This window comes from Bradysia coprophila (assembly GCF_014529535.1).
Source record: "Bradysia coprophila strain Holo2 chromosome X unlocalized genomic scaffold, BU_Bcop_v1 contig_12, whole genome shotgun sequence".
Taxonomy (NCBI): domain Eukaryota; kingdom Metazoa; phylum Arthropoda; class Insecta; order Diptera; family Sciaridae; genus Bradysia; species Bradysia coprophila.
The window spans coordinates 6403485-6522378 of NW_023503293.1; the positions used below are offsets into that span (position 1 = coordinate 6403485).

A 118894-nucleotide genomic window follows, 5' to 3' on the forward strand; every position below is an offset into this window, starting at 1 on the left:
AAATGTTCGATGATTAAAGAAATTTCGTTTTTCTATCATTCAAAACAGTTGGAACTATTCTCGATAAATAAAGCAGTCCAATGATAATGACGACACTAATTTGAACTTTATGTGTGTTTGGCTCAATGCCCCGATCTATTTTATACCGTGAGTTATAGTACACATATTCGGATCTATATGAGTATTTAAAAATAGACCAAAATTGTAACTACTTTACTGTTTCGATGTTGTTGAACTTCATTCATGAAACGATGATATAGCGTTGGTTTACATACAAAAAATGGGATTGAGTTGTACCGAATTTCGTTTTACTCAGCAACAAATATTGATACTCTAATACGTCCTAAGCGAAAATTCGTACTGGGTGTGTCTCAGCAGGGTATAAACATTATTTTGTCGTGTGAATGAACCAAGGGCACCCTTTTTGCCCATATGGAAAAGAAGGACGGCAAATTCGATATCTTGTTATCTAAATATCTCTGCGAAAATAGAACTTCCAAAAGAATTTGGCGCCTGAGTCACCTAGAACATTTCCATTTAGCGCCATTACATTTTGGCGACCCTTAAGTTGAAATTCCCAAAAAAGCAGTGTGAGACCACGTTTGAAAAGTGTTACAAAAGAAAACACTTTAGCTTTACTTTGGCGAACTGTTCGCTGCTTCTTCGAAAAGCTTTAAGTAAGTAAGGAAGTTTCTGACGTCGGCTCAAAAAGTCCTTGCAAATTTGTAATTTCCGCAGACTATTAGAACTATTTATATGCTACGAGTAACTCACTCACTCTTAGCTCACCGTCTCCGTTCAGCTCACCGTTTGAAAATTCTGATTTGAATCGAAGGATGGTGGTTAAAATTCACATCATCCCAATGAACAACCATATTGAAAAAGTTGAATTAAAAAAAAAAATCATTATCATAAGCACTTCGAGTTGTACGTGTCGATTGTTGAATATGATATTTTGGTTTAGATTATTTCTCGGTTTGTTAGTAGAATATGGAACAAATTTGTAATTGTAGCTTCGTTTGACACAGACCTTCAATATATCGCTGTGATATATCGAACAGCACAGAAAAGCAATACATTTACAATGAATATCGAATCAAATTACGCACAAAAGCAATAAAACATTTTATTTTATATTTTTGTTAAGACTTCCAATTGCAACATCACATGTAGAAGGTATACATTGCAAGGTTTATTTCAATTCGCGTTTATTTTGAAACTAAATAATTTCGTTGTTCGATATGCAAATCAATTAAATGCAGGAAGCATTCCTGTTTTTGAGATCTCTTTTTAAAATTGGTCTGAATTTTAGAGATTTTTATGCGCGTTGAACATTTTATATGAATAGTTAAATGCAGAAATGGGACATATCACATTAGTGAATTATAAGAAAAACGAACTTTGTGTTCCAGACCTATTCTACTTACAATGCGTAGCTTCAAGACAAGACATCTCCCCTTTCAAATAATGTTGTTTGAGAAAATTGAAGTTTCTAGAAAATATTTGGACAAAGGTTCTCTAACGGCATTTCACTCAAGAAATTATTTCCAATTCTTGAATGGCAATTTGGTTTTCAAACAATCGTCAAAAATTACAGACGGAAGAGGTTGATATAAACCTACTGGTTAGAACTCTAGAACAAAAATGTTACAGCGTAATGCAACAGGTAGTATATAGTATGTATGGTGGTGGTGGATCACCATCGGAAATGCAAAAACATTGCCGCCGGATGAATTCACATCACTAGAAAGATCGTGAAAAGAGCTATATACCACAATTTTTACCGCCAAAGCAACCACCGGCGAATACATTATCGATTTGCGGTGTCAACAGATCGACAAAATTTATGTAAATTTGTTGAACTATTTTTAGAAAACATATGTCGAAGAGAGGCCTATTTTGCATATCCTTTACGTCTTGTTTACACGTTTGTGAAATGAAACACGCTTCAGTCAAACTGCTTTACAGATACGACCGATCAGCATTTGATTTTTTAGGTGAAAACTTAGAACCGAACAATTATTCCACCAAGAAGATTTCAGAAATTGATCCATCACTTGATGCTTTCCTGGTTATAAATTCCGGCAATGAGAATTGTTACTAGTACGATTTACTGAAAACATCACGTGAACTATTTCAGTAAAGTCATCTTTCTACTCCTAACATTGTTGGCAAATTGAATTCACCGTTTTTTTCTGTTTAACATTTCCAGACAATAAATGAAAAAGACGATGATCCAACCGCTGCTAATCCAATGCTATATGGACCTTTACATGGGGCAAAAATTAGTAAAGCTAATCAGTACCTAGCTACAGTTATACGTAAGTGAATTTCATGAAATTTGTCTGGTGAATTTCACTGAATTTGAACCAAAAAAAAATTATTTCCTCTACATGCAGTGTGTTTAAGTGCGGTCGCCGCCGGTACAGGCTTAGCATGGACAGCTCCGGTTTTACCGCAACTGAGCAATCTGGAAAATTTAAATACCACATCATTGTATGCAACGCCCGAGGAAGGTATGTAAACAGAACTGTTTTGCTGAAATTAATTTTATTTAAACTCAAATCAATGGTCGAATCTGGTCGAATCCAATAAAATTCATAAAACTTCTGAAAATTATATTGCATAATCCATCTAATAACTCCCGGGTAATCAATTTGATTGTTATTTTGAAGTATATAAACATCATTTTGTCATTTTCGAAAATTGTTTTATTGATATAGAGGCTAATAACGTAACATTATGGGCGATGTGTGTTCGCGTATACTATACGTATGCATCATGTGGCATAAGACATCAACAATTTTTTTTTTGATAAGATAGCCGAGCTAATTGCTTTCCCGCCGGTTTTATTATTTTTTGTTATAATTTTTATTTGCCATATTTGATACATGAACGAGATAGAGTGCAATAAATCAGTAAAAATGTATAGAAATGTTCACATTATGATGTTCAATTCAATATTTACGGCAGAACGGTACCCATCTGAATCTGAATTAGATTAGCGGAATATCATTATGGATTTATGGATTGATGGCTGCGGCTGATGTAGAAACATTTTGAGATTGAAATCAATTAATACTCTTTGCGAACAGTAGATTTTGGTTGTTGAAGTCATTTTCAAATCATCGACAATGATTTTCGTAATTTTTATGATAACAAATTTAGCATTGACCGTAAAATCGAGCTATTTCTATCTCTGCTTCTATTTACGGTTTATTGCACATTACTTCGCGAAGCTTCGTACGTGATTTGAATTAAAAATAATTAAAAAAAATTTCGATGGAGACAATCGGTCAAAGTTAGAACTTATTACAATATGACAAGTATGTTACCACAAATCTTGTACTTCAATTGATTTTTTCTATATTTAAGTCAATACGAGCTGAAGCTCATCGCTCATTCCTTTGTTGACAACAGATGACGGATTTAATGAAATTTATTAGGCAAAACAACAATTCTCAAAGAAATTTACTAAACTTCTCACACTTCTTTAAACTTAGAGACTTGTCTGATTTGTAGCCAATCAAACTAGCTTTCTATTAAACACGTCGTTGTTACAGCATTGAACGTAATCTAGGTCTAATCTCCACCTAAAACCTGAAGTAGACCTGTGACGTTGACCCTGAAGATAACCTGTTGAGAGATTGAAGTCTGAGTAGCCCTACTACTCCAGCATCGCAATGTGCAGAGGAAAGCTAATGTAGAGTTCCCAGCAGTCAGCTACTTTTTGGTTACCTCGTCTCTATGTCATTCTTATCGAAAACAATGAACAAATTTTAACTAATTGACATTGAAAAGGTTAAAAAAATTTTACATGAATTCGCTTGCAGATGCAACTTATATGTCTACGAAACCCGAATAGAAAAGCAGCTGAACCAAATTAAAGGAACGCATCAATAGCTAACTGGTGTAATCTAATCTAATCACATAAGAGGCGATTTTGAACCAACTCGATTTAAAATATTATTTTAAAAAGACAATTAGTCTGCTGTTTGCTCTTCAATAATTTTTATTAAAGTGAAACTGACTGATGAGGATGGCCAATTAAGAGAAATACAAAGTGGGTTCATACTTTTGTGTATATCGAATGAAATGGCGATAGTGTTACTTGAAAATACCACACTATGTCCTCCCCAAAGCAATTACCATCGGATCCTCTATCGAAAATCACACTCAATTATCTTATCATTGTCTTTCGAATACTTTGAACCTTTGCTTTTGAAATGATAATTTCGGTTAACCATTCAAACTATCTTATCAAACGATAGTAACGTATCATGTTTCTGAAATTCCTCTTAATGAAATCAATTCACATCCACTTCAGCATTACAAATTCGCTTCGGTCTTTTTCTGCATTTTTTGCAGCTTTTCCCGACAGATAATTCACAATCAGGTTTTTCAATTATTATCAATTTTATTCAAGAAATTTTCGAAATGTTGAACACACATGTATGCTCTACTTTATCTTGATGGTGTAACATCCAACGCTACGAACATTAAAATTTAAATTTAATAAATAAAAAAATGAAATAAAATAAATTTGAATGTGCTGATAAATTTACATAAATATGTGGAGGCTCGCTTGGTGACGACGAAGAAGGTAAAACTCATTTCAGCCAATAAAAACGACGAGCTGGAAATAATAATTCAAAAAAAAAAAACAACAAACACACACGGAATTCTGCAATGTGTGTTAAATTTAATAATAAATTGTTTCTGTTTACATCAGCAACAAATGAAATCGTGTGGACTTGAAACAAACATTTTTATAAAACATTTTTACGAATCGGTTTATATAAAAAAAGTGTGCTGATGACTCGGTTGTTGGATGAAGAAACTTATATTTTAAAGAGCCCAACATGTGTGCATCGAAATTGTGTCATTCGATACAAAAATTGAACTTATCACGGTGGGGCCGAAAAAAGTTTTTTTTTTCGAAAAGTTCGAAAACATCATTTGGTTCCCTTACTGAATTTTAAAGGAGTGGTTCTCACGACAAATAAAGTATTTTTAATTTTGGTTCCAAATAATCGTGAGGACCAGAGTCTGGTCACTAGACCTTACAAATTCAGTAAAGAAACCCAATGTTTACGAATTTTTCTAAAAAAAATAAAAAATTGTTCAACCGCACCTTGCTTTGTCAGAAATTAATTTTTCTTCTATTTTCTTTCTTTCATTGCTTTAGAAAATACATCTCTTTAACCACCACAGTATCAGAACATTTTGAATTCGATCTCTTACCAATCAACACACTCTCATGCCGTCAGTGTTATCAGTTTTTCTTTTTTACTTTTTTTAATTACTGCCAAGAATGTTTTATATTTTGATTCAATGTCACATGTGGTTTTTTTGAACGTCAATGAAAATCTATATTTTATTTTTCACAATTTCATTGCGCATATTAAGCTGTTTGAATTGAGTCTCACAACGAAAATAGACTGAATCACTTTTATATCTGCTCGTCTTTCATTCTAATTCGTCGTCATCATCAGCGCGAAAAGAAAGAAATTTAGAGTTGTATAATCAATACATAACTTTCCGAATTGTTCTTCCGGAATACATTATGTTCATTGAAGGGGGCTAATATAACGTATAGGTATTACATAGATTGACTTAAATAAAAATTAAATTTTAAATGAAAAAGGAAACAACGAACAAAATTTTATTGATATTCCATTTAATAAAAGTGCATAATACATCGCATGCATGTAACATGATGCACTTTATAAATGAATTGTTTACGCGTTCAATTATCTCGTCATAACACAGGCATAATATGAAATACAATTGACAGTCGCCAGTGATCACAACAAAGTTTATAAAAACAAATTTAAGTAATTGAACTAAACAAAGTGATAAAGAGAATTTACGTAATGCAATTTGATAGTGGCTTCGACCGTCATTAAACTCTCTTAGAACTAAAATAAAAACTTTTTTTCTGGTTGAGTAATCGGATCGAATTTCATTTTAATTATTTGAAAAATGAATGAAAACTTTGCAAACGAAATTACTAATTATAAACATGTTGGCATGTCATTATAGAGTTCATAAGATCGGCGTTGGTTTTTTAATTTTGTTTCTTTTACTTGCTACATGCGTCGAAAACCGTACTTTTCAAGTTTCAAGCACTACTTTTGACGCCCTCAGCATGTAATAGTTATTTAAATCACATGGGTCGAAAAACGATTTTTAAAAATTCGAGGTGTATGTGTGAGCTGAGAGGGTATTGTAACATGAGAATGCGTGAGGTTCACAATCGCATTCGAATGTTACAATACCCTCGAGGCTCACACATACACCGAGAATTTTTAATAGGATGTTACATACCAAGGATCAAAAAGGTGTGTTTTAGACCCAGGTGGTGAAAACGTCCAGGGATGGAGCGACGCGAAGCGGAGCGGAGACTAAGGACGTTTTCACCACCTGGGTCTAAAACACACCTTTTTGATCCGTGGTTTGTATACTATTTTTCTTCCTGGAGTACCAAAGTCACATTCCGAACAAAACATAACAACAAAACTGAACAACATACCGGTGCAAAAGCATTCCATATTAATGCCGAAAGTAATCCGTATGAATGCCTAAAGAAGTCCGTTCCGTGAGCATGTATTCTCACAAATGTCGAAAAATAAGCAATCTGTAGGAACGCCGAAAGACATCCGAATGAATGCCGAAAGCAATCCTTATGAATGCATTGTCACAAAACACTAAAAACATTACATTCGCGTACACAACAACTTGACACATTTGGGAAAGAATAAAGATAGGATCGAAAATGACATAAGCGGGAATGAAAATTGAGAGAAAATAGTAGGGGAGAATGTTGCTCTTTCGGTACTAAATTTGGTGAGTGAATGTGACGGTTTTGGTACTACAGGAAGAAAAAATCTTTTTCGACCCGAGTCATTTAATGGCTTTTACATTCGCCTTTCATCGAAAATCACGAAAAACACCAAAAATTATCAATTTAATCGAAAACTAAGCACCAAACAAACACAAAATATGTCGATCACTTCAATAGCACACAAAAATATTGCAACAACACGACAACGATTCTTGACAGCATTCGTTTTTGAAGAGAGAGAAGTCTCTCAGTTTGCTATGTCTACTACAATTATGATCGATTTGTATCATATACACGGCGCTTTCCAGTTTGTTAACTCTAGGTTAACAATTTCCAATATTTCATCCCTAGAGATTACAAATTCCAATATTTCATCCCTAGAGATTACAAATTTGTCTATGTGTTAGCGGTGAACATTTTGACATTTTCTAAATATGCGAATTCGATTTAAAGTCGTATTTTCGATGGAAGGCGAATGTAAAACCCATTACACGGCGGTGCGTCATTGTATGGTTCACGAGATCAACGTTAGTTCGGCAAGCATATTAACAGTTTTACTATCTGATCTATTACTTCTTTTGATCGATCATTTTCAGAGATTGATTTCAGAAGGAACTCTTTTACTTCATTTGTTTTGAACATGATTTTGGCTATATAAGACTTTATCTGTCAGAGCTTCGTTTATTCTTGCTGTCGTTCTCGATAACAAATGATAGCCGTCTGTAACAGGTTAATTTGTTTGTGGTGATTGAGGATCGAAAATAGTTACCGTGTAAAATCCATTCCAAAAATCATAATGAAAATGAAAAGTTACGTTATCATGTGTTTATTGACATCAACTTCGTCTCGGATCAACAAGTAATGGGTTCAAATATCTGACCTAAACTTATAAAAATGGTCGAAAGATTCAGAGATAATTTTATCGCCCAAAACCACTTACAGTGTAGGTGTGATGCAAGTCCTGTTATCCACTTACAAAAGAACTGATATCGGTATAGGTGACGCTTACAGATTCGACACGCAAAAAGATATGCGTCACAAATGGCAGCTGATGAGGAAAGTACGCGAAAGTTTTATCAGCAAAAATCCTACAAGAAAAATTTTAGGAAGAAAATTATAATAAAAAAGTTTGCGTCACAAGTGGCAGATGATTCGGCTTTCTTCCGTTTGAATTTCATTCTTTAAAGCAATATATTTCACAATTATAAAAATTTTCCTTCCTCAACATCTGCCACTTGTGACGCAAACTTTTTTATTATAATTTTCTTCCTAAAATTTTTCTGGTAGGATTTTTGCTGATAAAACTTTCGCGTACTTTCCTCATCAGCTGCCATTTGTGACGCATATCGTTTTGCGTGTCGAATCTGTAAGCGTCACCTATACCGATATCAGTTCTTTTGTAAGTGGATAACAGGACTTGCGTCACACCTCCACTGTAAGTGGTTTTGGGCGATATCAGCTCTTTTGTAAGTTGTGATTTTTTAGAATTTGGTCGAAGATAATAGATAATTATACTGTGTAGTTTGAACGAAAATATTCTTCTTACAAAACTGTATAACTTTCTCTTTGATCTGAACCTTCCAGCTTTCATTTGACGAAAATTGAAAATTTTACGAAATTCAAAAATTTGATGAACATCGAAAATTTGATGAAAATCGAAAATTTGACGAAAATAAAAAATTTCACGAAATTTGAAAAGACGAAAATCAAAACTTCGATGAAAATTGAAAATTGAAATAGACGACCTTTAAGGAAAACCCTGAAACACGTGTCGACTAGAATCTAAAACTCCATAACTTTGTCTTTTTCACAAAGTTTCCATCTGCCGTATTTTCCGAGTTATGGCTGACATAGCTCGCACTTAAAACGCTCATAGCTCCCAAATAGACGACTTTTTAGGAAAACCATGAAACACATGTCGAATGAAATCTGAAACTCTATAAATTTGTCTTTTAAACGAACTTTCTATCTGCCATATTTTCCGAGTTATAGGTCCCATAGCTCAATAGGTTAACACGCTCATAGCTCCGAAATTATAAGCTTTTATAAAAATTCCTTCAAATTAGTTTCTTAGAATTACGTCCTTAACATACCCTAAAAATTTCAGCCAAATTCACCGGCAAATTCAAAAGTTTCGTTGTAACAGAGTAACAGAGTGACAAAGTAACAAAGGTTGGTAAAATTCATCAATTTCAAAATGTATGAAAACGAATTTCTTCATACAAATTTCTGCAAATTTCCAAGTTTTGAAATTTAATATCTCGGCCAAATCTTAACCTTATGAGGCGTGTGATAGCTCGTTGAACTCGTATGGACGCCCAGATTACGACTAAAATTACGACTTTGGGGGTAGTAGGAGCAAAGGGGGAAAAGTCAAAAAGTTCGTGTATAAATGTTCCTCAGTCCTGCGGAAAAAAAATTTTGTCAAATTTTTCAGTGTGAACGGACTTGCGACACGGCCCTTCACTAACGTAGGGCCATGATTGACATTTATGACTAAAATAATCGATTTGTTCTGGCTATAACGAAGTCCTTATAATATATCGAATTTCATGTTAGCAGGAATAAAATAAAAGATTTTGTGTTTACCTGTTGAGCATAATTTCATCAAATGACGTAACAGATTCGAGAATTATGCTTGGGGTCTGTGAAGTTTTTCGGAAAAGAATGATTTTAGATTCAGATTGCGATGCACAATCTTGCGTAATGCCATAGCCTGACGTATACAGCGGTCAATATCTTGACCCAGGCTTTTCAACAGCTGAGAGTAGCCGTTTTCTAATCATTGTCGTAGGTTTAAAGTTTCTGCTGTCAATTATGACTAGATACACTTAAATATTAGACACACCCTTGAATTTCTCATTAAGATCTGTTGTCCATTATTCATACGAAGGTTAAACGATCTACAAGTACTCTTCCATTGAATTTGAGTTCAAACATTTTCTACCAACAAATGCTCGAAGAAAGCTTCAGCGAAATCTGAAGGAAGAAATTTATCACTCGACATATTCAATCGTTTAATCTTTGTGCGAGATAAGAACGCTCAATCCAACCATGGTTTGATTAAGGAAACAAATCGTATTAATTGAACAGCAAACTGATTGAGAGAATCAATAGTTAAATTGACGCATTACCATGGACGGAAATCCTTCAATTAAAATGAAGAGAAAGAGAAAGAAAATGATTCAACAATTTCAATTAAATTAAACAAATATTTTCTTATTGTTCTTGCTGATTGTTTAATGTTTGCTCTGTGCGCTCATATTTATGTACATTAGGATGCAACGGAAAACCATATACTGTTGCTTATCTTGGCCACATTAAATAAAATAATAAATAATCGGGACAAGTTGGAGAAGTTATCACTAAGACTATAGAATGGGAACCTCGTTCAAATGTGTTGGTATTTGATACACAGCGACATTTTGAAAGCTAGTTAGTACGGCGGAATTCACATTTGATATTTAGTGAAATATTTCAAATTTAGAAAATATTTCAAAGTTTTGGGTACGTAAATGTCCTACTGGAACTCGTTGCGTTTCGTTAACAATTAGACTTTAAAGAGCGGTCATTAATTGCTTCGCTTCATACATGATTCCATACATCTATGCGACTGAACAATCATTCTTATTATCACCATTTTCATTGCAGGAACATGGATTGCCTCATTTCTCGCCATCGGAGCGTGGTGCGGAGCCATTCCAATGGGTATGACGTGCAAATCATTCGGATTCCTGGACTAAATATACTAAGTGTATCTCTGTTTGCAGGTATTTTGGCGGAGAAAATCGGCAGGAAAAAGAGCGCAATGGTAATTGGTGTGACTTTTACTATCGGATGGGCTGCAACAGTTTTTGCCAGCAAAGTTGGTGTTCTCTACTTTGCTAGATTTGTGATTGGTTGGTTACCAGAGACTCATTCTAGTCATTCTTCATTTAATAATATCACTCGATTATCGCAGGTATTGCCACCGGTGGCAGTTGCGTTGTTACTCCGATGTTTATTTCGGAATTCGCAGAGATGTCAATTAGAGGACTGCTGGGAACGTGTTTTCAACTGTTTTTAACGATTGGCATTCTGCTGGTTTTCGTGGCTGGCACACTCATATCGTGGGTGAGCTTAAGCTGGGTATGTGGAGTTGTTCCAGTTGTATTCGTTGTTGGAATGTTTTTTGTTCCGGAAAGTCCGACATGGCTGTTGAAACAGGTACGAAAACTTAGGTTAATAAGGTAAACTGGGGGTGAGCAGAGCATGTCACTTACAGCGGCTATTTTATCTCAATAGGAACGGCACACCGACGCAACGCTTGCACTGAAATGGTTTTGGGGAAAATATTGTGATGCAAATGCAGCCATCCAAGAAATCCAAAATGATCTGGAAGCGTCTGGCGGTTCTGGTACGATCCGAGATTTGCTTAGGAACCCCACCAACCGTAAAGGTTTCATCATATCCATAATGCTAATGTTTTTCCAACAATTTTCCGGCATCAATGCCGTCATCTTCTTTACGGTGGACATATTCCAAATGGCTGGCAGTACATTAAATCCGAATTATTGTTCCATTATCGTTGGAGTCGTACAAGTTTTGATGACATTCGCCGCGGCTGCCCTCGTCGAACGTGCTGGTCGAAAAATATTACTTATTCAAAGCAGTGCCATAATGTGTCTGTGTCTAACCGTGTTGGGTATCTACTTCAAGATAAAAGATGCCGGCACAGATGTATCCGCCTTCGGTTTAGTTCCATTGGTCAGTCTAGTGCTATTCATCATCAGCTTTTCGTTGGGATATGGACCCATTCCCTGGATGATGATGGGGGAGCTGCTGGCACCAGAAGTAAAGGGAATTGCTTCGTCGATCGTTGTTCTGTTCAATTGGACGTCTGTTTTCATCGTCACCAAAACGTTCCCGTTGTTATTGACATCATGGGGTAACGATATCACATTTTGGATATTCGCCGTTGTGATGGTGATCGGCACGATTTACGGATTCAAAGAGTTGTTCGAAACAAAGGGCAAAAGTAATGCACAAATTCAGTTGATGCTTTCTAGCAAGTAACTTTCGACAAAAAATGCCACTGACAAAGACACAAAAATTTGAATGCATTTAGCGTAAGGATGTTGCTGGATAACACACACAATGTAGATGTCAACCTTTTTATGAAAATACTGTCGTACGCTTAGAGTCAAAATTGTTTTTAGGTAAATTAGTGTTAGGTCGTAGGTGGAACGATGTCGAATTTGTAATGCACTATTGTGGTCCCGCGTATTTCATATCATCAATCCACTTTTCTTGTAGATTTTGTATGGAGAATTTTATTCATAAGAACAGTAAGTTCCGAAAGGATATCAACATGAAATTTTTCTTGAATGTACGATCGATCAAGTCACATACCAGGGCCTAATATTGCGAAAATTTTTACTAAAACAAGCCACCAAATTTTGTGAATTTTGGTGAGATTTAGTGAAATATTTCTCAGTATTAGACCCTGTAACAGGACCTATTTTTAGGAATTTAATTTTTAAAAATTCCATAAAATTCATTAGAAATTACTACAAAATTTCTTACAGTCAGAGGCAGTTAAATTTCAGCATGAATTTTCTTCATATGTTTTTCAGCTGATCCACACATACAGTCAAAACCGAGGGGGAAACAACAAGAGCGAATGGTGGGACAGGCTGCATTCGCCGTTGGAGCGAATGTAGGGAAATATGAATGAGTGGAACGAACGAGCGCAAATTATGAACGAATGATGAGAATATGTGGTCGAATGACGGAAAAATGTTGTCGAATGCAGGAAAATATGAGCGAATGGTGGGACAGGATTTTCTGTTGTTGTTTCCCCCTCGGTGCAGTTTTGACCGAGTGCAGAATTACCATGAAATGTTAACATATTTCCGACCAGTGCCCATATTCGCGAAAATATTTTCACAAATTTTCTAAAATTTTCGCGATTTTCTCAAGTTTTCACAAAAAACTTTTAGGGAAAATCCTCGAAAATATGGGAAAATTCGTGAAAATATTTTCACAAATTTTCTAAAATTTTCGCGATTTTCTCAAGTTTTCACAAAAAACTTTTAGGGAAAATCCTCGAAAATATGGGAAAATTCGTGAAAATATTTTCGCTTATATAGGCACTGTTTTCGACTGTCCCTAGCGTCGTTGTCCATTAAATGTGATTGCAGAGCTACGGAATGTTAACAAGAAATTCTTACTTGTGATAAATTTGAAAATTACAAACAGAATGGTTCGACTATACATTTCCGGCTAAACAAATATTGTTGAATTGGACTCGTTTCGGAACGTTATAGGTATATGACCAACACAGTGGTCACAAGGATTTTTGAGGACTTTTAAGCGAATCGTTTTTTCACCTCGATTTCCCGGGCACATAACTTTTTGGCTCACCAGCCACCAGTCCTCTTTTTTCACCGCGTTGCATGAATAGAGTCTTATTTAAAATCGAAAGTTCATCCTTCCGTTCGTCTACATATTAAAATCGTTTTGTCCGTCTCTATTTCAATTTTCGTATCTGGGATCTGGTCCACTGAAATTCCTTTTCTTCGATCTTCGTGCAGAAATTTGAGACGGTCTAATCGGTCACCAATCAATATTTCGCTGAAAAATAAAATTGAGAATATATACAAATTTACCGCAACGATTCGTGATTATCAGAGAACGTTTAAACGTAAATTGATGGACAGTGTTGTTTGAATGTTTGTTTCAGCATAATATTTCGTTGCATTGTACGCAAACCGTTGCCATTCCATGTCATTTAAGTGACCAATTAACTAATCACAGCAAACAAACCAGAAAATGTTTCAATTTAACTATGCCAATGAATATGTTTGCGTATAATGTAACAGAATACGTGCAGAAACAAATGGAATGGAAACATCGACGAACTTGTTTCTATTAATTTGCCCCATAAACTACAGATATTGCTTCGAAGTTTATTTAAGCAGGTTCAAAATTCAGAGAGTTATTTCCTGTATTAAACGTTGGATTAAACTGATTTTTCAATTTCTATGTTTTCCTTCAATCGCAACACGTCACCGAAAATCGCATTGAGTGCCCCAAAAATGCGGAAACTAGAAAATATTTTTATCCGACTATCCCGAACTCACTTCAATAAAATTTTTCTTTCTCTTATTTTACCTTAAGTGCAGCGAATAATTTTCGGGAAAACATTTTTCTTATGTTTTCCAAAATTTTCCAAAAATATTTTCTGATAAAATTAAAGAAAATTCAAGAAAATGTGTTAAAATGTTTTCTCAAAAAATCACTGCTCAAATGAAACTTAAGAGACGATCACCAATGATCCGTGATCTATCCATGTAAACAAAATCTTTTCGATATTTTATTTAGTTCTTAAGTTAGAGTAGGTGTATAGGTGTAATACCACCATGGTGTATGCGAGTGTTTTAGTTTTCGTTTTTCTTTTGTATTAGGTGAGTTGTACTTAAGAAATATTAGTTTTTAGTTAATTTAGTTCCAAACGGAAAATTTGTAAATTTTTAATCATTTGTATATATGAGACCCTTACTTGGACTACATTTTTAGATTTTAAAGGGAAAAAAACGCACACAAAAAGAAGGAGTTTTTCATAAAATTAAACTCGCTGTTTTCCTGGTATAAAATTAGTCAATTGAATAAAAATTATATTTTTTTAAGAAATTGTCCCTGAATGTTATGCTAAGAAATGGAACAATGATAAGAGACAAAAAAATATATTTGTAAAAACGATTAATGGAAATAAAGTGTTTAATAAATGCAGAGAAGTCCATGTGTGCGATAAATATACATTCTTTCAACGTCATCATCATTTTTTTTTGCTTTAACAGCGTCAGTTGCGATTATCAATCCTTCCAGGTCCTTATACCAATCTTTTTAACATACATTCTGCTACATAAAATAACGCTATGGCTTCACCGATCTTTTTCGTCGTTGTCCAGACCGAATGGCTTGCTGTTTTGAAGGTTTTAATGTTCTCTTCTTCAACCGCACCTAGCAACTCTTTTCATCGTCTTTATGGGAGAGCGAAGACATTAATTTGCAACGAACTTGCAACCAAAGATTCGGCAAAGTTCATCGCTTACTTCTGTCATCGCTGTCGATATAAAATGACAAAGCGTTCTATGTATGATTGTGTGCAATTTTAGGTAATGAGGTTATCAGAAAACAGTTTTTTTACGGATTGTCTATACTTTTACTTCAAATCCAAATGGTATCCACTTGACCTTAACTATAGTCTGGTATCACTCTTCGATAAAGTTATTTTCTCAACTCAGTGACGAAAAAAAAAACTTTCGTAGGATTTATTGTGAAAAAATATTGTTACGAGTTTCGAATTAGAAAGACTTAGAAATTTTGGTGCCACGATTGGATCTATACTAAGATTACCACATATCGCTTTTTGTGATCAATCGTTTCCAAGGGTGTTAGTGGTGTTGAGGAATTTCGCGCAGCGTCATTCACAATAATTTTGTTAACTTTTGAAAGGTTTTATTTTTTACATGTATCGAATCTAACATTTAGGTAAAAGACGAAACAACACAATTTTCTTCTGCGTTTCTTGACAATAAATTCAATCTTTGATTTATTGACAAAATAGTGACGTGTGAATCAACAAATATCATGGTGTCATGGATAGTAGAGTTACTACCAACCCAATTACACCCATATCTTCCAAGTCTATCATTTCAATTTAATTTATTGCATACAAACAACAAGGATTTCTCCTTATACAAATGTTTGGAAGAAAACAATATTACAGAAAGTTATAATAGTCAGGATAATTTCATTGTCATTGTAATTTTTTTTAAACACTCTCCCAAAGTTGAAATTTTTTCCCCCTAAAATAGCTACTGCACCACATACACGAAAAATTTTGAAATGTTTTAAAGGCCAGCATATGGCGGCGTCAACACCTCTCACCATAATTTCAGATAAATGCGTTACGTATTGTCGGTGATAGGTAACAAAAACTATTTTGGTCACCCTAGTGCAGACCATTTTCTCATGATTTCTGGCGTGAAAAAATAATCGAGGATTTTTTTTGTTGTTGTAGATGTCTCAGAAGGGTCCCCTGAATCAATTACTGTATATCCTCCAAAAATCGCCGAAGGCTTGTTTTCCTGTTTCATACAACTTTTTCGAAGTTTTGGCAAATTGACTCTTAAATTTAATTTTCCATCGATTTTCAAATGATAACGGTCAATGTGCTTCATTATGCAGACGAAATCTTTAAGTATAGTTTCCACTTAAAAAGAGCACTCCGTTTAGCCTCCGTCTACATGACAGTTGTAAAATAGAACAAAAGAACTGTCACGCAAACGGAGTGGAAATTGAATTTATTTCAATTTTTTACTCCGTTTACGTGACAGTTCCTTTGTTCTATTTTACAACTGTCATGTAAACGGAGTGCTCTTTTTAAGTGGAAACTATATTTTAAGTGCCCATTCCACTCAAAAAAAGTACTCCGTGAGAGAGCCGTGAGAGAGCAATCTGTTAAATAAACAAAGAAAAATTGAAAAAATTCAATTTTGTCTCTCACACGGAGTACTTTTTTTGGTAAGAGGAAACCAAGCATTAACATTGTTCTCGACTGTATTGTTCTTGTAGCAAGTAATATGGTGAAAAAATATTTTGTTGAACTAGGAAACAAGGAAAAACTCATTTTTCGCTTTTCTAAAGTCGATTCGACATAATTAAATCGTTCAAATACTTTAGCTCGACGACTCAGCTGCCAAACAGGAAGCTCCTGTTCGATACTTTGCTCAAATTGGACAAAGGCAATCATTAGTAGAGACATGTTAATGGCGATTTTCATTTTTTCGTCAATAGAAATGGAGATTCATTTAGAAATTACATTACACCGGACGTTCGTCCTATGGTAGGTAGGAACTGTCCATAAATGACGTCCCCAAAAACTTGAAAAACCTACCATCCAGAATTTATTTTATATCCATCCAGAATTTCGAGAATGAATGCTGAATTAAATTTTGTCAGTTTACTGATGGACGCTTAACATTCCAAATATTCACGAAAAAATAATGAAGCTCGCTTGAAAGCTTGGATCTTCATGATTAAAACGTAGTTTTTCTCTTGGTCACATTTGTTTTGGTATAGGTGTCGTTGAAAAAATTATTTTTAGAACCCTTGAGAATCTGTTTCTTGAATAAAACTCTCAAAAGAAGAATCTGATGACTAACACCAAAAGTTCTAACTCCAAAAACTTGCAAGCTTGCAAAAATACCTAACGTGTGACGATGGAGATGATCTAGTTATGACTTATAGCAACATTCTTATAGTAAAGTCATGAAAATCGAATGTAGGAAGGAAAACACTTGTGGTAGAATGAAACTTTATCTCTTATGGGAACGTTGGGAGAATGTTATCTCGAGAGTTTTAACTTGTCTAGAATTACCATTTGACTAGAGGATTACCTCCGAGAGTAGAAAAATTTTTAGAATTAAAAATCCCTCGCAGTTACAAGTTAACACTGCAACACGTCTTCCATAATAAGAAATACTTTAGAGCTAGAAATTCTCCTTGTGAGTGTCATCCGAAAAAGTGTCTAATCGTCAAGTTATTTCGCATATTTATTAATCCTTAATTGAAACAGGAAATTAATCCCTTGAATAAATGTCGTTGGAACAATCTTTTACCATTACTTCGTTCGAATGTGCTGTGTTCCCTCGCATCAATAATCTCTACAGCAGACAAACTACTTTTAAGGTAATGAATCAAGCAGCATTTGGAATTTACATGTATATTGCAGCGTAGTCCGTAAAAATGTAGAATAGTGTTTGTAGAATACAAAGAAATAAGGTGTGAATTTGACAAAGAGAGCTGAGAGTTTGGTTGCTAGAGAGAGTATTGCTCGTATTCATTATTTTATCCCGCATGACACACTATTTATATATGCTACAACATAAAATGTAAAACTTTCCTTCAATGTTTATGGAATAATCACAAAGCAATTTGACCAATTTGACAATTTGGCTTAAAGTCTTTTTATACGGAAACTTTCATCAATTTCAGCCAACAAAGCCAACAAAGCCAACAAAATTACGTTTCGGAAAGTCCATAGAAGTTTTGATTTTTGTAGCACTTGATTTACCCAAACGAGAAGAATTGTTATAAAATCACCATAGTGCCTCGTACAGATTGCTTCCTAATTGATTTGAAATTATTTCTTTAAAAATAAAACAATTCCAACTCAGTCAACTCAGTCACGCCCAATTTTCGTAGTTAAATTTGTGACTCAACATTTGAAACTCGTCTCAAAGTCATGTGAGGCGTATTCCCGTCAGAGTTTAGCATCGTTGGTGAAATCAAAAGTCTGGTTAAGTCTGATTTGGGTACTGAGTGACTTGACACTTTAGATAAAGCCTCATTCGAATCGACGCCAAATGAAAAATTTAATCTTTACTGAACTTGTGTGGTTCAACAATGTTTTGTAGATTTTAATTTTGACAAGTGTGACAGCTCGAGTCGAAGGCGAGGGATGCAACCAGACACCTTGAAACAAGTTTTAACGCTAGCAGTGTCCGTGAAGGAAAACGAGTTTCGATTTATTATTTGGTATCGATGTGAGTTTGACTATATCTTAAAGTCTTCCGATATTTGTTTTAAGCATTGGAGTCATCGAAAACTTATAAAATCATCAGTAACGCTCCATTCTGACGGGAGTACACCGTCGTATGGCAATTATATATAAATCAACATTTTTCGAATAAATATGCTTATCGGAGATCGCAGTAAACAAAACAAATTTAACGATAATATTCAAATGCATTATGCACACACCATGTATATGCACATTGCACATACATAATGAGATTGCATGAAAATTCACACTATCATTACAATTAAGTCGTATGAACAATTTGTGTTGCTGCTTTTTTCCGTAAAAAGAATATTAACAGCCGCAATCCATAAAATTTTATTTTTCTTTCAGATTAATCAAAAAAAAAGCAATTTTTCCTTGACAATGAAAATATGCGTCGGTAAATGTCATGCATACAGCAATTTCCAGTAGTTTTGCTGTATTATGGCGAAATTGCCTTTACATCGACCTTACAGTGAAGTATGTAAAAACTGATTTAAAATGCAAAAAAGATAAAAATTCACATTGACAATGAATTTAAGTGCGACGATGAGTGCTTATACTCCATTTCCCATGGATTGACAAAGTAGTGCCGTCTTTAAGTTGAGCAAAGAATGTTAAGTGTTTGTGGCTCTAAGGAGGAGCTTTCATAAAACACATACATTAAGCACATTCATGTGTAGATTTTCACTAATTTTATTTCTGATCACAACACTCATACAGTTATAGCACCATATCGAGGCATTTTATACTTCAGACAAGTATATTATACTATACAGTCATTATACTTCACTTATAAGTATACCACCAACGCACTTCAGGCATGTGTGGTACTCTAAATACGGTGCTGAAACTTCACAGTGTGAGACACTGTAAAAATTCTATTTCACACTAAATAGTACTCTATTTGGCAGCTGTCGACTATGATCACTTTTGCTTGAAGTAGACTAAGTTTGAGATCCAGTGCGTTGCCCGCTTAATACAAATAAAAGTACGCATTTCGACGGGTCTTACCAAAAGTGAAGTAGAGACTATTGACTATAAAATTAAAGCTGCTTACCTGAGAGCCTTAGTAATTTCAAAACTTTGGCCTCAATTAGGTGATGTCACCTTCTTGGACCGAACTAACTAAATCATATTAGACTAAATTGATGGTGAAATACACCTATCTCCCCCTTGTAAAAAGGAGACACCATCCGACAGGATACCGACATTAACATTAAATTCAGAAATTTGCAATGGAAATTTTATGTGATTCTCGTCGAATATTTCACTCAAAGCTTCTACCTTCAATTCGCTTAATCACGACTTTACTGTACGTGGCTTTCATGTGTTTTGATCAAATCAAACAGATATAATCAAGCCACCGACGTAATGTTAATACAAAATTCAAAAGACAGTTGCACATATAATTTCACCTTGTGGGAAGCATTTCAATATTTGTTTTTGTTTGTTTTTTATTCTGAATTGCAACAACACTCGCATGTAGAACTAAATGCTATGGTCAGTGTAGTTTTCATTTTCATACAAATCTCAAGTGCAGTGATAACAGTAGTTTGTAATAATTTGTGTTGAGTAACTAGACCATTTTCAAATTTTCAATTAAATTTAAAGAAATATTTTGAAGAAGAAGAAAAAGGAAAAAAAGTGGTGACACCTAAGCCGAAAAGGAATTCGATTTGCCTGGGCTTAGTCATAAATATTTGGACGATAAAACTTCAGTCATTTGAGTCATTCCATTCGTCTAGACCTAGCCGTCAATCGATTGACTAAAAATGGTAAAAATAAATAAGGAAAAAAATGAATTGAAATTAATTAAATAAATATTTGCCCCGATTGCAATTAATAAATTGGGAATTTTACATTAAATGTAAGTGGTTAGCGCACACCTTGAATGTAATTTTCCGCAAAAGAAAAATTCCAATATCTCTTGAGTAGTTTTGATAGATAAAAGCGTTGACAAAGTTCTTATATTTAAAGATGGAAAAATTGAATTTTAATATCAGTTCAATTCGTATACGTAGTTTCAAACGGCCGGACCTGAGGTTTTCTTTTCAAAACAGTCTAAGGTATTTTACTAATTTCTCGAAACCATCGACACATTGTGAATTTTTTTTTTTCATTTTTAAAAGAATCAGTGATTCTGCCAAGAATTGTTCTCGTTTGCGGCTATCGGCCTAATTGAATCGGTGAAATTTATTTAAATAAAAATAGCGTTGTTTCACATAATATCACCAAATCTCCAAATTTTCCTTAACTAAATAGTCGAATTTTTCCATAATGATATGAACTCCACTTATAAATCCATCCATACATTAAATTGTAAGAGTATACACCATAATTCATCATTACGCGTAGTTCAAATTTCTGTTCTGTAAACTGATCCAATTTCTAACAAGAAAATAATATTCGTTACCGAGTCAACGCACCAAAAAAGTGGTTTAATGTTAAACGAATTTTGATTAAATAATTTAGAGAGACAAATGTTCAATGGATTTTTATGTGATGCTGTTACGTGTCTTAAATCAAACAAACAAACAAACAAAAAACGTGGAATAGTTTCGTTAAGGCCAGGTACTATTTTGTGATTCACTGCAGCTGCAGTGGAGGAAAAACGTTTTTTTTTCCTTTTAAAGAACAATCTAAGCGTCTGTGTCAAGGTTCTTCCACCATTTACGATGTGATTCACCATTTGATCTGGCTTTCGATTTTCGATTCTTCCTGATGATTTGTTCTAGAACTTAGAGCTTAGAACATTGGAATATTAGAAAACTATGGAAATAAACTCATGAGAATAGTCCATACGCAACCAATCAACGATGATGACTTAATCATTTAAGACGAATCAACACAACGCTAAATTGTAGCCAAAATTTGTGCGTCCTTTCTGGAAACCGTGGGACCATCGTTTTGTGACAAAATTTGTTGGCTTAGAGTAACAATGATAAATGTCTGTGATGTTGACCTACAAGGAAGAAACACAATAGTTCACGATAATTGGCACAAATTTTTCACTGAACGATCAACTTTTACCAGAAAGGACGCAGACACGAAGTTCTAATCGAAAATATATTATTTTTTCGCACAAATTTAGGCTACAATTTAGCGTTCTGTTAATTGGTCTTAAACTGAGATTATTCATGAAAAACATATTCCAAACTTTCCTACGTATTCCAAAAATTTTCCAATTTTTCTTAAATTTTCCTTACCAAATTACGGAAAAATGAATGAAAATTTAGGAAAACGTCGTAAATTTTGAAAAAAGTTTTCTATAGCATTACTTTTGATCCCTGCATACTATCGCAATTTCTAGATTAACAATTCTCTCGAAGGATTTGCACATTCTGATTTGCTTAGAAGAGTTTCATAAAACAAGCCTCTCGTAAACTGCTTCCCAGTAGCAGTCACAAGACTAGCTCCTGACCTTAAACTTTAATGATTCAATGGACTAAAGATTATGCTTAAATTTTACATAACTTTGAATTTGGTTAAAACAATGTCTCGATTTACTACAAGTTGTTTCATCTTTCTATGCTGATTGAAACCGATTTTTGCATGAATCGCATACAAATGTAAATCCAAATTTAAATACCATTGAGCATTCCTCAGGAGGTATACACTACACTGGATTGTGTACACTTGAATTTTAAAAATGCAAATAACTGAGGCGTATTTGTGGGATAATCTACCAATCAGTCGAAATAAGATAGAAGAGCAGTAACGGAAAATCACTGCCATCCGAAATAGGTCATTTAGTTTTATACGGATGTGCATTTGTAGTGCATCGAAACCATTAAAGTTTCAGAAATATTTTTTTTTTAAATATATCAATCTCGTAAAACGCAACAATTGCACAATCTCTCATTGATGAATAGAAGTCGTAACAGTTTTTAACGTTGTCGTTGAACTTCTTTCTAAAAAAGTGAAAATTTTCCAATGATTTGACTTAACGATGCAGGTAAGACCGTATAGGGCCGAGGACGCGACAAGGTAGAGTATGAAATTCATATTTGGAGCCATCTGAACGTGCTTTTGTTTAATGGATTTGGTGGAAGACGCGCTGTGAATACATAATCATTTACAACAACACATCATCCATTAAATAATAATATTTGTTTCCAATTGTAAATCGAGTAAACTCAAAATGTTATCTCTTAGATTGCTTACAGTAGTTGCACAAGTCAATAAATCATAACTTTTTACGAGGCTCACTCTCACATTTATTGCACAGAAGTGAATCGGACTTTTTGTTTGCTTCAATAAAATTTTAAAACAGTTCGTTTCACTCAGAACAAAATCAGTTTTATGGTATACACTTGACCGTAGTACTGATTGCAATTTTAAAAGGAAAATATTTTTGATTGTTCACCTGAATGCAAACCTTTTGGCTAATTAGTGTGGTTTTGGGAACGTTCACGATAGAATGTGGAAGAGCTATTAAACTGATGTAAGTCCTTGTTAATAAAACACAAATTATTTTGTGGAACAACTTAGAAATCGAATTCATATCAAAAATCAAAAATTTGATTCTAATAAATTCCTTGAAAATTCTTGTTTTTTATCCGAACAAAAGCCCTGTGACAAGCTACATTTTATTCACACTCTCCTTGTTCAACAATATTCCCTTCGGAAAAGTGCTTTTCACCCAAAATTTTAAATGAATTTATTTCATGTCGCAGGTCGGTTTAATGGTCAATGAGTTCATCTGAACATAACTATCAAGCTGTGGGTGCTTCTGAAACCACCAGATTCAAAGAGTATAGAATGGAAGAAGGAAACAAAATTAGACTTTATCTGACAGCGGTGCTTGGTAAGAAAGATTTTTGAAATTGTGAATTTTTGTACGGCAATTACTTAAGATCAAAAAAAAATCAGTCAATGTAGCTAGCGTAGCTGTTGGAACAGCTATCGGGTGGACATCTCCTGTTTCACCGAAACTTAATGACGAAGAGCTTACTGATACTCCTTTATCAAATGTGCCCGACGCACAGGAATTATCATGGATCGGAGCACTAGTGCCACTGGGCGCTTTAATTGGTATTTGCTGATGTCACAGACAAGCGTTTTCAGTAATCGGAAAAATTAATTCTGTTTCCCTAAATTCAGCTCCATTTGTTGCTGGTCCCTTAGCAGATAAAATTGGGAGAAAGTGGACATTACTGTCAAGTACAGTGTTCTTTGCCATCGGTTCAATTTTATTTTTAACTGCTGGTTCAGTGGGACAATTATACGCGGCACGATTGATTCAAGTAAGTCATGTGACCTGTGATGGATCAAGATATTTAAATTGTTTACAATTAGGGATTTGGCGTTGGCTTTGTGATGACAGCTCAACCCATGTATATTGGAGAAATTGCTACGGATGACACACGAGATACACTCGGTTCGTTCATGCAACTTTTCATTGTAACAGGCATTCTGTACGTGTACGCTATTGGCCCGTTTGTCAGTTACTATGCTCTACAATATGCCTGTCTGGCTATACAGGCAGCTTTTGCTGTGGGTTTCTTTTTTATGCCAGAAAGTCCGTACTATTACATTGGGAAAGGTAACTTTGGTCAGGGTTGCATTGTCCGCAAATTCAAAATCTTATTGAGGGTCATTTTAAGGCAAAAAGAAGGAAGCAACTGAAGCGCTGAAATTTTTGCGTGGTAAAAGTGGCGAAGGTGTGCAAGACGAACTAACAGACATACAAGTTTCGGTGGAAGAGTCCATGAGAAACACAGCATCTCCACTTGATTTAGTGAGATCCAAAGGAAATCTGAAAGCTTTAATTGCAAGCGCAGGACTAATTCTGTTCCAACAATTGTCTGGTATCAATGTTGTCTTATTTTACACTCAAGACATTTTCAAAGACACCGGTAGTGATCTAAAGCCTGAAATTGCCACCATCATAATCGGTCAGTCATTTAGAATATTGCAAATCGGTTCCGTTATTTTCAGAGAAAATGTCTCCCTTTAGGTATTGTTCAAGTGGCTGCCAGTGGCCTAACTCCGATCGTGGTCAAGAAATTGGGAAAACGAATAATGTTGCTCGTCTCGGCGGCGGCCATGTGTTTATCCATGGGATTGATGGGTCTGTACTTTTACTTGAAAGAAAACGATCCCGAAACGGCCAAATCAATATCTTGGCTACCGATTGCGGCACTGGTCATTTACATCATTCTCTATTGCCTCGGTTTCGGTCCCCTTCCATGGGCCGTGCTTGGCGAAATGTTCCCGTCAAATGTTAAGTCGTACGCATCCTCACTGGTAGCTTCGACCTGCTGGATAATGGGATTCCTGATAACATTGTTCTACTCAACGTTAGTGGTTGCAATTGGTTCGGCATGGTCATTTTGGTTGTTTACAATTTGTTGCGCCGTAGCGATACCATTCACATTCATCAATGTGTTCGAAACGAAAGGGATGAGTTTGCAACAGATTCAAGACAAACTTAATGGGAAGTAAAAAAAAATGCTGTAGAGCAATTGTGGAAAGTTACCCATTGTATTTTCATGTTATTAAGCACCAATTGTTTTAACAAAATGTAATTTATTTCAAATAAAAATTTTTTAAATGTTTTTGCATCGTTTGTTGTTATTCACACTGTCTTCTCCATCTATAGTCCTGCCTACGAGCCCATGCATTCGGTAACATCACTGCTACTTTTTTCTATGTTTATGCTAGAAGTAGTTCTTCGGTGCGAGCTACAAGCCTTAACACTCACCTATATGACGCAAAGAGGTGCTATCAGAAGATTCTATAAATAAAAACATAAAGCACAATGGGAAAATCTCACTAACGGCATTTATATCAGAGCCATAATCGATGGCCCAAAGTTTAAAAACACTAATTTCTTGCTAAATAAATCAAGAGAAGACCTAAGGCTTATCATCGGTGCAATAACCGGTCACAGTAAAACGAACAAACATCTGCACAGAATGAGACTCACAGAATCGGCGAAGAAGAAGAACCTCACACGTTATTATGGATTGTCCAGCTATCAAGAACACAAGGATTTCTATTTTTGGATACCACACTCTCACCGCAGATCTTCTAAAAAACATGGAACTTGAAAAAGTCTTCAGCTTCTTCAACAGACTAAATATACAGTTTTGAGGCGGATAAAATTTAATCGTTATATGACTTAAATCTTATTATTATATAAATGTAATTGGATATAAAAGAGGCCCAACATGAGGCCTAATTGTAATCTAAGTAATTTACTACCAGAACCAATAAACGTAACTAACTAACTAGTCGAGGACTTAGTGTACTATAGATCAATAGAATATGCTTGCGGACAACGCACTTCAAGCATGAGTGGTACTCTAAATAGAGTACTGAAACGGAACAGTGTATCGAAGAAATTTTGGCACTGTAAAAAATCTGGAAAAATCTTTCATAGAAAATAGTACTCAATCTGGCAGCTGTCACTCGAAGCACTTTTGCTTGAAGTGCGTTGTTGCGTACGTACATTCAGTGCCGAACTGGCCATACTGGGAATTCAGGCGATTCTCGAAGGGGTTTTGCATTTTTATATGAATATAGTCTTTTTTCCGATTTTCCCGAAGGGCCTTTTGGTAGCCAGTGCGGCAATGCATACATTTTGACTGTGAAGATGAACACAATCGCTATCAACAATCGCTTATTTTCCTGTTAGTACTGTTGACGCACGTGTGCAACGAATTTTGTTTAAATATTTTTTTTTTAATGTTCGTTCCAAGATCTGTGTGTTCGTCTGGTCGATATGGGTTATTGAACGTCAGTAAACAATAACCGATTTTAATGATTAAATGTATTCGTCGGATCAACGCGCTCCTAGAACAGGAAAGGTAACAGATTTAAGTAACTGTCATTTGGCCTGTTTGACCTCTTATTTTGTATGTACGCCTGTAACGCTGTGACATACATACCAACATAAAAAACTGAAGTTATATGAGAATTTTGGACTACTGCTTCGTGGAATCCCATCAGTTAAATTCTGTTCTTTTGCCTGTTCTTGGAGTGATTGATTGGTTGGTCGGATTGATTTTATTTTATTTTTGTTTTATGCCAGGCGCAACAGTCCAACAGTTCGCGAAAATTAAATTTTTGTTTTTCTTCGGCTTTTTTCGAAAAAATTTTATGGCTACAGGTGCAGAAGGGTACATGCTAGCTGCAAATTCAACCTTTTTCAATTATGATATGACGACGTCTAGTCTAAAAATACTTGCAAAGTAAATGAAAATGGCGGCAACCATTCGTTTACAATTCATTATGAATTTGTGTTTTTGAATCTAATTAGACGCAATTCAAACATGTTCTTCAAGAGAATTAAAAATGGCGACTATTTTCGAATGTTTGTCCATTTCCTGTGGTATTATCTCCTCCTTAACCTATGGCTTCGATTGTGTTGTTTCTTTTTGCAGTTATTGCATCGTGTGTGGGCTTATTGGTTTTTTTTTTTTAAGTTTTAAGTTAAAAAAGAAAAGAATGTCTTGTGATAACCTATTCGCACATCAAAGGACCTGATCCACCCACTTGATGTCGTCTATTCTCGGATTTGTCGAATTCATGTCCTGATACACTAGATTCACCACTAGACGAATACTTCAATCATATATCTTCAACAGCAGCTTTAAGCTTTCACTCAAAATGATTAACATATTGATTTGTATATAGTGTGTAGTGTACGAACAATGTGACTAAGTGAGTCTATGATCTAGATTCCTGTTTATGTTGTTTTTATTATCAAATTAATCATGTGGCTCTGTCGATTACTACTTTTGCAAACATCACTAAAACTCCATATGTCATGTTCAAAACACGTGCGTGTGTATGGTAGGCCAACTGAACAAATATCTCGACAAATAACGTTCGTCAGATAATTAATGGTCTATGCAAAAATAAAATAGCAGAACGATTTTACACCTTTTCCAATTTAAAATTATTAACCAAAGGCGCTCTGTCGATATAGATTTTGGCAGAAATAAAATGCGCATCATTTCAATTATTCTATTTGGTAAAGTAAATAAGGAAAACACTTGGATTCCGATCCAGAATAGCTTTGATAGCCTGGATTCAGTTTTAATTTAATTTTTGTGGTTGAATTTTAGTCGTTTCAGTGTTCTTGAAAGTCATTGCAATCGAATCGTTTTGTATTCGAGACTGTGACGCAGAGGAATTTGCCGAGGTATGTGCCAAGCGGCCAAACAGTGACAAGGAAATTGTGGTAAAAAATCGATGCCTTTTGGATAGACAGATTTGCTATGACACGGAATTCGGTTCGGGTACGGATAAAACTTTTTAAATTATTTCGGATTGCAATTCTCGTTACAGTTTCGTGATCATTCTTAAACAGTTACGTACGAATTTTTACATGATGGCTGCTGCGACGGCTGGGACGGCTGGACTTATGAAGAAGTGGGCAAAAAACCATGCTTTGTTGATCATTCGTCGAAGCGTTGAAACTAAAGTAATGAAGTTTTTGACGTTGTCCTTCAAAGGTGTGTTCATTATGTGTCACCCATACCATGTATATTTGAAGACATACACGAATGCTACTCACTGATTGAATAGTTTTATCTTTTTTTTACCCGGAAGCCTATAACAAGACTCTTATTGTTGTTATATTGTTATTAGTTTTCAGAGCTCAGAGTTCAACAATAATCCAGAGCTATGATTTGCGTATCATTTAAAATTTTCTATCAAACTGCCTGCGATTTTAAATTTCAGACTGATTCATTATGTTGAAAGTAATAGATTTTACGTGTTACGGCATGTTTCATTTTCATTTACATTGCCTAATCACGTAAAGCATTGTACTTACGAGGTTCCAAGTTGTTATTTGACACCCCACTTATCAAATACACAACTTGGAACCTCGGAAGTAATATACTATTACTTTACTAGTGAGTGCCTTTAGTAAAACTCCGTCCTATAAACTCTATTATGATGAGTAAAAGTATCTCGGGCTCAAACCCTCGATTCGAGGTATCAAATTCCTTCACTGGCATAGTAATGTACTATTTTAACGTTATTACGACATCCAACTTGGCTCACCAAAAGTGAAGGCTCAGGTGGTTCTTTCTAAATAAATTTTAGTTGTGTTGTGATTTGGACTGTTTGCATGTATAAAAATGTAAATTTGAGCGTGAGATATATTATGAATGACGCCTAGATACAAAAAGACCTACAAAAATGCGACCTTTAGATAGGCAAACATATTAAAGTGCGATAAAATTAATGAAGTGTTAAAGTACCTGTTTGGACTAGATCCAACAAACGAATGAAGTAATAGTTTGAAACGATCATATCACGATACGTTGCCTTTGCAGGCTGACAATTAATCAGTGCAGTTTGTTCATTCAAGCATTGAATTCAAAAGCAGTTCAAAGCTCGAAAGAAACTTTAGTTTACAGACATAATTACGTACATTCCTTCTCAACACGGCACGAATATAATCACCTGTGGTAGTACCGAGATATTCATTTTTGACTACCAACTTTCATTGAGAGTGTGGCTGTGGCTGCTTCTGTTGACATTTTTATGCATAAAGGTTCGTTATAGAAGCTTTAAGCTTAAAGCTTAGTCCGCACTTCACTCTGTTTAATCACCGTTTAAACAATGAAAACTCCTCTCTCTTTTCATTTTTATAGCGTAACGGTGAGTAAACGGAGTGAAGTGAGGAAGAGTTAGACTTTAGCCAGATATTTAAATTTGGAATTATGAAAAAGGGAACCGTCGTCCACTAAGTCGGTCATTTCAGAACAGCCAATTCAACAATGCAACATAAGAAACAGTCGCTTGATTGGAGTGAGAGAGAAATGAAACCGTTCGTTTTGTGTTTATCATTTATCTACAAGTCCATTAACATAGCTAGCACAGCCGTAGTGCAACGGCATCTTTATGTCATCTTTCTTAACTAAAACTTTGAACCGAGTGGATACCGTGCATACCATATTGTCTTAGACATCAATACCAATTCTTTTCCATGACAGAAGAAGAATGTATTGTCAGAGCCGTCAGAGGGGGCATCGGAATACCCATATTTGTCTTAAACATCATCGAAATTTATTTATTGTCGTTTGACTAAACAAATTGTTGATATTGGCGGAGCGATTAACCCTGTCTATGTAATTTTCGCTTCGAACTGTAAGCATCAATGGCCAATCATTACGAAGTACCCAGTTGGTAAGTCCAGTGCTACACTCTGAATGAACATCGATCAGAACGATTTTCTATCCCAATGTATTAAGGGCTGGCAAAGCACCGCAAGGAAATCACTTAGATGTTACCAAGGATGATAAGCTAATTCAAAAGTTGATGATTGACGAGAAGAAATGTTATTTGTTTGGTCGCAATCCACAGTTGAATGACTTCTGCATCGATCATAGTTCATGTTCTCGCGTACATGCAGCCTACGTCTATCACAAGCACTTGAATATTTCCTATTTGGTGGATCTGGGAAGTAGTAAGTGGTCGGCTTGGATGATGACTTGTGTCATCTGTATCGTTCGATAACCGATTTATAACAACCAATGCACATTATTTGTAGCTCACGGTACATTCATTGGCAATTTACAAATTGAACCGCATAAGCCGACACAATTGCACATAAATTCAACATTTCATTTCGGCGCATCGACAAGGTGAGTTGAACGACGATTTGTTGAAAGATTTTTGTTTTATTCTAAGCTTTGACGGCAACATTTCAGATACTATACACTGAGAGAACGACCGGTAGCTGGCTCACGATCGTCGAACAATATAATGGAAGATATACCGATGACTGATATGAGTGATGGTTCGCTGCTGATACCGGAAACTCAGATGGAACTTGATGTAACATCATTTCAAATTGTTCGATCAAGTGTTACACGTTTTTGTTTTTAGAACCTAACGGAATACAATACGGCACACAATCGACGAATATCAATGTTAGGAATAACGGACGACAATAACGTGAAAAAGGTAAACTGATTGCTTCTGCAATCTCACCGTCAATTGGTCGGCTTTCGAAAACAATTTTCTTACTTACATGTTCTTCTGTTGGTTCCAGAGTGCCAGCAAGAAGAAGAAACGCCGTTCGGTCACATTCAATGAAGAAGAAATCATTATCAATCCAGAGGACATAAATCCGGCAATCGGTCGATTCCGTAATCTAATTCAAACGACCGTTGTGCCGGCAAAACGAGTTAAACTAGACAGCAGTGCCATGGGAACGCCACAAACATCGGCCGAATTGTCGAAACATATGCATCCGCACAATTTCATACCGCAACTGTACGAAGATCTACCGCCGGCAACCGGTGGAGAAAGCTCGAAAATGGACACCTTTTCGGCTAGTGTTGACAGTGCACCGTCGATGACCAATCTTGGATCGAAAATGGGTATATTCCCGAATCCTGCGCCAGAAGTAGCACCAACTGTTACCGAAAGTGAGAATGTACCCACCGCGCAGTTGGTACAATCGACGCACAAATGTAGGATATTAGTAACAGTTGTTGATGTTTGGTTGTCTTTCTAAATTCGTTTATCTTTCTTGCATTTCAGTGGTCAATACTGGAGAGCACGAGCACATGTCTGAAAATCTGAGCGAACCGAAGAAGAAGAAATACGCCAAGGAAGCCTGGCCGGGTCGTAAACCATTGCTAAATAGTAGTTTTTAAAACTTTGGATGCTCATGTCTATCCGACACAGCCGTACACTATTTTTCCTCCCCCATCATTTATACACGCGAAGGAGTTGATATCCCCAGGATCATACATGTCAAATTCATAATTTTAAATAAAAAGAAAATCTTTGAAATGTTAAGGCCTTTGGAAATACCAATTTTGTATAAATCTTTCGAAAATTCGGCGATCAACAAGGCAACAACTTATGAATAGAACTGTGGATGAAGGCGATGATACCTTTGGGTCTGTGAGAAATTAATATCGTTTGAGACTTCTCATATAATTGAACGCTTTTTGGGTAACAACATTCCAGCCATTAAGGTTCATATTTTCCACTAACCATTTGAAAATCTGTGAAATTAAGCATTTGGCGTGAAAATGTCAGAAAACCCTAAAAATGTCAAAGTCTACGAAGTTCTTTTCAAATTGAATTTGATTCTATCAGACTACAACGTCACAAATTTAAGTTTCGACCATATAGAATATTATGATGAAAGAGAAAGAGATATTTTAACAAGTTATAATAAACTGGTCTTCGGCCCTTTCGCGTACCGCGTTGAAAGAGAAGTAAATACTTTGACAAGTACCCCAAGGCAAGTTATAATAACTAGTCTTCGGTTTTCTCGCTCTGATCATAACAGTCTATACGTTGCCTTTAAATTGAATGTGAGCCTAACATCTTCGTTCGGCTACATGACACATGAATGAATAGTCCGCATTATGGTGAAGTGTGAGATAAATTTCCACTTTGATGACAAAACTTACCAACAAAGTACTCCGTGTGATAGATAAAATTGAATTTTTTTAATTTTTGCTTTGTTTCAACACATTTCAAGCATGAGTGGTACTAAAATAGAGTACTGAAACGGTACAGTGTATAAGACAAATTTTAACACTGTAAAAATCTGGAAACATTTTTCTTACAAAATTGTACTCTATTTGTTGTCAATCGACACACTTTTGCTTTAAGTGCGTTGTTTGTTTACTTGATAGTTTGTCCTAACTTTTTTCGCCTCCGGCTCGAGATGAAAACCTCTCATTCGCAAAGAAAAAGCATTTTAGCATGCGTTAGGAAAATAACTATTTCACAATCACAAACAGTGATGTTAAGTGCATTTTACCGCACGCTGGCATGTAAACATGTTTTCAATGTATTGTTTGTTCGGCATTACTGAAAGCTATCATGTCCGCACGTTAGTAAGCGGGCGTGACGCAAGTCCAGACTCAGAAATGTTTTAACAAAAATTTTTTGAGGACGGCGGAGCATATTTGCAGCAACTTTTTGACTTCTCTCCCTTAACTCCAACGACCCCCAAACTAAGATATCTGGGATCTAGGAATCCATACGAGTTCAACGAGCTATCACACGTTACTGCAGATGTTAAGGAACGGGAAATGGTTGAAAAATGTACTGAAAGAATTTAAACGAAAGAAAACCAAATCATCTGGTACTTGTGACGCAAATTTCTTTCACAAATTTTTTGAGTAATTTTTTGTTGATAAAACTTTTGCGTACGACGCAAAATGCGTCACCCTCAGCGATATCAGTTATTTTGTAAGTAATATAAAGGACTTGCGTCACATTTACCCTTTAAGGGTTTTTTGACTGATAAGATATTCGTCGGGTTTTTCGATGATTTTTTGTGACAATTTTTCAGCTTAAAGTTTTGACGAACTTTTCTTTGTCGAAAGCTTGCAACTGAAATTGAAGCGTGCCAAACTGACAATCTCAAAAGTTGACACATTTTTGCTCATTCTATTTAACATATTCGATGATCGACTAAAAACCGTATTTCGATCTTCCTAAGCTCCAATATTGCTTCTCCGATCATCCGGCCATAATACCTCCGAAATGAAAAGCAGTACGTATCGTCATTCTCTTGTATATTTTTATCACATTTTTCGTAGCTCTAAAAAAACGATTACTTTTGCTGTACTTAATATGATGTATGTAACATGATATTATATCGCATCACTCAGTACATTTAAGAAAGAAAAAAAAATCTGAAAAAATTCATCTAAATAAATAGGGAGCCATCGGCTGGACCCAAATAATGCAATGATATCAACGTAACATCAATCAATGTCCAAACGCCCAATCCGCCGAAACTAAACAATTTTCCTATGCCTTCTTGCCAATGACCCAGATAAAATCTGCAGAACAAAAACAAAAAAAATATTCGATTCATGTGGTGCGTCATTCTTCGTTAAACGGATGTCGTTTACCTATCAGCTCCAAATCCACCCAACGTAATACTTATAATTAATGCGGTGGACCACTTGTAACCCTGAGTCCAATTACATCGCAGTCTCTTTTGAAATTTTCGATTTCCTAGACACAGTAGGTCTGACCATACCGAACAGTTTGTGCTGAAAACGAAAAGACATGGAATCTCGTCAGCCACGATTCAAATGGATTCTAATCCGGGTTGGGAACACTTACAAGTAATACGAATTGATGGAATTGCAATTATCTTTTAAGACGCAACTGTGCTCCCACGATTCGGTTTGCCAACAATATCGGCAGAGTAGACTACGTTTGAATTCGCGTTCGCCCTGAAACAAACGAAAATGAAAATATTGCCCTATCATGATGAGAGTCTCATCGATGTCGAGATACTAACGTGACACTGAACATTAGGTCGAGCATCGCATGTCACCGATTGCATTTGTCCATAAATGCATGAATAATTGAAATTGCATGTGATGCATGCGGCAGGCAATTCGCTACAGTTTCCTCCCGTCGAACACAACGATACATCGGACAATTGCTGCAACGAATGGGAAAATATTTTTTTTTACGTTTTTCCAGCTGTCCGTTTTGGTTATAGAGAGTGGACCTTACCGATTTTTGTTTGTTTGTGATGAAATCGACGTTAGTTGTGTTCTTCTGGTTTTCCGTTTTCGAAGAGACTTCCATATGATTTATCGCTGAAAGCAAAAGCGTTTGATCTTTCGTTATATTTGAGTCAAAATAATCACAGTAGAAGAGAAACATAAAAAACTTTCAAATCACACAAACCCATATTCGAATAGTGCACTCCATTTAAAACTATGAGTAAAATTGCTGACGTTATATTTATGTGGATGGGTCGTCTAATAATCATTTTGATTTTAAAAAAATTAAAAAATTCAATACAGCGACTATGTTATGTTCTTCCCGTAAATAATTTCATTTTCAAAATAAATGTTGCGATTGGATCTGTTATTACAATACGGTCTGTCAGCTGTCATCGAATCTATTGTGTTTCGAATGATGGAGATGTATCGCTCATTTCGTAAATATAAACGAGCTCTACGGATTATGTGGATGAAGGAGATTCTATCTAAAAAAAATCAAGAAGGTATGCAGCTACATCTTTAGCTCGATTGTTAAAATATACAGAAACATTGGCGCGATAAAACTAAAATGTTCAAAGCGAGAGTGCTAACGTACTACCTAGTGAAATCGCCAATTCGTCGAAGAATCGGCTAGCTCTGTCATCCGTATTTTTAAAGAGTAGGGTATACATGATAGTACGGATCCATGTTTTTGTAAAGGCATAAAAATAGTGCAAATCATATGGTGTGCTTTTGACCAGTGATTAATATAGATATGTAGATTTTAAAAACGATTACTAGCCCTGAAGAAACCCACCCCTCCACCCCTATTCAAAGTTTTCAGTGTAGAGGCAACTTGAATGAATTATTGCGAACTGATTTCTTCACCTATCGTAGTGATGTATAGCTCAAATGAAAGAGAAAGGTTGAAACTTTTTTTAGAATCCTAAAATTTTCCGATTTTCCACACATTTTCCAATTTTTCTTCAGAGTTAGTTAAATTTAAAATTTCAGCAGCCTTGTGACTTACAAACACCAACACCAACATTTTGCATTCTAGATGAAAATCTGCTGAAAGTAAGAGTACAGGTAAAGGAGTGCTACATTAAATATCTAGCTAGTTCCTGAGAGCAGCTTTCTTACTAGAAGCTAACCATACCACCAGTCTTATCTAACCTACCTGTTCTGAGCAATAATATTTCTCTTTAAAAACTCCCTTTTTAGATCTTTTTAGAGGAGGATCGTCTGGATGATAAAGAATGGACGTCAATGTTATAAGAGCTTACTACTCATTGTCCAATCATTCCAAAATGTCTTGGTGGGCTCCGTTTGCAAATTTTTGTTGTAGAGTTTCCAGCAATTAATTTTAGCGAGCAGAAGTGTCCCGTAACACCTATTGCGTCCAAAGTTAATAATATTTTCATTTCAATATGGAGTGTTTGGTCTCATCATAAAGCTGAGAACTGCAGCTTTATGATTATGTTAATTATTTTCTGTTAGAGCTGAGTGCGAGAGATACAGTTTTGGTGAAAGTTTATAAGGGGGTAACAAATTTGCATAATAAACTCGAATGAGCTACCATACCCTATCCCTAAATTGGAAAACCAACTATTTTTCTATTTTTCAAACATTTATAGTAGTTTTAACAAGTAATCTGCTTAAAAAACGACCAAAAGTTTTGTTTAAAAAAATCTAATTAAAAATAGCTCAAATTTAACACAAAAATCGCACCTGGCCGCTACGTTTGGAAAAATCCAAAAGATGTTTCTTCTGGTAAGTAGTGGCAAATTAAATACTAAACAATAATAAAAAAAATCCATTTTCAAAACAAACTTTTGAAGATATTTAAATTTAACTTGCAAATTCATAACTACCACTGAAGAAAAATTGGAAAGTGTTTGGAAAATCGGAAAATTTAGGTAAATTTTAGTATACTGAAAAATAGTTTGGACCTTCCTTTTTCATTTGTGCTATATATCACTACGATAGATGAAGAAATCAGTTCACAATAATTCATTCAAGTTGACAGTGAAAACTTTGAATAGTGGTGGAGGGGTTAAGGGTAGGCTTCTTAAGGGCTAGTAATCGTTTTTAAAATCTACATATCTATATTAATCACTGGTCCAAAGCACACCATTCTACTATAGGTTACACTATTTTTATGCTATTAACTTGCACTATAAAATCCTTGCTTCATTACGAGTTCAACGAGGTATATCTCGCCTCTCTCGTAATTGTCGTTTTCGTGGTACAGCTGTTTGATCGGTGGTTTCCAGGTGGATTTTTTTTCTCGTGTGATAAGGGGTCGACTTCGTTTAAATTTTAGGAGATTGTAACGCTAGACCATTTTGACCTATTCCGGTTTATCATTCCAGCTGGTATATAAAGACAACAACTGAAACGGCCATAAAAGCAACGGAGGGACATCGAAGTATCGTATTTTTCGGGAAAAGGACAAAAAAGAGAGTAAAAGTAGGACATTGTTGGAAATTACCCTTAAAATACGTCCTAAGTGAGATGCTATTTCAGTTCGAATTTCTTTACATTTGACAGACTTACAACTTACATATATTTACAAGTTATCTGATATCAATTTTCTTCAATCTTTCTTCTGATGTGCTTAGTCAACTGATGTTGGTTAACAATTCAACAAATGTAGATACATTGCACTTCATATCTACAGAAGAATCAAAGCTCAAGTCGATGTATGTTTGGACTTATTATATGAAATGTTGAAGAAACTTTTATATGTCCATATTATGTGAAAAATCTTACTTTGCAATTTCCATAATTTATGTTTCATCGAATTTAGTGAGACGTTGAGATTATTCGTGATATCACGAAATATTTAATAAAGATTCGTCGTCCACGACCTCTCCCGTCAATGAAAAATACAACTTTCACCTTAAAGCACGAATCGGACGAGCTTCGTTTGCGAAAAAATTCTCCGTTTTTATTTCGTATCCTTTACGCAGAAATATTGAACATTCGAAGTGTCGGATGAACCGAAGACACTGGGCGACTCGTACTTCATATCTGATCAGACCAGAGAGCCGCCGATTTTCAGCCGGCTGAAAGCGGCGGCTGACGGCTAAAATGCCCGCCGCCGCCGCCGGTGTTTTTGGTCGGCTGAATGTGGCTAGCCGCCGACAGCCGCCGCCAGTGCCTCAGGTCGGCTGACTCGGCGGCTGATATATTTTATTTGGCGATTATTTTTCAACTTTTTAACTTTTTTTTAAATTTTTTCGTGACCTTAAATAATATAATCCTTTTTCAGATTGGCCGGAAATTCGTCAAAGTGTAGAATAGTGTTTTTTTTGAACACTACTTGAAGCACTACCGAATGTGATCCACGCAACCTAACACATCGACAGAGGACTGAAAATTAGCAGGAAAGATAGCCAATAGAATTTCACTTTTAATCTACTCCACTCAACAGTATTTTCAAAGAACTATCCTTCCTGCGAATTTTCAGTCCTATGTCGATATGTGCGTGGCTTGGAGAAGTTTCATGTCGCGACTCGCGAATCTACGCTTCGACGAACTTCGGCAACCTTAAATCGACTCCAAGAGGGTTACCATAGAATAAAAAAACTTATTTTTTCATCAAGGAGAACCACTTGAGAGGGTAACACCTGACAAATTCAGACTTTCGTGTTTGAGACCCACCCAAACAAAAAAACTTTCACACATGTGCTCTACATTTGTCTGGATTTCAAATACAAATCACAACAACTCCTAAATCATCATCTTTTCTCCGACTGTGAATAATCCATTAAAATTCTAACAGTTCCACTCAATAGGCATAAACCATTATGGTGCATAAAGTCCGTAAGTATGGCGGTTTCATGGACTTTTGACATAAAATATACAGGAGAAATGTCAAAAGTTCACTAAACTGCCACACTTGCGAAGTTTTCGAACCATAATGGTTTATCCCTAATATGCCAAAAAATCCATCTTATGTCGAAAATTCCATCGGTCTGTGCCACCAATTTCTACTCTCGTTTCCTCTCTCAATTTTCCCTCGTCTATTATTCATCGTTTTCCGAAAATTCCATTTTTGCTCTGACCTTTTTGTGAATTTTCTTGTTCGATTGTTAGCATGGTTGACTTGTTCTGCGCAAATTTTCGTAAAAAATGCCACCATAAATCATTTACATATTGTAATCATGGCGCTAAAGATGTAATAAATTTTTTGATAAAATTAATTAATTGATTAGTTAGAATGTTGTTTACAGAAAACTAATTAAGATTTTCAACGCGTAATGAATAATTGAAAAATTATATTATTAAAGTGAAATATGTAAAAGGTAATAAAACTAGTTTTGTAACTTGTTGCAAGAGCACTTTCGATGATATCTAGATTTATATTTATGAAGCTTTACCTCGTTTTAACTGATGCGATGCCTGTCTTTCAGATCATAATAGAACCATGCACGGTACGACTATTTTCAGGGCTTAACAATGTAATCATCATCATCATCTTATATCGTTTGGTGCGGTATACATTGAGGAAATGTTTTATTTATTATTTATATTGTGCGATAATCCATTAAAACGTCCATTGCATTATGCAATTTTCTTGATAAGACATATCCATGAGATAAAAAAAAATTATTCAAAAATTATGAATTTATTGTGACACATTTTCTGATATATTTCCAATGACAAATATACTGGAAATGTAAAGGTTCTGATAAATTGTTCAGTCGGATAAAAGATTTTGATTAAATTTTATTTAAATTATGAAGCTCAAGCATTAAATCTTGTTTTAGAATTAGTTTTACAGTCTAACCGAAGCAATGCATTAGCTTTCATAGTCCGCTGAAATTTTGTGCAAGCTGGAAAAGTTTCTATTTTAATATAATTTGAAATTTACAACCAGTGTAAAGCAAGAACGTGTAGATTCTGTTATGGCGAAAAATTTTAGAACCAGAGTTAGCTGTTGTACTAAAAATGCGCTTAAACAATTGACATGTCAGGGGATCCGAAAGCTCATCAGATGGAAAGCGACAGTATTCTTCGTCACACTTCTTGTGCCAATATATGCAGGAGGAGGAGAAGAAGAAAAAGGAGGTGAGTATTCATTGCATATCTTTCAATCATGGGTTTATTTGACTGTTGGTTAGGATAGTGCAACGTTTTTTTTTTCACCGATGAATTGCACCAGTCAAACATTTTGTGTGCACAAAAGGCTTGTAATAAGTTGATTCAATGAACATATAGAACAGATATTCAAGTCTATTATTTTTAGTTATGAGAAAATGTGAAAAGAGACGCGATTGTGTTGTCTTTACGTACCCATTGTAGTATGCGAAATGTTCATCACATCTGTGTGGTTGATTCCCTGTGTTTTTCCATTTTCAGTTGAACAACACTCTTCGGATGAGTTTTTAAGATACGAAATTATAGAGCCAGTTTTACTATACGGACGAAGTAGTAGAGTTATTTTAGGCACACAAATGGAGGTAAGATGTCTATTTAGTTTGGTAGATATTTGGAAAACGGATAAAGAAATTAAGATAAATACAGTCGAAGGCAGTGAAATTTAGGCAATAATTTGCTTCAGCTGTTTTTCTGCTGCTCCAGTCATACAAACAAAGTTATACTGGCATAATAGTAAAACCGTATATAAAGACATATATGTAGGTTTGTTCGTATGAGTTGATCAATTGAAAATTGGCTGGAGCACATTCGTTTCTAAACACTGACTTCCACTTCATTTAATTACAAGTTTTCGTTGTAATCAGTTTCAGTCATTCAGCTTTTGGGTTTTTTTTACAGGACGGTCAACACATCAACGAGTTGATACTACGTTATAGCTATGGTAAAAATGATGTGATAATAGACTTAAAATTAAACCACAATTTCATTCCACACAATCACTTTATGAGATACCAATTACCAAATGGTACCGATGCTGTTCAACATTTTACTAAGACTGATGTAGATTTGTGTCATTACAAAGTGAGTGCCCTAAAAATGGTAAATTAAATTCGAGAAATTCACTCGTCCAAAATTTCTCATTTTATATCCAGGGCACAATTAGAAATAATGCCGCATCTTACGCAGCAATATCCACGTGTAATGGAATAAATGGTGTGATTTGCGATGGGAACGAAACTTATTACGTCGATACGAATCACAGGGGAGACAAGCACTATTTGTACAGGTAAGTCCGTAACTGGGAGAGACCCTATTTACCAATAATTATCGGGAGTACAATATGCTTGTCTTAAATAATCTTAACACTTACAAGCTTACAAGTATAATCCTGAGCAACACAAATTATCGGTTTTGTGGTGTTCGCTTCAACAACAAAAAATTTCTTTCAGACACTCTGATAGGATGCAAAATCAGTCAAACAATTTCACTTGTGGACATGGTAAACATGATATCGGAACATTCATGAATGAGAATTTCAAACTTGGCCGGAAGGTAAGTTGTTGCAGAAAAAACCCGATTTAATCAAAAACTCTGACCAATAAAACCATGCATTCCATGATTAATGTGTTGTAGATGAAACGATCAACCGATGGCACAATAAAAGGTCCGAGTAAGGCCAACAGACAGTCGCTATTCGTGGAATTTGTTTTAGTTGTGGACAATGCAATTTACAGAGACTTCGGAAGAGATTTAAAAAAAATTCACAAATACTGCAAGGACATTGCAAATGTTGTGAATGCTGTAAGTGATACAGTAGAATCGTCTATTTGGAGGGCCATTTACAGATTACATACACTCATACAAGTTCTGAGATTGGTACACTCACCCTATATACTTTTAAAATTCGTAATTTTTCTCGTTTGTGCTGTTGTGAAGGACCCCCTTTTAATTAAGAAAAAGTTAAACAAACGACGCAATACAATCGGAAGCCTTTTTTACATGTTTCTCGGATGGGGCTGTTAGTCGCCTCATGTTCTTCATCATTCAAATTTGTCAAATTCAAAGTTGTTCATTTGAAATTTAAGTCTTGAAAATGCTCTAGAACGAAGTAAAAGATTGGAAATCAGTCTCTTGAAAATAGTTAGATCAAACGAACTAATAGATCCGTTAGTAAAAGTGCTGAGATGCTTACCTTCCCCATCTAACTATTGACTTTATTCTTTAGCTCTATGAATCGTTAAATATCTTCATTATCTTGGTGGGAGTGTCGATATGGAATGAGAAAGATAGAATCAATTTGTCAAGTGATTCCAGCAAAACATTAGAAGAATTTCTGACACATCGTCGAGAAATTTTAATGCTAGAACATCCAAACGATAACGCACACTTATTGACGAATCAGAAATTTGAGAGAAGTGTTATAGGTATGCCTTGCGTAGGTGATCCAGTGAGGGACGAATTTCATTTCTTCTTCATTACACAGGACATGCAATCCTGAATGCGATGTGTACTCATAAAAGTTCGGGAGGAATTACACACAAACACAGTCCTAGCACCAGTATTGTTGCTTCAACGATTGCCCATGAAATGGGACACAATTTTGGTATGTACCATGACACAGAACAATGCGAGTGTCAGTCACCGCCCTGTATCATGGAATATACCACTTCTAATGCGGTCGCCTTTAGCTGGAGCTCATGCAGTAAGGAAAAATTGAATCTAGCCTTTGATCGCGGACAGCTGCAATGTTTGCGGTAAATACTGTGAAGGTACATATTGTATTCACGTATCTGATTCGTTTATTCATCAGAAACAAGCCGACCGCATTAATTATGAATCCAGAATGTGGAAACGGTTTCGTTGAACCTGGCGAACAATGCGACTGTGGTTTACCCGAATACTGTGAAAATTTGTGCTGCGATGCGCATACTTGTATGCTTCAATCCAATGCATCTTGTGCAACTGGTGAATGCTGTGATTTGACTACTTGCCGCATGCGACCTGCGGGAACCGTCTGTCGACCAAGTGACGGAGAGTGCGATTTGCCGGAGTACTGCACCCACGGAACAGAATACTGTCCAGAAAACCGTTACAAACGTGACACTGAATTGTGCGATGATGGAAATGCATATTGCTACGAAGGCGCTTGTCGATCGCACTCTAATCAGTGTAAATTGTTATGGGGCCAATATGCAGAGTCTGTGGATGAATGTTATGGCAATAACGTCAACGGAGACATGTGGGGAAATTGTGGCAAAAATTGGCCGGAAAATTCATTGAAAAAATGCTCTGATGAAGACATTTTATGCGGTCAACTACAATGTCAACCAACTGACGACGACCATGAGTTGAAGAGTTCCTATATAGATGTGCGACGTGGTTATTCACCGGTGTATCCATATTTCCCCTGCCAAGCAGTCGTCTTCGATCTTGGCTTGCACAACGTTGATCCGGGACTATCTCCGAATGGTGCTAAATGCGGCGAAGGGAAAATCTGTGTACGACAGAGATGTAGATCAATCGAAAGTCTACGGTTCAAAGGCATTGGTGTTAATTGTCCGGAAAACTGCAATGGACACGGTGCGTGCGACAATAAAGGTTACTGTCATTGTGAAACTGGCTATCTACCGCCACTGTGTAAGTCAGATAGCAGTGGATCAGCTACTAGTCTCGATGGTAATTCGATTGGGAAATAGTAAATTTTTTTGCAATTTTATTTTTCCTAATTATATTACAGATGGACTGCGATTTGTACAGGTCATGTATGCTATAGTAATGGGTGTGTGGTGCCAATATTTGTAATTTTTTTAAATTTCAAATGTAAAGGAAGAGTTTCGAATTTAAGATACACACAACTGACAAAGTGTTATTACATAACGACAACAGGCAGACCACCGAAGTATTTTTCATTTATTCAACAATAAAACAAAACAAATATTATTAAAGAGATTGATCCGATGTCTCTTATAGTTCCTATAATGATCTTAGATAGATAAAAAAATTGGGAATGTTCAAAACAAAAACTGCATGCTCGAACGCTTCATCTCAAGCGGTAGTAGATTCCGATTTGCTATTAGTTTTCGAAATAGAGTCCTTTACTTATCATAACATTTCAAATAGGAACACAGCTAAAAAAACAGTACAGCACGACAACCCTTTCCGCACGCATCAGTCACAGTTATTTGAAAACAAAGTAGGAAACAAAATCTGCTACTTCATTAGTTTAAACATAAATTTTGCGATAAAGGGAGCACTGGTTAGAGCTTATCACTTATTTTGGCCGTTATTGTCGATAGCATATGTGACCGTTTGAAGACAGATGAAATTTCAGCATCTTTAATGTCACGGCAGAGTAAAAGTAACCCAGGCAGGAGCGCAATGAACCGCTCCTGCCAGGTTTACTTTTACTCTGCCGTGTTAATGTTCATTACAGATTTGTGTGTGAAAAGTCAATTTTAAGTTTTTTTTTTGTTTTAAGTTGGTATCAGTCGAAAATCCTCAAAAGAGTAAAAAATGGCGCCATTGGAATTCCTTTCTTTCAGGATATATTTTTAAGTTATTAACAGTACTTTCAACTTTCAACTTTAATCAACATCTACCACTTTGTGACACAAACTTTTTTTTTGTAAAATTTTTATTTCCTAAACTCTTTGGGTCAAGTTTTTGTTTTTACAATTTTTGCGTGCAAGCGCATTTTCCAGCGGAAGTTTTTTTGCCCAGAAAGGTATTCGACCCTAGAAGTCAAAACCAATTTTAAAAAATACTTCGAAGCTTGAGTGGCGTGTGAGGCGGTCAAAAATCGAAAACATACACTTTTCTTACAGAAATTTCTCCAATTACACAAGCCGTAAAGGGTAAAGGGGTGTCATTAGAAATGTAATTGCATGAACTTCCAGAGCAAATAGGGTCTTTTTGGATTTGAAATTCATCCATATCTTAGGTCCAGTTAAAATTTTCAACCGAAAACTAACACTTTTCTTGTATAAATTTCTCGAGGTACACGAAACGTAGATGGTCGTGTGAGGGTCATTAGAAAAGTACTAGGGATTTAAAAGCATCTGCGATGAAATATGAGAAGGTGAAATATTTAAGTGATCATATTTCATCAGTTGTTTTAGAAGTACACACATAAGGACTTCCATTACGTTTTACAAAGTTCTTCGGCAAAAGGTTTTTTCTTCAAGTTTAGGTCATCCATCCGAATCTGCAATATAAAAAGTTTTGACCGCGAATCTTCACGAACAAAGTTTTACTGGACAAGTGGTCTCTCGACGTTTCAGAAGGTCCCCCATAGCGATACTTATATATTCCGAGTTAAAACTCGCTGAAGGGCTCAAATAAGTTGTTAGTTTTAGTCCTACTCGAATCAAATACAAATAACAATGTATACGTTCGCTTCCACCTACCATTCATTATAACGTACTGAAATCATTTTTGTAATAGAAATCGTTTTAAGTGGATGGGTGATGGGCCAGGTGTGCCATCTACATTTCGATTGATAGAAGTAATTAGACGCCATTGGAATATATTATTATCTTCTGTCAAGGTATTTTAGAGATTTTCAAACAGTCGCTGTCAGAATTGAGAATAATACTCTACGGTGCACTAAGAGACGAAGAAAAAAAGAAGTTTTTCATTGTGTTCTCGGTTTCTGGTATTTTTTTCTATTCGCTATTTTAATCAAGCTGTGGATTGTGCTACTTAAAATATTAAATTCTATCAAATAAAACTACCCCCCAGAAATGGTTAACTGCAGTAATGGCAGTAATACAGACTTCAGACTTATATTATGATAATTTACTGAATGGCAACAACAATAGAGGTGCTAATAATAGAATTTTGGATGTGGTGGAAAACAATAATAACAATAAATCAAAATTAAATTTGTGGACTGATAGTGTTCGGGAATTATTTGCATTTAAATGTAACGGAAACAATCGAAAATACAATAAATGGATAACTACAGCTATTTTCGTAATACTTCTTGTGCCTGTCTATGGACATACAAATTCCAGAATTAGTAAAGGTAAGCCATTAATCATCTTTGTTTCCATTGTCAATTTTATCTGGCAAAAAAATGCTTTTACCGTCAATATCTGCCGCAAATATTTCCACATTTAAATCCACTGTCGACCGTGAGTAATCTTGTGTATTAACGCTAATTTTGCAGTCAGACTGCATCACAGTCTGTGCAATATTATTTCTTAATTCGTTTATTATACATAACGTCTAAGGAGTTGACTCAGTGATTCATTTCGAGTAAACAATAAATAATCTGTCTATATAACCAACGATTCGTAGAACCGTGTGTAGTAGTGGCTAATGGGTAGGACGGTTTGTTTTGTTGTATAACCAAGAACCGAAAGGCAATCAAACAATTTTTTTCTGTAGTTTGTTGGAAATGTGCTGTCGATTTATTATACCGGAAAATGGCACGAAGAGTCGTTGCTCTTTGTTTTCGACGCACAAATTTGTACTATTTTTCTGTACATTTCTGATTGATGTTGGTTGATACACAGGAACCGCAAATGATGTTTTATTGACGCTTCGTCTGATGACACTTCGGGGGAGAAAAAGTTCATTCTCTCACCTTAGCTGAAACTTCGAGAGCTTTCGTTGTTAAAAACGCTGTATTGACCTCGGGGAAAAAGTTGAAATTTCATTTTCTCGGGACTTGTGGATCTAGGTACGCTCTTGCTACAATCCTCTCAAAATTAAATTTTCAACTTTTTCCCACTAGATTAACCAATCTTTTTGTTTTGAAAAATTGTGTAACAAATTGATGGTTTTGTGTTGAGGTGATAAACGGTTAATCACACCTCGCTCATAATGCTTAGTTTCCTCTTACCAAAAAAGTTCTCCGTGTGAGAGACAAAATTTTTTTTTTTCAATTTTTTCTTTGTTTATTTGACAGCTCGCTCTCTCACGTAGTACTTTTTGTTGAGTGGAGTGGACACTTAAGAAACACTATGTGTTCACCTCGCTCCGCTCTGACCGCAAAACAATTGTTGAAATTTCCTATTTTATTCACTCAGTGAACAAATAACTACTGTCTGAGTTGCATGAATAATTCAACTGTATTATTGGCTTTTCAGCATAAAATTACTTTTCATTTAAAATGAAGAATTACTCTATGCGAGCGCTCAAAATAAACAAATCGTAAATGAAACAGAAAACAGTATGGAAATGGAAGAAAATATCTAATGAAAATACACAAAGTCCGCCAGCGAAAAATGACTGATGTTGTTGTATAGTAAAATTGTGGAGCTGCATTGTCCATGTGTGTAACAGACATTAAAACGTTTACAAAAACATAATTAACGAATTGTTATGTGTTTTGTGTTGCAGTTATAACGGGCTGTTAACTGTACTTCGATACTGTCTCGAACCAATAATAGACGAATAGTTTTTTACATCATCAATCTGAATGTAGTACTCAGACGACCGTTTGCGTGCCAACCAGACTTTCGATTTTTTTTTTTTCGTTTTACTACGTGAAACATTTAGAGTCACACCTCAAACATAATGCAGATGGCTATTGTACTCGATACTCAATAGTCATAGTCTGCTTCCTGGCAAAGTCAATTTGCCGAAACAATTGAAGCTAACAAGCGAACGAAAAGAATATTTATCGCTTCAATTGATTCGAACGGAAAAATTGGTTTAATTCGATTTCATTTATGAAAATTATAATTGAAAATATCAGGAGCGAACCTCAGGTGTCAGTTGAGTGAATACGTACATTCAGATAAACGGAGATAAGTGGAAAGCTGAAAACTTTACACACACAAAATGCTTTTCGTTTTAGACCCTGAAAATTCAACAAAATCAAACTATTCTAACTTATTAAGAACAAAAGTCACATCACTCACGAAGGTAGTTAACACCGAATTTTGAACGGTTCATTTTCCATACGAAATTTCAACTAATGAATCTGAAACCGAAATTTGGCAATCAGGATCATTCTCTAAATATTTCAGGCTCACCATTCACGTTTTCTCATTTCCATCAGACTAAACTCCAACTGTTCAGAGGCTTAAAATTGAACAGCACTTGGCATCTAGCCACACAAACACTTAATGACTCATTACACGTACCCAGGGCGACGCTTTGATTTGATCTCTTTTCTTCTTAATTTCTCTGTCTATGATAAAGTAAACTTTTGTAGTCTTGTGGCCAGAAAACAACTTACCGTGGAAACAAAAAACAGTTTTTCGTATTATCTGGCCGCAAGGCAACAAAATACCGTACTGTTGTTTCGACATGGGGGATACAGTCGCCTTTGGCTAAAAACCTTCGTATGTCGAATCAAAAGCAGAAAACGAAAACGACGAAATTAGAACACGTCATTAATTCAACCATCAGACTTTTGTCCGGGCTCAGATCACGATAAATTCTCGAATATAAAGTTAATTGAAACCGAAATTTAGAATAGTCCATCACACTGAATGATGACAACATAAACACTACCTACGATGCGACACTCTCCGTTAGTTTACGAATGATTACGTAGGATTCGACAAAAATATTATTTGTGCGATAGGAGAAATGAAAAATACTCCTAATCTAAAGTAGAACAAGATTTGCATAAGTTTGATGAATGACCGTCCAAAAAGCACGCAAATAATTCCACCCAACATCATATGTTATGCCCTGAAAACTCATTGAATGTCGTTTCAAAACTGAATATGGCTAGCAAAACACCCGTACGATTTTGCACTAAGAGAATAAATATCTCCACAGCCGGACAAATCTTTGTTTTTCGATTTGTTCTATCTCTTTCAGACGTAGGTATTGTCAAAGACCATTTCACCCTTCGAGCTCGTCTTTTTCCTAAGTTTTGATTTACAGGTCATGATTCACAACGCTGCAAGTATCGCATCCGTTTGCAAAAATCCACCCACAACACGACTTTACGGTACAAATCCCATGACAAATAAATAAGCCCTTTACGAATCATATGAACCTCATAAACCGTGAGTTAAGATTCTATTGTGGACGGAATATGAACCGAATTTATTCAAACAAACCTTTGTTGGTTATAAATTGAAAATTACATTCTCAGAAAATGAAAGGTGTGTGACGCCTGTGTGTTATGAAAAGGGTAGAGAAGACTGTCGAATAATTCTGTTGAGCATTCCCATTAAACGACTTTAATGTCAACGAAATGAAATAAACGAGCACCAAAAATCAACATTTCGATTTCTGGCGCTGCATTAAACGAAAACATTTTCCGCTTTATTGACTCGGGTAAAATTGAAAATAGTTTTCATTTTATGACATTGGTGTACGTATAAACATCAAAAGTTTATGATTTTCCAATTTTGGTGCGCTCATTTCAAACAGCTTCGTTGCGCTTGTAAATAAATGACTTAAACGATACAATCTATTAGGACATGGACGAAATATCATTAACATTGGATTACTCGGTTCGGTGTGACGCCTTGTCAAGAATTATACATTAAACAGTGACTTCTGTTGATTAACGAGACTGACACCTTACATAGACTTGCTCTGAGCCATATACACGAAGGAAAAATAAAATGAAACCTAAAATCGTACCATCGATCGAATTATTGAAAACACAGAAATTGATGTGGTGGGAATAAAGAGGTTGCTATTCCATTAAAAGAAACTGCACACACATTCGCAACATCTTATTTATATTAACGAAAATGTGTGCTAAACACAAAGAAATTACTTTTATTATTCCGATCAACCGATTGAACGCAGTGCAAATAAGTTATCGCATCTTCTACCAATTGAAATGAGTTGTTGTGAAGACGATTTCTGCTTGCTACCAAATTGGGTTCGATGCGTTCTCGTTTCTTTGTAAAATAAAATAATTTTGCTGAAAACAGATGTGGGATGTACATCGTTCGGAGGAAACGAATATCGATAAGTTGATAAGTTGATGAGATAGTTAGATTAAATTAGATGAAGATTTTACTAACATAGGAGGCTTTGTTCTCTACAAGGGCTTATGAATGTTTAATGAGCTACACAATTCACGTGGTAAGTGCGCCTCAGAATTTGAAGTTTAAGTGAGCAAATGAATAAAAAATGAACCGAAAAAATAAATTTCAACGTTTCCTTATACGAGGATGGGACGATTTAACGCTGCTATAGATAAGACCTCCGCACGTTGAACTTGTAGCGCACTTACCGCCGTTAAGGCCCTTTCTAAGGCTCAAAGACTTTAAAAAACCATTGTCGTTGAATAAATTCTTTTCGTATCGGGTGATGTAAACAAGGCACAGGCAATGAAACCGTGGATTTATGAGGGACTATGGACTATGAGGGACGCATTGCCTGAAACATGAGCTACATGTCCAAAGTCGAACATTCTCTTTTATCTCATTTAGGAGATTATTTACAGGAAATGACTAAAAATATCAGTCAACAGCAGGTGAAAAATTTGAAACTAAATTCAACCAACCGATTATAGTTATCGAAGGAAGTTGGTTTTTTTTAATGCTTATTGGTTTTAAGTAACATCACGGTCAAAGGTTGCAGTGTAGTCATTACAATTTCTCAATTTCAATAGAAAAGAAAGACAAAGAAAGGCAAATTGTAGGATGTTGCAATTAATACTGCCTACAAAACACATCGAGCAATTACTATGTGTGGCGAGACCATCACTTAACCCAACGGATTTTTTGTTTAATCGCAATTAGCCACTTGAAAACTTTTATTCATTACATTCGGCACGTGCGAATGTGTGGTGGAAATTAATGCTATATTATTGCATGCAGAATTTAACAAATCTGCTTGAGTGTTTTACGTTTAAATATTTTTTTTGTGTGTGTGGTTCGGTGTTGAAACTGTTGAAAGAATGTGGTTAACAAAAATATACAGAATTTAAGTTTATTTTCGTTCACGTTCGGCTTTGTTTAAAAGTGTTTTGTTATTGCTGTTCTAATGTTGCAAGGTAACATTTTTATGCTGTTCCATCTAATATTGTTTTTTGGTTTTGTTTTTTGTTTTTCTTTCTCGAATGTAACTAATTCGCAGTCAACCGTGAAATGATAGATCCACACCCGTGTCGTACATGACTCTTTTCTCTAATGAATTGATGAAGTCCATTCTTTATTTTAATGTTATTAAATGGAATGTCATTAACAAGCGAAACCGTAAATTCGTTCGTCGGTTTTTTCGTACAAATGTGAAGAGTTCACATGGCGTACCGTCCCGATGATTAATAATTTATATTTCGAAATCATGAAATCTTGCAGACCCAGCAAATTAACTTGATCATCAGGTTTAATTATCTCATCAGTGTTACGCTTTGATGCTGGGCTTTAAAATGAATCCAGGGCATTTTGTTTTGAATTGTTTAGGTTTAACAGCATGTCTCGATCAACTTTTACAATTTTGATTGGAAAGTATTTCGTTATCGGTACCTATACGAGACAGTCTGTTGCAAGTCAGAAAAAATAATCTTTTCGAAAATCTAATACTTCAATAATTTAGCACGCTCGTTAATCCCCCAAGTCTCGTCTTAAATGCTCCTGTAGGTTCAGACCTGCTTCAAAATAAGCAATTAGAATGGAGGTATGGAGCTTTTTAAAATTGAACCTATTAGCGTAGCACTCCGAAGGCTACGATTGCAATAAAACTCACAAAAAAGAAGATTTTTTGGGCATAAATTTCGGAATTTTCGGAAAAGTTGTATACGCATCTGCTGTGGACGGTTCATCTTAGGCACTTTCGTTTGTCAGCCTCATTTCGTTGCGGCTACAACTCGCGAAATTGACAAAAATATACCGTCGACCAAGATACGTAAATAACTATTACGAAGTATGTACTAAACTTTGCAAAGTTGATTGTTTTCTCTCCTTTAAGTAGCAAGAGTGAAGGGCGTCCATAATACCTTATATACCGATAAATAGAGAGTTATTTAAAGAGATAAACAACTAACTGTCTGGTGATGTACGGCTAAGAACATTAAGGGTAAAGGCCGATTCGCAGTCACTCCGTTTTGGTCGCCGTTTTCAAAATAAAAATGAAAACTGTCCTCTCTTTCCATTGTTATAGCGTAAGCAGCGAGTAAACGGAGTGTAGTGCATTTCGAGCTTCAGTCTTTATGGTTCGCATAGTTCGTAAATAAGTCAATGTCGTAAACATTTGAGATTTAATGTATAGGCGAACTGTCAAGAGTTTACAAAATTGGCACTACTAATTTAGTGAACCAAAATGGCCTGTCCCCAATGTGTTACATGGAAAGTTAAACAATGCCGTACTGCGAGAAAAATAGAATGTTGCAGCGAGACTGAGCGAATCATCTCTTGTAAACGATATATTGAGAAATTACTCGGTTACACAGTTCGTGAGTCATCTGTCAAATATTTTATGTATTTCTCGTTCAATAAAAGCCAATCACTTTACCGAAAATCTCGAAATGGCAGATAGGTTACCCTTTACAGTTCTTTACAGCATAATAGTACATTACTGTATTGCTGGGACATTCTTTGTTGAGGGGTGTGGTGAGGTTGTATTTCGAGCCGAAGGCGAGGAATGCATCCCACACAGTATTTTGTTGTCTTGTGACCAAAAAATGCGTAAAATCGGTTTTGAGCAAGACAGTAATGACGCATTTTCAGCAACAAAATACTATTTCGTGCTCGATGTAAACTCTCACTTTTCATGCATTAACCATGGTCTCACGAACTGTGTTACTTTAACAAAAATGACAGTAGCTAAAATCGTGATGCACGACAATCACATATTTCCGAGTCCATAAAATCTTTATCTTAAATATTCTTCGTCAACGGTGGCTACAACCAATAACAGATGAATATGGATACAGGTTCCTACCTGTAATCGAGCGAAGAAAATTATAAATAGAATTTCCATCACGATGGAATCATTTCTACTCTAGCAGATACGGCATTGTATACAATTAATAAATTAATTAATAAACGGATTTGTGTATCAATCATCCTTGTCACATGCTGTTAAGCTCACTATACTTTTACTTTCAATTACTAAATCGAACACCCAAACAGACCCATTTGGACATGTTCGGCCAAAAAGTGTATACTGAATTTGTATCAATTAAATGTGATGTCCCTTGACTATTATATGGTCAATGAAATAATACGGACACCCAAGGGACGGTGTATAAAATCCAATCTCAATATTTGCTTGTGTCGCATAGTCACAATAGGTACTCCAAAACATTTTTTTATACGAAACATGACGTAGGTGTGTGCTCCAACAATGAGTGTTATTGTTTGGTATAAATATTTCCTTGTTGTCATCAGATTCAATTTCGTTTGATGCTCACACAACACATTTTCATCTTCATTTCTTTCGAATCGATAAACTGAAAAGTTGTGTGCTTTGGTGGTTTGGCTGGTGTACACCTTCGGTCGTATTTTATTCCGTAAAATATAGCTATACTTTAACAGAAACACCGTCAGCGAAATAAATTCGTTTTTTGGTTGAAAAATGTTCGTCAAAATTAATGCTCGAACAATTTTTCTTAAAATTCAACCAAACAATTTCCTTAAAATTCGCTAGCAAATTCTGCGAATTCAATTGAAATTCGTGTTGATTGCAATAATAATTAATTGTAGAAATGTTTACCCACACACTCACACATACACAATGGCCACTTAAACAATGTGTATGAATGGATGAACTCGAAAATTCGTATTCGTTTGGCGTTACCGTTTTCAAACTCAATTTGTACACACCATGTAAAAATAATTAGCATAAAAAATATTTCCTCTGACTCATTCTCATTCAACTAAAATATTTTTTTTTTGTTTTTCGTATATATGATGCATGTATAATCATGGTTATAGTAAAAATCGTAAAATTCATTATTTTATCTTGAAATGAATAAAAAAAGTTAATTTCATTTTCACATTTTAGTAAGTCATATGTTCAGAAGTATAATACAAGAAAATGCACGAAGTGTATATCAAATACAAATACTAAAATAAACACTAAAAAAGACCCAACCAACGAAGGCAGCTATTTCCGTTTTTCGTTTCTGAAAGACATGCTATTCTGCTACTACTTGAACGAAGATGAATGGAAAATGCATTAATTATCAGAAAAAGAAGAAGAAGAAAAAAAAACGCCATCAACTAACACACTTGAAAGTAAAACTTTATAATTTTAAATTAAAAATCTTTCTCGTAAATAAATCGTCTGCGGTTCTGTCTCATTACATTTTCAGCCTGTGTGTTGCCGGATACACCCAGGGTATTTCACTCACATTAATTAGATTACTTTGTGTTTATAATACAAAATGATATGCCACCATATACAGCTTGGTCATTGTTATATGGCACGCATGTGATAATATTCTACAGTGTCCTTGCGCTGGCATATCGTATAAGAAGCACGAGTCGTTGATCCCTATTCGATTTCTATGGAAATTTGCATTTTAATTTTATTTTGGAGACTTGGACTTTCACGGAAGGATGGCATGTCACTAGTCTATTACTTCTTTTGAAAAATTGATATAAAATCTACTACTTCATTGGCTTTCAAATACATTTTGAATTTTGTTATGTACGGCCACTTTAACCAGCGCTCATTGCCAATTTATGTCGTCGATGTATGGCCGTCCGCGTAATACAAATGGGACAGAATGAAATTTGGGGCCTAAAATGCACGTTGACGTTGGTGACGTTACCATTCCTCTAGGAACAAATAGCCCCATTGCCGATGGAAATTCCAAATTCAATTGAGGACTACTTGATAACGCCCTTCTAATATTTGTTCACTGCAGTTCACCGGCTAGAAGGGTAAGAATCTAGATACAATCGCTAAAACGAACTGGTGTGCACACGTTATTTTGCACCAGCTGGTCACATACAATTCCAAATGGGACCAGCTGGTGCAAAATAACGTATGTTGATTTAGCGATTGTAATTCTTACTTAAGTGCGTCCGATTTTTAGGAGAGCGTGGAAGAGTTCAAACAAAAGCGTACGCTTCTTACATTTTCATAATTTTTAACTCAAAAAACTGCGGGAAGTATTTGCTTAAAATTCGTCTCTTTTTGAATGCGTACTTTGTAAATCCCTTTTCACTGAATTGGCAGACGTACACGTAAGCGTACACCTAATAGTCCACCTTTTGAGTGTTATTATGTGTGCTACCCCAACGTAATCGAATGCAATTGTTCTACTATTCTGATTAATACAGAATATTCCCATCGAATTTCTAAGTAATTTCCTACCCATTACGGACCGTGATCAATATCAATTGTTCTTTTAAAACATAAAATAGAGAAACCATAAATTCCACTTCATTTATGGTCAAAGAACAAAAAAAAAACTATTTTAAATTGACAATGTCCTCTCTCGTCGATTTATTATTTCATTTTTAAGTGCATTTTCTTTCCTTTACCGTTCCACTATTGGAATATTCACCATGAGAGGAACATCATACAAATATATATAATTCGAGTTAACAGACAATCAATTTGTGTAAAAATCAAATAAAACGTTGTGTTTTACTTCGTACACTTCACAGTAAAAAAAGTGAATTTTGGTCGCATGTCTCTGTTGAAGAAGATTGTTGTTGTCGTCGTTCTATACCAGAGATTATTAGTGCATAAGAAGTTCAAGTTCATTCAACCTTTCGATGCACACAAAACATGTTATTGGTTGTATGCTGTACGTTTTTATGGAGAAGTGGATGGAAATGAAATAATAAACAAATAATAAATTTAAAATGACATTATGAGACTGCAAAGAAGAGACTGGTGAACATTATATATGTATTACGTTATACTACGTATTACGGCGGAATACGGACTCTATTTTATGCACATTTTATCTTCCAATATTTATGTGGGTCTTTAGTTTATCAAAAAAAATAAATAAATAAAAATTACGGCAACTTTTTACTGGTTTTCAACTTAAATAATGGAACAAAAATTGTTTGAACAATTTTCGGTACAGTTATGTACGCAATGCAGCTGTAAGATTCACTAAAGAAAGAGACTTTGCATCATTTTTTGTAGGATATCCGGCATGTGTGCGATAAGATACATGGTTGCATAGTGAGAACTGATTCTAATTTGATTCGTCTTTGTAAGTTATGCCCCGTACGTCTTCCGCTATTAGGCGAAGATACGACTTGAGGTTTACATGCAGAAATGAATCATAATTCACAATTTATGAATCGACAAGATAACGATTTTTTTTAAAGAATTCAGAATCGGTTCCTTTTTGCCGCATCGGACTCTAATTATGCAAAAATCACTCCGACATCGCGCTCTATTTATTCATTATTCAGTTGCCATTTTTCAGGGCCAACAATTTCGATGAATTAACATCTTTATGCTCTCTCATCGAAATTAATTTAATTTTTGAAATTCAATAGAAATTAAATTCATTGTAAATTGTCACTGGATGTGTATCGTTGTATCGTTGTTAATACGAAATGGAAAATTATGCCACTGAGAAAATCATATGACAAGTGAGAACAAAATTACCGTTATGTAATGCGACGATGATTAACATTCGTTCAATTAAAAATTTAAATTCAATTTATTTAATATGTTCTAACTTAATATGCTGTTTGTTTGACGCACATGGGAAGCGCACATCGCACCTACACGTGAAATGACGATACGGAATTATGCAGAATTTTGTTTGTTTTGGAGGTAAAAGTTACGACTCGGTTAAATGGTCATCACCGGCAGATCCATTCATTTCAATAAGGACATGGCACGTCGATTCGTACTCTTCAATTCATAAATTCCTTGTTTGACGAAATCCGCTTTCAAATTTTTTATTACGTCCCTTCACTTACGATCGTTAGCTAACACCGCAAAGCATGTAAATTAACTTCCATAAATGTGGATTTTGATATTATACTGGGCCTCCTTTTTCTGTATTGGGAATTTGGGTAAATGCCCATGGCGTCCGAAAATGAATAAAATGTCCATATGTCACTGAGCCAGTCTTTGAATTTGAGCTAGGAAACGAATATATTTCTAACTCAAAAAAACAGGGCCCTGCCTATGGTTACCTAGTAAGCTAGAGAAGCTGCGTGAAAGTGTGATGTGATGTGAACTATTTAAATTATTTTAAAAAGTCAGGCAGAGTTAAAGTCAAGAGGAAGCTCGCTGTTCACTTGATTATACAAGTACGATCTCTGTGCGAGCATTATTTAGATTAGCAATTAATTAACGATACCCAATGCCAATACATAGGTAGGACCAGTAGGGCGCACTTTAAAGTTATATTGAGAAAAAAATTTCTCCGGAGAAGGCACCTACTGCTTTCAAAGGGCTATAAAATGAAGAGAAATATTTTTTTAATAATTTAAGTATGGCGTTTCCGGAACATAAATCTAATTTCTATGTTCTCATGTTGATGAAACATTGGATTGAATTTCGTTGAGTCGACGAAAAGAAAAATGTTTTTTTTTTCGGAGTGACGATAAACTCGACAAAGAAGTTGTTGGAATTGGAACCGCGAAATTAATTTCGATCATGAGTTCTGATTTATTTTCGACTATTTGCTGGGACTATTTGATTTATTTAGTAAGTCGATATTAGATGTTGAAGAACAGAGTGTATCTCTTACATTTCCCACATCTACATTTAGAACAGATGTTGCAATTCGAATACCAATTTTTTTTTTTTTTCGTTCTTCCGTTTGAATACACCAAGAGTTGGTGTACCCATTAGGAGAATGGTGGAACATAATAACGCAACAGATTAGGTCTGTTCTGCGATTGTAGTGTGTCGTTTTTTGTGTGCTATGTTTATATTATGTTTACGTACACAAGCATATCGAGAAACATATTTCATGAAAATATGATTACAACAAGAAATATAGAATTTGTATGCACTCGTAAACACGAAAAAAGATTGTTGTCTACACTCGCCATATAAACACTCCAGTTATTTGAGATTTGTGTACATAATAACAACAACAAAAATATTAATGTTGATTTGATGGTAAAAATGTGAAAATCAACAATAAAAACCGCTATGGAAGACAACATTGGGAATTGTTTGACATAATCTTTAGATGATTGAAACTATGTTATGCTACGGTACACTAAACATCGTTAATTAATTAACTTTCTGGCGACTACGACTCCGTTAACTAAGTTTTATTTTTTCAGTAAGTATCAGTTTACATGACGTTAAACATTATCGAACGTTACTGGAAACACCAGACCTGATCTTAAGTTAAAGATTCGCCTTTTTACATTATCATTGAGACGCAGGATTATATGGAATTGCTATGTGGGGGTAACATAAAGTATTTATTGTCTTGCAGCCAGCAATGCGTCCGGTTTTTCGCATTTTTTGGTCACAAGACAACAAAGTACCGTACTGTCTTGCTGGGAAATTCTTTATTGAGGCGTGTGGGATGTATTCCTCGCCTAGCAAGAAAATAATGTCCGGTTACACCCTTTATGATACGAAATCACGCGCCGAAAGTTACTAGGATCGTTTTTTATAGGAGAGCTAAAAAGCGAGGGTCATAGTACCTGCAAACTGTCCATTGTCCAAGGAGTAAAAACGACCGTTTACATGCATGCGACTTGTTTTGAATTGATGTATTAGTTATTTACATATATGTTGTGGAGTCCACAACTCGCGAAATTGCCTAAAATATACCGTCCACAATGTGGACGGTATATTTTAGGCAATTTCGCGAGTTGTAGGCCGAACGGAAACATAATTCTCTTACTCCCTTTGCTCCTTTTGTTTTGTGTCTTTCGTGTCATAATACGTGTAAATTTTGTGCATCACTACAGAACTACATCACTACATACCACGAAATTCTGGAAGTTGAAGTTCTCGCAGAGTCATAAAAGCTTCAAAAGAATAATTAGTTTCGAGAGCAAAAGATCAGAGAGACTAGCACACTCAGCGCAAATTGCGGTCCGCAATGCATCATGGAAGTTGTCGTTTTCTGTAACTAATTTTTCTGAAGCTCTGAAAGTTTCTTCCTCGAACTATTAATAAAAAAAAATTAAGTCGAAGCGACTTACAGAGTTTACCAATGTAACATTGAAGAATACGTATTCCGACAGGTAACATAGTCGTCTGTCAATGCAATTACTCTAAACAACAATAAAGTGCTCTTGTCGTGTTTGGGGATAGTAACACATGTTGGTCGTTGAACTGTAGTAGTAAATGTGTTTGTCATTTTCTTTTCCGTTTGATCGTCTTGCACAAGAAAGTTATCTTCTGTTTTTCTTGTATCGTATTGAAGCATCTTCTCGCAGCCCGATACATTTATCTACCGTTAAATTGAAATTATACTTTTGTATTAGAAAGACAAATAATTGCAGGATTAAGTGAACGAACTAGAAACTTTAATTGATTATACCATTTAGACATGACATGATATCTTACTGTCTATTGTGAGAATGCTCACAATTCAACGAATAAAAATGGATAAGAAAGAAAAACCATTTCGATTTGTTGTGTGCCTCTATTTACCTTTGATTATCTCTTTTATTGATGTTCTTTCCATATTTTTTTTTTCAGATAACGTTATACTTCACTCGTCAGAGGAGTTTTATAAACATGAAATAATTAAACCATCATTGCAACATGGCCGTCATAAAAGAGATATTGTCGATACGCGGCTAGAGGTAAGGTTTTCTCTTGTTCTTTTTTTGTTGGTTCATTTTTACCATTTTATTATTTAGTTCATTAAATCTGGATCTTCGGTTTGATAAAATAGTTATTTACACAACAAAGTGATAAATCAAATCCAACGACACAATCTGAACACTACTGGATCAAATGATGGAAATGGAACTTTTTGTGTGTAGTTTGCCAATGCGAGACGAGGCTGAGTTCGATTAACATATAAGAAGTCGTTTCCATCATTTGTCGCGTTGAAAAGTGATGTTATTTCATTCAAGAATTTGAAATAACGTTACGCCAACGTCAAGTAGAATTCAAAATTTACCTGACGTCTTTTTTTACTAAAAAACATTACCTACCAATGGGGCAAATGATGGAAATGGTACTTCTTGTGTGAATTGGACGATCGAGGCGTAGCCGAGGTACACACAAGAAGTACCATTTCCGTCATTTACCCCATATTGTCAAATAAGGTATTTTATTCAAAAGCTTGAGGTCAAGTTTTGAATCTCTGCAGTAAAGTTAACTTTATCTCACATTTTTGAGTAAAATTGTGTTACGGCATGTTTCATTTTCATTTACATAGCCTAATCACGTAAAGCATTGCACTTACGAGGTTCCAAATTGTTATTTGACAAGTGGGGAATACAGCCCACTTATCAAATACACAACTTGGAACCTCAGAAGTAATATACTATTACATCACGTCAAACGTATCATGACATTTTAAACAGTTACCAATTTCGACAGTAAAAGAGAATTATTCGATTTAATGTTTGTTACAAAAAAAAGGAAATTTATAAACATTTAATTCAATGAAAATTGAGTTGAGCCGCACAAAAAAATCTTATCGGAAGTTTCGTTATTTTTTCTCGTTATCAACAAGTTTTGTAATTGGAATGAAATCAATGAAATTGATACAACTCTGTTTTTATTTTGTTTGTCTAACGTAAAACCTTTCTTTTCTTATCAAATGTTTGTTTCTGTTTTTCTCTTTAAAAAAAAAAGAATTTCTGTATCTTCAATGCGAGTAAATTTTTGTAACAATTTTAATCGAAAAATTCCTTAGATTAGAGATAGCTTTTGTAAGCATAAAAATTGTTATAACTTGTATACCCAGTTAGAGAATAGAGAAAGAGACAGTCACGCTTTTGATTTATAGTTGAAGAAGTATAATTCAACATTTTCACCTTGGCATGGGGTGTAATGACTTTGAAGCTGTAAAACTCAAGTTTCAAGTACATTTCTCGTAATTTATTGTAAATACAATAATGTGCGCCTAGAGCACACAACTTCATATAAGTCTATATATCAAGGCGGTTTGTTAGTGGTTTTCACGTCAACTTCCAAATCGCAACTTTAAAAAAACCGACTGAATCCAACGATTGGATAGAGACATCTCTTGTTGAATCAACTTTAGGGAGTGTTAACTCTTGTGATTTTATTGGATCCGCTTGATTACTTTGATTATTTGATACTTAAAGATGATGTGTCATTGTCCGTTTGACCTCGCCAAGTTTACAGCCCTTGTCAATCTGGTATTTTTGTACTGATGTACATTCTGATGGACCAAATGAATATTGACAAAATTCAAAGCACTTTACAATCACAGTTAGTTAGTGACGGTACAGTACTTACCATCACAGTTAGGTAGAGATGGTAGAGTACTATTACTTCACGGCGGTGAAACTTTACCTCAATTTTTTTAGTGAAATACCTTGTGGAAATTGCACTTATTGTGTGAAATTTACCGATCGAGGCGTAACCGAGATTGGTAAACAAGTTGGTTACATTAGTATACACTAGTACGATACGATCACAGTCAGAACGGTGTTGTCAAGTGTTTGCTGTCGAATAAAAAGTTTGAATCGCAAAAGAACTTACTTACTGAAAAAAAAAACCATCGCCAAAATTCTTATATTCTTCCAGCGCGCACCACAAAAACGGAGAAATTGAAAGAATGTATACAACTAGTACGTGGGCAAAATGCATAAACTTGATCAATCGAATTCTGAGTCATTAATTAACAAATGCGGACGATGAGTATCGACATCAAGCACATATAGTTGATGTGATGAATAACATTTCCCGATGAAAATCACGACATTTTTTGTCAACAAATACTAAAAAGTTTAACTACTGAAAGAGCATCTCGTGCAAAAGATATTAATATCAAGCGAAATGTGCCGCATCATTCTGGTCTTCGTCTTGCAATGTGTTCTATTTCTGCGTATGAGTCTTTCGAAATTCGTCTAAATTTCTCATACGAATTATGATGAAAATTTATATAAATAAATGGAAGGGAACCATCGACTCATTCGCAATATTAATGGATGCTTTCCCAACGTGACTGTTGCAAGTCTAATTTCGTAACGGAATCGATATGATCGAATTATATCTCTTGAGAGTCATCATACCATTTTCATATTACCGAAACTCAAGGCCGTTCCACTCACCCTTACATTTATCATAAATGACTCCAAAATTTTATTTGGTGGAAATATTCTAACCATTTTACTGTATACAACCTTTGATTCGTTTCAGAATTTTATTTATCCGAGTGTATCACATTCCAATGGATCGTATTGTTTGACATTGAGTCGCGCGTAAAATTAATTTTTAAAATTCGGTTGAATCTAGTTTTTCAATTCATCAGGCAAATGTTAATTTATTAATCCATTTGCATCAATAAATGAGACTTGAATATAAACACGTCGACATTCACATTTTGTTTGGAAGCGAAATGATAAAGAGACATGCAACAAGTAAATTGAATACACTGAAAAAATTGTCACACTGTTAAAATTCGGTAAAATTTTAACACTATCATGATACAGTGTCTATGGTCCCTAGAATAATTATCAATGCTAATAGCATGCAATTTTCACATGTAGACTTTTCCCATGCCTTAAAACTATATAGGTCGTAACATGGGACATTATACTTGCAGTATGTACAGTAAAATGATTGCGAAGAAGCTTAACCAATCACGTGTGGTTATGAGCTGATGATGTCACAATACTTTCAATATGATAATATCTGCATGCTTAAATAGAGCAGCACGACTTTCTAATCTTTCATTTGGAAAATATGTTGCCACCTCACGCAAATATGAAAATATTTTGGAAACCTTAAAACACAGAACACGTTTCCCGAAATTATACCCAATATCATGGATCATCCAATAACGTCCGTCCCTGTGCCGGTATTTTTGGTTACAGATAGAGTTATAATTTCTTCTTTATTTATCATACAAACGATCCGAATATAGTTGACACATTGCGTCATTCATTATAACTAAATGTGGACCAGTTATGTTGTAGGAGCGGAGCATAATTAAATTTCTATTTTTATATCCTTGGTATTACATTACAATAATGTTCTTTGACAATATTACCCGAATGGGTAAATGTTAGCATGCGACACAATACATATATTATCTCGTCGACCGATGTTATTCGAGAGCGAATTTTTATTACTTAAATTAAAATTAATTGATGTGTTAACGAATATATAGCAAAAAAAAAACGAAAAGAGATATGAAGTGACGAAGAAGAATGTAATCATCTCATCTCATGATTTTAGTTATGTGTGATGCTGTCAATGGAAGAAGAAAAAATGAAATTATATCGATAAGCGCTGACAAATGAAAAGAAAATTGTTTGTGTCAACAAAATTTGATTCCGTTAAGGTATACGAAACATACACATGTTTTGGTCTGATAACGAAAGAATTACTTTGGATGTCTAATTTTAGACGCATTTCGTCGAGAAGACGGTGTACTACTCATCCCAATAAAAAAGAGTACGTGAAAGATATGAACAAGTAGCAACTTTTGCCGTTTCCGTCTTCGAGTCGTATATTGTCAAAACGTGGAAGCTTTAACAATTACATTCGTATTTCTATTAACTACCGCGATTTCGTTTCACATTGCTATGAATAGGTTCAGAAAGTTTATTGAAAGGGAGTGTGGTAGAAACAGCCAGTGTGTCACAATAAAATCTTGTGAATCTACTACTTCTTCAATTAATGTCGTTTGATAGAAAATCTCTTACTTCATTCGTTTTGACATAAGTCTTACTGTATAAAAACGCATTAACTGGAGACCATCGCTTATTATAGCCGCAGTAGTCGATAACAGATGGATAATTCGCAATTTTTTTTGTTTTATCTTATTAGTACAGAACATTCTGCTGTATAAGACCACCAAACTAACAATGACAGAACTCATTGCTTATTTTTGTCGATGACAAACGGCAGGAATTACCTGAAATCTTAAAATAAGATTTTATTTTCAAGAGTGTAAAAACATCAGTCGGCCAACAACCCCTCTCAAGGTTGAATAAAACATTTGTATCTAGGACCTCCGCGTGTGGAGAAAATAAATTTGCACGAGGAACACGGCCGCTAAAATTCACAATAGCTCTTACAACAAAAACAACAACGGTAAATTCAATTTACTTAACATTACTCACGAATTTTACCAGCAAAAAAGTTTACCCCTGTAGTAACCGCGTACGTATACGCTGTTGGTTTTCTCCCGTCAGAATCGATTAATATATTTGAAATTTTTTATGTTTTCTTTCTTTCGTTCTTACGAATTAGTCATGGTCTTGGTATTTATTTATTGCCAATAAAAAAAAATTATTCGCACAGTTGTTATGCAAAACCAACAACAACAAGAAACATAAAGGACAGATGCTAAACTGAAAGCAGCTCTACGAATTCGTCTACTCAAATTTTACGTAAATTAAAAAATCAGTTGAAATAAACGTCCTGAGCATAATATATACCCCACACGCTGTGCTTAAACACATATTGATAACTCTGGCCTCGTGCTGCAAATCTTTAGCAGGGAAACACACTCAGAATATCCCAAAATCGATTTGCAGTTGTCGAAATAGACACATTTGTTATTTGCAATATTTATTTATGGATTTGAGTTGATTTGTCGTAAAATATATTAAGCAAAGCGTGTGGTGGCATATCGGGCTATCAATTCGACAATCGATTTCACGTTTGGATTGTACTTATTGTGTCACAGTTCCGTTTTCAATCGAAGAGTTGATGGCACTGATTGCATTGCACTAATTCAGATTAGTTTAGCTGACGATTCTTACGAAATTTGTCTCTAAAAGTTCCTTGAAAACTCGATTTGATATTCGAATTTGATATCCATAAAAACCTACTTAAGTATGGTTTCCACTCAACAAAAAGTACTTCGTGAAAGAGTGTCAAGTAAACAAAGCAAAAATCGAAAAAATTCAATTTTGTCTCTCACACGTAGTGCTTTTTTGAAAAGTGGAAATCAAACCTTAATTCATGTCAAACCTGCGGAGTGTTCAGCTACGTTCGAAAATAGGCATTTCGTACTTACGTAATTTCGTGATAAATGTGTTGTAAAATGGATCCCACACCGTAATTAAACGTCCAATGCTGATGCAACAGACTTACTAACAAAATTCCATATATTCTTCTATTTTCAGAATGGATTCCATGCCGATGAATTAATACTACGTTATAAAGATGTGATAATAGACTTAAAATTAAATGATAATTTAATTCCCCAAGGTCATTTTATGAGATACCAATTACCGAATGGTACTGATGTTGTTCAACATTTTACTAAGACTGACATAGACTTGTGCCATTATAAAGTACGTATACATACCCAACCCATCGATCCAACTGCAACCGCCTCTCGGCGACCGCACAATTGATTCCTATCGAAAGAAATTCAATTTTTAAATAATTCCTTTTGTTCTGTTTCGCATTAGGGGACAATTAGAAACAATGTAGAATCGCACGTGGCGATTTCCACATGTGACGGTATTAAAGGCGTAATATTTGATGGCGACGAAACGTATTATATTGATACGAAGCATAATGGCAACATAAGTGACGAGCATTTTTTGTACAGGTAATTCAATATGTTTGTTTTAATATAAATGGCACGGGGCGCTCTATACACACTCTGTTCATAATATGACTTTTAGATCGGTGCATTGTAAAACATTAACACAAAGGTTTCGAACGGGTTTAATGTAAACAAATGGGTCGGAATTGATTGAAATATGCCTTCGATTACCATGTATTGTACCGTATACATGAAGGTAATCGAATAACCCCATAACTTTTTGTAGATTGGAAAATTTTGTTTAAAATTCATTCTTTTTTTCTACCTTCTACCTTGGGCGATGAGAAATGCGGATAGCTATTTATAAAATCGAAAAACTTTTCCAATCGTTCGGTATTGAATCATGAGGTTACTCTACTGGTTAGAGTAATCGGTTATCGAGTAGGAATTACCGAATGTTATACAAACTTGAAGTACTGACGTGGTTCGTGAGAAAATGCATTGTCAAAGAGCTAAAATGTATTGCAGTTTAAGTGGAGCACATTCAAGTTTCATTCGAAACTTTTGTTCATTCGGTTGTTGACATAAAGTTCCCCTATTTGGTATTTGCACTTTCATCGCCAAAGTTTGAAGTGTAAGAAGAGAGTCTTCTTGTAAAGATTTTCTGTCCTTTTGTTCAATTCGTTGAATATGATGTAGCATTCGGTTATTGGCGATTGTAACATTGCCTCTCGCCAATAACTTGGGGAAAATTCTGAATCCATTACAAACCTAAACCTCGAGTAAATCGGTCTTAAATCGGATAGATGTTTTGATCTTTATTTGTTTAGAAAAGCAGAACAAGACTACAAGACATGAAAAGGAAATTAAGTGATTGGTTCCTCACTAAACTATCACATTGAGCCTTCGCAGGCTGACTGTTCTCGTAGAATGTTATTTGATGCGATGTTATTTGACAGTAACAATGAAAATGTTTTTTAGTAGCTCCTACGATACAAGTATATCTAAAAAAAAAAACTTGCGCCACTACCGGTTTTGGTACTACAGGAAGAAAAATACTTTTGTTCCTGGTGTGAATTCTAATAATTTTCTGTATACGTGAAAGAGTATTGGTGAGCTATGATATGATCGGTCGATAGCGAAAGTAAACAGTCGAGAAGGAAAGTAACGGTTGGGAAGGAATGCACCAACACACTCTCACTATTACAGAAAAATATCTTTCAAAATACCCCAATACACAGTCGATGTGTGTTCTCGCTTGGGCTTTGCCCGCACGTGCGCACACCTCTTGTGTGTATTGGGGTATGTTGAAATATACTATTTCTATCTTTTCTATCGCCTCAGACACTCCGATAGGAAAGCGAATCAGACACAAAGAATGCCTTGTGGATTTGAAAAACACCACCATAGTGTACCGGAAGCATCACCAGCGTCGCTTCACGATTCAGCCATAAAACAAACTTTGAGGGTTTGTACACATTTCGAACACATTGGACAGCGGACGATTGAACAATCAATTTTAATTAATCTTTCCAGTACAAACGATCAGCTGATACAGTCATACGAGGACCATACAACGCAAACAGACATTCCTCATTCGTAGAACTAGTTTTAGTCGTAGATAACAAAGTTTACAAGAGTTTAGGCGAAAATCTTAAGAAGGTGCACAGCCACTGCAAAGACATTGCGAATATTATGAATGCTGTGAGTATATCATTTTGAATGCTAGCTATACGCTGGAAGTTGTACGACTTAAATGAAACTGAAATACTTTACCGTTCATTTACAACAGCTGTACGTACCGTTAAACATTTTTATTGCCTTGGTTGGTATTGTTGTGTGGAACGAAAATAATGAAGCCGAGCTGTCCAGTGACGGTGACAAAACGCTGAAGAATTTCTTGAAATACCGTCGCGAAGTTCTGGTGACTAAGCATCCCAACGACAACGCTCAACTGCTGACGAAAGAACAGTTTGAGGGAGGTGTTGTAGGTAAGTGATTCATTCGGATCAACTTTCCTTCACCGTAAATGCTCATGGGTTTCCATTCAACTGCCAGGAAAAGCATTAAAAGGCCCAATTTGTACTTATGAATATTCGGGTGGAGTTTCGATGGATCACAGTCAAATCGTAAGCGTTGTAGCGACAACCGTTGCACATGAAATGGGACATAATTTCGGCATGGAGCATGATACACCGGATTGTAAATGCAAAGAGGATCGATGCATTATGTCGGCATCCAGTTCAAGTGTAGCGCCATTTCATTGGAGTTCGTGCAGCATTGATCAGCTGAACCTGGCCTTCCATCGCGGAATGAATTATTGTTTGAGGTACAATGCCAACATACGGTGCATGGTAGTTGATGCGATATTTGAATGTCTTTATTTGCTTGAACAGGAACAAACCGACACAACTATTTGACATCGATTCACCGCAGTGTGGTAATGGTTTCGTCGAACCGGGTGAACAATGCGACTGTGGACTGCCCGACTTCTGTCAAAACTCTTGCTGCAATCCGAACACCTGTATGCTTCATTCGAATGCTTCATGTGCGACTGGCGAATGCTGCGATCTGACCACATGCCATCCGCGTACTGCTGGAACAGTATGCCGAACGGCCGATGGGGAATGTGATTTGCCAGAATACTGCACCGGAGAGTCCGAATACTGCCCGCCAAACTATTTCAAACGCGACACTGAACTATGTGACGGTGGCAAAGCTTATTGCTACGAGGGTTCATGTCAATCGCACACGGACCAATGTAAATTGTTGTGGGGCCCATCCGGACACTCGATGGAGGAGTGTTACATCAAAAATTTGGAGGGAACGCGGCACGGAAATTGTGGCTACGATCGTTTGAACAGCACGTATCGAAATTGCTCCAGAGAAGACATTATGTGCGGTCTGCTACAGTGTCGCCACTTAAATGAAATACTGGAATTCGGCATGGAATCGGTGGCACTGCTGTCACATAGTTTCATAACGCACAAGAAGCAAGTGATTCCCTGTCGAACGGCCATCATCGATTTGGGACTGCAGAGTGTCGATCCCGGACTGACACCGAATGGTGCCATTTGCGGTGATGGTAAAATGTGCATACGACAGAAGTGTTTGTCGATCGTAAGTTTGCGGGCCAGTGGCATTGGTCTGGATTGCCCGGAAAATTGTAATGGACATGGTACATGCGACAATAAAGGTCACTGTCATTGTGATAATGGCTTTGCACCACCGACATGCTCGACGCCTGGACATGGCGGATCCGGTTACAGTGGACCAGCCGCTAATCCGAATGGTAAGTTAACTCACAACCGATTGTTCGGTCGGATTTTAATTCATTCAATTAATTCCATCACAGAGGGCAGTGGCTTCGTGCGCATCATGTACGTGTTCTTCCTGGGCGTGGTGCCGTTCCTCATACTGGCATCGTTGTTCCTGTATTATTGGAAACAGAATAAGCCGTTTTTCATGAGCAAAACGCCAAACTTGTACGTTGAATCGAATGAGCGAGTTGCTAAACCGAAACTGCTAATTACTCACAAAGAACTGATATCGAGTACCAATCCGCATGTTTACTCTAATTGCACACATTTGATTTTGAAAGATAACAGTGGTGATGGTTGATGGTTTTTTGGATGGCATGTCGTTTGCTTGTAGACATTTTTAATTTATTGTAGAAAATGTTGTTTTTCTTTGATTTTTTTAGTTTTATTTTGTGTAATCTCTTGCATTTTGTCGAATATTTCTTTTATTTGTTTTTGGGTTTCTTTTAATTTAACTTTTACTTAATTGGTTACAATAACTTAAACCGCTGGGCTTGTAGTCATAAGTTATGCATTTCGATGTAGTGTCAAAGTGGAACAATTTTGAGAATACATCGAGCTATAAATTTTTTGGTTTCTTTGTTTTGCTGCACTGTTAAAAAAAATACTGTTCTGCTAATGCTACTCATATTTATTTATTTCGAACGTTTTTCTCTACAATTCTAGCTAATTAACTCCTGACTATTGATCTCTATCTTCCCTTTAAAGTCACCATCTGAATGCATTACGTTTTTCTCCTTCATAAAAATTCATTCCAAATCAAAACTGAAATTTTCAAAATTGGCTACAGGGGACGTCTGTGAAATTTAGACATGCATTTGCTTCAGGTGATTTACTCATAAAAACCGAAATTTTTATACTTGTTGAAACGCACACGACAGGTAGTAGTAAAAAAAAAGGAAATGCTGCTTTGTTCGTATTGAGTAGAACAGCTGAGAAACATCTGAAGCAAATTCATGTCTACTTTCCACTGAGGGGACGTAAGTTCAGGACGACACGCATGATCATTGGTACTAATCACGTCAAAATTTAAGGCCGACTGTGAAGCATGTTAAGTTGTCATTATGACACTGGAACACTTTTTTATTGCTTTTGCGGGCAGCAGTGGAGGGCAGCCCTTCTTTGAAACTCGAGCCAGGCCGAAATGCAAGATTTCTCTTGAAATTTCTCGAAATCGAAAAGAATTTGGAAAATTGAGAAAATCAAGAAAAGTCTCGAATTTTCAAGAATTTATTTTCCGCATTTTTTGATTCCGAGAAATTCCAAGAAAAATTAAGAAATCAAAAATAGGCCTTGCTATGCCAACCGAATAAGATTTACAAAGTCCGGAACTTAATAAGTAAATCTTGGGTTCGAGTCTAGTTTTTTTGGTGCTTTCAGGTTGTCCGCTCACGTCTAGTGAGCTTGATAAATCTATTTCGCTGTTAGTATTTTCAATCATTGCTGCTGCATAGGTTGACGTTCCGAAGTGGAAGTTTTTTTCAACTTTACTGAAATTTAATAATTTTACCGAGGAAGAAACCACTCTTTTTTATTGATGTGATTAACATGATAAACATGATTAACCAATGATTAACATGATGACGAATTGGTGATTTACCAGCATTTGACCGGGTGAATCGTCGCAAAACTACAAATAAACGTGAAATATAGAGGTTAAGCAATGTTAATCACCGATTAACCGTTTGGATTCACAAAACTTATGTTTCTGATTAACAGATTAACTGATTAACCATTTTAATCACAAAATAGTGGTTTACCCCTCGAATTTTACGGTGCCACAGCTCTGCTCATAGCATGAACATAGCTAGGAGCAATGAGCTATGGCAGTGCCACAAAACATCGGATGATTTGGAAATTTGTGTTGATCGAACAAAAAGTGTTCTTACATCAATCATTCTATTGTCTTTCGAGAAATAATTTTTATAAATCCTTCACTCGCTACTGTATGCATGAGTAATTAGTACATTTGCTCGTCTATTGTCAAAGAATATTATTTAGCTATTACTGGTAGATTGATCCTCCTGCTTGTATTTGTGTTGCACTAATCACGTTCTGTTGTTTCGCCGGTGTAGGTGTGTCAATTTAAATATGAAAAAACCTACTGTTCCTAACACTTCATTGTCCGTTTCGTAGGTTCAAATCGAGTAACACATCAGCGCAAAATCGATCCGGCAGCGGCAATGGAGGACATTCGTCAACATCGCCAGCAGCTGGAAAAACATCTACACCAAGTAGCACCGACGACATGAATTCGTCACTACTGAAGTCCGGCGAAAATGTCGATTCGAATGGAGTGAACAACAACATTCCGTATGGACGTTTCAAGGGGTACACGCTGAAACCACTGCCAATATCACGAACGCCACAAATTAACGCACCGAATGTGGCATTTGTTCATCCAGTTTCGAAAATAGTAAGTGAAACTACAAATGTACCGAACGGTGCTCCGAATCGCATCGCACCACCGGTACCGAAACCACCAAATATTGCACGCAGTCAAACTCAAATTAAGCCCGTTAAACCAATCGTCAACCGTTCCAATTCCGTATTACCATCAAAATATTCATCTGAAGTTGCACCAGCTTTGCCGCCGATGAATCCAGGCGCTACTGCCCGACCACTCATCTCAAGTCCAATACTTGAAGCTTCGACTTGCTCTGCAAAGGAATTAATTTCACCATTGCGTCACAATGCGGAAAAATATGCAGATAAAGTTCCTGTACGCCCCGCTCCGAGCGTACCAATTCAACCAACGACAATCACAGACACCAATACGAATCAATCGCGTATTGATGTCGTCCAAAATTTGAAGAAAGCAAAAGACGGAACGATAAAGAGAATTGCTTTGCTTTTGAAGAAAGATGAGAAAGCAGCCGGTGCGTCAATCTTGTCAAGAAATCCGTCCAAATCGCTGGATAGAGAGAAACTGCGAAATATTCAAATATCTGCACCGATAACGGCCGATTTGTCATCGGATGGTGAACAGGAACCGGAACGATCGTTTGTTAACCGCACACAAAGTATGCGTGATCCATCCAACGCAGTTGTCAAGCGACCAACTATTCAAACATTCGGATCGATGCGACAACCGGGATCGGTTAAGCGGCCAGGAAGTATTGTCGGTTCCAGACCGAAAAGTCCACCGCCTCCACGACCACCTGCACCGTCCACAGGTCAACCGAACGTTCAGCCTGGAACAAAGGTTTGTAACGAATATGATTCGTGTGAAGCTGTTGAAGCTCCACTTGCGCAAATTGTCGAATCATCACCGACCAACTCTGACAATATTTACGCAGTCATTGAAGAGTATCAGAGTCCAGCTAAAATTCCGATACCCGTTGAAAAGGCTGATAGCTCTGGAATCGGACTGCTCAGCGAAATTGTAAACGAAATTGAAAATCGAAATCTTGATTCGATCTATTCGGTGACCACACTGAATCGGAAGAAATCAACGGACACGGACCCCGTTGCTACTTATGCAAATACCTCAGATTTCGCGGACTCTTCTGCGAATGAATACATCAACTTAACGCCGAGCACAACATCCAGCGGATACTTAAGGCCCACTTCAATAAACGCACCCATTGCCCGGGTGTCACCTGTGAAACCATCCGATTTACCGACAAAGCCTGTTACAAATAATTTAAGTAGTTTCGGGAAAAAAGATGTTGATAGCAACGGCGGAAGTGGCGGCAGCGATGGAAATAAAAAAATAATCAAAAAGCAATCGTCCGACGCGGCCAGTAAACCACCGTCCGCCAATAAAACCACAGCCGTTGCACCCACTCAGGTGCATTTTAACCGAACTAAAACACCGCCCAACATTCAAACGAATTCGATTCGAAAACGTAGTCCATCACCGACCACACAATCAGCCAGTAACAAGAAACCGATCACAAACGCAGTTAAGTCCACACCAAGCACCAAAGCTAACGTTAAACCAAAAACTCCAGCCAAGCCATCAGCTATTAATTCGAACGAACCGAGTCTGCACAAACCGAAATGGCAGACGACAAACAGTAAGGATAGAACGGTCGGTGGCGTTACCACGGCTGGTGCTAATTTCAAGACAAATAGTGCAAAATCAAATGTTGCCTCGTTGCAACAGAAATTCGAAAGTGCCGGCTGCTCAAATATTGCAACACTCAAATAGTGATATTTTTTTAGGAGAATATGAAAAACAAACAAACAAACAACAACAGCAACAAAAAAGATTACAATAAAAATGGAAAGATGAACAATTTTTTCAACATTTTTTGATCACATTTATAATTAATTTAAGAATTTAATTATCGATTTTAAGTTTAAAAACAAATTTTATGACAACCGAACTACAGGAGCCATTTAATTAATTAATTAAACGAATATTTTTGTGACAAACATCCAATGAGCGAATTCCATTTTCTTTCCACCAAAGTTAAAACAATAAGAAATGCGGATAAGATTCCAAGATAAACAACGAGGTAAGTTTATGTCGTTGCAGTCATTATGTTCGTAACACTTCACCTGTAACATTCGCGTGAAGAATCGCCAAAGCAAAAGCCTCTCTCATGTGTATGAAGCAATACCCTCTCTCATGTGTATAAAGTTTGTTTGCTAGATATGGTTGTGGCCAAAGTCAAATCGCTAAAAAATAAAATAAAAAATCGTCGAAAAAATCGCCAAAGTGTGAAGAAACGCCCAGAAACATAAAGAATGGAAAATTTGTCTTTCTGACGTTTTTTCTTAGTGTTTCTATAGACAGATTGTGAATTTTTCGTGGTGATTTAACAAATTAACCGAAAATTATGATTTGGTTCGATCATGAAGTTTATTCTTTTACGAAAAGCGTATCCATGTAAGTTATGTGTTTATCCTTTTATGAGAAGTAACTTTAAGTTGTTATATTCGATTATGGAATTTATACTTTTACAAAAGGTACGCAAAGGTGTCTTTTACGATCTGAGGGATTCTTTTGAAAAACAGACTACCAAAATCGAACGCATTTTCTAGTGTCATTTTTTATATGTACTTAGAAAGGACTTCGACCCTAGAAGCCAAAACCACTTTCAAAAAAATTCTTCGAAGCTTGTGTGGCCGGTGAAAAACCGAAAACTTGCATTTTTCTTACAAAAATTTCTCCAGTTACATGAGCTGGTCATTTGGGGTGTCATTAGAAAGGTAATCACATGTAGTATTGAGTACTTATTGGTTTTAAAATTTGTCCACACTGAAATATGTTCAGTAAAGTTTTCAACCGAATACTTACACTGTTCTTACAAAACCGTGTACCTCACGCCACTGCTGCATTCCTTCTATATTGTGGTAAGTTTCTGTTGTTTGCTGATGACTTGAAGATATTTCTTCGTGTGAGCTCTATACTCGATTGTGTGTTGCTTCAACGTGACCTTGATGCACTCTCTCGCTGGTGTTGCCGTAACCGCCTTCCGCTAAATGTTGATAAGTGTAAGGTGATTTCCTTCCACCGATCCAGAGATCCAGTGTTGTTCAACTACTATATCGACGCTTCCATTTTGGAACGTGTGACGCTTATTCGCGATCTTGGAGTCTTTCTTGACTGTGCGCTCAATTTTAATTTTCACTTTGAATATGTTGTATCGAAAGCGTATTCGATGCTTGGATTCATGAAACGAATGTGTTACGGCTTCACCAACTTGAGAGCGCTTGTTAGTGTCTACTGTGCACTCGTTCGCTCGCATCTTGAGTATGCCTCGGTTGTATGGTATCCCTGGCAAACCGACAGAGTAGCCAAGGTCGAGTCGATACAAAAGAACTTTGTCATTTATGCCCTCTGTAGGACTGTTAGGAGAGACGCTAATTACAGGCTTCCCTCCTATGTGTCTAGGTGTGAAACTCTCGGGATCGAGACTCTGTCGAGGCGAAGGCTAAATCTGTGTGCATTTTTCGTGCATGATCTTCTCAGCTGTCGTATTGATGCTCCCGACCTCGCTTTAAAGTTCGTCGTTAACCGACCTTCCAGGTCCCTCCGTTTTCATGAGTGTTTGCACGTTCCGACTCATCGCACCTTTTACGGCTTTTTCGAGCCGGTTTGCAATTTGTCCAGGATTTTTAACAATTTTAGTCGTTTGGTTGACCCGCGAGCCAATAGGGCCACGTATCGCCGTTTGATCAAGTCTCTGTCAATTGATTGTGAACTGAAATTCGCTGTTGGCTCATATGTTTTCTGATACCGTAGCCGGGTAGTTGGATGAAGATTGGTTTCAGTATTGCTAAGACGCGATAGTTATTTTTCTTATTCAAGTTTTTTGTAGTGATAGTTGGTTTTCGTTCTAAGTTTCGTCAGGCTTCATTTGTTGTTTATAATTTTTAAGAGTTTGATTGATAATCGTTGTAATCGTTCATCATCAGTTAGCAAACATGCTGTCGATGATTATTCCGAATAAAAAAAAAAAAAAAAAAAAAAGACACCCAGAACACAGTTCGATTTAAATCTTTGACCCAATCTGAATTTAAAATGTTACACCGGATGACCCAAAGCCAGCTAAAATAAAATGGGGTTGTGTCGGAGGTTTTACCGAGTTCTGGTAAAATGCAGAGCTTATTTTAGAGAATTTTAATTCTGAAAATTCAAAAAATTGCTGACAAAATTCCCAGACCCAGGATTCATTCAGACATTAAATTCTCTAAATTATGCCCTGGCTTGACTCTATTTGTGGTATGGTGTATCAACTACATTTTGGGAATCGATCCCCATGAACTACCCATTAGAATTAAAGAAAATTGTTCCAGTAGAACTCAGGTTATAGAATTATTGACTTCACAACTTTGGATAACATTTGGGTAAATGGTTTAAAAGTGCGGTAACATTAGGGATCTCAATCTCAAAAAGTGACAGTAACTTGATAAATTATAGAAAATTCGGTTCAGTTTTATGTTAAAGAAATTTCGATTGATAAATGTTTGAGACACTCCAATTTAGAATTTGTGTAGATTTTTCGTGTCTTGGATTACAAGCGCTCTGCAGTTTACAAGTCTCAACTTTTACCGTCGTTGTGAAGAGATTTACATTGAAACACAAATTCTTTGCGAAACTAGGAAAAATTATGAAGGCTACTTCAGGGGAACCGCGTTCGCTGGACTATTTATTGCAGAAAATTTCAATTGCGATCCAAAGAGGCAACGCTGCGTGTGTTCTGGGGACTTTAGAAATGGATAGAGTAGATGATTTTTATTTGTTGTAAAATTTGGTTTTTGAAAAGATCGTTTTTTTACGGACTGCGCCATTGTGAGCAGTCTTTTTTTCGCCTATTTGAATAAAAAAGTTTAAAATTTGAAACTTTGCGAAGAATTAATTCATTTTCTTTCCAAATTAAATCTTCTTCCAACTGAAAACGGTCAAAAACGAATTATTCAAAATTAGTAAGCATCAAAATAATTTCGATTGTGTAGTCATCTCTGCCGTAATTCGCATGTCGGACTTAGTGCAAAATTTAAACAAAAGAATTCTTTTGTTTAAATTTTGCACTAAGTCCGACATGCGAATTATGGCAGATCTACAGACGAGTTTCAATCATCAAAATGAACAGCCCCATTCAATTGAGTTAAGAATATTTGGATTTTCTCTTCATCAATTTGTATCGAGAAATGGTCTCATGAAGTTCGCATTGTGATTGAACATGCACAAATTCACTGTCCCGATTAAACATTAATCCAAGTCCTTTGCCATTAATTCTACGGCAGTAAATCTGTTTCTTTCTAACATAACTTTGCGCAACAGCAGACAACTATTATGTCATTGTAATTGTCTATAAAATTCTGTCAGTTTATGATGAATCTTCACCGGTGCTGAGATTTCGCCTGACAAAAGTTGTCGAACCTGATCAGATTTCAGATTTTTTTTCTCCGGTCACAGGTGCATTTCACCTGATCCATCTTGTTGTTTGTGAAATGTTACTGTCAAAGCTTAACCATCGGATTCAATGCTTTCAATATCTTCCGTATGCAGGGGCACCGAAAGATGATTACACAAAATCTGAAACAAACTTAGCAACGATTTCGCATTATCGTTTCGCAGTGGTAGGCCGACAATATGCAAAGAGTTTTGGAGTTCATTCTGTAACTGCAGTTGGTTGTTTTTTTTCAATTGCTGATACGTCCACAGAAGGTGAATTTGAAAATTGTTGAATGTCGGAAAATGAGTGCATCGTTGGACCTTTTTGTTCTTTTAACCTGTTACAGACGGCAAGCATATGAACAGTATTATTATCGGGTCTATTACTTCCGTTGATCAAAGTATTTTTAATCAGTTGATTTCAAATCTTGTACTTCATTTTTTAACATGCATTTTACCATATAAAGGACCATATTACCCAGAGCTACCAACGTTACAATAGTTCCACTTTTTTTAGTTTCACTTTTTTCGTGGAACTATAAAAAGTGAAACTATCTTCACCCTGCATATATGCAGCGTTACAATAGTTTCACTTTCTAGATTTCAGATTCCCAGATATCTAGACTTTCCAGCCTAAAAAAGTGGAACTATTGTAACACTGCATATATGCAGGGTGAAGATAGTTTCAATTTTTATAGTTCCACTTTTTTAGGCAACTGTCAAAAGTAAAACTATCTTCACGTTGCATATATGTAGTGTTACAATAGTTCCACTTTTTTAGTTCCACTTTTTTCTTGAACGTGAAACTGTCTTCACCCTGCATATATGCAAGGTTACAATAGTTCCACTTTTCTAATTACCCTTTAAGGTTTGCCTTTTCGCACATACCTTTATATTTTCGAAAATCATAGAAAAATTATGGAAGTTGTAGCTATTGTCGAATATCTGCTTAATCTGAAGGGAATAATGAGGAAATACCTCGAGACTTTGTTTCAGCGAGTGATGAAAAGAAAATGAAGCAAAAGAATTAGGATCTACCGAGGATTAAGAGTAAGTTCGATGAGATGTTTGATTCCAGTGAACCTGTTGCTCGTGCAAGACTGCGTCATCAACTGTAGAATCTTCAAAGTGGCTGCAAGTAGTTCCATCGAGTCAGTTAGGCTTACTATGGGATAATAACTTTGCAAGAATCGCTGTTGATCTTCGTTTGGGTTCTGATTTATGTGAGGAACACACGTGGTAAGGTCGTTAAAAAGGATGGATTACACGGTCTATGATGCAAGATAACCAGGGACTATTTTAAGGAAAATTTTCCCTATTTTTATATTTTTCCCAATTTTTCCGAGAGGGTGACGCACTTCCATTTAATCCAAAAAAAAATTTTTAGTTTTACCGTAATAATTGGGCTACCCACCTGAAAAATTTGTAAACTAATTACGAAAATTAGATTTGCACGATCCCCAGGTCGTTTAAGTACTCGTGAGGTATAGGAAAAATTTTTTTGTTAAAAATGGTATTAAATTTATTTAATCCATTTAATCCATTTAATCGACTTTACACTAAAAACTCCTAAAAGTGGATTTTTTCGCTTTTTAACATTGTAGTATGAGTTGTAGTACGTGGTTCGATCAAAATCAACCATTTTTAAGACTTTTACAGTATTTGGTAAAATGAACTTTTTTCCTATTTAATCCATTTAATCCAATTTTTATTCCATTTAATCCATTTAATCCATTTAATCCATTTAATCCATTTAATCCATTAAATCCATTTAATACCATTTATTCCATTTAATCCATTTAATCTAGAAGTGAGTCACCCCCCGAATTTTTCCTATTTTTCTTAATTTTCCTAATTTTTCCTGTTTTCCTCAATTTTCCCTATTTTCCTTAATTTTTTTTTCCAAATATTGCCTTCTCACCTAAAATAGAATAGTGTATCAAACAAGCATTTTTTAAATTCGGAACAGTGAATTTTACATTAAAAAAATATTTTGTGAGACATAGCTGTAGGGAATGCAATCCCGGACGGTTTTTGCTATACCGGGATTCGGGATTTTAAATCTGAATCCCGGGATTGATACCGGGATTTTCGGTATTGACAAGAAATTATGATTTGAGTAACAAAAACACTTCTACAAAAATTACTAGCAAAATTCATTAATTTATTGTCGCTTCAAGAGTTTTGACTTATAATGATGGTAATGACATTTTAAAACGTTTTTATTCTTTTTGAAAAGGTATTTTCACATTTTTGTTTCATGTAGGATCTGATATTTCTAAGCCCACAGATTTTGACAGCTGTTATATTGTATGCAATTTTTGAATTTATTCCTAGTTGAAATATTTGTCGCACACGCATAATGACCAGTTTACTGGGACAAAACCCATTCAATATAAAGACTGTCAAATTTGTGGATCTAGAATTTATGTAGAATCTGTTGAAAACGAAAATGTGATAACTTCTTTATTTTTTAAGTGAAAGAACGCACAAACGGTGCAGCGTTTCGTCGTTCAGTCTTAAACAAATGGTGATGAGTTAAACTATTTTCGTGATGAAAATCTATAGTCGAATTCAAATAAAAGACAACAGAGAATGTGACCATGACAACACATTAAATAAAATCAACGTTACTTTTCGTTAAAATCATAAAAATTGATAGAACAATTAACCGGCATCGGGGAATCTGTCACACACGATCATAGTATGGGCACACCATCAATTTGTATGACGTGCCAGATTACCCTACGCCCAATGTCTCACAAAGTAGTTTTTTTTCATTGAATTGTTTATTTGATACACTGTTCGACTTAAGGTCAGAAACTAATTTGGAAAAAAAAGAAAATTTTGAAAATTAAAGAAAATTGGGAAAATAGGAAAAATAAGGAAAACAGGGAAAATTTTCATCAATCTTTTCCCAATTTTCCCTATTTTTTTCCCTGTTTTCCTTAATTTTCCCGATTTTCCCTATTTTCTCTATTTTCCTTATTTTTCCAATAATTTTCCCCAAAATAGTCCCTGAAGATAACAGCTCAGCATGACGGCGGTAACAATATTTTTCTCATGCATTCTCTTCAGCAGGATTTCCAAACATTTTACAGCCACCAGGTATTTCTAGAGATGATAGTAAAAGGCCGGATGGAATGACGTTGATTCCATGGAGTCACGGAAAGTCTCTTATATGGGATGTAACAGTAGGAAATACATTAGCGCCTTCATATGTCAATGAATCTAGTAAGAAACAGCGGTCGATCATTAGCTTTTGAAAGTTTGGGGCCAGAAACGATGAATTCCATTAAGAAATTAGGAACAATTATGAAGGCTGCTTCAGGGGAACCGCGTTTGACCGACTATTTAATTGAAAAAAAAAATGCAATTCAAAGAGGCAACGCTGCATACATGCTGGGGACATTAGGAACAATTAGAGTAGATGACTTTTATCTATAGTAATATTTATTTTTTTGAAAAGATCGTTTTTTTACTGGCTGCTTTATCAGTCTTTTTATATCGCCTATCAATAAACTAATAAAAAGAAGATGATTAACGCCATTTACACTGTACGGCCGTGGGACTTAGCTCACGCTATGGTACATATAAGTTTAAATTTTACATCACTTTATCAATAAATGTTGTCCAATGATTGGATCGATTTTCGACTTGTAGTCAGGGGGTCCCAAGTTCGTGCCTCGGCAAGAATAGTTTCTTCATTCGCTCCTTAAAATTTTTCTTTTGAAAGAGTAAAGTACGAGCGGCATGTATAATTTTCGCACAACACGCAAAAACGCTTCATGGGAATCTTTTTTGTTTTGTCGTGTTTCACCTTCGGCTCGAAATGTTGAAAACGATCCGGGATCTCTAGACTAGTTTTTTTATCACTTTTTATAGCAATAAGTTCGACTCGATTTTATTATAAAATACGTTTATTTTGAACTTATTACAACACAGCAAGAGCTTTAAAAATGTCTAGTTTAAAGCTGGATCCGTTAATAACAGACTTAATTGATGATAGGAAACGATTTAAGACTACGTGTGTCTCCTATCTATCAATTCTTCACACTGAAAATGGTAAGTTTCTAGAGGAACTTGACTTAGCATTTGCATTTTACATGCTGACTTAGATTAATACAACAAAATTACATCGACCATTTTTAACAACTACCTTACAGCAAGACCGTAACGTGCCACTTTGTTTCACAAACCCAAACGTGAACCGTCGAGTATGACAACATTCGTGACGAAAACTGTGTTAACGGTTCCAAATCATATTCATTCTAAGTAAACCTTTAAAGGAAATTAGAAAAGTCGAACTATTGTAACCTTGCATATATGCAGGGTGAAGACAGTTTCACGTTCAAGAAAAAAGTGGAACTAAAAAAGTGGAACTATTGTAACACTACATATATGCAAAGTGAAGATAGTTTCACTTTTGACAGTTGCCTAAAAAAAGTGGAACTATAAAAAGTGAAACTATCTTCACCCTGCATATATGCAGTGTTACAATAGTTCCACTTTTTTAGGCTGGAAAGTCTAGACATCTACGAATCTGAAATCTAGAAAGTGAAACTATTGTAACGCTGCATATATGCAGGGTGAAGATAGTTTCACTTTTTATAGTTCCACGAAACAAGTGAAACTAAAAAAAGTGGAACTATTGTAACGTTGGTCCCAGAGCTTGACATTATTTTTGTCGTCGTTATCGATAACAGGTGAATAGCCGTATGTGGCAGGTTAAGCTCATTTTTAAGGTTCTAAAGGACTTGCGTCACGACTCACGACGCCCTTCTACCGGCACGTCATGATGAATCATTTTGATTAGAACTAAATCACATTTTTTATTGAATTATCTGTTTTCGTTGCAAGATACGCTGAACACTCTTATCTCATAAATAATGGTCAATCGAAGATATATTTCCGTTCACGCGGTAGTGAGAATTTTTTTACTGAAAATGATTGTACCGAAATCATTTGTGATTTTAGTCCTGTTGAACAGTTTGATGTGTTCCGATGCATTAATCGGAAATGATTTATCAAATCGAATTAAGAGTGCAATATCACAGGCAACGAAACAAATAGAACTACTTCGCATTCAGTCCAAAGTTCCAGGTGTTTCTGTTGGCGTTTCATATCGTGGCGAAGAGATATGGGCGGATGGGTTCGGATTTGCTAATCTAGAATCTGGCACTCCATGTACAAGTAGATCATTGCATCGTATCGGTAGCATAACGAAGCCAGTTTCAATGCTCTTGCTGGGAAAATTGTTGGAAGAGAATAGATTGGATTTGGACAGAACGATATATGATTATCTCGGTGATAAGTTCCCTCGAAAAACATTTAACGGAAATGAAGTGAATATCACGCTGAGACAATTAGTGTCGCATATGGGAGGTATTAGACACTACCTGAGCGATACAGAATTTTATCAAAAAGTTGGTTGTGACTCCATATACGAAAGTTTAAATTACTTCAAGGACGATCCATTGATTGCCGAACCTGGCACAGAGTACCATTACAGCAGTTTTGGCTACGTGACTGTAGGCGCGGTCCTGCAATCCGTTCTGACTGAAAACGAAACTTTTGAATCGGCCATGCTCAGTATACTGAAAAATCAGCTGGGCATGCGAGAAACGTTCTTTGATGAGGTGTCCGAAATTTTACTGAACCGCATCAGTAACTATCAGCTGAATGAGGAGAACCAATTAGAAATCGCACCATTCGTTGATGAGAGTTGCAGATGGCCAGGAGGTGGTTTGTTATCAAACGTTCACGATTTGCTTAAGTTTGGGAATGTGATGATCGACAGCAATAAAACGAATAATGGATTTCTGACAAAGGCTACTGTCGACAAACTTTGGGATAAAGTTGTACCCATTGGAGCGACTGATATATTTAACACTTTTTATGGAATGGGATGGCAGCTACTTGAACGAAAATCAACAGATTGCTCAGAATGTGAAACGGTTCCATTTTCATATGCTGTTGGCCATAGCGGAGGGTCATCTGGTGCAATAGCTTATCTTGTGATTGTTCCAGAGGAAGAGATGGTTGTGTCATTGTTGACGAATGTATCACCTGTGCCACCTCTGATCGAAGTTGGCATCGACATTATGTCAACGTTTATTGAGTATGTGAATCAGGCTGATTATTCTCGCGAAGGTGAAGACAGTCATGGAAATGCGATCTCCACTAATTCTAAGATGGTTCCTCTCTTCGTGCTGACAATATTTTTCATTGGAAATTTATTGAGAGACTTTTAATAGTGCCCTCTTATTACTGAGGAATCAATATTACTAAGATTGTATATCGCATTCGCAGACAAATAAACAAACTTAAAAGTGATAAAAGTTGTATAAGATCGATTTCTCCTAATGATTTTTGTGTCCCGATCGCAATGTAACATGCCAATGATACTACAGTCAGTGGACCTTCAAAAAAATGGTTTTATGCCTCTTTTTAGGCGCCGAGTAGAGTCGGTGTAAATCGGTAAACAGACCTAACCGTTTTAGGGAAAGAACGAGTAAAATCCAAAGCAACAATCAAAACGTCTCTCTCAAACGACCATGGAATTGATTTGTGCAAACATTTTCTTAAATTTAGATTCATTCATAAATAGGTTATCTGTGATGCTTTATCTTTATTGCTCTCTTTCTATAGTTGTACAGTCTGCGCGCTAATATTTTAAAGTGACTGATGAAGACATAGGTACCTATTTGTGCTATATGTTTACTGTTTGTCTTTTGATTTAACCCAGTAAAACATTTTAATTTAATCGGATTGTTTTAGTATGCAGATGATGCACAACACTTTTTTATTTCTATTGCGAAATCATCGAGGGGTAAATCACTTTAGGTTTATATGAGATTATTTTGAAGTGATTCGGAAATCATGCGTCGACAACAGTCGGGAAAGGTTTTTCACAGTTCAAGAGGCTTTTTCAGTTTATGATATGGGATTCACATAGTTCTAGGTATTTAGTTGTTGTATACACAGACATTATATCGATGCAAACAGTAAATTCTGGAAATTTAAGTTCAGCCTCAACATCAGCAAATATTCCTAAAGTCCCAAATGTTTCTGCAAGACCAGGATTATTAGTCATTCAGAACTCACTCTTAATGACGTCAATCATCATCACCATTCAAACGTAACTGCAATATATTCCATTCACATCTAGAGAGCTGGTTGCACGAAAGATATAAGAGTCGCCGAAAACAGTGAGAACAGTTACCCCATATTATATACTTACATTAAGAAAAGATACAAACGACAAGACAGCAAAAATTTCTTTTTACAAAAAACACGTTTCAGTGCAATAAACTTCGATGGATCGGAAGAGAAATAAAATAAAATTTGCAAAAAGAATCAAGATTTTTACGCATTTTCTTGAAAGAAAAAAAAATGAAAAGAATGACGTATACCTACATCGACCCGACATACATTCATACTTACTATAAAATACAACTGGAGCCGGTGCAACGAAATAAATTTTTCTTTATGCTTTGCTTATGCTCATCATATGCACATCATCTTTCACTATTAATGGTAATCCATTCCGGATATTTTATTGGCAATCATTTTTAGTCATTAAAGATTTCAAGAAAGTTTACGTTATATTACAAAACGCAGTAGTACTTCTCTAATAGTAATTTATGCAAGATTAATTGCATGTTAATCTGTTAATGTGGATCATGATTAAACTATCATCGTTATAGCATATAGGGTGTTTCGAAGATTAAGGAAGATCACGATACCCTGTGTCTCTCGAGGAGTGATCTGCTATTGTTTAATTTTTGAGAAGTTACCTGCCAAATGATTTACTTATCTTTCTTCAAGGAATCTACATTTCATTTATCTTCTGTAAGTTGAAAAAAATCATAATTTTCAGCATGAATCTAGTTAGCAAAGACAGTCACTTTACACACTCAAATTTCCGTGAGCATATAGCTATTTTGCTAACTAGTTAGTAAATGGGCTTGTTTTGCTCACTAGATGCGAGCGGAGCGAGTTCGGCAACACACCGTGTGCGCAAAATAAGCCCATTTACTAACTAGTTAGCAACAAGATTTTATCTACTGTAAGTTGAAATATTCATAATTGTCAAGCAAAACACATCACCAGAAAATCCTGCTACACATGATCGTAGTAGGATTGTGTCAATTGCGTGCGCATAAGTTGCTATACTGGTTATATCATTAAGGATATAGCTAAATATATAAACTTATGCGCACGGAAATTTTAGTGTGTAAATTGACTGTTTTTGCTGAAAATTATGAATTTTTTATACTTACAGTAGATAAAGTTTATATATTTAGTTATATGCTTTATGCGCACGCAATTGACAGAATCCTACTACGATCATGTGTCGCAGGATTTTGAGTTGATGTGTTTTGTTTGAAAATTATGAATATTTCAACTAACATTAGATAAAATCTTGTTGCTTACACGTTAGTAAATGGAGTTTTGCGCACTCACGTCTAGTGCACAAAACAAGCCCATTTACTAACTAGTTAGCAAAATAGCTATTTATGAAAGAATATCATATACCAACCAAGGCTTATATTTTTAGGAATTTTGAAAAAATATTTTTTTTTCGGAACTTTTTTGAATTATAATCCCCAAAAGTTGCGTCACTCTGAACATTTTGCATGTAAAAAAAGCCCCAGCATCTGAACAATTGAAGATAAAATGAAATTTTTCTTAGAATTTTTTTTTGTAATCATCGTCTTCACCTTCTGTCCCATCAAACATTTCGCATAAATGAAACATTACTCAAGAATAATTCCCCCGATGATTGTATATACCAATTTTTTTTTAAACTCCGTCTACATCACAACATCACTCTGCTTAATAATGTTGCTGATATATGAATGATCTGTCGCGCGCGCCTTCGTCAAATAAGCCAATACAATATTTACATATCGAAATGTAATCAAATCGAGAGAGCATGATATTTAACTTGAAATACAAATGGAAACAAAGATGAGCCAAATTGTGACAAATATAAAACAATGTCATGCTTTTTTTATCCATCGCTTAATGTTTTGTGTCAGTTAGGTGTTAACCGCAGACTAAATCGGTGAAAATCAATTTTTATCAATTTGTGTTGTTTCTTTTTTGCATATTTTTATTATTTTTTTTTTTGTGTGTGTGTCCGGATATCGCGGGTAATCATTTCATTTATATTCTATTTTAATTGGCGATAAACGAAAATCGACAAAGCTGAATAGGAAGGAACCAATAGAAATAGATTTTTAGAATTCGATTTTTTAGTCGTTTATAATTTTGTGTGTTTTGAACATTAATTTTGATTTCGAACACGGTGAATAAGTGTTTTGATTCAGTCGGGTGTCAATTAATACGTTAAATTGAACATCATTTTTCGGAAAGAAATTTTGAAGTAAGTTCTTCGTGTGTTGGGTACATTAATAACATTATACGTTAAAGTTCTCACTATAAAGGCTGATGTGTGTAATTTCACGGTACGTTTCAATTTCGTGAGTCAGTACTTTCTGCGAAACAAAAAATTGGTTGACCTTATCATTGTCCTCTTTTCCTGTACTTTACTTGCAACCGATTGATTCGGTCTGTTCGGTCGTAATATACTTATTAAAACGGAGAGTATTTTGTGTTTATAAGTACATTTAGACTCGAATATTGACTCAAATTTCAAGTCATGTCATGATCTGATATTTGAGTTTCGGTATTAAAATGTAATGAGAATAGAGGCCATTTCACGTACAGACGAAGTCTGCGAAATTTAGACTTGAATTTGCTTCTGCCGATTTTCAGCTGTTCCACTCAACATACAAAACTGTTTTTTAGTGTGAGTGAACCAGCTGAAAAACAGTGGAAGGAAATTCATATCTAAATTTCACTGACGTCCACTAACTAGAACACGAGTTACTGGGAACTTGCTGAATTTGAAGCAGCATGAATGATGCAGTTCGGCTAGGAAAAAAGTAAATTTAATTTAAATCAGTGATGATTTCAGGGCAAAATCGATGCCACACGATCTTACCTTCTGTTATTATCGTCATACGACACGCTACAATTGTTATTTGGGAAAAAAAAAATTAGAATTTCTAGAGGGTTGTCGCTACGCCAAAAGTCATCCACGGTGGGGTTGAACAAAACTTAAATAGAGTCGCGACACCACCTCTGATTTTTTTGTCATGTTCTGGTTGAGGGACTCGAGTACTACACGAAACTGTATTCAGTTTCCGTATCTGTCCAGTAGCCCAGTTCACGTCAAAAAAAATGTGTGCAGAACTCTCAGCAGAATGTCGTTTCCGTTTCTTTTTCCAATAATAAACAATTTCCTTGAACAGGTTCAGAGGTCGCGTAACGCACTTGAAGGAGCATGCGTTTCCGTGCGTTTCAATGCGCATAGCACATGTAAACTTCGAAGGCATTGTATGTTACTCAAAATCAGAAGCTGAGCATCTTGCGCCTTTCGTCTTCAAATTTGTATTCAAAATAAGGCAGACCTGGAGTTTCAATGCGTAGCAAGACTCAAAAATTACTTCTTTTTTTCAATAATAAATAAATATTGGAACAACTAGATTTAAGTAGAACAAATTGTTGGGAACATACGTGAATATGGAATTTTAAAAATTAAAACATTTGAAAATTTGAGATATAATAGTTGATGTTTCAAGGTACAATATTTTCTGTCGAATACAATTTAATAGTGGCTCGATGAAATCGTTTGGCCAAAATCACGGTTATCTGAAAATTTTATTCACACCGGTTTCCCGATGAGGCTTGCATTTCCCGTCCAGTCTTCGGTTTCCCAATGAGACTTCCAATGGTTTTTCAATAAAAAAAAACGAAATGAAAAAACAAAGAATATTAAAATCTTATTGAAAATCAGAAAGTGACTCAAATGGAGAAGTGTCTTAGTGTCTTAAAAAGGGGAAGGATTTGAAATGAAGAAGCCGCTTGAATTTCGAAATTAACTAGAAAGATAGAAAATGTATTCATGGAGCTATAGTCATGAACTAGGATTTTTTCGCTTGAGTAAGTTTTCAGCTAAACAAAAAAAAGCGCTCGCTTCGCTCCCAACTTAATACTACCAATCATACGGACAGAATATTGCTGAATTCATTGCAACTCAATTTTACTAATTTTGCTGCAAACTAAATGTCGTAACAGATACTTGTTGTGAGGCTGGTATGGTAAGTTTGGTATCCGAAAACTGAATACAGTTTCGTGTAGTACTCGAGTCCCTCAACCAGAACATGAAAAAAAAAAATCAGAGATGGTGTCGCGAATCTATTTAAGTTTTGTTCAACCCCACCGTGCATCCGAGAAAATGAAATTTCAAAGTTTCAGTGGAGGGGAGAAAACCACTAATTTTTTGTTTGCGTTGTGAAATAGTTATTTTCCGCATGCTAAAATGTTTTTTAGCGAATGAGAATCGAATTCGCTGAAAAAGCCTTTTAACATAAGTTAGGAACAAGGTTTTTTTAAACGACGTGGGAAATAAGCGACGAATTTTTAGCACTAGTTAGGAAACGTAATTTTTTCAAATTAACGTTAGAATGAAACAAGAAACACAAAGAAACACGGTGCCTACGGTGATTTCATCAGCCTCCGAATATTCACTTTGTTCATGCTAGAAGCAACGCTCTGATCGAATTAAAATCTGGCGTTCCGTTTCTGCCGTCAATTTTACTTCATCTAACAGAGTGCCGCAAAATCTATTCCTTCAATATGTTTACCAAAATAAGACGGCGGTTTATAGATTTCTTTTGACGTTGCAAAAGGTTAGTTACTCACTTCGTGTGTAGTGCATCTGTTTCACAGCATCAAGGAAATTATTATTTTTCTGTTGATCGTAAATTTTTAGTCAATAAAATTCAAAGAGCAATTAATTACAAAGTCACGGCTAATGACGATATTATCTAGACCGTACATCCCGTACATCTATTGCCGCTCCATCAGCAATAAATTCTTGTTAAAACAAGTTCATTTCAAAATAACTTTACGTCTGATACGACAACATACACGGCGATGATAAGTAATAATACCTAAGGTGAAAACATCAACCGGTCATCAATATTCTTGGGCGCTGAATAATTTAAAACAGAAAATAAAAATCTGCGTAATACTATGCTATGTTATTATAGAGTCAACAGCAAATTAAGAATAAATGTTTTTAATTTAAAATCGTTTCTAAGCGAAAATTTTACATGTCAACCGAACACTTAGCCATTTTTCCATTGGATGAGAGATGAATTTAAAAATTTTTAATTTAAATTCAGTTCGATTCATGACCTTTGTATCTTCTCAGAAGATTCGTCTCATTCTTTGGATTCTCCCAATTGTATTTATTCGACGCAATTCAAACACGTGACGATTTTCAAGTACACATTTTGATTAAATAAACAAAAGGTCAATTTAATTCTTAAAAAAATTTGAATGTCGTGGTACAGCTCATACGTTCTTCGTCTATCGCTTCAGTTATGGATTGCTAAATGAAATCAAATTTTCTTTTAATTTTTATTCCAATCTCAGATATGAAAATGCCTACAAAGACTAGCTCTGTCGTTTTGCTGCTAATACTTATGCTGAGTAAAATATCGACGCAGCAACTAGTTTCGCTGAAGCAATTAGCCGAATGGAAGGAATTGGAATTTGAGTTTCCTTCCCCAAATATTCGAGAAAATGCCATTCTGAACAATGGCTACATACCGGGAAACTCTGTACCAATTGACGTAGATATCGATTATAGAGGTGATTAGCAGTTTAGCTTATGTAGCGTGAACGTAACGAAACAACAAACATTTTTTTGAAGACCACGCAGCATCTAGAGTTTTTGTAACCATTCCTCGATTCACCATTGGCGTACCCATTACTCTGGGAACGGTGACTTCAAAGTATGGCCCCAACGGACCTTTAATACAGGCCTATCCTGATTATAACTGGCACAGTAGCCACGGTAGAAACTGTGATGGTTTAACATCTGTTTTTCGAGTAGCCGTAAGTGATCCACACGACAGTTTGCTTTTGTATCAACAGTAGCAGTAATAGCTGTTTTCCACAGATCGATGAATGTCGGCGACTTTGGATATTGGACTCGGGAAGAATCGGCGATAATCAACTATGTGCACCACAAATTGTGGTGTTTGATTTGAACACAGATTTATTGATCCATCGATACAAATTTCCCGACAATGTTTACAAGCCAGGAGTGTCGCTGTTTATAACACCGGTTGGTATCAGTGAATCCAAATCGAATACTATTTTACGAGCAACAAATCAAATCACCGTATTCAGGTTGTAGACGTCAGGGATCCCGGACCACTTGGAGCCTGTGCAAACACAATGGTATACATTGCTGATGTGAACGGGTTCGGTGTGATAGTTTATGACTATCGTCGAAATGTGGCTTGGAGAACGCAAAACAAATATTTCTATCCGAATCCCGATAACGGAACGTTCACAATTAGAGGCGAAAGTTTCGATTTGATGGACGGTGTGCTAGGTATGGCATTGTCGCGTAAAAGTCCAGTTCCACGTGCCTTTGGCTTCCATCACACGCTCGCCTCTACACCGTCAATCGCCAGCGATCGTTATTTATTCTTTCACTCTCTGGCTAGCATCACTGAAAATCGCGTTGCGTTAAATGTGTTAGACAATCAGACAGCATGGAACCAAAATCCCGATCATAGTCCCAGATCATTTGTGGTAAGTTCGATGAAGATGAAAATGGTTGGCAGCAGATTGTCGGACGAAATTATTTTTAGAAACTTGGATCGAGAGTTTCTCAAAGTGCTGCCCAAGCGATGGATAAAAATGGGAACCTATTTTTCGGGCTGATGGATCCAATAGGGGTGGCGTGCTGGGATTCGAGCAAACCATACACGAGAAACAATATGAGATTGGTCACGCAGAACGATGAGAAACTGCAATTTGCCAGTGGAATGAAGGTGGTGCTTAACCGAAAAAACAAAGAGGAATTGTGGGTTCTAACGTGCAGCTTACAGGTAAGATTAAATCGAATTTTGAATAAGTGCCGCATGGTTTATAACAGAGCTTTCGAATTTCCACACAGCGAGTGATGACCGGCAGTATTAGTTCGAAAGTAGTCAATTTCCGCGTGCAAGCAATTCAAATTGACGAATTGTTAAGTGGATCGGAGTGCACTCGAGCTGGCATAGAAATGGGATCTTCGATTTCATTTCCAGTTTATTGATTCTAGTTTTCAAAGGACAAATTTCTGATCTGAATGTAACTGTTTGTGTATGTGTGTGTGTCTTGCGAATTCACCATATGAAACTATCGGAAAGACTATCACAATCACTATAACGGCAGCTCGGTAGTTTCGGGATGTAAACTTTAGTTGTAAAATAAATTTTTTATTTATTTATCTAGCGGAGCTCAGGCCGAGCATTGTTTAAAAATCATTTGTCCGAAATGGCTACATCATCAGATCGTGTACTCGATTGCTGTTTTATTACAGTTTTTATAGTTTTATTATCTTCTCCTCCTTCTGACTCCAGCATTTCCTACTGGTTTATCTTTGAAAGATTGTTTCCGTCTTGAGATATCAGACGTATTGTAGCAATTAGCAGGTAAGGAGAGATTTCAATGAAGTAATAGAGTGAAAAAAAAGTTTATAATTAAAGAACAATAGGTGTCCGAGGACTCATTCTTGGCCGAGGATTGGTACACTCACCCTACACGAGCAGTTTAGTAGTGTTGGGGTCTTCTTCGTTTTTACGCTGCATTTTCAATTATAATTCGATTTATAGCATACGATCTCGGCAATGAAAATTGGTCGTGTGTTTTTGAAAACGAAACGATTTCTCGGATCGAAGTTTTGGGTTTAGATTATGTTGAGCGTGATTTTACAACTAAACGGTAACACCAATGACCATGACTATCGACGAAGTGTAACTGTTTTCCGTAGAAGCCATAGCATTTGGCCTCCCCGGATCAAAACTGAAAATAATGCTAGTTTTCAGCTGACACAAAAATATCCGGTACTCTATTTTATATACTTTGGAAGTGGTCTCCTCCTCCGATTTACATCGACAACACATTTTTAAAGTCATTTTTTCTCGTTTAGCTTAAATCAGACATATCAATTGTTCAATTCGGCTCTTTTAGGTAGGCTGAAGGGGATGGTAGGTAACTTAACGAAGGAAATTTTTTTAATTTTTAAGTTCTGTTTTTGTGTTAATGATGCACCGTGGTTTTCCGGGCAAATGAAACATTCCCGTGAAGAATAGCCAAAGTCTAATCGCCAAGAAAAATCAGCGAAGTGTGAAAAACACCAAGTAAAATCGTCAAAGTGTGATAAATTTGTCGTTATGGAGTTTCTTTGCGGTTTGGCGTTTTTTCTTAGCGTTTCTTTACACTTTGGCGATTTTTCTTGACGTTTCTTCACACTCTGTCATTGTTTCTCTGCAATTTTTTATTGTTGGCTGATTTATTAAATCTCCAAGAAAAATCGCCAGAGTGTGAATAAACGTCAAGAAAAATCGACGGAGTGTGAAGAAACGCTGAGAAACATAGAAAATGGTAAACTTGTCCTCATGGTGTTTCTTCACGCTTTGGCGATTTTTCTTGGCGCTTCTTCACACTCTGTCGATTTTTCTTGTAGATTTAACAAATCAATCAAAAATGATGATGATTTTGTTCCATCCTAAGGTATTTGTCCATTTATTCTTTTACAAAGGTGACGAAAAGGTGTTTGGTTTTATCCTAAGAAAACTATAACGTAGGTAACGTAAAGCCGTCTTGTTCGATCTCATTAGACAAAATTTAAGTTTTTTTATCCCATTTAGCAATTAAAAATGTATTTTTTCACTTTGGCGTTTCTTCACACTCTGGCGATTCATCATTTTTGGTTAATTATGTTAAGAACAAGAAAAATCACGCCAAAGTGTGACGATTTTTCTTGACGTGTCCTCATATTCTGGCGATTTTTCTTAATGATTTAGCAAACGCCAAAATGTGACGAATCGCCAAAAAATAAAGTCTTGGCGATTTGACTTTGGCGATACTTCACGGCTGTAAATGAAACTGCTTTTTGCATAGGTATGTTGAATTAATCTGATGCGTGTATGGTGCAACAACAAATTTAAAATGGAAAAGCTGTTGAGAATCACGATGAATTTTTCGTTGAGTTTTTCTTTAATTGGCTCTAATAAGTATTCTGCTGATTTTCGTATCACATTAACTTCGGACTTTAAGCACGAAACGCTACACTCCGTTTACGCTATAACAATGGAAAAATAGAACAGTTTTCGTTGTTTTTTTGAAAACGGTGACCTCAACGGAGTGACTGCGAATCGGCCTTAAAAAACCAAGACACTTTTCGCGTCCAAAGTAACTGACTCAGGGTCAAGTTACATGATCAATTGGAGTAGTATTTTCGAGGTGTGGAAAAATGATTAGAAATCAGAGGAAGTAAACAACGGTCACGTAACTAGTAAGCTAAACTGCCGATCGAATTTTTTAATTTGGATGGTAGTGACGGTTCGTACATCTTTTATGATAGGAATATTTAGAGATTGGGAGAAAATGTATGAAGCCATATAGCTCAGACCACCAACGTCTCACAAAAACTTGCTTCATCGAGCGCTTTTCATCTCAATAAAATCAAACGCACATCTCACGCATTTTATCAAGTAAAAAAACAATTTTTTATATTTTCGCATAAGCAGCCACACAAAGTCTCACTAGTTACTTTTCTCTATGAACCGAAAGCCTCTACTCGTTAAATCGTCCCTAGCCTCTTTGATCTGTCTTTGTAGTTCTTCGGCTGCTTCCGGACAGTCATTGAATGTGAACACTCTGTAGAGAACGGTGAATGCTGCATAGGCCTGCGATGGCAAAAACAAAAGGTTTATGGAATATTTGGTGATTGCATCAGAAAATGTGAGTGTCTTTATGCAACTTACACCAAATAAAATAATGAAAATCAGTGGCGCAAGTTTGATTTCAAACATCCAATTGTCAAAAACACCGGACTGTATTTGTTTTGTTACGATGGCAACGTAGGTGACTAGGAACACACTTAACACGAACAGCCATTCCATTAGTTTCGTCATTTTAATTCGATTGTGGAATGTGACCTTTTGCCTATATGTTAACAAGCAACTGCACCGAAACTGCAACTCTATGAACTGATAATGTTTATGTTTTGTGATGTGTCGATTCAGCTCGAATTGATCTTACTATGTGACGTCAACTGACAGCTGTCATCGCAGAGAAACTGGCTGCACATTTTCTCAAGCGCGACAAATGAACGCAACATTTGAATATAATGGAAGGGAGTGGATTGGTGTGGAAAGTCCGTACGACCGACGAATAAAGATACAAACTATACTCTTTATGAAATAACACTCAGACCGAAGTCACACGATAGACGAGAGTATTTTTCTGTGATCGACAATTATGCTGCATTTTAAATTGTGCTACAAATTAGATTACGCAGCATAATATGGTCAATGTCAGCAACGCAAAATTGCTAGTGTGTTCTCTGCCTAAGACACGACAATTTAAGTACAGGGCTATTGATGGTCAAGGCTATTATTCCATCCATCCATAACAATCACATTACAATTGACGCAAATTCAGCGAAAAATCTTGAACTGTCATGAAAAATCACCTAAGAACCTTTGTATAATTCTGGGAACTCTTCTACCAACAACGGTAAATTCGTCAGCAAACCAAAACAACTTTGTTAATCGACTATCGTACAAATTACTATTTATTCTGGCTTATAGAAAATGGTTGCATCTCTGAAGTCATGTAACTCATCTGACCAAATGTCATCCGGCAAGGCTTCATCATACTCTGACGTGGATGTAGGAAATGGTGGAGATTCCTTCAAGCGGCGCAACGGTAAAATGGTATCGTAAATGGTCACCGAACTATTGGTTGCGCCCGGTATACCACAACCGCTCACCCACAGCACGTTGTATTTTGTATTGATGCGCCAAATTTTCAAGCCTCTTGCCGTTCGACTCCGATTACCCATGTGACCGGGCATTTTTGTTCCGGGCCATATTCGAGCCTTATTGCCACCAGCGCCAACATTACCGCCTCGACGATGTGTCTTTGTAACACCGTGCGTAGCTGGCATACCTTTAAAGCCCCACCGTTTCATAACGCCTTGAAATCCACGATCAATGCTAACTCGAACGGAAAACGAAAACTTATTCGAATTCAAGTGTTTCTGTAACGGCAAAGTAATACTAACGTTCTTCCGCGCACGTCTACGTAATCACCAACGCGAAAATGGCTGGCATTTATTGGTGTACCAGGTGGTATGTACGCTTCTGGACAGATGAAAAAGCGTGACAGCAATTTCTTCGGCATAACGCCCGAATCCTTGAAGATATTGCAGTAGTCTTTCGTGAGATACGATGGATCGGTACTTTCAGCTCCAATCAAGAGACAACCGTATCTTTTCTTTGGTTGTACAGCTCGTTGCGCTACTGGTGCGGATAGTTCCGGTGGTGTGTATTTAATGACATGGTTGTCAACAATCTTGAAATGAAGTAAATTAGTTTTTTGGTCGGTGCCTGGTGTACCAGATCACAAAATAGAAATCGAATCACCTGTATCATTGTTGTCACTATTCTTGTTCCATCTTTCAGCCATAATGGAACATGGCCAATTTTCCTACCAATAGCACCGCTTCTATACAAGCCTTTGCGCCATTTAACTCTAGATTCAACTAGTTGTTCAATCGGTCCAGCAGGAACACTGTTTTGAAAAGTCTCCACTCCTTTGATCAATGACGGCGGCCCGAATTTGTCCGACAAAACTTCTTTGATGAATTTTTGATTTTCAGCCGTTATGAAATCGTCATGAATCTTGGCAATGATTGAAGATGCTCAATTATAAAAGGGAACAATTTTCATCGCAAATGGAAACTACCTACCGTTCGGGCTTTTCGAACGAACCAAACGGGATTGCGTAGTCGCGGAGCAGTGTATTTGTACTTGTCTCGCTTGACAATAAAATTGCTGCAATTTGAGGTTAACATTTACTTTGGGCTTGAAAATTTCATGGAATAATCAATTACGTGAATCTGTTGAGGTTCGTCTGCAATGTGTTGATGCATCCCCTTGCAGCATTTTGTAGCAACAGCGACATTTTTACGATGTTATTCTAAAATTTTCAACTCCTCTCGATATTAAAACTTTTCTTTACCTCTGCTGACATTGACATTTCGATCGTATGTACATACCGGCGGTGCGGTATGTGGAATGGGTACTCTTTGAGTGTGTGTGTTGAAGTCGGTACAGTGTTGCGAGTGTTGTCAAAAGTCTTTTGTAAACCGAAAAAGTGAACGGCAAAAAATATCAAACTTTTTGGCGGTAATCTTCGCTTAACGGAGTTTAACGGTACAGTGGTTCAAATAGCGTTCGATAATAACTGTTGGCTACGTATTTGGTGTGAAGTATCGATGTATAGTAGTATTTTATCTAGTACAAGCAACTAATGGCCATATATGAATGAGAGATATACACGATATACATGTTGGTAGTACCGAATTTGAGCTAGTTAGTTGTCGAAATTGTATGAGACGATGGTGTAGCGATGTGCTGAAGCGCTGTAGGAGCTACAAAGTCTCATACATTTTGACAGCTAACTAGCTCAAATTCGGTACTACCAACACAGTTTTTTTTGTTCCACGAATATTCAACTTTGTCGTATATATCACTCTTTCATATAAGGCATGTGCAAATAACGGGAAATTTCTCTACTGTAAGGCAAAATTTCGTATAACGACACACAAATTGTATGCGTGTATGCGGTTTGCCTTACAGATGAACAATAGAAATACAATGACAATTTCTCTCTGCACTTTCCTTGTATGCTAATAGCCCTGTCACAATCATACACAAATGTATGTATGTACACATCATGATTCCAATATTTCTGAATTTTTTACAGCTACTTTACACGTTGTCGTTGTGTAGGCCTAATTTCACTAGGCTCCCTTCATTTCAGCAATGCTGTTGGCTGAACAAAATTATTCATTCGCGAGCCAACATATTTTTATTGAATTAATTGAATTTATGCAATGAAAGTATAAAAAACCAGGTATAGTCAAATGTCGGCCCAGAACACATAGAGACTGTGAGTGCGTTAAAGATAAATAAGTATTTCTGAACAGTATGCAATGTGTCGGACGGCAGAATCGAACCAGATTCACTGGAAAAATTTCACCACATTACTTGAATTTTTTTATCGCCCAAAAACCACTTACAGTGGAAGTGTGACGCGAGTCTTTTATCCACTTTCAAAAGAACAGATCTCAGTGGGATGATGTTTACATCTTCGACACGCTAAAACAAATACGTCACAAATGGCTGTTGATGAGGATAGTGTCAACAACTGATTCAAAAAATTGGTTATTAAAACTGAACATCTGCCACTTGTGGCGCATCTTCCTTATAATGAAATATTAACTTATTTTTAAGGATCAATTTTTTGAATCATGAAGAATATTAAAAGTCACTTCATTATTTTCAAACACTTTATTAGAAATTAATTCAACTACACACAAAAACACAATGTCACTTTTAGTATGGTTAATTCTAATAGTCGCGGGTCGGGTGAGACAACTTAAGACAAATTAAACTCAATGAAACTGAATGAATCCTTAGCTAGCGTTAAACCTTTACTTATAGTGAATTTAACATTGAAGGTATAGCAAGTCGTAAAAAAACCATTAAATTTTATTGTTTTCCCATATGCGCTTATTCATAAAAAACCAAGATTTTCATCTTCGGAATTTCTTAATTGTTTTTCTCTCTAAGAGGTCTTTCTCTTGTACTAGTTCAATCATACATTTTCCATATAGTCAATGTATTTTGAATTTCTCATAAATCAAAAGACTTTCTTGAGTAGAAATACTCCCGCAAGCATTTGGCGGTTATTTAACGAATATTGAAAATATAATGCAATCGACAATGATATACAAAATTCTTGTTGCATCATCTTTAATCGCCTAACTTGCTACTATAATGATAATCTATTTAAATGCGTTATCTCAAAATTAAGTAGTATGAGATCTTCAAGAATTATTTGAATTAATTAATGATTGAGAAATAATTCCTTTACAATCAGTTGTTTACATTATCCTCATCCTCCCTATCCTCATCATATGATGATTTATTAAATAAGTAAATAAAACCGATATCAATTCTTTTGTAAGTGGATAAAGTAACTTGCCTCACGCTTCCACTATAAGTGGTTTTTTGGAGATATCAGTTCTTTTGTAAGTGTTCCGTCATATTTTCCATCGAATCTTAATTAGAAAGTAAGGCTTTGCAAACCATCCTAATCTTAAAGTTCCTTAGAATTACATCTGACTTACACTGAAAATTTTAGCCAAATCCATCGAGTAATTCAAAAGTTTCGGGTGTGACAAACTATTTAACAAAGGTTGGTAAAATTCATCAATTTTAAAACGTATGAAAATCCGTTTCTTCATTTATTTTTTTTAAATAATTTATTTTATCATTCCATAATAAACATTGCTTTTCAAATTTTGAAATTTAATATCTCGGCCAAATCTTAACCAATTTTGACGTGTGATAGCTCTTTGAACTTGTATGGACGCCCAAATGACGAATAAAATACTTTGGGATAGCCAAAGGGGAAAAAGTCAAAAAGTTCGTGAATATGTTCCTCAGTCCTACGGATTTAAAAAAAAATATTGCAACACTACACTTCACTAACGTAGGGCCATGATCCGAAAAATTTTGTCAATTACTTCGCTCTTTTACGAGTGGTTAGATAATCGTGTATTTTGAGGGGAAAGGGTTTTTCTAAAAGGGAATTCTCAAAATATTTTCAAGGATTCTCTGACGGTTTTGTTGGATTCGAAAGATTTTTTTTTAGGATTTTAAAAATTCTATGAATTTTAGGATTTTCTAACCAGTGCAAAATGGTTTTCTATGTTTATCTGATAAAATAGCGTATTCACCTCTGTCCAAATGTTTATTTATACTCTTGGGGTTATAACATTCGCCTTCGCCTCATGCAATAACTACCCAAGTGTCTAAATAAATATGTGGACAGAGGTGAATAATCTACTAATAAAGTTGAGGAAATAGAAGCTATACCGTTGTGGCTCTCACCTTCCTGCAGGCAAATAGTTCTTTTTTTGACATTTGATATTATACAACTAGTGAACGAACAATAGCAAAGAGATAACATAAAATTAGGTGTCTATTCTCTTATGCTTAACACACACGATATATTGATATTGCTTTATTCCTAGAATTCATACTGAAAATCTCGTAATTGTCAAATAAAGTTAGGAATTTTCTAACTATTACGATCCTAACTAGTAATTGCTCCAACAAAATGGCCCTACTACTACTGATTTTACTACCAAAAATTCTACTGCCTTACAGCTTTTAAAATCTAAACATTTATAAATGATAAGTTGTCAACCAGATTTTTTCAAAAAAAAAAAAATGATGACTCGAACTTTCTGACTAAGCACATCATTGAAGTGTAACTGCTGCAGATGTGTTTACTTCCTTGTAGAGCTGTCTGATAACTGAAATAGTCACCATTATGATGGGAAATTAAATAACGATTTTGTTTTATTTATTCAAGTGATCTTAAATATTCCATTGCATTTCCATATTGGTGTCACTACATACTTTAAAAAAAACAGTTAGAACTAAAAAATAGTAAATTATTGTCGGGCTCACCAATAAGAACAGAGAATTTTTTTTTTCAAACAAAAGAAACAAGAAAACGCAGCAATTTGCATCATTTAACGTGGCCTTATGAGAAAAAACAAAGTCATTTATTCATAAACCGCAAAATATTAGAAAAATATTTTATTTTAGCATGTCGCTATCGCTATAATAATATTTCAAAATTCAAAAGGTGTAGGTAACCATATAGAGATATACATACACTACACACCGGTTGACAAACAATAAAATAATTTTGTTTTACCAACAACACGGCAATGACCGAAAATGTAGAAATGAAAAATAAACGACACAGCTGAAAAGCGACTAAAAGACAACAATATCAAAAAATACCGATAATCGTGTCAATTGGTTTAACAATACGAAACAGACGCCTTTTCAGATGAAAAACAAAAAATTATTCACCTCATGTTCTTGCCAAAACGTTTTTAGAAGGTATGGAACAAAGTACTTTGAGCTCAGCCATGCAATGAAGTTTCTGCTTTTATCGTTGGCCTTTCACACTCCTTCGACTGACCTAATTCCACTGAACAAGTATGTGGAACACTACCTAATCTTCTAATACTCTCCATCAGAGCAAGAAAAACTTAGTGGACAAGGGATACAAATAATAGAACCAAACAACAAACAATGGCAGCAATAGAATAAAGAACAATGGAAACTGACAGTGACGAAATAGTAGATTACGTTGGATGCTGCGAAAGTAATTCATTACACAAGGACACAATTTTGTGATACGAGCAAACTCACGAGTAAGTTTTTGAGCAACAAGCTTCGGTAACTGTTTTCGAGGCAAGTGTAGAGTTTGCATATCCAAGCCGAAGGCGAGGTATGCAACTACACTTGTCGAGAAAACAGTTACCGAAGCTTGTTGCTCAAAAACAAGAGTGAGTTTGCGAGTTCTACAAAATTATGTCCGAGAGCAATGAATTACGTCGCAGCATCCAACGTATTCTGGTTTATTGCCTGCTCATGCGAAAATTGACTATTCTACATAAATTCAGTATCTCAATAAACCAACACCAACAAAACAAAAATAAATCTGTTCTTCCGATAAAACGTTTACAAACAAATCTAGTGTACTGACGAAATCGGCTCACACGCTACACGTCCCCTAAAAAATTGATCCCGAAAACAGCACTCATGTTACATTAGTATTGTCGCAACAGTAGTTACAATTGCGTTGGTGACATGTTGACATTGAATAGTTTTTCGCAGTTAGTCGATGAAGACGCATTGTTTGTGCAATTATTTTGTTAATCCTTTTTAATGTTTTCAAAAAAATGTGCAATAAAGTGTTACTTCGGAACATCAAAATTATTGTTACAATAAATATGGCCGACAATTCTGTGTTGTTCTAAAAGTATGTTGTAACCAGATTACTTGCGTAACAAGCTTTTCTGAAATAACTGTGTTCATCGATCAATATTTTTATCAAAAAAATGTTATTTTAGCGATATCTCTTACATTCTTTTTCGATCGATCGATTCATTCAACAAAAAAGATAAAAGAAGATAAAATGAAAGCAAGGCAAATTTTACTTGAAAGAACTGTCAACTTGAAATAAACCCCAAATATCCCTAGTGTAATGGATCACTTTCGTAGGGGGTAAACAGCCGTGTAATAGTCAATTTTCGCATGGGGCAGGCAATAAAATTATTAGTTGGACAGATGCGAGATGAACTCACGAATCAAGTGACTTGCAATGTGAATTACTATGAAATTTGCAATGACGTAGATCTAGAGCGGAATATTGAATTTTGGCAAACATTTTGCGGTTACGCAGCGAGTTCGCACAGCTATCATTAGACTTTCTTGTATCTTTTCTGTTAAGCCAAAACTGCGTAAGGAAATTTCCCATGAACTTCGAAGAGCTTTCAATTGATGAAAGCGATCTTTGAGGCTTTTGTTATGATTTAAACCAAACCTATGTAATTCCGTATGAGTTTGACAGAGGCTTTGAATTGATGCATGTGATCTTTGAGACGCAAGTCTATATATGCACTTACAAAGGAACGGATATTGGTGGGGATGACGTTTACATCTTCGACACGCCAAAACAATTGCGTCACAAATGGCAGATGATGAGGATAGTGTAAACAACTGATTCATTTTAAGGAAGTTACGTCACACGGTGGCAGTTGATTCGGCTTTATGAATGCATTTTATTCAGGACATATTTTCTGTGTTCTTCAATTTTCTTTACAAATTCATCTCTTTCAAAACGCATGAAGATCCGTTTCTACATACAAACTTCCAAATTTTGAAATCTAATATCTCGGCTAAATCTGAACCGATTTTAACGAGTGATAGCTCGTTTAACTCGTACGTACGTTCAGATTATGAATAAAATAATTTGGCTAAATAATACAATCTTGCCGTTTTGGCATCAGAAGACGGGTCGACTCGACACCCAGAATCATAAAACTTAGTGACATATTTCTGGCCAAGACATTCTTCAAATCGATTTTTTTTACCATGAAGCTATGATGGCTCATTTTTGGTCAAATAGAGAAAAATGTAGAACACAACCAGATTATTCATGCTGGTCTAAAATCTCCTAAGTTTATCAAAGAGATTTATTTACAATTGCGAAAAAAACCACTGGCTGCGTCATTATTGTGAGCAGTCTTTTTTGCGCATTTAATAAAAATAGTATAAACTCAGCTGTGCCTCCATTTAGTTAAACCACACCTCTTTTATATTGTTCAAAGCGTAAACTGAGAGAAAACGGAGTGATTTTTTCGTAAGTGGAAATCCAGACTTACACCATTTGTGTTTAAAGAAACTGTTGCTTGTTTAGTAAAAAAGTGTTCAGTCCGAATGCGACATTGTATAACATCCGAAAAAAATCATTTCAAATTTAGGCGATTTTATTCGGAGAGTTGTTAATTATACGGAAACTTCAGTTTGGGGAATTTCTGGTATCTCGAAGCCACGTGAAACTCTCTCCCTCTCTCTTATAAAAACAAATTCTAAAATCAATACAAAACAGCCGAAAAACAGAAAATAGTAAAACAATACGACCATATTAGGTAGTTACGATATATACACCGAAAAAATCTAGCGCGATGCAGTACACTACCATAGAAAACACAATCGCACACTCATTATTACAAATATACACCGAAACAAAAAAAACCGTGCTGACAAACAGGTTTCACTCCGCGTAACCATCTCCAATAGACCGAATGTTGTGTGTTTGGCGTTCACATGCACACCAAGCCCATGTTTAAATTTATACGTCTCCATACCTCAGTTTAATTGAGTTTAGTGGACGGTGGACCCGTACATTAACATTTTTCCATAATAAAATAATAAAATTTAGAAATTGTTTTTTTCACTTCAGTTCATCACCGGAATTGTGACTGGATACATCCAAATTGAGTACAAACAAAAATAACAAAAAAAAATTATAATAATAAAGTCGACTTTAAAAGCGAAAAAAGTAAATAAAATTGTTGGATATAAAGTTGTACCGAGTACACATCAATAAGCACAGTTCTGTTTTGTAACCGTTTCTGGTCGTGCTGTTACATTATTTTTGTTTATTAAAAGTCTCTAAACGTCTCTTCAAATCAAACAGAAATGAGTACTTCATTAACGATGTTAATTGCATTGTTCGTTTTCATAATTGGTGCAACCGCGCAAAAGGTGAGTGCATAGTGCTTCGTTTAATTAATTGAACACATTGGGTGGTTGTTCCTATCAAGCGCATAATAGTGAAACTTACAACCTCATTTTCGTCAATTTTGAGCGTTTATCACACGGTTTTGCTGTACATAAGCATTAAATGTATAAAATCTCAAAACATTCGAGCGTCTCTTTTTTGACGAATTAAGGCGTTGGTTGTTCTGACAACGAACGTTACGTAATCGAATTTCAATAGTAACACATTTCTTATGTATGTAACGTTCACTATACTGGCGCTGTAACAAGTAAATGAATAACTATTCCACATTGTTTTTACTTATGTGCATAAAGTATAATACAGAATGCACACAATCTATTTTACTATCAAAATTAAAATGTTATTTATGACATCGAGTGCGAAGTACTTTATTAGGCTCTAGATGTTCAAATATGACACGAGGCCGCAGACTGTGTATCATAATACACTTCGTGAGCCTAATTAAAGGACTTCGCACCGAGATTCATACAACGTTTTATGCCACAGAGGCATCCTAAGTTTGCAAATATTGCATATTATGATGCTGAGTGGCATAAACATTCTTATAAAACTGATTAAATTATCGGTATACAATGTATGGGTATGGGTTTTTTTTCGGTTGTTTCTTTTTTCCGTTGGTACGTCGAGTGAATCGATAATCAGTGGTTAGAGAGACTGTAAACAAAAATTTGATTTTCTCTTGACCGCGTAATTGCAGTTACATTTTTTCAGACAGAGTTGCATAAATTCATAATTTTTACAGCGCGACAATGTGGTTTTGATTCCAATTAACAAATTCAGATTAATGATCAATGCTTGGTATCTCGGTTGTGGTGTGGTATGCATTTTTTTATCATTTGCTCTTGAAAAGTTTAACGTTTTTGCGAAATAAATAAACTTCGACAAAAAGAGCATGTTGGTCGAAGAAAAAAAAACACATTTCACGAGAAACTAGTTCCAGCATCTCAACTTGAATTTGAATAGAACTGCCATTTATCGATATGAAGTTTTAATTTTTATGAAATAAACATAGTAATGAGAAGCGAGGTGCGAGGGGTGAGGTTCTCGAAAACAAATATACCAAAACGCATACGAACGACGAATGTATATGATTGTTCATTGGTGAGGAGCAGTGAGGAAATAGTATGTTACGTACTCGTGGGAAAATTTGCTTACTCACGAGGGGACATTTATATCCAAACAAGACTTTTCGCAACTAAGCGACAAAACGTAAAACGTTTGTTTTGTCTGTGCAACACATAATGATGATAACAATGAGTACAACTCAGAGGTTCGGAGGTGAATGCCAGAGCATTTAAAGTTACATGATTTACGAGGAGAGATAGTGATCCTCTTGACTACAGCTGCACTTCAAATTCCATTGTTAGTTAGTAGTTTCCTCCCGCAAGTGACGACTACATAGATTGGATTGTACAGCGTCTAAAAATTGGAAATCTTTCTGATTTGCGATCCCAGTTCTTAGTCTCAGCAATTTAGATTGATCGTCTGTTTCCATTATATGATTTCTACAGTTAGAGGCAGTGTATTTTCAGCGGGAATTCGTTTTGATTGTTTGTGTGGATCAGCTGAAAAACAGCTGAAACAAATTCCTGCTGAAATTTCACTGCCCCTGACTGTATTCACGGATCTGCTCATTTTCTCAACTCTCAAAAGTCTCGAAAATACGAATTGGGAAATGGGAAATATATTCTGCAAAATTCGCGACATTGACGTAAACACTTAAGTGCTCCAAAGTGTTTACTATTATAAGATGCAAAATCTTAAAATAAATCAGTGACATGAGTTTCGGTTATTTAATTAGCGCTGTGAGAAATTCAACGACGCACTTAACATCACCTGCGCTTTGTATGGCATTAATATTCATCACATTCACCGCACTTAGTTACACATAGTGTTTATCACCATTTTCAATTCGATGCAATGAATCAGCACTCAGCACCTATTAAGCATTTACCTAAACAATTAGCAAAGTCGCAAACAACTCTATTGATATTATTCCATCATCTTGCAACAACTGGTTTCTATCTTTCATTATACATGTGTATTTTAGGTATTTTAGCGACATAACCGAAAGTAAATCATGTCTGACTGGGAGGTAGCTTTCTCTATAAACTAGAGGGATTCAAGAAAAATAGACGAAGAAAAACTTTTCAGTTTAAATGTCAATGAGGAGACAATTTTTTTTTTTTTACTTGTAGTTTGTGTCACTGTTATAAATGCGGTACTCTCTGTTACTCTACATTCATTCACAAACGACCACTAGGTTTAGTGAACTGGATATGAGTTACGTTTTTCGCATGACGACTGAATGGAAACTTTCTGAAAACAATTTTTTCTTCAACATTGAATCGTTTAACAAACTAGTTGAAGAGCAAGAACAGACAAAAAATCATTCGAGGAACAACTTTTTCAGCCATATACAATTCGCACAAGGAGGAAAAATTAAATTAAATACTTTTAATTAAATTTTCAAATAAATAATTTTGATAAAATGGAACCAGCAAAACATGATGCTTTTTCGCTGCTGAGTCGTCGTTTTACATGCCTGATTGTTTGGTTAGCGTTTATTTTTATTTTCTCGTTTCATTTTTTAAACTTAGTCGAATGATGTGAACAAGTTTTCGTTGAATCTTCTTGTCCAAATGTACATCATACGTAAGACGCGAGTATAATATATGCTGTTTGAATAGTTGCTGCTAAGTGGTATGCTGAATTTACTGGCAGCATATAGAATGAGACAATAATTGCATGATTCATGTTGAATTACACAAAATTATTGTATTTCTTTTGGGGGCATTTACAGATAGACTTTTCATTTAACGTTTCTAATACACACACACACATAATACGCTGTACCTAACTCGGATAATTGTGTGGTATTTCGACGAAGAATATTCGAATTAATCACTGAAGGCAACGTATCATTAATGCGCAAATACTATGTGCTAGTCATGTGCATTACTGCTGAATAATATCGGAAGCTGACACATAATTATCGTCGAAAACGGCTATAATATTGTCAAGTCAACACATTTGAGAAAATGCGGTGACCACATTTTTGGTACATCTTAGGCAGTTTGACTTATGTAAACAGTTGAGTGACTTTTTCCAGTATGTTCATACGGGTGCATGAAAACCGCTTAATAGCTTCATAATAATTTATGAAACAATTTGAAATCCGCAAAAAATGGTTTTCCCGTTTCCTTAGAGAAAGATAGACAATTTGAAATCCACAAAAAATGGTTTTCCCGTTTCCTTATAGAAAGATAGACAATTTGAAATCCGCAAAAAATGGTTTTCCCGTTTCCTTATAGAAAGATAGACAATTTGATCCCGTGCAAGAGAGACACGTTTTCACTTAAATTTCGTTCTTTTACTTTGGAATTTTTTTCTTATTTATTTTAGCTTCAACATGGTCCACACACACACAGCGACCACTACTAAATCGTGATGAAAATTTGTGAAAAATTATTTTTCTGAAAAATGCTGACCCTATTGCATTGCCTAGTGTAGACAGACTTTTTACAAATTTTAAACATTCCATCCATAAAAGCAAAAAATCCACCAGAACTGAGGCTGAGGCTGAGTTCTAAAAAAAAAAAGTTTTGTAATAAAACTAAGTTCCTGTTTGTGAAAATTAACACTTTAATCCAGATTTATAAGGATTTCCACGAAAAATTTACTTTTTAATACACAACTTTTGAGTAGGTTGAATCTGCTTCCCAATATACGAATTTCAACAACAAAGCATGCACACTTGATCACGGCCGGAAATGGTTATTTGTATGACGAGGATCCGAGGCGAAGCCGAGGTCAATAAACACACACAAACGAGACTTTTCAACTTTTATCCCGAGTTATGTATTGGATTTTACATGCTTTTGAAACCTAAACCAACTTGTTTTCCTTAGGTGTGTAATAAGCCACTTTCGACTCTAGGGAAAACAAAAGCATGTAAAACTTAATACGTAACTCTTTCGACCTCCTCAATCGATACGTGAATAACAAATGAAAATCCATTTTCAGCCGCATATAACCTCTCTCTGAGAAGTACAGAAAATTGAACTTTTCGATCATATTTTTCGTGTCGAAATCCGTCGAATTTCAGTCTTCAAGCGCAATAGTTATTTACGTCAAAGAGACCGTCATTTTCGCATGACGTATCAAGGACGTTTCAAGGGGGTCCCAAATTGTATGAAAAATGGCTTATCTCAAAAACTCCACGTACAAGAGATTTTAATTTTTATTGGAAAATGATCAGGTTGAATATGCTCTGCCATAAACAGCAATAACATTTTGGGTACATTCACTTTCAACTAAGAAAAAATCAAGTTCACTGTGCGGGCCAACGCCTGTAGTTAATCTGTTTCAATTGTTATTTGTTCACCGAAGGGACAAAAAAGTTAAAAATTTCATTTTGCGGGTGTTGCTTTCACCAGAGAAAATGAAATTTCCTACTTTTTTTCCCAAGGTCAACACAACGTTTTTCACAACAAAAGTTTGCAAAAGTTTCAGCTGAGGTGAGAAAATTACTATTTTTCCGTCTGAAAAACTAGGTTTCACCTGTTGGGTGGGTTAGATGTCTTGACTGTTTGTCTGAGCTTCTCAATAGTATTTTTATTGATTTATTTCGATGAAATGTGATTTTGTATGTTGATGGCCACAAAAACGCATTTAGAAGAAGAACTACTAGAACGGTCTAATAAATCTCTCATTGATGATTTAATTCTGTTTAGTTTCACTGAAAATCTTCGAAACTTTGTATATAAAATGCCCCGGTAAAAAATGACGTATGTATTCAATAAAATTTAAACTCGTGTGACTTCACACTCTTTAATTTTGGTTCTGTTTATTCGGTTTTATTTACAAGGCAAAATCAAATAACAAGACTCCACATCCCTCTAACAAAGAGTAGAAAAGGCTTCTTTTGGGAACTACTCCTAGATGGTTGAACCGATACCACACATTTTCGAACTTGACCTGAGGATTTCACTACTTCGTCGATTAAAAAAAAAGTTTTTGAAAATCGGTTGAGACTTACTCAAGTTATTGTGTTAACAAAGGACACAAAATTTTAACATTTAACGTTTTTTGATCACATTTCAATACATTTTAATCATAGTGAACGTGTTACGTACGGTGTATTTTCTTTTGTAAAACCCATGACTTACAGTCAAGGGAACTATTTTTCACAACACAGGCTAGGCGCCTTCTTTTGTCAGGAGGTGCATAATTTACTGTTTCTTTCACGAATCAGTGCTCATTCCATCCAAATATTCCAATATTCCGAACGACAACTAATGAGCTTGGACTAAAATCAAAGCACTTCTACTAGTATTATATTGACTAGACTTAGTGTCCTCTCGGAACTTAGTTTCTTCACACTTCGCCTTTACCACTAACCAGACATGAGAGCCGAGGTGATTTTCCCATAACGGCTGGAGCCTCGGCTTGGGGTGTAAATGCCGTTGTTGAGCTTTGAGTCTCAGGTGAACTATTAGATATTGATTATAGCTAACATATTATAAGGATTTCTCTGATCGGCTCAGTACAAACTAAAAAGTTATAGCTTGAACAGAGCCCGGCTGGTACGCTTTTTCAGAAAACAGGTACCAGCCGTTATCGGAAAATCACCTCGGCTCTCATATCTGCCACTAACTTGGAATAAATTTTTTAAGAAATGGAATTGAATCAGGAAAATCTCCGAAAATCAAGGTCCTGATCTGAGTAAATGATGAGTTCTTTTTTATACACTGATTGAAGTCACTCCATTTCCAGGAAAACCGTTACAATGAATTAATTTTTCACGTTCTTTCTTTCAGGTTCCCGTCAGCGTTTACTATGAATCGCTGTGCCCAGATAGTCAGGCATTCATCACTGAGCAATTGTATCCGGCTATGAGGTCACCCATTGGTCGGTTTGTCGATTTAAAGCTCGTTCCATATGGTAAAAGTAATGTAAGCATGGACGCAGTATCTTTTTCTCTTTTTTTTTAAATGTTCTTTCCATCAGTTCCAATATATTTAATTTTCGATTTTTTTTTTCTTTTTACATTTCGTAGTATACCACTCAAGGCTCGGATACAATTTTCACATGTCATCATGGACCAAATGAATGTTTTGGAAATAAAATCCATTCATGTGCAATTGAACATATCCAAGTACGTATTTAATGATCGAGACATTATAAGATAAAAAGCAGAAACAGTTTCCATCGCAATATTAATGTTCATTATTATTGCCGCAATAAACGACCTAACAATTTTTTTATTCGCGAACTTGCAACATACATTTTACATACATAAACGATTGATTTTCTACCACATCTCTTCACGCAATCAAGGTTAACTCGTATCAAAATCAACATAATAGAGAATCGTTGACTTTGGAGTACGTGAACTGTTTGATGCAATTGACCAAAAATTTCGCCGATCAACTATACCCCGGTAAACGGTGCGCCCAGCAAGTTGGTGTAGAAAATTGGGATGTGATTGAGGCGTGTGCTAACCAAACGGAGGGAAGTAAATTACTGCAAAAGAACGGTGAACTCACCCAAAGTTTGAATCCATCACTGACGTCGGTACCGACAATCACCTTCAGACATGTAAGTGCAAATCACATTGAAAAATGACGCGACAATAATGTTGTTCATTCGTCAACAGCAACAAGACGAAACACAAGCTCTAGCTCTGATCAATTTCCGTTCAGCTGTATGTAAGAAAATGCTGTCACCGTTGCCGCAAGAGTGTACAAATCTACCGAACAGTGCTACAGATAAAACAGCCACTAGTGCTCTAATCGCAATTAGTTTCCTAACTTTTGTTTTTGCATTGAAACATTAGGGGGAGGGTCAGTGGACCGTAGGTGTTTCGTTAATACGTTTTTCAGTTTGAGAATTGTAAAATAAGATGTTGGCAATAAAAAGTTTCATTCCGTCCAAGCGAAAATTTAGATTTTATTTTCAATTCCAGTCGAGAATAAACGATGCGATACGCGTTATTGCTTGGCAAACATCCTGAGTGCTAGATTCACTGTGCTGGGCAAATTTCTTTATCTCGATATATCTGTTCTCGACAGATAAAATAGCATATACACCACCGTCCTATGTGTTTATTATGACGATTTGGATTATGAACCACGCCTTCGGCTCGGAGGATAACTTCCAAATCGTCAAAATAAACATTTTAGACAGAGAGGCTTAATCTACTATTCCATACCTAGGACCTTTGCCTTTGGCTCTGTCTGGAAACTTCTCACACGCTAAAAAAGACTTTTAGTCCTAGGTACGAAATGTACTATTACATGCTCCATGTATCGAAAACCGTACTTTTCTTGTTTCAAGCTCTTCTTTCGACACCCTCAGTGTGTAAAATCCATTTCATGTGTCGGGGCCGAAAATGAGGGAGTTTTGAGATTTTCTTTAAATATCTGTTTTGAACGATTGATTTTGGGCATTTTCGCAAAATTGCCTATAATCAGTCGTCCGAAACAGATACCCACTAAATATTACATAACTCGGGATAAAAATTAAAAGTCTTGTCTTAATGTGTTAATTAACATCGGCTTCGCCTCGGCTCAACAATATTCAAACAAAATCTCTACTTTTCATCGTTTTTAATAGTATTGTAATAGTAAATAAAAGATTTTTTCCCGCACGATATATCTTTCGGGAAACAATAACAATTTCTCAATGAAAAATCATGGCAAAATATGTCGTATTTCAGTTGTCCGATGCACAAAAGCGTTGTTCCTAACTTATGATAAGGGGCCGTTCATAAATTACGTAACGCAAAAATCAACATTTTTCAGACCCCCCCCCCGGGTCTGTAACGCTAAAAGGGTCAAGTTTGACCCAATTTTGTTAGAACCGTAACGCTTGCCTCATACCCCCCCCTCCCCCCTCTTGCGTTACGTAATTTATGAACGGCCCCTAAAAGGCTGAAAACATCTCATTCGCTAAAAAAGCATTTTAGAATATGTTAGGAAATAACTATTTCCTAACTGGTGTTGAAATATCGTGATTTCGTATCGTATTTTTAGCGAGTTCAATTCCGGCTCGCTTACTTACCCCTGGAAAATGAGTCATTACTTCACCGTCCGGGGAAGTTCGCGAGTAATACTTTAATAGTACGTAATGGTTTGGAGATTTTTATTTTGACTTGTGTTGTTGCAGCTCGAGGCACACTCATCAAAATAACGAGCCGTCAGAACAGTCGGAGCGTTTGCTGCCCTTATTTGGGCGTAAGCCTATTGCAAGCCTAATCTCCAAACCAGTGCGTAATGCAGCATTTTTACATTTTTTTGATTCGTATTGCTTAAACAGAAAGACATCCTTAACAGAGGCCACGGAGAACGCTGGTAACACTTTCTATGCTGTTTTCAGTCGATATAGTTAACAAAAACTATAATTTATTACTGAAACCTGTCATAAGCCTCTCTGTTGAAGTCTAACTAATAACTCGGATTTGAAGAACCCTCACCAATCACCTGGATTTTGAGCGTTTTACTAATAACCGAGATTTGTTGATGCTGATGATTTAAAATTTGAGCTTTAGTCCTACGTTTACTTTGCATCATTGTTGTTACAAAAGCATAAGTTCAACCTTTTACCTTATAAAAACCCCATTTTATTACATAACATTTCGTAAGCAATTCAATCAAATTGCTATTTGTAAGCATCATTATCAAATTTACTCGAAAGGTAATCTATTAAATTGCATATGGTGTTTGAAGTGCTCAATATTTATGATGTGCCAAACGCTTTCGATGTGAAAATAAATTTGTATTTTTAGATTTACCTAGGAACGTTGCAAATGTTTTAGAATATACAGAAGCAAAATGATTTCGCTTCTCCACTGAATTGTTACACTTTCTGTACATTATTGGATGCTGTCATTATAGTATATTGGCAACTCTATTCAACGCTTATCCAATTAGAATTCAATTGCAAACAACAACTCTCTATTGTCGTATAGTAATGAGGATAATAATTTTCTTGGTAGAGAAACCTTCATTGCATTTTCCTTGTGCACTCATTTTACGCACAATAGAAAAACGAAGAAAACTGAATCGCTTATGACATGACTTGACCATCCTTTAACAACCAATTCTTCCTATAAAAAACGGTTTTCATTGTTAGCAAAATTAGCAAAAGAAAAGGATGAATATGAATAACAATTCCGTTAAATTCCAGGTGCTATCACGCAAGTCCTTACTACAACAAATTCTGGGGACTGAAGAACCAGTTCTTGAGTTTTCCCCCTTGGCTCAGCTCCAATGACGCCCAAACTACTTTCTTTGTTTGCTTGCTTGAGGTCAATTTCTATCACGAAACGGCCCAAGCGATTTTGATGAAATTTGTGTGCGTATTAGGGTGTAGCGTTTTGACAAAAGTATGTTTTTTAAAGCCTGCGGGTAGGTTCGATGCAGAATAATCCCCTGATCACGAAAAAAAAATGAAGTTCGAAGCTCTCATGCGCACCTCTGAAAACCGACTGTTTTGGTCACAAAGCCATAGTGAGATCAGTTTTGCCGACAATCACGACAGAGTAAAGTTAACCAGGCAGGAGTGGACGTTTGACAAGGGACCTGAATAATCTAGTAGTCCTATATTTTTTTCGAATAAAATTTTTCAATTTATGTCAGTGTTCATTTGAGTTCATTTTCGTACAGTGTATTAGGTCCCTTATTTGACGTTTCGAAAATGAACCGCTCCTGCCTGGTTTATTTTACTCTGCCGTGCGACAATTGTTCGGATTTCGATAAACTTTTTTTTCCTGGAAGCTGCCAACATTTGTGAGATTTAGTCGTTTAAAAAACGATAGGACGCCCTTTCGTCGTTTTGCCGACGATGTGAAATATTGGAAAGTTGTGAAATTAGAGGTTAAAGCGTGCACTGCTAGGAATCTCGGAATAATACAGAAAATACAGAAAATTTTGTATAAAGCAAATCGCAAATGTTACTATGTCAGTCATTGTAAATCACGTTGGAGGGAGATTCCTCATCACCACTCGGCGAAAAATGTTTTTTTTTAGGCTCACTTTGTGTATTGTCACACATATCTTGTGCCTAAGAAAGCATTTTGTATCACTCACCGTCATAATAGTAAAACACCCCACCGAATGATAATAGCATTTTATACAACAAGTGGCGAAATGATGATGTTTCTTGTCACTAGATGTGAAGTTATCAAACTACCAAAGCCGGCGAAGCCTGCCACTGCTTGGACATTTTTTGTTAAGGCGTTGAATATATTGCATACGTCGAAAAAAAATCCCACGAAGACAGTACCGTATTTCGCTTGCTAGTGGACAGAAAATGCGACAAACTGGTTTTAAGGAGACAGCAATGAGTCGTTTTCTGCTCGCAAACAAATAATATGTATTATCACATACGCGCGATGTTCGGATGTCAATAGTATATTACTTCCGAGGTTCCAAGTTGTGTATTTGATAAGTGGGGTGTTACAGCCCGACCCAAAGGGGAGGGCTGTATTCCCCACTTGTCAAATAACAACTTGGAACCTCGTAAGTACAATGCTTTACATGATTAGGCAATGTATATGAAAATGAAACATGCCGTAACACGTAAAATTACTTAACTAGAAGTTTAATTCAAAAATTTCACTTCAGGTCTATGTTGTTGTCTCGTTTTCCCTTATGTGATAAAATATAGTACACACTTGTCACTATCAGTCTCGGCAAGCCTCGACTTCTTCGTGACAAGTGTGTAATATATATTATACACCTCTGTCCAAATGCTCAATGTAACGAGTAAGAGATTATGATGCTAAGCCGAAGGCGTGTATCATGATCCCACTCGTCAAAATAAACCCGAAGTTCCGTTTCCGAACTGATGCATCATGTACGTTTTACCACACAGATACATAAAAAGTTATTTACGCAATTTGAGTGATTTGGGTACTGATTTGACCAGATACGTCATTCTACTCATATAAGAATTGTGCGTAAATGTATATCAGTCAAGTAAAAGGGAGTAATATTGACGCGAAGGCATCGAAATAGTATTTGGTAACAAAAGTCGATAGCGTTCGTACAGCACCCCAATTCCTGTTAACTGTTCAGAGTTTTCGAATAGAATTTTACGAATAAATTTGGTCTTTTACAGAGACTTTACATAATATTACGGCATAATAAAAGCCATTCGTGTGTAACACGTTAACCACCTGTCGATAACTACGCTACACACAATTATACATACTCGTAATGAATATATTATTTGTGTGTACAAATTTCAATATAATAGTAAAATTGAGCAACGATTGCGAAGCATGACGTTTTAAAGCGCCTACATAATATCCATATCGATACTTGACGAGAGCCACCCTTCAATTTATACTTGGTTCAAAGCAAATGAATTTAATATTCTGAATTAGTTGACATGCTAAAATAACTGAAATATTGATTATGCCAAACATCTTGTTTAGCTTCTTAAGCTAACTAGTTGTAATTAGCAACTAATTTTATTATTGTTGTTATAGTAAATATTAATCACATTTTTAGTATTAATGCATGGCTGAGCCAGCGGTACACCGAGGAAAATCAAGACATTCATGGGAGACGTTTTGGAAATTTGATTCAAATGATAATTGTTTTGAATCCATCCAGCGACTTCATTGAAATCTTTTTCGTAGCCCATACTGTCTCTCACGTCCCGAGCATTTTTGTTTAATTTAAAATCATTTCTTACATAAGAAACGTCCGCTTTACTCCTCTACTACATCACATTAAAAAAATCCTCTTTTACTTTACAAGGGAAAACCCTTTATTTCGCTCAAGTAAAATAACAAATTGCACTCGGGAAGTAATTTGATATCTCGTGTCACATTGAGTAAAAGTACCTCGGGCCCTCTGATACCTTTACTTATCTGGATATGAGATGCCGAATTACTTCCCTGGTATGGTAATCTACTCTTTTTTTGGTTTTCGACGTCCTTTTTGGAACACATCGTTCTTTCATCATCTCTTTGTTGGTCGTCTGCATGCGGGACCATTAACTAAACACCTCCATATTTTTCTCAGAGCAAATGAATTTACATTTGAAAATATTTAGTTTTCAATGAAATCCACCTACACGTGGTTGCGATATTCAGAATCACTTGATATAAAAAGAGGAATATGGAAATTTTTGGCATTACATAGCTGAACTATAGTATAACAGTAAAATTTTCCCGATCGTTAATTGATTTCCATACGAAAATTCTGTGAAATCATTTTTTTTAAATTTTAACATTGACACAATAACAATAATTTCCCTTTTCGAAAAGGGTTTTTTCTCGATTGCTTTTTAAAGAAAATATTTTCTTTAAAAAAAGGGGCGTCATACTGTAATACATTTTTTATTTCTCGCAAAATGAAATATTTTCGGCATTATATTGCCGTGAAGTGTATGCGTATGTTTTAATAAAAAACAACCGGAAACCAGCTTAGCATTCTGCTTCACAGCATAATCCCAACGAACAACAATTCGGAAATGGAGAATAGAAATTTGAGTACGAAATTGATGAAAAAAAATCAAATGCCGGGCTACGATTAATATTGAAATCATCTGCAGGGGTGAAAAATAGAACCAATTTTACCGCATTAACTTGGAATAGGCTGAATCCTGACATTTTCCTAAGTCCCAAATGTCAGCTCTTCCAAGGGAAAAGGATTGTTGCTGCACATTTTCGTACCAGCCCTGTTCGAATTGAACGACCCGTTTGTTTAATTTTACAAGAGATCGAAGCAATAAATCGACTTCTGTTATATTAAAAACATTCATAAATTTCTACAAAAAATCGATTGACATTAGGCAATTGAGTTCCAAACAACGATTTTATTGCGATTAAGAGCATTATTATGAGCTTTTTGCTCTTTTTACTCTAGACCATAACAAAAAAGTTTTTAGTTTTTTTTTTTTATAAAGCTGATTTTGTGTTCATAACATGTCAAACCGGTGGAGAAGGGTCATTTGCCAAATGAAGAAGGACATTTTGTTTACATCTTTGCTAAATATCCCGATTGTCTTAAATGTAAATTTTCGCAATTTCGACTGAATAAAAAGATGGTGCGCTGCACGCATGTTGACGAAGGTTTCTGACTTTGCTTATTTTCTTAATTTTTCACGATACTTTACTGAATTAAAAATTAATTATGCAAAATTTCCGTGCATAATATAATGCAAAAATACTTCAAATAACGTTCGGCATAGAAATAAAATATAAAAACGTTTTGTTTGGAACTTAACTGGCGAATTTCTGTGGTATTTTATGACAATTTCTATGCTATTACCTGTGATTCAACCGTTTTTGGTTCGCTGTCGCAATGCACTTCAAGCAAAAGTGCTATTAATGACAGCTGCCAAATAGAGTACTTTTCTAGAGTACTATTTCGTATGAAAAAATTGCACGAATTTTTTTACAGTGTCAAAATTTGTTCGATACACTGTCCAGTTTCCGTAACCTATTTAGAGGACCACTCATGCTTGAAGTGCGTTGGCTGTCGTAATTATTTATTTAATTGGACCAATACCCTCTCTAGCAACCAAACTTCGTTTTGACGCTGTCAAAATACCACGATATTTACACACATCTGGCACACGGTGCTTAAACAACGCATTTTTCAACTACGTAAAAGGTGAACTCGCACACGATTTTTGATACCAAAATTTTGTTAAAAAAAGTAATTAAGTCGATGACAGGGCGAAAAAGCATTTGTAGCATTGAATTTGCCAGTGCGAGTTCTCTTTTTACGTTCTTGAAAAGTGCGTTCTTTTCTCACAGTGTGCTAGATTCCCCGATACCCGCTAGTATTGATTAGACCAACCAAAAACCGAATCAATGTCACGATAGATTACAAATCGATTCCAGCAAAAATATTTTGTCGTCGTTCCGAAAGGATTCATTGGCGTGAAAAGTATCTAAAAATTGTTAAAGTTCCTGCGAACTTCGACTTTGTATAATATACACAACAGATGAAACAATGTCATTGTTCATGTTTTGTAATGCTGCTTGAATATACAATGCGATACATAGTAATCCTCAGCAAAATCATAAAATTTTTAAAATGAGATACCGTATATGCTAGGAAAAATTCAAACACCACTCAGAATGTGTATACATAAAAATTGTGTTCTATGGATAAATAAGTTAAGTTTAATAAAATAAAAATAGGGAGATCTGTTGCTGCTGATTTGGATGTTATTTTGTACTCTCTTCAGATTGAGTTTTCTAATGTTTTTTATTGATTAACAAACTAATGGTTCGATTCACTCAATTCAGTTGGGAAGATACATCGAGAAAGATCTTTGGTAAGTAATTGTAAAAATTTCCAAATTTCCTGGTCAACAAATTGAAACGACAACTTACAGGGAATGTAGATGAAATTTAAACATTTATTTGCGTCAACTGTTTTTCTGCTCCACTCATACATTCAAAAGCGCTTCTATACTTGAACATTCGGATTAAATTGTTACTGACTGTCTTCACTGAATCAAATTTATGACTCAAAATCTCTGACGTCCCCTGTAACTTTTCAGCTGTTTTTTTTTTACCGAACCCACCACGCAGTCCCACCTCTCAAGTGAGCTCAACCGCAAGACTCGAGTAAATTTATGGCTGGAACAACAACTCATTTTAACCCATAATAATACAAAATGTAGATAAATATTTCCAGTGAAATTAACATTTGTGTTGTCGGAAAAGACGAGCACTTTGTTGTCGAAAGCTTTATGTTAGCGAAAAGGTTATAAGGATACGTTTCTCTTTGGAAATATTTAAGTCAGCAGTCAGCTGTATTTCTTTGAAATGATTAAATTTAGCGAAATTTTCTTTCCATCTCCATAAAAGACGTCGCACATTCACAAAGAAGGGGTTTCTCAAAAACAGATTTACCTTCTGTTCAATCCCACTCAAACCTCTGGTTGTAGCCCCATCGCCCACTTCTTTAAGTTAAATTAACTGATTAATAGCACATGAATGACAATTGACTTTAGTTGCAATCATCTTCAATTCTGGCATCTTCTCGTAATTTGCAACATTTCAAAAGCAAAAAACCTCTGATGTATCTTGATGTTTTACGTTCCAGATGAAGCGCGTTGATCCGTTTTGAATTTATATTTGAATGTACTGCAGGAGATGCATGCAGTTAATCCCGCTGAAAGATTACGTTACAAATTCGAAACTTCATTTCAACGAAACAATTTCGGAAAAGTTTTCCATAACCATTTTCGTCTGATATTTTGTATCCATCTCAAACTGTGCAGTAGCGAAACCATACAAAAGTAACTCTGGCTATACATTTTTTTACCATTATTTTTGATCGTCTTTTTTTACACAGCCCCATTAATCGGTTACATGGTTTTTTTCTGTAATAAGAACTAAACAAAAACAATTTGTGTGACGAGGTTTTAGCCCTTTTCAACGCACAATGCTAGCAAATAGAGCGAGTGCTCCAGTTTTATTCATAGAATTTGATGAAAATTAAGAAGTCGTTAATAATTACCTTCATTACAAAGTGCTCGTCTCTCTTTATTTGTTTGTCATAAAAGGAGGTTGTTTTGCTTGGTTTTTGTTCCGTTAATTTTTATTTAATTATAAAACATAAGAAAATTTTCGAAAAGAAGAGAAGCATTTATGTAAAGCTCAGAAATAAAATGACAATAGACTTGCTAATTTTTACCAGAGACTATATATACGTATACGTAACTCGAAGCTATACCCTTTAGAATCATGAGTATATCTACAAGGATATCATATATATATATACGTCGCACTTGCATATTGTGTACGTACACTGAACGAAATCTCATGTTTTCAGTAGTATGCTTTTACAGCCAAATGTTAGTAGATCTTCTCCACAAACGTTATTCTTGATTTCCACTTACAAAAAAGCAAACTTCCGTTTTCTCTCCGCATACACTTTGAACAAAACAAAAGAGGCATCGCTTAGCTAAACGGACTGTTTTTTTTTGTAAGTGGAAATCCTACATCACGTCATATATGTCATGTTCTGTGTTTTAAGTGCAACAGAGGATTTTCTAAAAGAATGCCCTCAAAGAACTTATAGGAGTTTCTAAAAGATTTTTTTCAATTTTAAAGGATTTTGAAGCACTTACACAATTTTTAAGGATTTTTCTTGATTTCCAAAGGTTCATTCTTGAAGTTCAAGGATTTTCTTAAAAAAATTATTTTCTTTTGAGTGTTTTTAGTTTTTTTTTTGCCTGGGTTAATTAAAACCTTAATTACATCAATCACTTCAATAAGTTGCTTTCCCTCAATTAAACTCAAAAATACGAAGAATTCAATGAAATCAAATTTATCGATGATGAAATATGCAAAGGACTGTAGGCCAAAGTTACAGGAACGTTAATATAACAAGCATCTGCTCAGAATGCTTTAGCAGTAGTCTCAACACCCTCGTACACACCATTTTCTTTCAATCATCAAAATCTAAAGAATCAATTGTACTGATAAGTACCTTATATTAGTAGAAACCGCGCAGCGGAAATTTGTCACTCAGTGGAAATTTACATTTGTACTAAAAAAAAGTTTTTCTTGAAGAAAAAGACACAGGGAAAAGATGTTCTTCTTTGTAAAAGAAATAAGACCAAGACAAAAAAGAGAGCATGTCTTCTAAAAAATACCCTGGGGTACCTAGAGACACTAAAAATTCATTTGAAAAAAAAATCCTTATTCCAAGAAAAATCTAAGACATCACGACGATAAGTAGTGGTGTGACTTCGTTCAGTGTATATGTACGACTCTCCGTATTTTATTTATTTATTAAAAACAGTTGTTGCATAGGGGCTCGAATTGAATTATTGTATAATGAAGTTAAAAAAGTCTAAGTGGAAAACTTTTCAATAATTGAAGCTATCGCACAATATCTTTCGCTGATGTAATACAACATAAAGAGAGCACTTGATAGTCAAATAAACAAAAGTAAGTTGTTTGTGTGATAACAACACTCTCCGATTTTATTAATAAAAAAATTGTTACACAAAAAAAAACGTTGTAATTAAACAACAACAGGATATTAATATACTTATCGAGA

The 118894-nt window shown here is 35.7% G+C and overlaps 10 protein-coding genes and 1 long non-coding RNA gene across 21 annotated transcripts in view; 8 read left to right on the plus strand and 3 right to left on the minus strand.

Annotated features, from left to right (window-relative positions):
* LOC119067337 (facilitated trehalose transporter Tret1) overlaps nt 1-12092 on the plus strand; it is a 21513-nt gene extending 9421 nt beyond the window's left edge. For both annotated transcript variants that reach the window (XM_037170242.1, XM_037170241.1), the window contains exons 2-7: nt 2213-2321; nt 2400-2516; nt 10499-10555; nt 10618-10746; nt 10809-11053; nt 11132-12092. In XM_037170242.1, the coding sequence (XP_037026137.1) occupies nt 2213-2321; nt 2400-2516; nt 10499-10555; nt 10618-10746; nt 10809-11053; nt 11132-11902 (1428 nt within the window). In that variant the 3' untranslated portion in view covers nt 11903-12092. The remainder of the gene's footprint in view (nt 1-2212; nt 2322-2399; nt 2517-10498; nt 10556-10617; nt 10747-10808; nt 11054-11131) is intronic.
* Nucleotides 12093-19875: 7783 nt separating this feature from the next.
* On the plus strand, nt 19876-25023 carry LOC119067338 (facilitated trehalose transporter Tret1-2 homolog). 6 transcript variants are annotated; one of them, XM_037170244.1, is made up of 7 exons: nt 19876-20236; nt 23138-23268; nt 23334-23495; nt 23565-23707; nt 23760-24006; nt 24068-24358; nt 24421-25023. In XM_037170244.1, the coding sequence occupies exons 2-7, from the start codon at nt 23154-23156 to the stop codon at nt 24906-24908; spliced, it is 1446 nt and encodes a 481-aa protein (XP_037026139.1). In that variant the 5' UTR covers nt 19876-20236; nt 23138-23153; the 3' UTR covers nt 24909-25023. The 6 variants fall into 6 exon arrangements, with proteins under 6 accessions (XP_037026139.1, XP_037026138.1, XP_037026143.1 ...); XM_037170243.1 differs by lacking the exon at nt 19876-20236 and adding an exon at nt 20416-20527; XM_037170248.1 differs by lacking the exon at nt 19876-20236 and adding an exon at nt 22234-22256.
* Nucleotides 25024-27304: 2281 nt separating this feature from the next.
* LOC119067339 lies at nt 27305-27993 on the plus strand. Its single transcript, XR_005085921.1, has 3 exons — nt 27305-27444; nt 27539-27712; nt 27784-27993. It is a non-coding gene; the product is annotated as an uncharacterized LOC119067339 (long non-coding RNA).
* Nucleotides 27994-29420: 1427 nt separating this feature from the next.
* Nucleotides 29421-31233, plus strand: LOC119067341 (nuclear inhibitor of protein phosphatase 1). The gene is made up of 7 exons (XM_037170249.1): nt 29421-29615; nt 29681-29895; nt 29980-30073; nt 30140-30266; nt 30318-30395; nt 30484-30907; nt 30978-31233. The coding sequence occupies exons 1-7, from the start codon at nt 29587-29589 to the stop codon at nt 31091-31093; spliced, it is 1083 nt and encodes a 360-aa protein (XP_037026144.1). The 5' UTR covers nt 29421-29586; the 3' UTR covers nt 31094-31233.
* Nucleotides 31234-32971: 1738 nt separating this feature from the next.
* LOC119067342 (TM2 domain-containing protein almondex) lies at nt 32972-34363 on the minus strand. Its single transcript, XM_037170250.1, has 6 exons — nt 34122-34363; nt 33945-34030; nt 33724-33870; nt 33543-33655; nt 33326-33469; nt 32972-33253 (listed from the first exon to the last, which is right to left on the minus strand). The coding sequence occupies exons 1-6, from the start codon at nt 34204-34206 to the stop codon at nt 33118-33120; spliced, it is 711 nt and encodes a 236-aa protein (XP_037026145.1). The 5' UTR covers nt 34207-34363; the 3' UTR covers nt 32972-33117.
* A 4299-nt stretch (nt 34364-38662) lies between these two features.
* Nucleotides 38663-43124, plus strand: LOC119067343 (zinc metalloproteinase-disintegrin-like batroxstatin-2). Its single transcript, XM_037170251.1, has 10 exons — nt 38663-38998; nt 39290-39390; nt 39707-39889; nt 39961-40094; nt 40258-40360; nt 40442-40609; nt 41034-41232; nt 41292-41562; nt 41619-42484; nt 42546-43124. Exons 1-10 carry the CDS (start codon nt 38836-38838, stop codon nt 42608-42610), a joined length of 2253 nt encoding a protein of 750 aa, XP_037026146.1. The 5' UTR covers nt 38663-38835; the 3' UTR covers nt 42611-43124.
* Nucleotides 43125-44313: 1189 nt separating this feature from the next.
* On the plus strand, nt 44314-71967 carry LOC119067344 (disintegrin and metalloproteinase domain-containing protein 12). Of its 2 annotated transcripts, none has more exons than XM_037170252.1 (11): nt 44314-44834; nt 58301-58407; nt 63892-64062; nt 64183-64325; nt 65607-65730; nt 65799-65966; nt 66055-66253; nt 66321-66591; nt 66659-67554; nt 67618-67747; nt 69719-71967. In XM_037170252.1, exons 1-11 carry the CDS (start codon nt 44567-44569, stop codon nt 71736-71738), a joined length of 4497 nt encoding a protein of 1498 aa, XP_037026147.1. In that variant the 5' UTR covers nt 44314-44566; the 3' UTR covers nt 71739-71967. The 2 variants fall into 2 exon arrangements, with proteins under 2 accessions (XP_037026147.1, XP_037026148.1); XM_037170253.1 differs by lacking the exon at nt 44314-44834 and adding an exon at nt 49715-49739.
* Nucleotides 71968-84296: 12329 nt separating this feature from the next.
* Nucleotides 84297-89812, plus strand: LOC119067345 (major royal jelly protein 1-like). Of its 4 annotated transcripts, none has more exons than XM_037170257.1 (7): nt 84297-84913; nt 87954-88172; nt 88234-88418; nt 88483-88650; nt 88716-89126; nt 89186-89425; nt 89494-89812. In XM_037170257.1, the coding sequence occupies exons 2-7, from the start codon at nt 87956-87958 to the stop codon at nt 89632-89634; spliced, it is 1362 nt and encodes a 453-aa protein (XP_037026152.1). In that variant the 5' UTR covers nt 84297-84913; nt 87954-87955; the 3' UTR covers nt 89635-89812. The 4 variants fall into 4 exon arrangements, with proteins under 4 accessions (XP_037026152.1, XP_037026149.1, XP_037026151.1 ...); XM_037170254.1 differs by having other exon boundaries at nt 84297-84598; XM_037170256.1 differs by having other exon boundaries at nt 84675-84831.
* Nucleotides 89813-92066: 2254 nt separating this feature from the next.
* LOC119067347 (dolichol-phosphate mannosyltransferase subunit 3) lies at nt 92067-92635 on the minus strand. Its single transcript, XM_037170258.1, has 2 exons — nt 92351-92635; nt 92067-92272 (listed from the first exon to the last, which is right to left on the minus strand). Exons 1-2 carry the CDS (start codon nt 92498-92500, stop codon nt 92129-92131), a joined length of 294 nt encoding a protein of 97 aa, XP_037026153.1. The 5' UTR covers nt 92501-92635; the 3' UTR covers nt 92067-92128.
* A 500-nt stretch (nt 92636-93135) lies between these two features.
* Nucleotides 93136-94675, minus strand: LOC119067348 (39S ribosomal protein L3, mitochondrial). The gene is made up of 5 exons (XM_037170259.1): nt 94486-94675; nt 94342-94426; nt 94016-94273; nt 93655-93944; nt 93136-93586 (listed from the first exon to the last, which is right to left on the minus strand). Exons 1-5 carry the CDS (start codon nt 94554-94556, stop codon nt 93163-93165), a joined length of 1128 nt encoding a protein of 375 aa, XP_037026154.1. The 5' UTR covers nt 94557-94675; the 3' UTR covers nt 93136-93162.
* Nucleotides 94676-101338: 6663 nt separating this feature from the next.
* On the plus strand, nt 101339-108786 carry LOC119067349 (GILT-like protein 1). The gene is made up of 5 exons (XM_037170260.1): nt 101339-101803; nt 107663-107797; nt 107902-108000; nt 108183-108443; nt 108502-108786. Exons 1-5 carry the CDS (start codon nt 101738-101740, stop codon nt 108679-108681), a joined length of 741 nt encoding a protein of 246 aa, XP_037026155.1. The 5' UTR covers nt 101339-101737; the 3' UTR covers nt 108682-108786.
* Nucleotides 108787-118894: the final 10108 nt, after the last annotated feature.

Bases quoted from the DNA above. Each gene is read 5' to 3' on its own strand.
- LOC119067338 (XM_037170244.1), top strand. From the start codon at position 23,154: ATGAGTTCATCTGAACATAACTATCAAGCTGTGGGTGCTTCTGAAACC. The intron at 23,269-23,333 runs GTAAGAAAGATT...AAAAAAAATCAG, and splicing joins TTATCTGACAGCGGTGCTTG to TCAATGTAGCTAGCGTAGCT. The intron at 24,359-24,420 runs GTCAGTCATTTA...GTCTCCCTTTAG, and splicing joins AATTGCCACCATCATAATCG to GTATTGTTCAAGTGGCTGCC.
- LOC119067341 (XM_037170249.1), top strand. From the start codon at position 29,587: ATGGCCAATCATTACGAAGTACCCAGTTG. The intron at 30,074-30,139 runs GTGAGTTGAACG...GCAACATTTCAG, and splicing joins CATTTCGGCGCATCGACAAG to ATACTATACACTGAGAGAAC. The intron at 30,267-30,317 runs GTAACATCATTT...TTTTGTTTTTAG, and splicing joins AAACTCAGATGGAACTTGAT to AACCTAACGGAATACAATAC.
- LOC119067342 (XM_037170250.1), bottom strand. From the start codon at position 34,206: ATGATTATTAGACGACCCATCCACATAAATATAACGTCAGCAATTTTA. The intron at 34,031-34,121 runs GTTTGTGTGATT...TTTTGCTTTCAG, and splicing joins AGTGCACTATTCGAATATGG to CGATAAATCATATGGAAGTC. The intron at 33,470-33,542 runs GTAAGTGTTCCC...TTTCGTTTTCAG, and splicing joins TCCATCAATTCGTATTACTT to CACAAACTGTTCGGTATGGT.
- LOC119067343 (XM_037170251.1), top strand. From the start codon at position 38,836: ATGGCGAAAAATTTTAGAACCAGAGTTAGCTGTTGTACTAAAAATGCG. The intron at 40,095-40,257 runs GTAAGTCCGTAA...AATTTCTTTCAG, and splicing joins GACAAGCACTATTTGTACAG to ACACTCTGATAGGATGCAAA. The intron at 40,361-40,441 runs GTAAGTTGTTGC...AATGTGTTGTAG, and splicing joins ATTTCAAACTTGGCCGGAAG to ATGAAACGATCAACCGATGG.
- LOC119067344 (XM_037170252.1), top strand. From the start codon at position 44,567: ATGGCAGTAATACAGACTTCAGACTTATATTATGATAATTTACTGAAT. The intron at 65,731-65,798 runs GTTTGTACACAT...TAATCTTTCCAG, and splicing joins CCATAAAACAAACTTTGAGG to TACAAACGATCAGCTGATAC. The intron at 66,254-66,320 runs GTAAGTGATTCA...TTCAACTGCCAG, and splicing joins GTTTGAGGGAGGTGTTGTAG to GAAAAGCATTAAAAGGCCCA.
- LOC119067345 (XM_037170257.1), top strand. From the start codon at position 87,956: ATGAAAATGCCTACAAAGACTAGCTCTGTCGTTTTGCTGCTAATACTT. The intron at 88,419-88,482 runs GTAAGTGATCCA...TGTTTTCCACAG, and splicing joins CATCTGTTTTTCGAGTAGCC to ATCGATGAATGTCGGCGACT. The intron at 89,426-89,493 runs GTAAGATTAAAT...ATTTCCACACAG, and splicing joins TTCTAACGTGCAGCTTACAG to CGAGTGATGACCGGCAGTAT.
- LOC119067347 (XM_037170258.1), bottom strand. From the start codon at position 92,500: ATGACGAAACTAATGGAATGGCTGTTCGTGTTAAGTGTGTTCCTAGTC. The intron at 92,273-92,350 runs GTAAGTTGCATA...TTGCCATCGCAG, and splicing joins TTTTCATTATTTTATTTGGT to GCCTATGCAGCATTCACCGT.
- LOC119067348 (XM_037170259.1), bottom strand. From the start codon at position 94,556: ATGTCGCTGTTGCTACAAAATGCTGCAAGGGGATGCATCAACACATTG. The intron at 94,427-94,485 runs GTAATTGATTAT...CTCAAATTGCAG, and splicing joins ACGAACCTCAACAGATTCAC to CAATTTTATTGTCAAGCGAG. The intron at 93,945-94,015 runs GTGATTCGATTT...CTTCATTTCAAG, and splicing joins TAGTGACAACAATGATACAG to ATTGTTGACAACCATGTCAT.
- LOC119067349 (XM_037170260.1), top strand. From the start codon at position 101,738: ATGAGTACTTCATTAACGATGTTAATTGCATTGTTCGTTTTCATAATT. The intron at 107,798-107,901 runs GTAAGCATGGAC...TACATTTCGTAG, and splicing joins TTCCATATGGTAAAAGTAAT to TATACCACTCAAGGCTCGGA. The intron at 108,444-108,501 runs GTAAGTGCAAAT...ATTCGTCAACAG, and splicing joins CGACAATCACCTTCAGACAT to CAACAAGACGAAACACAAGC.